The sequence below is a fragment of the Rhinolophus sinicus genome, chromosome 17 (assembly GCF_057876585.1).
Source record: "Rhinolophus sinicus isolate RSI-liver-muscle chromosome 17, RSI-T2T, whole genome shotgun sequence".
Lineage (NCBI taxonomy): Eukaryota > Metazoa > Chordata > Mammalia > Chiroptera > Rhinolophidae > Rhinolophus > Rhinolophus sinicus.
This window is the reverse complement of record NC_142517.1, coordinates 10,974,556-11,118,734: the sequence shown is the minus strand read 5'-3', so window position 1 is coordinate 11,118,734 and position 144,179 is coordinate 10,974,556. Positions and strand designations below refer to the sequence as shown.

General features: G+C 44.4%; 1 protein-coding gene and 1 long non-coding RNA gene across 2 annotated transcripts; both read left to right on the top strand.

Annotated features, from left to right (window-relative positions):
- Positions 1 to 9,767: 9,767 nt before the first annotated feature.
- LOC141570146 (uncharacterized) lies at positions 9,768 to 23,551 on the top strand. Its single transcript, XR_012494055.2, has 3 exons — positions 9,768 to 13,357; positions 20,193 to 20,423; positions 21,203 to 23,551. It is a non-coding gene; the product is annotated as an uncharacterized LOC141570146 (long non-coding RNA).
- Positions 23,552 to 27,813: 4,262 nt separating this feature from the next.
- On the top strand, positions 27,814 to 130,643 carry HUNK (hormonally up-regulated Neu-associated kinase). The gene is made up of 11 exons (XM_019730265.3): positions 27,814 to 29,479; positions 68,154 to 68,446; positions 80,312 to 80,367; positions 85,532 to 85,667; positions 98,228 to 98,355; positions 106,238 to 106,373; positions 110,643 to 110,805; positions 114,017 to 114,100; positions 119,086 to 119,133; positions 123,582 to 123,762; positions 127,272 to 130,643. The coding sequence occupies exons 1-11, from the start codon at positions 29,219 to 29,221 to the stop codon at positions 127,928 to 127,930; spliced, it is 2,145 nt and encodes a 714-aa protein (XP_019585824.3). The 5' UTR covers positions 27,814 to 29,218; the 3' UTR covers positions 127,931 to 130,643.
- Positions 130,644 to 144,179: the final 13,536 nt, after the last annotated feature.

Sequence of the window (144,179 nt, the reverse complement as noted above, 5' to 3'; positions counted from 1 at the left end):
AAAACCTAGAATCAAAGTCAAGAGGCTTTTATGCTCTAAATTCCCCATCATGAAGTACAGGTGTAAGGATGGGAGTTAGGGGGTTAGGCAGGGTATTGGGAAATGCTTGAAGATACCCCTCTAAAAGGGGAGAAGGCAAATGAAAACTTTAGAGAGAAGGAAAAGAAAACTTTGGATATGGGGTGGTGGGATGAGAGAATGTGGTGAGATTGTAGATATGGAAAGACGTAGGTGAGAAAGATGGAAAGGAAAGGAGATACATGTAATCAAAAAGTGGTGGAGAAATGTTTTCCATCTGAATGACCCCAGGTGTCTTTTCTACTCTTAAAAATGATGCTGGCATTATTTCTTCCTCAAATGCACATTTCTTTAGACAGAAAGTGGAAAACGCCCTAACGTGGGTTTTAATGAAAGTTAAAATCTGCTGTCTTCACTGCTTAGGGAACCATGAGGCCCAGGTTTCTTTTCTATCAAAACAAAAGCTTCTTTTGACTTTCTCTTGTGTCCTTTGCTTTCTTTGGGTACTCAATCTGAATTTTCCCTTTTTCTTAACCTGCAGGTCTCCAACTCACATCAACTCTGTGTATTTAATTTCGCTCATTGAAGATACCAGCATCTTTAGGTTTGTATACAGCACCTTTCCTCCTTCCTTGGAGAGCAGGATAATTTGATGTCATTGGCCCAAGAAACTTCACTGAACTTTGAGATATAGGTGAGAATGTAAATTCATATTTGATAACCAGCTTGCCTTTTTTTAATACTTGAAGCCTTTTTTTAAAAGAAAAAATCTAATTATGCACAAGAGAAATTCACTTAAAATTAATTCACTAGGAATTAAATTGAAAAAAGGTAAGGATGTTAATGATCCTTTTTAAAAATATAATTCAAATTAGAAACACTAATTATAGCAACTCCTTTATATAACATGAAACACAGTTCTCTGAGGCTTGGGGAAGAGGAGTGGCTATAGAGCAGACTTGCAGAGAACAAAGTTTCTGATTTCTGGGGGAATTTGTATGAATGAGGAATAAAATTGCCCTCGAGGAAGTACTGCCCTGTTCTGCTGATAATCTGTGTCATTGTCTCAGGAAGATAAAAGGACATGGCATGTCCATCATTTAATTCTGGGATCAAGATGTAAGGGTTCACCATCTTTCCAAGACAGGAAGGAAGCCAGAATGTCTGAGCGGCCCCCGGATCCAGGCCTTCTTCCAGATCAGGGTCACGCAGTGAGTGAGTGATAAAGCTGGGATTTCCATCTGAGCGTGTGTCACCCAGAGCTGTTGCCCTTCTCACTTCACCAATCCCTCCTGAGGACAGGCAAGGATCTCAGTCAGGATCCCAAGGCTGTGCTTACTCACTCCTTATCAAGGTTATATTTGCCAATCCTCAGGCCAGGGCAAGGCCCACGTGCTAAACTGTGTTTTTCAAACTGTGGGTTGTGTCCCATTATTGGGTCATGACATCAAGTTTTAGAGGGTCACACTATGTATGAGTATTTTTTAAAAAGTGGAACAGAATAGAAAACACCAGCCTACATTAGATGCATGCAGGAGTGTTATAGGCCGAATGTGTCCCCTCACCCCCATTCCGATGTTGAGGTCCTAACCCCCCAGCGCCTCAGAATCTGATTGTATTTGGATAGGGTCTTTAAAGAGGCGATTAAGTTAAAATGAGAACATCAGAGTGTATCCTAATCAAACATGCTCATTTCTTTATAAGAAGAAGAGATTAGGACACAAAGAGGGAAGACCATGTGAGGACACAGCAAGAGGCGGGAGTTCACAAGCCAAGAAGAGAGGCCTTAGAAGAAACCAACCCTGCCAACAGCTTGATCTTAACTTCTAGCCTCCAGAACTGTGAGGAAATAAGTTTCTATTGTTTAAACCACCCAGTCTGTGGAACTTTGTTATGGCAGCTAAGGGCTAAGTATTGTTTTGTAAAATTTTAATTTCACACACATATACACACACACACACACACACACACACACACACACACACACACACACACTTACTATAGACTAATAGCCTAAAATTATTGAAGAACGTTGAGTTAGAATAAGATCACGACATTTCCATATTTTGGGAGCCCACCATGGAGACCGTCTGCAGCCATCCACGCGAGGACAGTGATGACACAGACCCTCACAACCAGAGCAAGTGAAGCCTGCCTGTGGCGTCCTCAGTAACAAGAAAGAGAAGCCCTTGGCTGGGCAGAGGGAAATCTCTCTCATATGTGAAATTCAGAGTTTCTCTTTATCAGAGCAAAAGAATGTGTTAGAACAAAGCAGCAATCTCTAAGTGCAAATTATTTATATTGATTTTTTTTAATGGAGCAATTTATTACCCAGTGAGCTTAGCTGTTGGGAATTCACCCAGGAACCTAGAAGAAAGCCAGAAAGTTTGCATGTCAGTAAGCCTCAGTGTCATAAAATCCATGCTCTAAAGTTTACCAACTTTATTCACAGGATAGCTCTTCTGGCTCTCATTTGATCTTTTTATTCCTATTTTATACCCTCATAGTTTTAAAAGAATGTTTAACTTTAAACCATTTTACCCGGCACCATATTTGTTGGCCAAAACCAAGAGTGGATTCTCTCCTTTACTTTGAGCCTAATTCTGAGTGATGAGGTAAATGTTTCAGGACACTTAAATCTTAGAATCCTTAAGGAGACATTTTGTTTTCCCCTTCTTTTCTATTCAAAAATATAAGACATTTTAAAAAAGTATAATCATGTAAATTTCTGTTTTATTGGTGAGATGATTTACATCTGCCTGGGTCTGAGCCGACCGGGTTGGTGCATCTTATAAAGAGCCTGCGCCTGGGGTCTGCTCAGAAGGAGAAGAAAGTGCTGGACCTTTCATGGCCTCTCTCCAGACAAATGTGACTGACAGTAACAGCGTCCAATTGCATCTCTATTACTTGATTATTACAAGCTTAATGGGCCCTCCCCTTTCAGTTCTTTGGAACATATTTCTTGCAAGAGCTTTGTTGCAACGCTGTAAAATTTACATCTCTGATGAGGTACACACAACGCATTTCTTGAATACAATACCTACTGGTATTAATTTAGTTTGTCTTTATTTTCTTTTTCCAGAAAGAGGGAGAAAAATCACGAATAGTGAGGCTAAGTTGCATCAGGCTTTTAAAGGGGATTTTGACCAACGTTCTCCCAGAACAATCAACCAGAATTTTACCATCCTAATTACACATATTTTACACAAACCTAGCAGTTTGACTCCCTCGTTCACAGCAGACTGGACACAGCTCATCGGAAAGTCAAGAGTACTGATGAACGAAAACGACAGCTAACAGAATAATAATAAGAGCAACAACCAAAATATTAGAGCAAGACTTAACAACTTGGGAAGCCACCCCCCGGGGGATACTTGGAATGACCTATCCAGCATATATCAATAGTCTTTGAGGGCACAGCTGTGTTTCAGACCAGAACGATATTATTGAGTAATCAAGAAGACAAACTATGATACCATTGATTAATGACAAAGATTCTGCCTTTGACCAAACTTTCGGCAAACTTTCTGAGCCCTCTTCTTCACTAGGCCTCTACCTTGGCCCTGTCCTTGCCGGGTCTGCATAGCCTACTTATAGCAAGAATCCTGCTAAGTCAATTGAGAACGAATCCCTCCTCTCCTGATATCTGTACTTTACATGTTTCAGAACTTCTTTCTTTCTTATGGCTCAATAATATTCCATTGACCAACAGACCACATTTTGTTTATCTTTTTATCTGTTTATGGACACTTGAGTTGTTTCCATCTTTTGACTATTGTGAATAATGCTGCAATGAACATGGGTGTTCAAGTATTTGTTTGAATCTCTATTTTCAATTCTTTTGGGTATAGTGGAATTGCTGGGTCATTTGTAATTCCATGTTTAGCTTTTAGAGGAACCACTAGACTGTTTGCCACAGTGGCCACACCATTTTCCATTTCCAATAGCAATGTGTGAGGCTTCCAATTTCTCCACATCCTTACCGACAGTTGTTCATTTCTGTTTTTGTTTTTATAGTCACGCTATTAGGTGTGAAGTGGTATATCATTGGTTTTTTTATTAAAGTTTATTGGGGTGCCAATTGTTAGTAAAGTTATATAGATTTCAGGTATACAATTCTGTAATATATCATCTATATATCACATTGTGTGTTCATCACCCAGAGTTAGTTCTTCTATCATAGTGGTTTTAGTTTGCATTTCCTAATGATTAATGATGTTGAGCATCTTTTTTTGTGCTTATTGGCCATTTGTATATCTTTTTTGGAGAAATGTCTGTTCAAGTTTTTTGCCCGTTTTTAAATTGGGTTGTTTGTCTGTTTTTCTTGTTAAATTATAGGAGTTCTTTATAGGTATTCTGGATATTAAACCCTTATCAGATATATGATTTATAAATATTTTCTCCCATTCTGTACGTTGTCTTTTTTCCTTCGATGGATAAAATCATTTCATTTTAATCAAGTCCAGTCTATCTGCACTTTCTTTTGTGGCCTGTGCTTTGGTTTATATTTAGGAATCCATTGTCATAGCTAATGTCATGAAGATTTTCCCTTATGTTTTCTTCTGAGACTTTTATGGTTTTAGCTCTTATGTTTAGGTCATTGATCCATTTTGAGTTAGTTTTTGTATATGGTATAAGGTAAGGGTCAAACTTAATTCCTTTGCATGTGGAAATCCAGTTGTCCCAGCATCTGTTGAAGAGTCTGAGCTTTTCCCATTGAATGGTCTTTGAACTCTTGTCAAAAATCAATTGGCTCACATATTTCTGGACTTCCAGTTCCATTCCATTGCTCTCTATATCTATCTTTATGCCAATACCACACTGTTTGATTACTTCACTTTGTAGTAACTTTTGAATTCGGGAAATGTCAGTCCTCCAACTGTGTTCTTCTTTTTCAAGCTTATTGTGGCAATTCAGAGCCTCTGGCAATTCCATATAAATTTTAGGATTGGCTTTTTCATCTTTAAAAAAAAGGTTGTTGGAATTTTGATAGGAATTGTATTTAATTTGCAGATCACTTTGGGTCCAACTCTGGCTTTTTTCCTGGACTATTAGGACTATTGAGAAGCCTTCTCACCTGATTTGAGGGTCTGAACTTGGAACTCCGTAGCCAGGAGGTTCAGCAACTGCCGAGTGTTCTGTCCATGGTGAGTTGGTGAGTTTGGAGCAGCGAGGCGAATCAGAACATTCTGTGCTTGTCTTTTCTCCCAGTACTGGCTGAAGGCATCATTCAAAACACCAGCACCTCTCTCTCTCTTTCTCTCTCTCTCTTTCTCTCTTGCATTTGTTCCAGCCTGGAGACTACAGTTTTAGAACGCACTGTCTTAGTGGTTGATGAATCAGCACCCAATTGTGGAACTGAAATTGGACCAGCTGGGTGTTCTGAAGCTAATTGGGAAGCAGACATTGAACTCTTAGCTTTCCAGTAACTCTTCCCTTTTTGTGAATGTATTTTAGTACTTTTGTATTTAAATAGAGTTTTCAATTTGCATACATATTGGCTAGGGATGCATTCAGTTGCATGCAACAGTAGATTTATTTTTCTTATACGATAAGAAGCTCAAAGGGAGGTGGCTTCTGGCATTGGTTCTGGCACTAAAGATTTCAGGGTTGGCATCTTTGCAGTTCTTTTGGCCTCCACTCACGAGCTCAAGATGGCTTTACCACTTCAAATATCATATCGACATTCATAACAGGAAAGAATGGGAGGGGCACCCCAGAGCATATATCAAGAAGACAGGGACCGGCATGGTTGCTCAGGTGGTTGGAGTGCCATGCTCCTAACGCTGAGGTTGCCTGTTCGATTCCCACATGGGCCAGTGAGCTGTGCCCTCTACAGCTAAGATTGTGAACAATGGCTCTCCCTGGAGCTGGGCTGCCGTGAGCAGCCGGTGGCCAGCGTGAGTGGCCGGCAGCCATCGTGAGCAGCTGTGGGCTGCCATGGGCTACTGTGTGCTGCCAGGAGCAGCCGGCGGTCAGGGTGAATGGCCGGCAGCCAGCGAGAGCTGCTGTGAGCAACAGACCAACGACAAACAACTGACCGCCTCAGCCGGGGGGAGTGCAAGGCTCATAACACCAGCATGGGTCAGAGAGCTATGTCCTACACAAGTAGACTGAGAAACAACGGCTTGAACCGGAGTGGGGGGGCGGGGCAGGCAGAAGGGGGAAAAAATCAAAAAGAAGACAGAGGTTTCCTAGAAACTCACTGAGGTCTTCCCATATTTTGTTGGAATTATGTCCCATGGCTATCTGTAGTTGTAAAAGATCTGGAAATTTAGGGAATAAGATTGTAATGATTAGCTTCAACCAGTCCTGAGCCATTGTTTGGAGCTAGGCATATTACCTTCCTTAACAAAATTGGGATTCTGTGGGCAAAGAATAAGAAGGAGTAGGATATCAGTATTCTCGTATGTATATATGTATAGTTATTTTATTATATGTTCCCTTAACAATTTCTACCTCTTGTGAGCTTCTTCTCTTCCCTGGTATTCTAAGAAAACTGGAAATCATTTGTCTTCTTTTCTTCTCTATTGGGCCTACATAGGGGTTAGCACATAGTGAGTACACTGAGTACACAATAAATATGGGGTGCTCTCACCAACAGACAAGTTAGAAAGTTGACTTCTTCAGGAGAGTATGCGCCAGAGAGGGCTGGGAGGTGCTGTTCCGCTTCTGTTGACAAAAGTCTGATTATGACCATCCTGTCAGGCTGGAAGCATATTTGAGCAGGGTGACAGGCTATGTGTCTTTAAGACACTATCCATAATGTGTTTCCTAATTATATCTTTTTAATGTTAAAAACACTTTGTTTTCTTGCCCTTTGGGGGAAAAGTCATGCTTCAAAAAGGCATCTCATCAATGAGCCAATCAAAGAAATATCTTAATGAGAAGACAGAGAAAAAAATCCCTAACATTTGTATTTGGGTGGATTTCAACAGTTAATTTAGATTTCAAAATGTGAATGTAAATTAAAAGGCTAAATACTTAAAAGTCAAAAATATTCCATATTTGACATTAAAGTCAGTGAATTGATCACATTTGCGGAATGTAGCTAGTAAAAAGTGCTAATTTATGGCTAACTAATTAAACAGGGAGACAGATGGAGAATCAAATGAGTTTTCCTCACATGCAAATTTGCATACTGTTTCTAATGATGCACACGCTTGTTGTGCTATATGGTGCCCTCCAGTATTGGAAGAACATGGAGAGCTATTTATGCCAGTTTTGCTCACGCATCCCAAAGAAAGAAAAGGGGAATTATACAGAGTCATAGACTTAGAAGATAAAATACAGAGCTCAGTTAGATGTTCTCTCTTGTTATTCACTCACTGATTCCTTTTGCTCCATTTCACTGTGGGAAGAACAGGCAAGTGTGAAATGATGAAATTCTCTCCATTCTGCATTGTGTAATGGAAAACGCACTGTTCTAGGAATCAGAAGACCATTTAATTCCAGTTTCCTCAGTAACTAGGTATGTGACATTGAGTAACCTTCTTCTCTCTAGTCCTGACTTGCCTCATTAGACATTTGAGTTTTATGTTGATTAGATTATCTCTAAGCAGTATATGGTCTGGTGGAAAAAGCAAGGTCTCCTTTGATCTTGGACCAACCACCTACTAGCTGAGGGATCTTAGACACATTACTTTAGCCACTGTGTGCTACAGTTTCTTATCAGCAAAATGAGACTGTTGGCTGATTATTTCATGCAAAGCTCCTAGAAAGTGCCTGGGATATGATAAGTACCCCCCAAATGTTAGCTATTATCTCTAAGATTGTTTCCTACAATAAGAGTCTCTGAGTCTATGTGTTGAAATATGAAGAAAGATAACTTCATGACAGCCAATCTAGACTGCTCCCGTCCTATATCAGGCTTTTAATTTCTAGAAATCACTAGCAGGGGTTATTTAACTGTCAGGATATTATTCATTCTGCCCTTGATGCACAGCACCACCAGAGGGAAAGAGTTCAATCTCTTCCAGGCCATGCCAGTGCTCATACCCACCAGGATGGTACTGACTGGGGCAAATGAGTCATCAGAAGTATTATGCTCAGAGTTGTACTCAGAGTTGCCAGTGGAACTTGTGGAAGGAAATCTCGACTCTTCTCTAGCTCCCATGCCTTTAGTCCCAACACTGGATAAAGAGCGTTTGGGTGTCTATGACTCTGGGATGGCATTAAGACATACAACTCTGCGATCTAGACTTGAGCTGTCAGACATCTCCCCTCACCCACACATACACTAACGCAGAACTGTGCCAAGGAGAGAAGCAATTCCTTTATCACCGTGTGCAGAAATCATTTTTAAAACTTTGACTGGATTTTTAGCCTCTTGTGATTAGAATGATCAGCTGCCAGTTAGTTTTACAATCCATGTCATTTTCAGTTTTGTATTATAACTAGTTGCTTGGGATTACAAAAGTACTGAAGGCTTTAAAACAAAGGTCTAAAAGATGTCCATGGTGGACATCACTCTCTGGCAACCAGGCCACTTTGTTTTCCTAAAAGTATCTTGATTTACTTCTTAGTATCTTACTGTAATAGAAAATAAAGATGCTATGCTCTTCCCAACCCAAGAGGTGAGAACTGGGTCCAACCAGGCAACTTGGATCCTCCTCTGTCTTTAAATCATATGCAAAATGATATAAAAGTGGGTGCTGGACATTCTCCATTTGTCTCTCCAGTTCTACTCTCCAGCCATCTACCCTGCTCAATTTCTTGGAAAGTTGATCTTTACAGACTGCATCAGTGGATTTCCTTGACCTCTGGATTTCATTTGGGTTTGGCCGGTGGAAGGCACTGTCAGGAGGCCAGAAGGTGGAGAAAGAGGTAACTTGAGTATTTTTCCATCTGTTTTTCTTTCTTTTTTTTTTTTCACTTTTATTCCCAGTTTTATTGAGAAATAATTGACATACATTGCTGTATAAGCTTAAGGCAGACCTTACTGTATAAGTTTAAGGTGTACTTATTCATCTTATAACTGGAATTTTGTACCTTTTGACCACCTTCTTCCAATTCACCCTCCCACCCTCTGTCCCTGGTAAAAAGTCTGCTCTCTTTTTCTATGCATTTTTTCCCCTTAGATTTCACGTATAAGTGAGATCATACAGTATTTGTCTTTCTCTATCTGTCTTATTTCACTTAGCATAATTCCTTCAAGGTCCATCCATGTTGTTACAAATGGTAAAATTTCTTCTTTTTTAGCTTTATAACTTCCTCATCCATTCATCCATTGATGAACACTTGGGTGTTTCCATGTGTTGGCCATTGTTAATAATGCTGCTGTAAACACGAAGGTGCAGACGTCTTTTTGAGTTAATATTTTCATTTCTCTTGGCTATATTCCCACAAGAGGAGTTGCTGGATCATATGGTAGTTTTAGTTTTAATTTTTTGAGGATCTTCCATACTGTTTTCCACAGTGGCTGTACCACGTTTTCCTTTTTGTATTGCTTTCTGAGTAATTCCATCATATCTATCTTCCATTTCACCAATTCTCTTCTTAGCTGTGTCTAATCTACTACTTTTTCTGTCTATTGAGATTTAATATCATTGAATATATTTTGCATTTCTAGAATTTCTATTTGGTTTCTTTTCAAATCGAATTGTTCTCTTTTATTGTTTCTCCACTCTGTAGGGTTTCATATCTCCTAATTTTTCATTTTTTTTTTTTTTAGCATATTTAGTTTATACTATTTTCTAGATTGTTGATGTTTAAATTTTAGTCTTAGGGTCTCTTGTTCTCTTGTGTGTTTTATTTTGTGATGCCTGTGTATAGTATGTACATACATACATATATATGAATATATATGTAATGTAACATATTTATAAGTTCATCTTTATTAAGGCTTCTGTTTTGTGAAAAGTCTACTGTGGCTTTCTTTGCAGAGTACCTGAGAGATCATCTTGTATTTTCTTCTGCCCTGGTTTTATTTTTCTAGCCCAAGACCAATTTTTATATTAATTTCCAGTGTTGATGTTTCCTGGACTCTACAATTAGTATAAATTAGAATCTCCAATGCATGAGGCAATGGCTTAGTTTTTATTTCTTTTTATTTTTTAACCTAGAGCCTGAGCAAAAAACAGATGAGCTTTTTTCCTTAACTACTGGCTGTGCTGAATGAATGTGTTCTGGTACACCCTTTTGCTGAGGTTACAGCTATTGACAATTCAGCTCCATGCAGGGGTTTTCACTCCCTCTTCATCTTGCCCAGGGCACCAGCACCTATCCCCACATGAATATTGAAACCTAAGTCCCTTGGTCATTTGGACCAGCAACCACCTCCCACTGTATCTACAGTATCACCTCACATGGCAGTTTTCAGTTCTTTCTTTTACACACCCCTAGGATTTCTTCTTTCTTTCTTGTGAGCTCAACCATAAAATTTGAAAAGATTTTTAAAGACTCTATTTTAGGTAGTTTGTCTAGGAGTTTATTGAGAGAGGTTTATGTTATCTTAGCCAGCCATCTTGCCAGAAGAGCTTGCCCTCTCCCCATTATTGTTTTTAAAATGTCTTTTACTAAGATGATGGTCACTGTTACTAGAACAATAGGAACATTAGGCTCGTTATGTCTAGCAGGCTACACTTGTGGGAAGAGAGAGATTTAGTAAGGAGGGGAATTCTTGTTACTTTGAAAGTATAATTTTGAGCCGACTTCTCTGGGGCTCATCAGTTTCTTAGTCTTCCCCAACATATAGTCTGAACACAGGGGTTGAATTATTGTTTTAGGATGCATTACCCAATGTATGAATTATTTAACATCTTTTGCTTTTATTCATTTTCTCTATGTATTATCATCTCTACTGTTGGCTGGACCGTGAAAAAAAATGCCATGTGAAACACTGGACAAAGCTATTTGATAACAATCATTCACATCTCTGATTGAGCTGTGATTGGAACATTGTAGGAACAATCGGCTAAAATAAGATCTGAATCTTTACCATCTTTGCTTTTGTCCTCTTCTTTGATATAAATGAATTTGATGGCTGAATCTGAAACCTCCTAAGGGCCATACTGTCACTATGGGAATTTTAAACTTTGCTCTATGGACCTATGGAGTTCCCCAGAGAGTCCTTAAAGAATTCTGCAGGAAATAATCTGTTTATTTATTCAACAAATATTCACTGAGTGCGGGCCAGATGTCTGGCAAGGTTGAGTACAGCCTTTGGGGAGACAGAACTGCCAAATTTCTGGTCTTCATTCTTTCAACTAGAGCAGTTCTGCTGGTATTTGTTTTACAGTTGGCATTCTGTGTAAGGGGTTCTGGTTAAAGGAAGTTTGAAATCTTCTGTGACAAAGTGCCCTTATTTAATAGGAGTTTCTATTAAGCAAATCTTCTTGGGGGCCATGGCCTAGTAGTTGTATGTGCAAATACATTACACATCCAGCATAGTGATGAGCTTGTAGTGGGTATGTGTGTTATTCAGGGTGGCTATATTCTGCTGCTGTAAAAAAAAAATGACTTCCGAATCTCAGTGGCTTACAACATGAAAAGTCTATTTCTCGCTCATAGTATATGTCCATTGCACATCTTCTGTGGCTCTGCTTCATGTTTCATCCTACGTTGGGACACAGACTGACAACACAGCCTCTATCTAGAACACTGCTTGTCTATGGCAGGGATGAAAGAACGTGTAAAATTCTACATTGCCTCTTACAGCTTGTGCCTGGAAATTACACATGTCACCGCTCCAAACTTTTCATTGGCTAAAACAAGTTATATGGTTTCACCTTATGTCATTGGCACGTGGAAATAGAATCTTTCCACAGGGAGGGGCAGCAAATATTTGAGGACGATAATGCAAAGTGCCGTAGTACTCAGTAAATATTTGTTGATTAAATAATTCTGTACAATAAATAATCATGTGCCAATGTGTTCTCAAATCCCAACCATATACACCAGTCTCTCTGAGCAGGAGTCTGTGACTGTGTGCATTTTTGAACTGTGAGAAGAGCCAAAATTAGATTAAAATAATCTCAAGGTGTTTATTACAACTAAGGAACAACTACCTTTTAACACTCGATAAGGAAACCACACATCCATTCCCCCAAACCTACATCTCTTTCTGCCTTTTCAAAATGCATTGCAAAATATTATTAGGAAAAATGCCTGGAACATCGAAGGATTAAGAAGAACTTCGCATCAGCAGAAAGCCAGGCTGAAAACCCCAAGGAGTTGAAGAGCTTAGTTCCGGAGCCAGATTGTATAAGACAGGGCTTAAAAAATAATCTGGAGCCATCCTATGCAAAACAAATTGTCCGCCAAGAGGCAGACTCAAAGGGTTGCAGAGAATGAAGGAATGAAATGGATTCCAGACTACCATGGGGATTTTCTTGATGGAAACAAGACCGATTTATAGAATCATGCACTCTGTGAATCTACGATTTCCCCTTTTATCTGCAAAAATCTGAAGGAAAGCATATAGAAGATTTTGGCATAGCTGGACTACATAGAGGAAAGGTACTTGTTTGTGCAAAAGGATACATGAAGGAAAGCCATGCTTGCACTCTGCAGTTCAAGTGACAGAGAAATTTGACTCAAACTATCTTTAGCAAAGGGGAATAATACTGGAGTTGTTTGTGCAAAGGTGCCCTGACTACACGCTCTAATGGCTCGGCTTCTGCTCTCTCCCCAGCATCATTTGTTATTGCTCTGTGCCTTGTTTCCAGTGCTCCAGCCACCACGAGGGCCTTCCCTCCGTGAACAACCTCGTTCCCACATCAGTGCTGTAGCAGTCGTGGGTTTTTTGCCTTGAATACTCTTCACGTGGCTTACTCATTCTCAGGTTTGGGTCTCTGTCCAAATATTGCCTCCTGAGAAAGGTCGTCCCTGACCACCCTAATTACGCGACTGCTCTTATAAAGTCACACACTTGTTAGGTGATTCCATAAATATTTGATGAATGCCTACTATGTGTCAGGTATTGTTCTATGTGTTGGAACAGTGAATCACACAGACAAGAATTCCTGCCACAGGGAGGTTACTTTCAAATGACGAGAGTCAAATAATAGATTGGATGGTTAATTTTGTGTGTCAACTTGGCTAGGCCATGGTGCCCAGATGTTTGATCAAGCACCAGTCCAGATGTTTCTGTAAAAGTATTTTTTTTTTTTATATGATTGACATTTATATCAGTAGACTTTGAGTAAAGCAGATTAACCTCCACCTGGTGGGTCAGCCTCATCCAATCCATCGAAGGCCTGAAGAGAAAAGACTGAGGTTTCCTGAGGAAGAAGGAATTCTGCTTCCAGCTTGCCTTCACACTTCACACTGCAGATTCAATTCTTCCTGGGTCTCCAGCCTGCTCTGCAGATTTTGGACTTGCTAGACTCCTAGTCACGTGAGCCAATTCCTTAAAATAAATACTCTCTCTCTCTCTCTCTCTCTCTCTCTCTCTCTCTCTCTCTCTCTCTCTCTCAGTCTCTCTCATCCAGTATGAAATGAATATGTAGGACCCCTTTTTAAAAATTATTAACAGCAGAGCATTAAACCAGGCCCGGAGTCCTGTGTGACTACGGGTCTGGTGTCCATGAAGCCAGCCCTGCTCCCAGGAGTGGGCTGCCTTAGTAGCCTTACTGTGCTCAGTCACCGCCCACGACCAGCCATGGGAAACGTGGCCCCAGTACCTTGGTGATGGATTTCCGAGCCCAGCAGGCAGAGCCATTGGTCATGAAAGGCTTGTGAGGTGCATTCTCATGGCCTCCACAGTTGTCAAATTTACCATTTTTTTGCATTTTTTGCTTTTTGTCTCTTAAGAAGGCTGAGAATGGACACTTGTATTATCCTCTATTTCCAGTGAATACTTAAAAAATGGGGCTTTAATTCAGATACAATTTATTTGTATTAATGGTGTGCAGTGGGGATTTAACTTGTGTGCCTGTACTTGTACACTTTTCTAGGAATTTTTTTTAAGGATAAATTCCTAGAAGTTGCTGGGTCAAAAGGTATGCACATTTTCAAGATCTTGTCACGTACAGTCATACAATATGGTTTTCTCATTTCTGAAGGACCAAAACTGAATGTTTAACAGAATTCTTCTTGCATGCTTTAAATGAGATTTATTTTCTCTAAAACAATAAAGGGTTAATGTATTTTTGACTATTCTAAATGTTTATCTTTATGACTTTTTCTTTTTTATACTTGTTATTTCAATAAAGTCAGTAGTGCTTCTGAGAAGAAATATTAGGAAGCTTTCTAAAAATATCACGTCTTTGCAAAAATGTTCAGATTTGAAAATGAAATGTGTCCCTAATAATTGAATCCCACTGAAAACCAATTCATCGCTGTTCTAAGGAGCAAAGAAAATTGCACGGTGAGAGGTGTGACTGTCACACATTACCTATGACTTGCGAGCTTGCTTGAATGAAAATCCAGAGCCCAGATGTACAAAGAGAAAATTAAACTTTTTAGTTTCATGATAGTGGCATGACACTTCATCTCTTAGAACATGATAGAATGCTGAGTTTTAATCTTATTAGGGACCATCCTGCCTCTTTCATTTTTGCACACCTTTCGTTACATGAATGATGGGTGTTATCCTGATGCATAATCTAATTTTTATAGTCGCACTAAAGTTGCAAAGTTAATAAACACACTCTCATATCATATATAATGCAGCTGTAGCTGCAGTTACAGTTTATAATCTATGTATACTCGAGCTTTCCTTAGACTTGTATTTTAAGTTCTGCATACTAAAAGTTGCATGTATGAATGAGTTGGTTTCACGGTATCTAATATTAATATTTAGTTTAGCCAATGTGATGCCTGGCTCCTTCAACCGTATCAGGAAGATGGCCTGTAAAACATACATCTATCTGTTTGTCAGTCTGCCTACCTCCCTGAGAGCCAATGATAGCAAAATAAAATACTAAAGACTCCAAGTTCTTAGATTAAAAATAAAATGATTTATAGTAATTTTCTTTTCCCCTTGACTTTTACTGAGATATAATTGACATATAACATTGTATTAGTTTAAGGTGTAAAATATAATGATTTAATATATGTATATATTGCATAATGATTACCATAGTGAGTTTAGTTCATGTCCACTGCCTCACAGAGTTATAGCTTTTTATCTTGTGGTGAGACTTTTTAAGATCTCCTCTTTTAGCAACTTTCAAATATACAATACAGTACTGTTAACTATAGTCACCATGCTGTACATTACGTGTCCCCTGCCTCTGGCAACCACGAATCTATTCTCTGTTTCTGAGTCTTGTTTATCTAGATTGCTTTATATAGAATTCTTTATATGTGAGATCATACATTATTTGTCTTTTTCTGTCTGACTTATTTCACTTAGCGTAATCTCCTCAAGTTCTATCTATTTTTGTCTAAAATCATATGGCAATTCCATTTTTAATCTTGTGAAGAACCTCAAAGCTCTTTTCCATCATGGCTGCACCAATTTACCTTCCCACCCACAGTGCACAGAGTTTCCTTTTTCCCACATCCTCGCTAACATTCATGTTTTGTCTTTTTTGAGGATAGCCATTCTAACAGGTGCATTTCCCTAATGATTAATGATGTTGAGCACCTTTTCATGTACCTGTTGGCCTTTTACGTGTCTTCTTTGGAAAAACATCTATTCAGTTCCTCTGCCCATTTTAAAATAAGATTTTTTTTTTTTTTTGCCACTTAGTTGTATGAGTCGTTTTGATATTTTTTCATATTTGTCAGATATATGGTTTGCAAATATTTTCTCTCATTCCATAGGTTGTCATCTTATTTTATTGATATTTTCCTTTGCTGTATAGAAGCATTTTAGTTTGATGTCGTCCCACTTGTTTGTTTTGCTTTTATTATCTTTGTTTTTGGTGTCAAATCCAAAAAATCATTGCCAAGACCGATGTTAAGGACCTTACTGCCTATGTTTTCTTTTAGAATTTTTATGGTTTCAGATCTTATGTTCAAGTCTTTAACCCATTTTGAGTTTTTATGGTTTCAGATCTTATGTTCAAGTCTTTAACCCATTTTGAGTTGATTTTGTGTAAGGTGTAAGGTAGGATTTCAATTTCATTCTTTTGCATTTCAATTTCAAAACTTTTGCTGTCCAGTTTTCCCAAAACCATTTATTGAAGAAACTATCTTTTCCCCATTTATAGTCTTGGCTCCATTGTTGTAAATTAAGTGATCATATATATGTGGTCTTATTTCTGGGCTCTCTATTCTGTTCCAGTGATCTATGTGTCTGTTTTTATGCCAGTATTATACGGTTTTGATTACTATAGTCTTGTCATATAGTTTGAAATAGCGTGTGATACCGCCAGCTTTTTTCTTCTTTCTCAAGATTGCTTTAGTTATTTAATGTCTTTTGTGGTTCCACACAAATTGTAGGATTGTTTCTCTAGTTCTGTGAAAAATGCCTTTGGACTTTTGATAGGGATTGCATTGAATTTGTAGATTGCTTTGGGTAGTATGAACATTTTAACAATATTAATTACTTGAATCCATAAGCATGGGCTATATTTCCATTTATTTGTGCTTTCTTCCATTTCTTTCATCAGTGTCTTATAGTTTTCAGTGTACAAATCTTTTATCACTTTGATTAAATTTTTATTCTTGATTTTGTGTTCCACAACTTTATTGAATTTGTTTATTAGTTTTTAACAGTTTTTTGGTGGTGTCTTTAAGGTTTTCTATATATAATATCATATATCATCTTCAAATAGAGACACTTTTACTTCTTCCTTTCTGATTTGGATGCTGTTTCTTTCTTTTTCTTGCTTATTGCTCTGGTCAGCACTACGTTACAGTACTATATTCAATAAAAGTGGTAAAAGTGGGGGTCCTTGTGTTGTTCCTCATCTTAAAGGAAATGCTCTCAGTTTTTCACTGTTGAGTTTGACATCAACTGTGAGCTTGTCATATATGGCCTTTATTATGTTGAGGTACATTCCCTCGATACCAGTTTGTTGGTAGTTTCTATCATGAATGGATGTTGAATTTTATCCAATGCCTTTTCTGCATCTATTGAGATGATCTGTGGTAATTTTCTTTGGCAGCGTTTGTAGCAACAGCTAATTACTATCCTGTAGCAGGGTTCATTTTCAATGACTTGTCACTATTATTGATGCCAGCCTCCCATGAACAGTCTTGAGAACCTTGTTTGGTAGGGGTTTCCTACTATGTCTTTTTAAGTTTTTGTCTTTTTAACGTGTCCCCTTTCTGTGTCATTTAAGTGACCTCTAGCATCATGAGTAATTCTTTGAAATAATTTGTTCTTGGTCCAGCCACAGCTTTACAAGCTTGTGTATATAACTATGGCTCAAACCCTGCTTCCTCATTTTCATCTCCAGTACCATAGAGATACTGGCACTTTCTCCCACTGGCATCTCCGGCATCTGGGAGGCAGATGAAAATTTGCACATGAAGGGGATATACACTGAGCTTAAAAAGTGAAATAACTAAGCTTTTAAGATCCTTCAAAAAATTGTTTTTCAAATGTGAAATTAGCTCAGGTAAGTTTAATCAACAAATGCAGGCAACATTTTTTTTTATTAGACCAAGAAATTTTCTGTTATACCAAGGTCCTTGTATTTTGTATCAGCTGAGACTTTAGGTCTTGAATTTTTCAAGGATTGTCTACTTGTAACAAGGTGTCCTAGCCAGGTGAGGTCCACAGGGTTCCTGGGATGTCTGAGCTCTGAAGCATAACCGTGGACACTTAGGAGTGTCTGTATTATTTTCTGTCATTTTAATGGGATCCAGAAGTTCCTTGGGGTAGACATTTACTCCTGTTGATGATAGCTTATATTCATAAATCAGGACGCCATGAAACATTGCAACTTAGTCTCTCTCCTGCCACCTGTGAAGAATTCCAGATGTTTGCATAGTCCCCAAATTCTCAGGTCCACATCAGAGTTGTCTGATCCTATTTAGAGTTTTCAGAAATTGTGAAAAATATTCCTAAAATGTCTTCACCCTTAATTAAAATTCCAGGAAGCCCAGAAACTTGTGGGTAACACAAGTAAGTTGAAATAGAAATGTCCCACTATCTCAACTCATGAATGATATCCCCTTCTTACATTTTTTTAAATCCTGAAGATTAAATGGGCACGGGGCGGGGTGGAAGCCCAGGGTTCCTCATAGCATATTTCCATCAAGTTGTTTTTACCTTGGTGCCTGGGTTTTTCTTCCTTGGCAGTTTTCAGCATTCTCTTGGAAGTGAATGCACACCATTCGTCAGTCGCCAAAGCTTTATTTTATGCCCATTTTATTTTGTGCCGTGTACTGTATCATCAAAAAGAGCTATAATTTTGACTTTCATTAAAGTAGACCTCATTAAAATCTTTTGTTGCATTTTTTTTGGTACAAGTCTGGACTCTGAATCAGCTATTGTGCATTTAGATTTGCCTGTATCAGCTTAAATGTTCATATTCTTTAGTCTCTTTTCAGATTACATTGTATTTTGAATTTTATACTTTTGACCTAAAAACATCATTTAGTTTTTGTATTTCTTTTACTTTTTATGTCCATCTTGACACTGGAAGACTCACTTATCTCTACTACTGTCATCTAATCTCTTTGTTAAGGTCTAGCACCTTCCTCTAGCTGGAACATAATGCAGAGGCCTTAGTTCAACCTCCCCTGCTGTCCAAGAGGCCAGTAGCTAAGGTTAAGTGACAATACAACACAGTTGGTGAAGTACTGGTCGGAATAAGGGAACAATGCCACCATATGCTAAAGGAGCTGCAGGGCCTTGCCAGCATGTGCTGGCAGAGGCCAAAAGAGAACAGAAGGACCGCTTTCTCAGGTGCTGAATCAAGGGGAGTGGAACATGAAGTTGGATAAGGGAGAGCTTATCAACTTGGGAGCACTCCCCTGGGATATAGGATCTAACAAGATGGGCAGTGATTTTTGTATTTTTATTTTTTGATATGCCACCAAAAGCACAGGAAACAAAAGTGAAAAGAGACAAATGGGATTATGTCAAACTAAAAAGCTTTTACACAGTGAAAGAAACAATCAACAAAATGAAAAGGCAACCTACAGAAAGGGAGAAAATATTTGTAAAACATATATCTGATAATGGGATAATATCCAAAATATATAAGGAACTCAAGTGACTCAATAGTAAAAAAAAAACAGATAACCTGATTAAAAAATGGGCAAAGGACCTGAATAGACATTTCTCAAAAGAAGATATATGAATGACCAACAGGTACATGAAAAGGTGCTCAACTTGACTAATCATCAGGGAAATGCAAATCAAAACTACAATGAGATATCACCTTACACCTGTTAGAGTGATTATTATCAGAAAGACAAAAGATAGCAAGTATTGGTAAGGATGTGGGGAAAAGGGAACACTTGTGTACTGTTGGTAGGAATGTAAATTGGTGCAGCCACTATGGAAAACAATATGGAGGTTCTGCAAAAAATTACAAATACAACTACCTTATGACCCAGCAATTCCACCCCTGGATATATATCTAAAGGAAATGAAATCAGTATCTCAAAGAGATACCTGCACTCGCAGTAGTATTCACAATAGCCACGATATAGGAACAACCTAAATGTCTGTCCATGGATGAATAGACAAAGAAAATGCAGTGTATGTGTACAATAGAATATTATTCAACCATAAATAAGAAGGAAATATGCCATTTGTGACAACATGAATGAACCTGGAAGACGCTATGGTAAGTGAAATAAGCCATACTCAGAAAGACAGATACTGCATGTTCTGATTTATATGTAGAATCTAAAGTTGTCCAACTCATAGAAACAGAGAGTAGAATGGTGATTAGAGGGACTGGGAGGAGGAGAATATGGGGAGATGTTGGTCAAGTGCTACAAAGTTTCAGTTACACAAGATAAATTAGTTCTGAAGATCTAATGTCCAACAATATGACTTGGTTAATAACATTGAATTGCATACTTGAAATTTCCTGAAAGGACAGATCTTAAGTGTTCTCAGCCACACACACACACACACACACACACACACACACACACACACCATATCATGCACAAATGTATGTGCAGTAACTATGTGAGGTGATGGATATGTGAATTAAGTTGATTGTGATGAATATTTCACAATGTATACATATACCAAACCATCAAGTTGTATCCCTTAAATATATACAATTTTTAGTTGTCAATAAAAATTCAACAAAATTGAGAAAAAAAGATATTGAGCCTTCTTTCCACCTTACCTTCTTTTAAAGATCACTGTTTTTGGAGGAAGCCAACTGCCTTGTCACGAGGACACTCAAACCACCGTTTGGAGAGGTCTATATGGCAAGGAACTGAAGCCTCCTGCCAACAGCCAGCATGAACCTCTCAGTCTTGCATCCTGGAGTTGGATCTTCCATCCTCAGTCAACCCTTCAGTTGACTGCAGTCTCAGCCCATATCTTGACTGAACTTCATGAGAAACACTGAGTTGGAATCTACCAGGTAAGTTACTCATGTGAACTCTGTAAGATAATGAATATTTATTGCTGTTTAAAGCCACTACGTTTTAGAGTAATTTATTACACAGTAATAGATGATTAATATAGGGAAATATCCAAACACTTCAATGACTGTTTAGGTATGAACTGATATCCAGAAACCTAAAGAGTCATTATGGGTCCCCTGTTACAGTGGGGGCATATGGGGACAACATAATAAATGGAGGCGTGGCCCAGGTCAAGCTCATAGTGGGTCCACCGTATCCATGGACTCATGTAGTGATGTTTCAACAGTTTCCCAATGTACAATCGGAATGGTTACATTTGGTATCTGCCACAACCACTGCATTGAGATAAGAGATACTGTAGTGGAGAAGACACTGAAAGGCAGTTGCTCATCCCAAGAAGAATACTAGAGATTAGTTTCACCCTGAAGTACTTAAAGGATGTAGATGTGATGTCCCCAACAGAGCTCCATTTAATTCACCAGACTGGTCCCTGCAAAGCCACTGGATCCTGGACAGTGACAGTGGGTCACTGCAAACTCAGCCAGAAGGAGCACAAATTGCTGCTATTGGGTCTGGTATGGTATTTTCACTAAAGCACATGAACATGGTGTCTTGTACCTGGTATGTGATCTTCGATCTGGTGAGTGTATTCTTTTCTATCACTATAAAATAGGAGAGAAAAGAAATGATTTGCATTCACTTTGAACAGGCAATAATATATATTTACAGTTTTCCCTTGGCTTATGTTGACTCTCCCTCTCTCTGTCGTGTACAGTCTGAAGAGAACTGGTCCGGCTGATCGTCCTGCAGGATGTCACCCTGCCCCACTCTATAAATGTCTCATGCCAATCAAATGGATGAGCAAAAGGCTGCAAGTGTACTGGGGATAATGGGAAAACAATGGAAGATAAACACATTTCAGAGTCTCGCCACATCGTTATAGGAATCTAGTGGTCTGAGACACACTGGAGCTTGCCCTCGAAAATACAGGACAAATGACTGGATCTCGCATCTTCCACCAGGAAGAAGGAAGCACAATGCATGTAGGTCCTACAGTTTCTGGAGGTGGCATGTTCCATACCTGGGAATACTCTCCCAACCCACAGACTGGCTTACACAGAAGGCTGCCAGCTCTAGGGAAGGCCCAGAGGGAGGGTTCTGGAGGAGATCTGGGATGCAGAGCAAGCATCCCTGCTGCTCAGGTCATTTGAGCCAACAGACCTTAAGTTACTAGAGATATCAGTGGTGGGAAAGACCACCGTGCACAGCTTACAGTAAGTCCCAGTGGGAGAATCATAAAGCAGACCCCTAGGGTTCTGGAACAAGGCCAGGCCATGTGCAGTGGAGAATTTTACATTCTTCAAAAAAGAGATCCTGATGCACTGCTGCTGGACGCCAATAGAGCACGTAGACATGGGACACCAAGTAACATACCTGCAGAACCGCCCATGGTAGGCTGGATTCTGTCAGACCCATCAGGAGAGGACTCAGTGAACTCAGCAGCATCCACTGCAAGAGAGAAGCCCTGTATCCGAATTGAACATGAGCAAGCTATGCAAGCAGGTGGTTTAGACCTCCATGACCTGCACTACTGTCGAACCGGCAACTCCCCATCAGCTCACACCTGTGGCCACAACTGGGAGGGGGATCCCTTATGACTCACCGGTGGGGGAGGAAAAAGCATGAGCTTGGTTCTTGGATGGTGTTTATGTGTGTACAAGCCAAAAATAGACAGTGACTGCCCTCAGGATTGGTCTTAAAGACAACAGTGAAGGGAAGTCCTGCTAATGGGTGGAACTTCAGAGGCACACCTGGTCTAGATGGAGAATATTTACCATCTATTTTATCTATCTATCTATCTATCTATCTATCTATCTATCTATCTATCTATCTATCTATCTATCTATCTACACAGACTCATTGGTGGTAACAAATGGCTTAGTCAGTCCATCATGAGCCTGGAAGGAGAAAAATTGGAAGATCAGGGTTAAGGAGGTCTGGGTTAGGGGCGTGTGATGGACTTATGACTGCGGGCACAAAGTGTGAAGGTTTTCACCCCCGTGTCAGCTCTCACCCGAAAGCCTTCACATTGAAAGGAAGAGGCACTGAACAACTACAGCTTTCAGCCTTGCACTTTTCATTTTATTTTAAATTTATTGTTTTCTAATTTATGTCCTAGTCACTCTCCATTTTTACTTAAGACAATAATAACCAAAATAGTTTCTGTGTGGCATCGTCACGCATATTTGTCTCATTTTATCCTGGCAACAGTCCTGGGAACTAGAAATGACAGAGAGGACTAATTTCCTTTTCCGATGGAGAAAACTATGTTCAGAGATAATAGCTGCCCTGTTCAGGGTCATCGAGCCGGCTGGTGAGGGAGGTTCTGGTTTCCAGAAGAGTTTTGTGTCTGCTTCTCTGGGCGTCCTGTCAGGCTGTGGAAGGAAAGAAGAGCCGAGTCAACCAGCAGGGGGCGCCTGCCTCTACTCTGCATTTGACCATCAGCCCGTCCACAGCAGCCTTCTGCCATCCATCAGCCTGCCTGAGTGCCTGGAGCTGACTGGCGAGTGGGCTCAGTTTCAGAGTGCTTTTCTCTCATAGCACCTCCTCCCACTGGTCACATTTTAGAGTTGTCCGTGCTGTGTGCTCACTCTTCAGGTCTCACTGCACGCCGATCAACGCTGCTCATTTCTGCCCAGTCTCCAGCAAGAAATGGACAGGCGTCAGCACCCCTAGATGGAGACCATCAATTTCAAGCCTTGTGCTAATAATAACCTTCTCCTTCCACCATAACACAAATGTGGAACTTATCATAGAGGTTTATCGTTGTGGCACGAATATTGATTTTCCCCCCAAATACGCCTTTATGATGCATGCTTGCTTCAGCAGGACTCAGTTTTGTTGTATTTCTTTTTTCTGCTGTCTCATTTATTAGGATCCCTTCTTCTGCAACAAGAGACTCTGTAAATTGCGAATTCATTCAACCACAACAAATTTGCATTGAGTACTTTCTATGTGCCAGGAACCATGCATAGGGCACTTAACAAAAATCCCAGCCCTCATGGAGCCTCCCTTCTAGGGAGGGAGACAGACAGTAAACAAAATAAATAGGGGAAATATATGATTTGCCGCATGACATTAAGTGCCATGAAGAAAAACAAAGCAGAGAAGGGGAATGGGGAGTTGGTGGGCGGTGGGTGATGTGTGGTCTGGGGGAAAGTTCACATTGTAAATGAAGAAGTCAAACAAGGGCTCCCAGAGAGGGTGACATTTGAACAAAGACCCAAAGATCAGCTGAGGGAACCAGCTCTGCAGATATTTGGGAGAAAGATATTCCAGAGAACTGATCATGTAAAGAGCCCACAGTGGGAGGGGGCCTGGCATGTATGGGGAGCAGCACTCAGGCCATTTGGGCTGCAGTGGAGTGAATAAGCAAAGGTAAGGTCAGAGAAGGCGAAGGGACGAGGGTCCCTCATAGGGTGAGATGCCACATAAGCCATGGCGATGATGTTGGTGATGAGTTGAAATGGGAAGCCACTTCCAAATGAGAAATGCAGGCAATGAGAGACCGTCTGGAGCAGTATGTGTGATGGCCTCTTCCTATAGCCTATTTTAACTTCCATTCCTTCCCAATAGCCTGTATCTGAGAGTTGCAAGAAGAGGCCAAACCTCAAGATGTGGAGTCCTAATGCTCCGGGCTCCCCTGTGGCTGGGAAGTGAGGGATGCATTTATCTTACTGAAGTACCCATGACATGGGGTCCTTGCGAAGTGATGGAGGTACAACCATGGTAAGAGTCCAGCTCCCCCGGGGGTAGCCATCAGCATCCTGTTTGAAGTGTGCTCATTTCTCTTTCTGAACATCTGTGTTGCTGGGAAGTGGAAGCCGGAGGCCAGGCTTGGTACCAGAATCCACACTCCATCATGCTCCAGGTGCCACATGAAGCCCAGAGACTCTCATCTCATGCACAGACAAACCAGAGTTGAGATGAGTTACCATGGTTGTTGTTCCACACCTAAACTATACCAGGCGTGTGCAGGGCTTAGGATACAAAGTCCCTGGTGTCATGGACCTTAACTTTTAGAGGGAGAGAGAGAAAGTGAACACATAAACTGATGTACACTCTTATGTCAGCTACTGATGAATGGCCTGAGGAACGATTGAGCAGGATGTGGGGGTAGAGAAAATGGTTCTCCAACTGAGAGAGCAGAGCCCTGAATGAAGGGATGGATGGCCCATAAGACCATCAGACAATCTGGAAGAAGTGTATTGCTGGCAGAGGGAACATCGGGGGCAAAGGCTGTAAAGTAGGAAAGAGCTTGGTGGCTCGCCGGAAAAGCGAGAGGCAGGTGCAGCTGGGTCTCAGGAGGCCAGACTCTGCAGAGGGAGGCAGGGGCCATGCGAGGAGAAGGTATTGCAGGTGTCTTCTCTGTGGTGGGCATTGGACAGTTTGGGGCAGGAAAGTGATGTGATCTGATTCCCATTTTGAAGAGATGCTTTTGGCTTTGTTGTGGAAGCAAGAGATACCAGGTAGGAGATGAGAGAGGATGGTGGCTTGAAGGTGAGAAGAGGGTGATGACAAATGATCACACGTGGGCATATTGTGAAAGTAGAGCCCATAGGATTTGCTGAGGGATTGGATATGAGGATCAGGAAAGAAAGGAAGCGAAGACTCTTCGACCTAGATTTTTGGGTGAATTTGGGTGAAGTCCTAGGAAAGGGTTGAGGACGTGTGTGTGTGTGTGTGGTGAGTCAGGTTAAGTCTGAGATCCTAACGGACACCCTGGGGGAGATGAAGAGGGTTGTCCACATGATATGGGATTCAGGGCAGAGATCCAACCTGGAGATTCCTCAATAACAGGGACAGTGGTGTTTGTCAAATTCTGGGGACATTCTCCAGTAACTTCTTTCAGGGTTGTCATGATAATACGTAGTATTGATGGAAGAAATAAGAGCTAAAATTTACCATGTGTTTCTAAAATGATGAGTCACGATTCGTTTTCAGAGAATTACTTCATTGAGTATTATAGCCTGCTTTCCAAGACCACGTTAGGCCACCTTCACACCCCAACCCGTCTTCTCCTAAGGAACCCTTCCTTGTCAGCCTTGCATTGTGCACATTCAACAGCTGGGTGTTGTGAAAAGAATAATGGTGAGTATGACCTCTGGGGATTTGAGTGCAAGTCCTGTCTCTGTTATTTACTGGAAGCTTTGTTTTGGGAGAACTAATGTATAAAGCTGACAGAATGTCTTCCAGGCAAAGTTCATTCATGCCTGTTGTCTTCGCTTTGCTAGCCATTCCTTCCCCAGTCACCAGGCAGCTTATGACAGCCTCACCTCCTCTAGCCAACTCCGTTTCCTGGTCGTGCCAGCCTGATTACTTCTAATTGTCTTTGACTGCTTCCAGCTGGGTCTCCTAGCTGGCGTTCTATGCGGGCACACAGATAGTCTCCCAACCATCTGGAGGGAGGAGATGGGGAAGGAGATGGAGAGGAAGGAAGCAGCTGGTACAAGTCAACTGAGAAAGCTTTCCAGTGTGATTGGTAATATTTTTTAAAGGGCTAACTCATCCAAGTTAGAGAATGACCCATCTTTGATGAGACAAATGATTATATTGTTGACCCCCCCCCCCCAAGGCAACCAACAATTAACTGCAAATGCTTTTAGAAAGTTATCAGAAATACCCTCCCCTAGAACAGATGGGGTCTTGCTCTCAGAAGCCATGAAACTCCGACTCATTTGAGAATCAGTGAACAATGACTCACTCATTTATTCAACAAATATTTATTGAACAATGACCAGGTCTCAGGCACTGTGCTAGATGCTCTAGGGCAAATAAACTATCCAATAAGATAGCTCTCATTCTCCATGAGTCTATAAGAGAGACAAAGAAAGACATTCATAGTAACATTGGACATAAGAAGAATGTGAAATGAGTGGTATGAAGTAAGAGGATGGAGAAATGATCTGCCTTTTGCAGCTCACTGACTGCAGAGGGGTTTATGGGAAAGGGGACATCTGCACTAGGTAGAAAGGAGCCAGAGGCGGCAGATCAGGGGTGGGGGTGGCATAGGCAAAGGTACAGAGATGAGGAAGCCTGGTCTGGGATGAAGACAGCTGAAATGTAGCGCCCAGGGAGACCCCAATGGAAGGAGAAGAGATTTAGTTTAGGATAATTAGGGAATCTTCAATGCTGGATGACTGCTTTTCAACCAGATGCTTTCTGCATATCTAATATGAGGGCAACACATTGCTTTGTGTACTAATTTGTCTTCCATGTAGGAATTTCTGGGGTTATTCCTTATTAAACAAGGTCATTTCAGAGAACAGGACCTGTAGTTCAAAAACCAGTTACTAAGCCCAGGGAGGCGTAGGATTTGTACTTCTCTTTGGCATCCATCCCAGCTGATGGAATTAGCAGTGAACTTGAATCAAACCCAGTGATCAGGCTTGAAAAAGATTTAATGGGCCTGGTTTTCCTCGCTCTCCTTCACCCCTTTCCTGACCTCCACCCCGAGAGGATAATTAAAAGGAAAGAAAATCTCTATTTCATTGTAAATGTCTTCCAGCATTTCTGTGCCTGAGCTAATTTTTTTTAAGGCCATAAAGACCCTTTGACGAGCAATCTCTGACATTCGCCTCACACCATAATAAAATTTCTAAATTTTCATATAGAGCTAATGTGCTGATATTAATAAAAAAGAAAATCACACTCTATTAATACAACACTGGGGGAACTCCAAAACCTTTTCTGAAAGAAGATTCAGAATGGTTTTGTCCCCTAAGTGAGCTCCACATTCCTCATTTATTACACAGTTGAACATCTACTCTGTAGGTGCTGTGCTGGTCATCCAGCCTGCAACCCCCACCCCCCCATGTTACTGTCCTCTTAAAATGTGATCATTGAATCAGAGACATTAAAGTGATTGGGTGGGCCTTGCAGAAACTGTGGGGGTGGGGTGGTGGCAAACTTAAGCACATCAAGGAACACATTTGCAACTGTATCTTTAATATTGGGAAATGGAAACAATGAGAAGACTCATAGAAAACACAGCTCAGTCATAACAAGTCTGGTGACTTGTAGCATGTGAGTAGTTGATTCTAGCATACTATTTAAAATGAGATCTGTTTAAAACAGAAGTTTCTCTGGGTCACTTTTCAAATGGGCCAGAGATCCCTCAAGACGCTGAATTAATGACAGCTGTTCCCCCTCCCCCCAATTTCAGAGTATTGATATGGATCATGCCGAACTTATTGGCTGAGGAGTCAAACGAAAGGAACTTGGCTAGGACCGAATCTTCCCCTTGAACTTGGACGTTGTATGATCGGGGTTAACTATGCATTAAACGTTGGCGCCTTTTATCTGGCTGCTCAACAGGTAGCATTTTGTAAATGCCTCCCCCTACCTATCCTCGAGCTTCTCCCTCACGAGATTCCTCATTTGCAGATTGAGAAGACGTTGGGGCACCTGGAGAAGATCAGACTCGCCAGGGTAGCTGTTACTTGTTTATGAGGGATGAGCACAGCGTCGCGCGCGAGAACAAAAGCCTCTCGGAGCGGGGAGCTGGCCCACCTCGTCCCGCAATCGCCGGCAGCATTTCAATGGGAAGCAAAGGTGTAAACGTACTAGCAGAGGCAGCAAACGCCCTGGTTCCTACGTTGCTGCTGCTACTATTATTGTTGCGGTTGCTCCTCCTCCAACAGAGCCATCCGGTCTGCACGCGAGCCTGGGCAGACGCCCCGCCACCTCCCCATCCTTCCTTCCACCCATCCATCCACCCAGGGTCCAGAGGGCCCTACAGTGTGCCAAGCCCTGGGCCGAACACTGGGCACCTAACCCACAGTCCACGGGGTCGGGAGCGCCTCTCTCCCTTCCTCCTGCCCCGGATGGGTGCGGCTGGTGGGGGGTTTCACCGCCGAAAGGTCCAGAAAGCCCAAGCCCAGAATCCCGGCGAGAGGCTCAGCTGGAGGCAGCACGACCTGGGCTGCTGGGAGCGCGCGTCTCAGAGGCGGCAGGGAGTCGGGTCTGGCGCTCAGGTGGCTCCGCCGCCCTTTCTGCCGTTCCCCTCTCCGGACCCTCCCCTCTCCAGCGAGGGTCGAGTTTGGCTGCTGCGCGCGGGGAAGGAGGGGCTACGAGGGATTTGAAAGTGCACAGGCTGCGGAGTGGATCTCGCATCTGTTCCCGCCGCCCGCGACCGGATAGAATTTCTGCAAATTCAAACTGAATGGGGCTTTCTTCTGCTGCCTTCCAGAGGGCGCCTGCAGCCCGCCGCGCGCTACTCTGGGGCGGGAGCGGCCGCCCGGCGCCCAGCTAGGAGCGAGCCAGCGAGCCGGACTCGAGCCCGTGCGGGCCAGCCCGCGGCGGCAGGGCGAAGGCGGCCGAGGCGCCCGGGATCGGGGACCCAGACTCCGGGGCTCGGGGACCCAGGCACCGGACCGCGCCCCCGCCACCCCTCCCGGGTCAGCGCTGCTCCCTGCGCCCCCCGGCGGGGGGACTGTCATCAGCCGACCTGACGGGACCCGGGGCAGAGTCCAGTGTCCTGAAAGGAGCCCAGGCGACCCTCTGAAGAAGAACTTCTTGGGGGCGGTTCCCTGGGACCCGGTTGCCTGGCGGCCGCTATTGTCTGCACGCGGCGCTCGGCGGTGGCCCGGGGCGCGCGAGACGCGGGCCGGGCGGGGCCGGGCCCGGGGCGGCGGCAGGAGGAGCCGGGGCAGCTGGGGGAGCCGGAGCAGAAGGAGGAGCTGCGAGAGCGGGAGCCGAGCCGGAGGCGCGCGGGCCGCTGGCAAGCGCGATGCCAGCGGCAGCCGGGGACGGGCTCCTGGGCGAGCCGGCGGCGCCCGGGGGCGGCGGGGGCGCTGAAGATGCGGCCAGGCCGGCGGCGGCCTGCGAGGGAAGTTTCCTGCCGGCCTGGGTGAGTGGCGTGCCCCGAGAGCGGCTCCGGGACTTCCAGCACCACAAGCGCGTGGGCAACTACCTCATCGGCAGCAGGAAGCTGGGCGAGGGCTCCTTCGCCAAGGTGCGCGAGGGGCTACACGTGCTGACCGGAGAGAAGGTGAGCCGCCCGGGGCGGGGGGACCCCGCCCAGAGCACTGCGCGGGGAGTCCGGCTGCGTGCTCCTGGCCGGGCGCCTCTCCGGCCGCCCGCCTTTCTTCTCGGGTTGAAGGAGGGGTCCATCCCAACGCGCGTGCAGGCCCTCAAATTTGGGTTACCCGTCTTTCCCGAGGGGTGGTCTGGGGTCAGTTTCCCCCGGGGGTTGCTGGTTTATTCTTGAAGCTGCCCGCTGCCCTTTTGCTCTGGAAGGGTGCCGCCTGGCGGACACCAGCGCAGGGGGTGGGGGGCTTGGCTCTCATAGCCAGTAGAGGCTGGTCAGCAAGAGGCAGGACCCAGGGCCCGAGTGCGTGAGTCCTTGTGTCGAGGGTGGGAGGGCCGATTAGCCAGTCCTTGTGGGAGCTTAGAGTCTGAGCCCCCTTCTGGGCTCAGGGGAGAAGGTGGGGGCCATTCCTCTCCACCTGTGGACTGGGGCAGCTGGGGGAAGTTTTTCCGTTCTCAGAGAGGAGTTTTTCGCTCCCCCCTTTCACGCACCCTACCCACTCCTGTTCCTTCCTCTCCTCCATTCATTCCCTGTAAGGACCCTACTCTGGAAGGTACAGACCTACATACTGACACCCCCAGACGTCAGAGGGTGCGAGATACCTTATGTTTCTGGAAAAGGGGAAAGCAAAGGTAGACCCCCCACCTCCCCGTGACCCTGAGGGGCTCCTGCTGCAGCCTTGGGAGAAGTTTGAAGTTAGTTGTGAACCCCACCAAGCCAGGCCGACGTCGATCTAAGCGGTGACTTAGATCTGTGAGAAGAAACCCAAGATATGATGACTTACTTTTGAGGTTAGTGGCCCAGGCACTGGTCACCGCAAACGGCGAGGCTGCCCCTGTCTGGGACTTGCCTCAAGCTTGGAGCTGCTAATACCCAAGCTCATGGTCGTCTCAGACGCAAGGCTCCCCCCCCAGCCTGGGCATTGCTCAGTGCTGGCCCGGGCGCAGCCCCTTTTTGTGGTCCATTGTCCAGGACGGCATTGGCAGTTTTGGGAAGGACAGGGATGCTTCCAGGCAGCCTACCTACATTTCTGCCTGCCTGAGATTCTCCGCCCGGCCTGGGAATTCCCAGGAATGCCATGCTGTGGGACCTCTAACTGCAATGCAAGTTCCTCTGCCCTCCTGTCCCCAGTATCACCTGGCTTTCATTTCCCTCCTCCGTTCCCCACTGTGTCCCAGAGCACCTTGCATTTGAGCACAGGTCTCCATCATGTCATTTGTCCCCTAGTCTTACAGACGCTCTGCATAGGGTGCCCCTTTGTTTTGGGTAAGTGGGGTTAGATTGAGTAGTTTAAAAAGTGCTTCTTGCTTGACTTTCTGTGCAGAAAGGGAGTGTTCCGGATGAACTCACTGTATTGGGTAACTTCAAGACGACAAAAAACCCTAACTCCAGACCTCATTCTAGTCCAAAGGGAGCAGCAGCACATTTTATGTGTTCTCAGCCGGCCCGACTTACACATCCTGTCAGGGCCCAGCTTCTTAATTACAGTGCGCTCACTTCTCCGTCCCTGTTTCAATTCATGTTGGCACGGGTGGTAGAACTTTATTTTCATTCCAAACATATAGGATTCAGTCTGGTTGTGTATGTTTCCTCTTGAAACATAGCAGAGAGAGACGAGGCTTTATGCTGACAGCATAATGGCCAACATTACGAGCACATTTATCTCGCCTGCCCTGCTGTGAGGCTGCTTCTGGCTTCTCTCCACTTTCCCGTTCTGTGTCTCCAGCTCCTAACCGGTGCATTTTTGCTCCATCCCATCAGGCTGTTGGCCTTGGCTGAACTGCACGAGGTCGCACTCAAAGCTCAGCCCCTCCCCGGCTGCTTGGGTTCTGGAGCTCTGTGCTGGGTTCACACACACACTGCAACGTGGGAGTTCTGCCCAAATAGGGTCCGAGTGAGGAGCCCCCTGCACCCCTTGGTGCTCACACCCCTTCTCTCTCATCTTCCTTAAATGATCAATCTCACTTCTTAGCGAGGGGAGAGGTGTTAATTAGACATAAAATTATTGTGCTGGACTAATGGGTTGGACATAGTTAAGGACGGTGGTTCTTAGGGGGAAAGAGATTGGGAGATGTCTCTGATGTGCTCGTCTCCAGCCTGGAGCATCATGAGAAATCTGGATTTTAGTTCCCCTAATTGCCCGCTTTAAAGAAACAATGAGTGTCATTCATAGCTTTTATCTCCTAAATCATCCAGCACCTTTACTGCTAAACTAACAGATTTGGGTTTTGGCAGATGGTAGAGATTAAAATGTGTGTGTGCCTGGGAAGGATTGCTGAGTTCAGGAGTCTCCATCCCCACTCATGTTCTGGATATTGTCTGACTAAGGCTGAAACAAAGGTGAAGTCAACCTCACGCTACTTGCTGCCTTGCGGTCTCTTTAAAAGGTGAGCTATTAAGAGTGTTTTCCCCTGGAGAAGAGTTACTCATTAGGCCAAGCAAGGGGAGACCTTGAGGTGACAGAACCGGAGGAAGGGAAATGAAGAGTCCCCCACAGTGGGTAATATGAGTGGCCCAGAAAGGCCTCTCACCCTGATACTTCCCCCTTTTAGGGGGTGCATACTTTTTGGATAAAACACTTCACTTTTCTCCTTTCCTGTTTAAAGGGACACAGACCACAGTGGGAGGGGAATTAAATAATAAAATCTGTAGTAAGAAATAGACGTATGTTCCCACACCACCTCCTGAGTGGAAGGATCTAGGGCAGCTAATGGTGGAGAATCAGTTCATGATAAAACTGGAAGGGGGGCTGGAAAAATAGAAAAAGAGGGGATACCCACCTTTGGCCTGCTTCCCAGTTGCAGTCTCAAACTATGCACTTTGTAATTTATGCCAATATCCATAGTACTGCTGGTTTGGGAGGGGTGTGTGTGTGTGTGTGTGTGTGTTGCGTTTTAACTTGGGGCACATTTCCAAAAAGATTTTGGGCGAAATCTTCCCTGGCTTGCTGAGAATTACTGTCTGAGTCCAGATGACAACCACCTACTTTTTCTGACTTTCATTTCAGGGTTCAACCCTATCTTATCAAGAGGCTTTTTTTTCCCACCACTGCCTGCAGGGCAGCATTTTGCCTGCTTTTCCTCTGAAGTTGTTTGTTTGAAAGTCATTTGAATCTAGATGGCCCTGTTACTGCTCTGCTCTGGGCGAGACCTCATTTTGTCCTCGTTAGCTTTGAGTTGAAGCAATCTCTGTTCCTGTGGCTTTAAAGATAAATAATTCTCTTGGTCATGTGAAACTCTGAAGTGGTACCTTCTCAGTCAGGGCTGACTGTCTTTGAATAAACTTAGCTTGATGATTGGAGGAGGAAAAATGATCAGAAAGTCAGATTTTGAAACGTATTCTCTGTGGCTCTGTGACAAAGAGCAAAGTTGCTGAACAGGAGTATCGAGTGATAACTTTGAAAGAGCAAGATAGATTGTGCTCACTGCCTCTGACATTGGTCTCTGATACCTGTGACATGCATAGTCTCTGGCACACAATAGGTTATTAGCACATTTTTTAAAAATGATAAAATATAGTTGGAAAGGCTTTTAGAGAAAAGCATAGGTATATCTCAGGTATAGAGCTTGTGTCATAGGCTGTAAAAAGGGGAAAGTAGTTGAAACCGCAATTACCTCCTTTAATGATTAAGTCTAAGATACAAAGTTGGGTACATACCATGGTTGGTTAAGATGTTTAAATATCTTGTTCTAACCTTTGGTTAAAAAAAAATCCTGTTTATTGCTTTCATTGGAACTATTTTTGGACTAAAAATAAAAACTGCCTGCTTAGTAAGTTGCCAATAATTATGCTATTTGAGCACGATTGCCAGGTACCTGGAGTGAAGGAGTTACTAAAAATACAACTTACTATGTTTTGCAGAGCAGGAAATATGACTAATTTTAAAGGTGGCCTTTTGGCAGATCTGTTTTTAGCACGTATTTCTGAAACAAACAGGTGCTAAATCCTGGTTTTTCTTTCTTTCTTTCTTTTTCTTTTTTTTTTTTTTTTAAGTGCTAAAAATTCAGGGGTAATAGCTCTGAGGAACAAGAAATGCTTAGAGAACTGGAAATTCCAATTAATCCTCAGCAGGTATTTCTTGGCAAGAAGGAGGCGTTTAGCAAAAGCACCTGCTCAGTGTTGTATGTGTCAAGGCAGTGCCTATAATTTCTGAGATTGCATGCTGCGCTGTTGGGCACAGTCTTTTTTAACTTCTTGCCCTGCCTCATCTTTTTGATGTGCTTGTGAATGGTGGAAATCGGCACGTAGGGCTCGGCTCCTAGTGTTCATTGATATCCAGGTTCCATGGACTTCAAAGCGTGCTTCGAGTCGGCACAACAGTGCTGAACGGTGCCCACGGAGAGGAGTACAACCCGAAATTTTCTCTGCAGGAGCTGGGTCACCCGCATGGGCTGGGTTCGATGGCAGCAGTCTGCATGCTGCTGGCTGTTCCAGTGTTGTGTGGCAGTCATTCTTCCCGGGGGTTATCCTCCCGAAGGTGTGGAAAGTGGAAGCTGTGTCTGCCTGAGGACACGGACAGGCCGGTGTCCTCTGTGGGAAGGTGGTTTGGGCACAAAGTGTCATTTACCTTAGGATAGGCCCCTGCCTCGATGATTCATGGAAACTGAGCGACCTGCTTTGTAAGCTAATTGAAACCCATACATCCATCCCCAAGCTTTATTTTAGCAAACTGGTGAAACCACTCCCTCGGCTCAGCCTGGACTCTGGCCACTCCCAAGTGCTGGCCTGAATTGAATTTCACACTCCCTGATGGGGTGCTGCTGGCTGGCTGGTAAGATGACCAGTAGGAAAGTGGTGAACCACGGACCTGAATAGTATCTGAGTAGGCTGATACCTCGAGACAAGGTAGTGAGAGCTATTGTTGTTCCTTTATCGTAAATACCAGCTCAGTGGTATAGTGTTTTGTGGTTTGTTTAAGGTCCTCCATGCATTTTTTCATTAGATGCTTGCAGTGACCCGGGGCATTGGCTAAGTGAGGAATGCCTTGAGTAGATTTTCCTTCTGGCCTTCTCTATTGCTAGGCTGCCTAACGATAACCACAACCTAGGGGGCGTAAAACAACAGAAACTTATTTGACAGCTCCAAAGACCTGAAGTCCAAAATCCAGGTGTCAGCAGGACCACACTCCCTGTGTGGGAGAATCCCGCCTTGCCTCTTCCAGCTTCTGGTGCTTGTCCGCAATCCTTGGTGTTCCTTGGCTTGTAGATGCAGCACTTAAGGCTCTGCTTCTGTCTTCACATGGTCTTCTTCCCTCTGTGTCACCTCTGTCTCCATATCTCCCTCCCCTTCTGTATAAGGACACCGGTCATTGTATTTCGGGCTGACCCTAACCCAGTAGGACCTCATCTTAATTCCGTCTGCAAAGACCCTTTTCCAATAAGGTGACGTTCACACGTGGTTAGGACTTGAACGTATTTTGTGGGACACCATTCGACCTATAACTTCTTCTTAGATTGTTAGAATTGTGTTGCGGGTGATTTCCTGGTAAGCAGGCCTTGAGCAGGAGACAAATGGGGTCTTAGGGAATGTCCTCAGGACCAACACCTCTGAGGGGAGTGGTAGGGAGCAGCAAAGCGGAGGGAGAAACTGGGCTCCAGTGCTGTCTTAACTGAAGCCCCTGCCCTTGCCGTGGTGAGCTGTGGATGGAAATGGCCCTTCAGAGGTGTCCAAATTGGGCGAGGGGACTGGCCCTTTATACCTCTGCATGGACCTGTCATTGGGTGGGGACGATCCAGGGAAGGGGACATGGCCTTGGACTGTTGCCAAGGGCAGTCCCTGGGGCGAGCTTGCACCTGAGAGCCAGCAGTGGCAATAGCTGGGGGAGGGAGCTCTTCAGCCCTGAAGCGAAATCGGGACATTGGGGCATGGCGTCCACTGCTTTCTGAGACAGACAGGACCAGGGCCCAGGGGATCTTAAGTCCAGGCCAGTTCCACAAACACTTTGCTGACCCAGCTGTGGTCCCTGGCAGCCTGAAATCTACGTTCAACTAGCACATCTACGTTCCAAGCACTCTTAGTGTCCAGGAAATATTCTGGCCGCGTGTTTCTCTTTGGTTGGAATTCTCGGGGCTCTTTGTTGTGTTTGTAGGTACTTTTTTATGCTGTAGGTGTTTCCTCTTTAATTGGGATATTCAAGTGGGCAAAAACACCGGCTTGGGTCAGAGCCATTTCTTAACCACCTTTCACCACTTCCACTGGGCCAGCTCTGTCCTACCTAGCTAGGCAATTTCTAACGACTGGGTTCTTTTTGGGTTTGAATCATTTTTGTGTGGTTTTAAGATTCATTTGGTTAACTGCAGTGTAGTTAATATGAACACATGGTCTATAATTCAAAGTTTCAAGCGGGTATGTCATGAGAGAGAGGTAATTCTGCCTCTTATCCTTGTGCCTCAGAACTGGTTCCTCCCTGGCAACCCCTGCTTCTTGTTTCCTGTGTGTCCTTGCAGGGTAGTCCATATGCATAAAAGTGTATATGCGTATTTGTAAGTGTATAGGTAGAGAAGGATATATTTTTACACTGTACCTGCTGTTCAGCGTCTTGTTTTTTTTTTTAATTGGGAAATATTGGGGAAGAGTGTGTTTCTCCAGGGCTCATCGGCTCAAAGTTGTTGTCCTTCAATCTAGTTGTGAGGGCGCAGCTCAGCTCCAAGTCCAGTCACCGTTTTCAATCTATAGTTGCAGGGGGCACAGCCCACCATCCCATGCGGGAATTGAACCAGCAACCTTGTTGAGAGCTCACCCTCTAACCAGCTGAGCTATCCAGCCGCCCCTCTGGCAGCTCATCGGCAGCTCGTTGTCTTCAATCTAGTTGTGGAGACTGCAGCTCACTGGCCCATGTGGGAATCGAACAGGCAACCCTGTTGTTCAGAGCTTGCGCTCTAACCAGCTGAGCCATCCGGCCGCCCCCAGTGTCTTGCTTTTTTCACTTGGCAATATGTCTTGAACGTCCTTCCCAAAACTACTCCAGGACGGACTCATTCTTTTTGATTACTGGGTAATATTCATTGTATGGAGGTACTATATCTACTTAACCATTCTACTAGATTGGCAAAGATGAAAAACTTTGAGAGTACAGTGTATAGACAAATCTAGTAGATTAAACATGGTACCTTGTTTTATCAATAATATTTCTTATTTGCAGGTGAGTTGAGAACGTTTTCATATGTCCAATAACAATGAGCATATAATTTTTGTTAATTGTTCATGTCCATTCACCATTTTTCCCTTGGGTTTTTGGTCTTTTCTCTTATTGATTTATATATTAAGGGAATCAGTTCTCTTTCAGTGATATATTTTGCAGTTTCCTCCATCTTGCCCCATTCCGTTTATTCTTTGTTTCTTGGTGATTCTTGCCATTGCAGAGGTCATTTCTTTGGACTCCACTACTAGAGAGCGATCATAGATGAGCTTTGCATGTCCATGAATCCCCATAAATTGTATGTGTGTAGTTATATTTCTGGAGAGTGGGCCCATGACTTTCATCAGATTCTAAAAGGAGTTATTTACCCCCCAAATGTTTTAGAGCCACCACTTAGCCCACCATCAGCTCTGCTGACCGATTGAGGTTTGTGCATTACTGAATGAGAATTTGGGTCACCTTGGTTTGTTAGCACCTGTGCTAATTGGCCTAAAGTTGCAGAATACACTCAGCCTAGGCAGGCTGGTTATACAACCATGACCTTGGACTAGGGTCCAAGGATGCTTGATTTCTGCCCCTTGCCCCACTATGCCTGGGTCACAGCCATGTAGACGGATCTTTGGAAAACCTTGACTCTTGATGGGAAAGCTCTGAATCCACGTCCTACCATCTCTTCCCAGAAAGGCAGGAGATACAATTTATGGCAGGTGGTTGGCAAGAAAGAAAAACGGAATATCAAGGGAAATGAAAACCTTTGAAAGAGCAATAGTCATCACTTAACTTGGATATAAAATGTACTAAGTGTAAGCACATGTACAAAAATATGCCCTGGGATTTGTGTATGCGAGGAGCCCTCTGGGCTGTGGTCCTGGTGGAGGGACTAACGGCCCTGCTGTTTGGACTCACAGAGGTCACATGGCCTTGCTCTGATGACCTGTCTAACCTGCTCCTGTCATTCTCTGCATCGTCACCCTGTTTTGTCTCTCCTCAGAGTGCTTCCCATCCCCTGTATTAGCTTGCAAGGGCCGCTGTAACAAAGTATCACAAACTTGATGGCTTGAATAGTAGAGATTTACTGTCACAGTTCTAGAGGCTAGAAGTTCAAAATCAAGGTGCCAGCAGGACTGGTTCTTTCTGAAGTCTATGAGGGAAGGACCTCTTCCAGGCCTTTCTGCTTGGTTTGTATTTGACTGTCTTCTCCCTGTGTCTCCTGTCATTTTCCCTCTATGTGTGTCTGTCTCTGATTTTCCCCTTTTTATGAGGACACCGTCATATTAGGGTGCATCCTAATGACTTCACTTTACCTGATCTCTTCTGTAAAGACATAGCTCCAAATAAGGTCACATTCTGAGGTACTGGGGGTTAGGACTTACTAATGCCTGAATGTTTGTGTCCCCCCACCCCAAATTTGTGCCTTGAGCTTGGACTTCCTGCTTCCAGAGCTGTGAGAATTAAACTCCTGTTGTATATAAGCCACTCAGTCTATGGTATTTTGGTACAGCAGCCTCAATGGACTAAGATAAGACTTAAACATACAAATGTTTTGGGGGGAGACACAATTCAACTCATAACATCATTTGACCCCATGGTATGTATTTATGGGTTGATGTGTTTACTGTTCATCTCCCCACTAGACTATAAGCCCCACGAGGAAGGGATCATGGCTCGTATCCCTGGTGCCTGGAATAGTACCTGAAACAGAGAAGATGCTTGGGAAATATGTTTTGAATGGATCAAAGGATGCTTTGATCTTCCCAGGACATGAGGACAGTCTTCTGGATGACAGAGTCCACAGTGGCAGGGAACAGTCCTGGAAGCGCTGTCTCTCTTACTCCTTGCAGCTCCTGAGTGTGCCCGTGTGAGTGAGGAGATTGAACAGGTTGTGCAGCTGGCACCCCTTAGGAAAAATCCCAGTCCCGGAACAGCTGTGCCTTCTGCAGGGACTTGTTAAGGAAGGTACTTAGGTATCAGAGTCACAGGTGACCAGCCAGAATTAGGAAAATATTTTGCCATGCTATGGGATTGTTAATGGACCCCCAGTGCTTTCCTGAGGAAATGTACCAACAGTGCAACAGACGGGTGAAATTGCTATTTGCAAACATACATTTTTTTTTTTTTTTTGATGTTGCCCATGGAGATATATGGAGGTTTGGATCTGTCTCTTTTGACTGTAATTTTTTGTATATAAGTTTGTCAGTCTCCTAAGCCAAACTGCTGCCAAAACATTTTGCAATCCTGCTTGCTTCTTTTGCCCGTTCTCTGAGCCATCTGATTCACTCTCATCTGCGCCCTTGCGTTCCTTCTGCCATTTTTATCCCAGATTGAGTTCTTGTCCTACATCCCACCCCTTGGCTTTCTGGTAAGGGGTCTGGCTATCTTTCTGGCTCTGTTCAGACACTGTTGTTCCGTGAAGCTCCTTGGTCACTACCTGCTCTTTGCTAGAGCTCTGTGCCTGGCACATAGGGGAGTGGACCGCAGTGATGGGTGCCCACTAAGCCCAGAACATGGTCCTGAGAGACCAAGGTCACAGAAGAGGTAGCAGCTGCCTTCATGGGGTCTTGCTATCGCTGTGCAGAGATGGTAGGCTGAAGTAATGCTAGACTGCCAGCAATTCCTGTGTCTACCTGGAGCAGGCCAGAGACTTCATCACCTCTCAAGTCACCAAATACCTGTAGGAAAGAACTGAGTGCTGCTCTTTGCTTTGCTCACAGGTTGTAATAGTGATGATGATAATGAACATTTATGGATCTCACATTATTTCTCGGCTCTGTCCTAGTTGCTTTGCTGAATAATGTAATTTATTCCTTATAATGGCCTTTTGTGGTGGGTACTGTTGTCCCGACTTTGCAGATTAGGATGACCAGCTGTCCCACTGTGTCTAGGACTCTTGACTTTAGCACCGAAAGTCTTGCATTTTGGGAAACTACTCAGATAATGGCAAAACCAGCTTCATCCAAGAAAACATTTTCATCAGAGTGTTTGGAATCCCATTGAGGGTTTCCTAATAAAGGTGTTACTAAGCAGCTAATCAGGTCATGAATCAGCAATGAATAAACCAAAGCCCAAAGCTCTAAGCATAAGTGGGGTACCTGATGGGGCAAATAATCTCCTCATGTGGTTCTGGGTACTGATGGGAGCTCCCCGCAGCCCTTTGCTCCAGTATGCGAGGGTCACAGGGCACTCAAAGTCTCCAAGTGTGGTCAGCAGTACTGGTCTGCCAGCCTCTATGAGTTCACTGTGAGCTGAGGAGCATGAGGCTTTGTGCGTGTGTGTGTGTGTGTATTTGTATAACTAATACACACAAATGTGTATATGAAGTCTGACAATGAAGTTCATGAACTTGTCCAAAATTGCTTTGAAGGGTGGACTAGGCGCTGGCATAGCTTCCCAAGGGGAGTACTTCGAAGGTGACCATAGTGATAGTCAGCAATGAGGTATGTAGCACTTTTTCTAGGGTGAGTTCGCAAACGTAATTGTCTGACATTTGCAGTTGACCTTTGACCCTTTAACTCCGGGGTAGGGGCGCTGACCCCCTGCACAGTCGAAAATCCATGAATAACTTTTGACTTCCCCCACGCTTAACTATAGTTGGAACTTCATATCTGCAGGTTTCACATTCACAGATTCAATGAACTGCAGATCGAAACCGATATTTTTGATCCAAGGTTGGGACTCCCAGGATGCATAGGGCCAACTGTACTAAGCCTACTGTTGACCAGAAGCCTTACCAATAACAGTCAATTAGCACATAGTCTGTATGTTATATGGACTGTATACTGTATTCTTGAACTATACATGTACACAGGTACATGTACTTCTTGGTAGCAGACTTTCTTAGTGAAGGAGGAGTGGGGACCCGTGGAGACGCTGAGCAGCTCTGGTTAGCATTCAGTCTTAGTTTTAGAAGCTTTCTTTTGCACTGGACGGAGAAAAATCTCTAGGAGGGGAGAGAGGATTTTGAATCACATGGTGACCCTGCAAGTGCGTGTCTTATGTCACACACCCAACAGTCCTTAGGGTCTCCTTGTTAAACCAGCCTCCTAACACAGGCTATTTATTTCAAACAAAGCACCACACCCAGTGCCTTAGCCTTGCTTATTAGGAGACTCTGGAGCTAGAACAGCTTTTCCAAGTTCCCTTTGGGCTGAGAAGGGACATCAGAGGCAAACAGCATGAGGAAGTGCTGGGGTGAAAATGAAGCTGCAGGGAAAGTTGGCTGTGGAGTCTGGGAGCAGAATATTCTAGCATTTGATCTGAGCTCTACTTCAGTGAAACCAAATGGATAAAGATTAAGTGTTATCACTCAAGTAATCTGGTTTTTAGTTGGAATTCCTGCTGCTCTGATGGAGAAATCTGGCTTTTTACATGCATTCTTTATTCCAGGTTAAAAATTTAATTAGAGAAACTGGGCTATGACTCAGTTCTCAGTTGAACATTTACATTTAGTAATACGAACAATAATAAAAAACACTTGTTTTGGAAACACTTCTCCAGGTTTGTAAAGTGACATTTTATTCCATTAAAAACTAACGTTTGTGAGCAGTAGGTGCAATTTCAAGCCCAATTTGATGTAATGAAACTTGAATTTCCCTCTGGAGGGAATGTGCTATATGGCTGTTGAACTCCCACCTAATTCATTACTCTGAGATGATTTTTCCTAGATCAGAATGAGCTTTTTATCATAGAGAGCCATTAAATTAAGGCACCAGAGAGTGTGTAGAGTGACAAATAGCTTCTTTCCAATAATCAGAATAATGTCTTCCAGATTCCAAAAGGGGCATGTTTATGTAAAAATAGATACAAATCATCTCATATAAATCAGTGTTTTTCTTATGGTCATCTATAAATATTTTAAAAATAAAATTTTAAAGTATAAATATTTTATTTATTTTAATGATTTATTTTAAAATATAAATATTTTAAGGTGTAAATATTTTAAAAATAAAATTTAAAGTAATTTGGACCAAGTAGTTAAGTGTTTTAAAATTCTTTAAATCAGTCTAGTCATAGGCATATTCTAGAATATTTGAGGTTGTTAATCAATCAGAATAAATTCTGGGCTAATATTTGTTAATTGCCATGTATTTTTCCTTGCATAGCTACTTACGTATACGCTTTTGTGTACGCTTTTCATTATTAACTCTGGCACTTGCTACCACGCTTTACTTATCACATTTCATTATCTATTCCCCTTCTGTTTTAGATACCTGAAAAAAAAATTATCCTTTTTCTTTTGAATAATTAAACATGATTTTTTTAAACTCCTGGTTCCTTGTGGAAAATAAACAGAAACACAAAGAAGAAAATAAAAATCACCTGTAATCACACAACCCAGTAATAATCACTATGACCATTCAGGTGTCTGGGCTGGGTCATGTGAAACAGATGTATTTATGCATATACATTTACATATACATATACATATACATGTACTTATACTTATACATAAACATATACATATAGGTATGTGCCACATAACATTGTGGTCAACAGTGAACCACATATATGATGGTCCCATAAGATTATAATGGAGCTGAAAAGTTCCTATGGCCTAGTGACCTCCAGGCCATCCTAACGTCATAGTGCAATGCATTATTCACGTGTCTGTGGTGATGCTGGTGTAAACACACCTACTGAGCTGCTAGTCATATAAAAGCATAGCACATACGATTATGTGCAGTACATCATACTGGATAATGATAATAAGCGGCTGTTACTGGTTTCTGTAGCTACTATACTATACCTTTTACCTTTATTTTAGAGTGTACTCTTTATGGAAAAAAAAAGTTTGCTGTAAAACGATATGCCATGTTGCACTGGCAGCCGCCTCCTCATACCTCCCATGTTTACCACGTCTCTTGAGTGCATCATAGTCTCTTGTGCTTGATTTAATCTCGTGTTTTGTACGGTAACGTGCTATATAGGTTTGTCGCCTAAGAGCAAGAGGCTGTACGGTACAGCCTACGTGTGAAGTAGGCTGTGCCACCTCGGTGTGTGTCAGTGCTCTCTATGATGTTCACACAAGGATGAATTGCCTAACAACGCATTGCTCAGAGTGTATCTTCATTGTTAAGCAGTGTGTGACTAGAGTTGATTTTTTCCCCCTTTGAAGCCATATGTTCCAAAATGGAGATTACGATGTTCATATTGTCATCTTACTTTTCCCCCATCTTAATGACAGAGACCGTTTCCCCATGTTGTTAAATATTCCTTTAAAATTTGATTTATGGAGATAAATAGCATTCCATTATTTGGAGTCACTGTAATTTTAAAAACTAGTTTCCAACGGTTGGCCACTGAGGTTATTTCAAAATTTTTCCTACATAAGTAATACTGCTATCACCATCCTTGTAAGTACATCTCGAAACCATTCTTTAGAATAAATACTTAGAAGGCTTTCAACATATTGCCAAATTGCGCTTCAGAACGACTATGTCAAATGACACAACAAGATATGGAAATAACTTCTTAAAAGGGCAATTTTATAATAAGTTGGGTTAATCATAACCTGGATACTTGATTGAAAATTAGTTTCTTTTTTTAACTATTGTTAATGATTTCCCTCATTTTTCTCCTGTTTGTCTTACTGATTTAAAGAAACTCTTTACATATTAAGGATACTAGCCTTTTATCTTTGTTGTAAGTATTTTCTGCCAGTTGGTCATTTGCCTTTTGATTTGTTTTGATTGTTTCCTTTTTGTGTGTGTGTGGAGGGGGTACGTAGAAATTTTATATTTTGTCTAGTCAAACCAATTAGTCTTTTTTCTTCAGAGGGTTTGTTAATTGGTTTTGCTTTATACATTATCAGTAAGTCTTGACAGTGTTTCATTGTTGTCTGCAGAAAAAATCTTTGTGTTGGGTAGGGATTTTTGACTATATTTTTGGACTATATTTGACTATATTTGACCTGTTGTGTAATGATTTAACCTGATGGTGGATGTCATGTACTAAAGCACAGGCTTTGGGGCTCACTGTCGTGGGCTCCCATCACCTTTCTGTGACTTAGTAGCGCTATGATATTCTGCAAGGTATTCGAATCCTCTAAACTTCGGTTTCTGTATTTGTAAAATGATGATAGTAAAACCTCATGGGAATTTGATTGAAAATATATGTGTGCATTTAAAATATATAATATAAATATACAAATATGTTTTATATATATGTATGTGTATATATGTGTAAAGCACATGGCCTGAAAATATATTCAATATTGTGTTAGTGAACAAATAGCAGTTGGTAATTCTCTTCTTCTGTTAGACTTTCACATTTACATTTAACTCTTAAAGGTGTGTGTTACTTAGGCTCTTTCAGATAGCAAGAAACAGATACTCAGTCGATCATGGGTGATGGAGTTTTATTTTAAGACTAAAGGGGAGGTGAGGAAGAAGATTATGGCTACACTTTTCACCTCCCTAAGGACTAGAAAGCCACTCGGGATGCCCCAGGGGGCCTAGAGGTTTGCATTCCTCCAATTCCACTACCCTCCTCTCTGCTTCTGCCAGGAGTTTCCAGCAGCTTCTGTGGCTCCTAGGGAATATTGCTCTGTCCAGAGGTTCTCACTGTTGCTACCTTCTCTGCCCCCTGGTATTTACTTTCTGCTTCCTCTAGTTATTACTGGGTCCCCTTCCATTTCATGGATTGGTGACAGTGCTAGGAAGGTATCCTTGAATCCTATTGGCCTAATCTTCTTGTCACCTTCTTGGCACTGAGAGTCTTGTAACAGCAGAAAAGCATTTTAACAGGGGAAAAAAAGAGTAAATTTATAGATGATTCCTGACAAGTTACCAGGTTGGTATGGTGTGGAAAAAATTACTGGACAACTTAATTCCCTATGTTTTGGCTTGGTAGCTAGCTAACTCTTTTCTCAACACTCAACAAAACATTCTTTCCTTTCCTTAGGGGTTATGATTTCTTTTACATTTGTTAACTGGCCCTTTGCTACAAGTCCCATTATTTCCATTGTGATCTAAGATCTCTTTAGATTTCAGGGTTGGGCTGAGGATTTTGTCTTGGATTATTATTGGCCAACTTTCTGTGTTTCCAGTTCTTACAGTGCCTCCTAAACCCCCTTCCCAAAGGCTACTTTATTCTTGTACGTTTTCAGCTACATTTGGCTGCCAGGCGTCCTATGATGTGAGAATAGAATATTGATTGTTTCCTGTTGCCTTTGGGACAGGAAAGCTTCTTGAATTAGAGCTAATTTTGGACTTTAAAGTATTAAATGTCAAATTTTGAAGACAGCATGTCTAAGATCTCTTTGTTACAGAGGGAAGGTCACCCAAGGCCCAGGGGTAGGAAAAGGGAAAAGAGAAAGTAGCCGATGACTTCTAAATCATTCCCTCTGCTCACATGGTAAACTCTTCCCATTTTCATAATGTCCTTTTTTGGATTTATTTCTTAATCTAAGACCATTTGCTAGGTGTACGGTGAGATCAGAATGCTCACTGCTGGAGAAATTTCCCAGTTATAACTAGTTTTAAAAAAAAGAAAAAGAAAGCATTCCCTTTACTTGGTCATTGGAGATGATCCTGTGTTTCTTCAAACATTTATTGATTGTCTAGAGCTGCTGGGATGGGCTTTAGTACAAATTAGAAAAAGGTGCCTAGGCAGACCATTTAGAAAACTATGTGCCCCTTTGGGTAGACCAGATGGAAAAAGGTTCCCCCTCTGCGTGGCTGCAGCTCCATGGTGCATGGTTTGGCAAGCAGACAGCATTTCAGGAGGCAAATAGTCCCTTTGCACCAGGGCACACAGGTTGGCAGGCCGAGTGGGGTCTGGGTTTCTGTCCCAAATGGCCCCCTCCAGCAGGTGTTTTTGTGGAAGGCATCAAATGCACTGTGAATAGGGACAAGAATCAAATCTGCCCCCAAAGAAACCTGGGTCCTCGAGCCCGAACCAAGCCGTGAACCACAAACACAGACCTCATGGTATTACAGTGAACATGCTCCCTAAAAGAATGACAGATGAAGTGTCCTAGGGTTTTAGGGAGTCTCAAGGAAAACTGCAGACTTGGTCCTGGTTCCTCTCTAGGAAAGTCCATCTTGTTGCTTTGCTCTAAGAGAAAGACAACAAGATGAAGAATGTGGGTGAGAAATCAGTTCAGTCGTGTTTGTGTCATTCACTGCCCAGGAGACACAATACATATGCCAGCATATGTAATAATTAGGATCTTGGAGAAGTGCCCTTCGCTGGAGCCTCAAGACCTGTGACCCTCCTGTTTCTTGAGTCATCATTCAACCTGGTAGAGGGGCCCAGGGCTCAGACTTCCTGTGTGTTAAGAGCTATAGCAACTTTTCAACTGGGGTCCCGTCTACCCCAATCTACAAGCTGGAAGAGAAAAATCTCCCCAAAGTGCTGATTGCTTGTCAGCCCCCTCTGCACAGTTCCTCCCTTGCCTGGGTAAATAGTGTGACAATTTAATAAGGGGCCGGTGACAGTTATATGCAAGTAGAGAGAATGAAAAACAAGAGTCTTTGAACAGAGTTTTTTTTCCCCCCTGGGAAAGGAACATGATGGTTTTGGGTTTCTCTGTGTGTAATCTGAGAGGCTCATCCATCTCAGGGTGACAGAGGAAAATTTCAGCATCAAGAAAGTAACTTCAGATTTATCACAAGCAGCTGGGTGGGCTATGCCTCACTGGTGCCCAGGCGTAAGCAACCTTTTAAATATAGTTGCTCAGTGTGACTTCTGCCTCCGGAAGGGCTTGTGAGCTGGTGCTTGGGTGTTTTGCCGTAGTTGTTGAGCTCCTGTTGTCCTGAGCATCTGTTAAGGTGTTCGTTAGGGGTTTCAAGGTATTTGTTAGGAGTTTTAAGGTGTTTTAGAGTATTTGTTAGGGGCTGAATTATGCCCTCCCCACCCCCAATTCCTATTGGTGTTCTAACCCCAGTCCTCAGAGTGTGACTGTTTTTGGAGAAAGGGCCGTTAGGGAAGTAATTATGGTAAAATGAGGTCACTAGGATGGGCCCTAATCCAATATGACTGGTGTCCGTATAAGAAGACAGATTAGGACACAGACACACAGAGGGAAGACCACGTGAGGACAGGGAGAAGAGGCCTCAGGAGAAACCAAACCTGCTGACACCTTGATCGTGGACTTCCAGCCTCCAGAACTGTGAGAAAGTAAGTCCTGTTGTTTAAACCGCCCAGTCTGTGGTATTTTGTTATGGGAGCCCTAGCAAACGAATATGGTGTTTCTATCTCCGAATTGGCTTGGGCCCTGAAAGCGGGGCCAGCCTTGGAAATCATGCTGGGAAACGTCAGCGGGTTATTGAGACCACTTCCTGGTGGAATCCTCTTGCTTCTCTGGTAACATTTTCCTCGTGGAAAGAACCTGGGGTTTCTCTGTCACACCCCTTACCTCACCAACTTCTGCTGTGTAGTGAATTGTATTATGTCCAGATACTACAATGCTGGGAACAACCTCTTCTCTCCGTTAGGAGACTGATATTGCCCATTGAACTCCTGTTGTTTTTTTTTTTTTTTTTTCTGTTGTTGTTGTCATATCAATCGATAACATTTAAAAATCCCTCTTTGAAAATATTTAATCCCAGCAGAGGTTTCCATTTCCCTGGTGTATTTATTTCTACAGCCTTTAGGAGAATAAAGCATTTTACATTTCTACTAGAATTTCTTAAGGGACACATTTAGGTATATGAAATTAGGAGGACTATTCACAAAGGTACTTATGTTTTGTTTGTTTATAGAATATTAACACGTGGCTTCTGAATAATTTGCATATGATTTGTGGGAACCCACATGGCTATTCTCTGTACCTCTTAAAATGTTTACACTGAAAACCTTACGATTGACAATAGCATGTTGTCATGTGTACTAGTTTGTGAGGGTTGCTGTAACAAAGGAGCACAGATGGGGTGGCTTAAACAATAGAAAGTTACTGTCTCACAGTTCCGGAGCCTGGAAGTCTAAAATCAAGGTGTGGGCAGGGTTGGTTCCTCCTGAGGCTGTGAGGAAAGGATTTGTTCCAGGCCTCTCCCCTACTAACTTCTGGTGGCTTCAGGCGTTCCTTGGCTTATCGATGGCATTTTCCCTGCACCTTCCCTCCGTGTGTGCCTGTTTCTCTGTCCAAATTTCTCCTTCTCATAAGGACACAGTCATGTTAGATTAGGGCTCACCCTCCTAATGACTTCATCTCAACTTGATCATTTGCAAAGACCCTCTTTCCAAATAAGGGTCACATTCACGGGTTAGGACTTCAGCATCTTTTGGGTGGACACAATTCAACCCATAGCATCGTGTTAGGGTTTTTCTCCTCCTTGCCCTGTCTCATTCACTCACTAGCCCTGAAGCAAAGAGCAAGAGATAGGCAAGATGACCGGGACAGTGAAGGAGATGGCGCTCAGGGCCAAAACATACACTGCCTGGGCGTTGGGGTTCCTCGGGCTTCCGGTAGAGAGCGCTGCCTGGACCTTCCGTGGAGCGTCGTCCTCTCTGTCCCCGGTTTGCTACCTTTCTGAGACACTCAACCTGCTGCACTCCCTCCGAGATGCTAGGCACTGTTAGCTTAGCGCTCATAGTGGAGTGACAGTTAATTTGGGGAGAGAAGCAGGGAGAGATGTCGTAGAAATGCAGGTGGTTGAGCTGATGATCGTCAGAGAAGACGTGGGATCCTGGACACACACCCCTGCGTCTTGCCCCAACCCCCACCCCCGGGTGACATGGCTTCTGCGGGAAGGCACAGAGGTGAGCGGCACAGGGCAGGATTTCTCAGCCTTATTGTTCATCCACTTGCACTGGGGTGAATCCCCACCTGGCAAAATCATTTTATGTCTCATGGTTATTATCAGGACAAGATTTACATTTTAGTGTTTAGGGCAAAAGGAAGTGTATCGAATATGTGTTTTGCAAGCTCTCTTTTCTTCTAGACTTTGGGAGCCTGTCTTCTGTCTTTTCATTACCCCTGTTGAACTTTGCTGTAGGGAGAGGTGAGACGGGACGGGGGAGGGTAGAGGCTTCCAGAAGTGTGAAGAGAAGGTGATAAATGTCACACTAGCCCTGTGTGAAGCAATGAGTTCCAGAACTTTGAGGGAAAGGGCAGTTTCTGCTGATCCTAAAAGAGACTGATTTGAAAGTGAAGCCTTAACCTGAAAACAAAACAAAACAAAAAGAACACACCAAAATAAACCAAAAGAGTGTTAACAGATTTAAAAGAACCTATGAATTAAAAAAAAAAAAAAAAAGAAAGAAAGAAAAGAAAGTGAAGCCTTTAATATCCACAAAGCATCCAATCAATACACCCAAATAGTTGTTAGCAGGCTCTGGAGGAAGACCGTTGGGGAAGTTATTCTCTTTTATGGCTTAATGTTACAAACATTTACAACGTATGTTAGAGTGGAAACAGTTTCAATGATTAGAAGTTGCTTTTAAGTTATCACCTCATCTTCTACAGTTCTGGATAGGTATGTAAGTGTAACGGAAAAGCTTATTCTACACTTGCTGCTATAGAGGACATCATCTTCAAGCCGACACTGATTTCCCCCGCAACTAGCCTTACCTTGATCTTCTGTCTTTATGTTCTGTGCTTGTTCCCTGGGCCTGCCTTAACAAAGTATCGCAAACAAGATGGCTAAAAACAACAGAAACTCATTATCGCCACAGTCCTGGAGACTAGAAATCTGAACTCAAGGTGTCAGCAGGGGCACGCACCCTATGAAAACTGTAGTGGAATTCTTCCTTGCGTCTATCTGGCTTCTGGTGGTTTGCCAGAAGTGTTTGGTGTTTTGTGGCTTGTAGCTATGTCTCTCCAATCTCTGCCTCTTTTCATAGGCGTTCTCCCTGTGTCTCTTCTCCTCTTCTTGTAAGGACACCAGCCATATTGGATTAGGGACCCTTCCTACCCCTGTACGACCTCATCTTTCCTGAACTAATTACATCTGCAATGACTCTATTTCCAAATAAGGTCCCATGCTGAGGTCCTGAGCATTAACACTTCAGCATATCTTTTTGAGGGAACACAGTTCAAACCCTAACACATTTCAACCCTCATTCATTGCCTCCCACCATGAACCACTGTGTCTCCCGATTACCTTCTTTGTCTTCCCTACTATTCCTGCTCTGAGTTTTGGCATCATCTCATTTCCTTAGCTCCTGTTGGGTTATTTGCAGCTCCTGTGAGTTCCACCTCCGAGTTGCTTTTTGATTTCATCTCCTGCTGACTAGTCCCTTTGCCACATTTTGGTTTAGTGCTCATTAATCCTCCCCATCCCCAGTTTCTCACAGCTGTCATCCATCCTAACCATCTAGAAATGAACTCTATAATCATGCTATAGTCCTACTAAAAAAAACAGCAAAAAACCAAAAACCTTGATTGGTTGGTTCCCTGTTACCTATGGGGAAAATTCCAAGTTCCATCCCCTGTATTCCGGACTCTCTGTGATCAGTCCCCAGGCTATGTTCTAGTTTTTCTCCCACCACCGTTTGTGTCAGCGCAGGCAAGGCGGGTTCTCTGTCCTCGGGGTCTCTGCCTTTGTGGGGTCCTGCTGGTATGTCTCTGCCCCCGCTGGTGCCCCTACAGGCCCATCTTTCTAGACCCGCTGGAATGCCCCATTCGTGCATGAAGCCTGCCCTGATCTGCCCAGCCTGAAGCCGTTTCTCCCGCCTCTGTGTCCCGCCTCCTCCGTCACCTCTCATCCATGTGATATCTTAGGCATTAGAGAGCATGTGTTAGCATCCTCACCAGTTTGTAGGATCATTCAGGGTAGATCTAGGTTCTAGTCATGTTTAAAAGATACTCATCTGTGCCTGTCCTGATGTGTCACAAATACTGGTGCTTGGACAATTTGGTAGCAAAAGGGTCTTCCTGTGGAAGCTCTGGCGGCACGTCTGAGGCTTTGTCATGGTCCAAAGGTTTCCTCTTTGAGTCTGGCTGCCTTGACAACACCACTCTGCTGAGCCTGTGTGATACCTGGGTTAATCAGTACTCTGGAAATCGGCCTTTATCTAAAGTCAGCGCCGGTTTATTTTTAACTTCCTGATGGACTGGAAGTGGTGGGAAAGAATTGCCCAGAGTTTCAGTGAGGATGGACCAGATGCTGGTGGGCCTGGAGTCCTGTGTTGGTTTCCTGGGGTGGCCATAACAAAGTACTATAACCTGGGTGGCTTAGAGCAACAGAAATTTATCGTCTCACAGTTCTGGGGGCCAGACGTTCAAAATAAAGGTGTTGGCAGGGGTGTGCTCCCTCTGAAGGCTCTAAAGAAGGATGTGTTCCAGGCCTCTCTCCTAGGTTCTGGTCATTCTTGGCTTGTGGCAGTATAACTCTAGTCTTCACATTGCGTTCTCCCCATGTGCATCTATGTCCAGATTTCCAATTTTTATAAGGATGATGGTCATAATGGATTGGGGGTCACCCTAGTGACCTTGTCTTAACTCATTACATCTTCCAAAGCAGGTCACATTCTGAGGTACAGGCGTTAGAACATCAGCATGAATTTTTGGGGGGATACAATTCAACTCATGAGAAGTACTAAGTAAGCTCTGGCTCTCCCACAGAGCCTGGGGTGTGTTTGCTGGGCTGACTTGGGTCAGGCACTAGGATTTGCCAGGGCAGAGCGGTGCACCCTCAGAGGGGAAGGAGATGAGGAGGAGAGGGGAGCCATCTCCATTTGCACTGTTCCCCTCTAGTCCCTGTAAAAACAATTCTGGGTCTATACATCTCACTGTTGATACAGTGCCAGCAATTCTTGGATATAAAGGCCTCAGGCTGGTGGCAAGAGCGACCAGGCAGGGGTCAGCCCTGCTCGTCTGGTCAAAAGGGATTGGTAGGCCCTCTCGGAGGAAGGTTTTGAGATCTCAGGGACCTAGCAGCAGTCACATCCCTGTTTAGCTAATGTTGAAACTTGTAGCTCACCCTTTTCTGTTTACACTGTCCTACCTAGGCTGTGTCTTCCTCTGTTAACTCAGTTCTGATAATCCGTGTCACTGAACTACTTCCTCTGTGCTAGTACAGATGGCACAGGATGTCTCATTTGGCAGGGGAGTGATGCACAGATTTGGAAATGATGCTTTTAAAGTGACCATTGTGGAAAGTAAGATAAGTTGTTTTGTTTTGGTTCTCTTGGTTACATTGAATTATCTGATTTAGCTGTTTGTCATAATTAAACAACCCACTTGGGTAGCCATGGCAAGAAGTAGCTTAGCTGTGCGTTGAGAGTCTAATCCAGGCTGCATCACGTCCCAGCCGGGGGACTTGTGGGCACGTTTCTTAATCTGTGTAAAGTAAATTTCCCCTCTTATACAAAGGGAAGATAATAGGATCTTCTTCATAGGGTTGTGGGAGTTACACGGGACAACACACAAAAAATGTCTTGCTTGTCAAGTGTTTAATACATGGGACTAGTTCCATTTGAGATTTATATGGCGTGGTGACCGGGCCATACGTGTACCTTTTTTATTTGTTTTCACACTGTGCAGCTGACAAAAGAAATGGCAATTGTTCAACTAGCTCATTAATTTTGTGTTTAGAGACAACTAAACTAGATAATTTAAATCACTAATGGAGCTCCAGCCAGTTTGAATATTTACATAGCTGAAGTTGTCTACATTGATTGATTGACTGATTTATCTGGACCATGGAGACTCATGCCTAATTACAATATGAACTTTTAATACTGCTCATACTATTCGTTAATCTTTTCTTTATGTAATGATAAAAATATGTTCAGTATAATGAGATTATCACTATTGATTCACTTAAAAAATATGATACTAATCAAAGTGTCTTTTTTTGTGTGTGTGGAGGGGGGAGGTAGGGTTTGTAGCCAGTAAATCTTGTTTCCTATGAAAGACACTTTAAAATCTTCCCAGCCTGATTTTGACACAACTAAGCTCCATTAATTTTGATAGAAGAAATGGATAACTATTTGAGTGCTTGACTTAAATCTATAGTATGGGACCCCGTAGGATAGGAAACATAAACTGAGAATAATATCTCCAATCACAGGTAACTGCCCCTACCAAAAAGAATAAAAAGTTATCTCACAATTTAAAATGTATTTTCATAGTTAATGATCACGTTCTTTTAAGTAGGAAACATAATTCTTTTATTGAACTCAATTCTATAAATATTCATGTTGCTGTATGTGTATAGCTTATATTGTTTTATTACCTCTTCACCATTTGAATAGTAAAAAAAAAAAAGTTTGCTAGTTACTGAAAATAGTGTTGACTTGAAAATAATTTCAATTCTTGGACAAACAGGTGAACTGATTCTTGCCAAAAAAATTACCTTTACAGCAGGCAGTTGACTAAATGACGAATAAAAAGTCTATATTTTAAAAGAATTCTGAACATTGGTATCCTGGGTAGAATTGGAATAACTGTGTTCTAGTCTGGGAATTGCCACACTGCCTGTGTCACCCTGGGGAAATCCCCAAATCTCTACCAAATATAGTTTACCCCCTCCCATGAATGGAAACAAAACTAAATGCCCAATCCAGTCTTAAATGGTCAAATTTTCGGAGGGATTGTGCTAAGAAAATTGCACTTTTGCAAGATGAGAAAGATTTTAGAGAAAATAAGAGAAATGTTTTAAGTTAGTCTTTCTAAAACATACTCAGATGGTATCTAATGGGATGAGCAGTATGGATTAAAGATGGTTGGTTTCCTCTTTTTTTTGAGAACTGATTTGGGTAGTGTTACCCTTAAGTCATGATACCATTTAAGAAAGTTAAAAAATATCAATGGGAAAAATAGCCTCTTTAGGGGTGGGTGTGAAGTTTTCACCGGATAGTTGAAATTACTGCAAGAGTTTTAAAGACCTTTTTATGGAAGAGGAAGCCAAAAATCAAATCTGTTTCTTCTTAGAACCATCTCGAGACCCCCTTTTCCTGTAAACTAAGCAGTTAGTCACAGATTTCTGTCCAGTATTCACATCACGACTATTCACCACAAAGGATTTATTGGCTTTTTAAGTTCAAATATTGAAATCTTGCCAGATTTTTAACATGGATGTACTTCAGGAAATCTTTTTGGGTCTGCTCTTGAGGCCCCTTTCTGTCTCTGTTTACTTTTTGCTAAACTTCAAATGGTTGGACAAATGGTAAAGAGTAGAAAGCATATTTATGTGGTGTTTCCTAAACTTTATGCATCACTAAAAGCAGGTCAAAAAAAGAAACCCAGGGTGACAAATGCAAATAAAAAAGATGGCGGCCTCCTTCTTCCAAGATAAGCAGGAAGTAAATGTCCAAAATTAAGATGCAAAAGATATGCTTATTTGTAGAAAAACTTAATAACTTAAAATAGTAAGTATATTGAAATTTATAAGCAGGGAAAAGAGGTGACAGAGGTAAAAAGAAACTCATAGCACTGATTTTTGGAGTTGAGTTTACTCAAGTCACATTGTTTACACTTGGGAGTGTTGGTGAGTCGCCTCTCCTTTAGATTCGTTGTTTTCTTTCTTATTACTAAAATTTGTGAGTTTTACTGCGTGTTATAGACTGAGTTATGTCCTGCCAAAATTCCTATGTTGAAATCCTAACCCCTAGTAGCTCAGGATGTGACTATATTTGGAGGTAGGGTCTTTAAAGAGGTGATTAGATTTAAATGAGGTCACTAGGGTGGGCCCTAACCCAATCTGACTGGTGTCCTTATAAGGAGAAGAGATTAGGACACAGACATTCACAGAGGGAAGACCATGTGAAGACACAGGGAGAAGGTGGCCATCTACAATCCAAAGAGAGAGGTCTCAGAAGGAACCAACCCTGTCATCACCTTAATCTCAGACTCTAGTCTCCAGAACTGGGAGAAAAAAATTTCTGTTGTTTCAGCCTCACAGCCTGTGGTACTTTGTTAAGGCAGACCTTGAAAAGTCAGACCCTGGGAGATGTTCATTAAAATGATTGAAAAACAACCTGTATAAAAAAAAAAAAAAAAAAAAAAAAAAAAAAGATAAAGGAATCAAGTGCTCAGTGTTATGGTTTCACCAAAGCAATCTCCATGCAGCCCCCACCCCATGCACACATGCGTGCAAACATGCACCCCCTCCCTCTGAGTTCCCTTGTTATCTGCTCTTGAATTCCTTGCCTTTCCTGAGAGCGCTTATCTGCTGTCAGTGGAGGCAGAGCATTCAGTATTCCCAGCGAGCAGAGCGGAGGCCAGGAGGATTTATGGTGTCATTGCAGGGTCACAGATTCTGCCTTCGTGCAGACTGACACCGTAAATGTACATGCATAAATCAGAGCGGAGTGGGAAAGAGACCTGGTTTTACCTTTCTGATGAACACAGGCACCAGGGCTACCCTGGTATTTAATGAGTGATTTAAGTGGAGAGGAAGGAAGCCCTGTGTGCAAGTGGCATGGGGAAGCCATCTGCAGATGTTTATTGAGGAGCCGCTGTGCATCCTGGGGGCAGGAGACCGAAGGGCTGTTAGGGATTCCTGTGCTCAGTTAGTGCACAGCTGTTACCTCTCCCTCCCTAGGCCTTTGCTCTTCCCCATCCGGGTGGGCTGGTGGACTCTTAGCCTCTTTGAGCAGTGCACATCCCTCCTCTTCGGAGGTCTCCAGGAGATAGCCCCTCTTCCCCGGAGTACTGACTTTCTTTTTGCCCCTGAGTACTACCTGTATATGTCAGTTGTGTTATTCCGCTGTGTTGTCACTATTGTTTGCTCAGTTATAATGAGTGGTCACTGTGTGTCCAGCACTTTATGTGATGTACCTTGGCCATCATCATTACCCTAGTTTACTGATGAACAATCTGTCTGTTTATTGAGGTTGAGGTTCTTGCCTGGGGTTTCTCAGTTCTGGGGCTCTGACCTTGGTTTTCTTCCCAAAGGCATGATTCCATTCTCACTACACCTTTGTAGGGTTGGTAATTGTATACACAGTTTGAAGAAGAGAAAATAGAGCTAGGCTTCCCTCCTTCCTTCCCTTCCTCCCTCTTTCCCTTCTTTCCTTCCACCACTTTTTTGTTGAGTGCTCTGACCCAGGCAGGCAGCGTGCTGGCTCCTGGGCTCAGAGGGTGTGACTTGGCCAAAGCCATGGAGCTGGGATTGCACTGTCCACACCGACCAGTTGTCACATGTAGCTGTTGAACACTGGAAATGTGTCTGGTCCACACTGAGATGTGCTGTACGTGTAAAATACACATCAGACTTCAAAGACGTAGTATGCAAAAAGGAATGTAAAATATCTCATTAAGAATTATTCACAATAGCCAAGATAAGGGAACAACCTAAATGCCCATTGATGGGTGGATGGATATATGTGTTTTATATCTATATCTATCTATCTATCTATCTATCTATCTATCTATCTATCTATCTAATTTATAAAATATAATATTTTATAAATAAATATTTATAAAATAAAACGATTTATATTTTATTTAGAATATAAAATAGAATATTATTCAGCCATGAGAAAGAAGGAAACCCTGTCATTTGTGACAACCTGGGTAATCCTGGAGGGTGTTATGCTGAGTGAAATAAGTCAAACACAGAAAGACAAATATTGCATAATCTCATTTATATGTACAATCTTGGCGGGGTGGTGGGGGAGCCAAACTTGTAGTAACAGAGAATAGAAAGATGGTTGTAAGGGTGGCGGTGGGGTGGTGGGGAGTCTGGGGAAAAGGGGGGAAATTAAAAAAAATAAAACAGAAAGTAGACTGGTATGGCGGTTGCCAGGGGCTGGGGTGGAGGGGTCATGGGAGTTAGTATTTAATGGGTACAGACTTTCAGGTTTGCAAGATGAAAAGAGTTCTGGAGACAGATGGTAGTGATGGTTGCACAACAATGTGATTTACCTACTTCCACTGAACTGTATACTTAATAATGGTTAATTTTATGTTAGGTGTCTTTTTTTTTTTTAAATCAAAGTTAAATAATAAAAAAGAATGAACAAAATCTTAAGGACTGTATGTCTCACTGACTATTATATGGAAACATTTAAAGAATGAAAACTTTATTTGACTTAAAGCAATTGGACTAAACGAAAGTTGATAGAATGTAAGCCAGTCAAAGCAAAGTTTTGTTAAAAAAAAAAAAAATCAGGGATGATGTCAGGGGGCTGGTGCCAGACCATGAAGATTTTTAATTTCTCGTCAGGGAATTGAGTTTCTTTTAAAGGTTTCTGCGCACCAAAGATAATCTTGCCATTCTTAGAAAGAAAACTCTGGTGCCTCAAGGCAGAGAAGGGAGAAGCAGGGAGACTGAGGGAGCGCTGGGAAGCCTCTAGGAGACTGGCCAGCAGAAATGCGGCTGGTGAGGAAGGAACCTTGTGGAAGAGACTTGGTGAATAGTTGCTGGGTGTGTGGGGGGTGCAGGGGGGAGGGAGTCAACTGCCCAATCAACAGGTGGGGATGATGGTAGCCTCTGTGACAGGAGCACAGAGAGAGATGTTTTTTTAGAGGAGAAATGATGACAGTATGATCACGGAGAGGATGGGTTGGAAGGGTTGGGGTGCAGGCTGTCCACTTGGGATGTCCATTGGGCAGAGAGGAAGTTGCCGTTCTCAGCAAGTTGACAGCGCTGGCTGACAAGGGGTCAGGATAGTCACCATAACCAACCCGCTATCTTTTGCATTCTGTGGGTCTGTTTGCTTTGAGATGATGTCATTTGAGGCTTCTCTGTATTGTCACTGAGTTATATCCTGGTTAATTAAAAATGGGGCTGACCTGGAAGAGAACAAGAGCGGCAAGAGGCTGCTGGGGGATCAGAGGGGAAGGTATTTGAGACAGTTGGGTGTTCAGTTTTTTAACCAACCTATTTATTGATTTAATATCTGTGGCACTTCAGGAGCCAACCATTGAGGGGAATACCATGATGAATTAATTTCCCATCGTCTCAAAAAATCTGTAATCTGTTACCGAGCTGGGCCTTTTGACTCTTTTCCAAAGCCAAAGAAATGGTTCTAGCATTACCTGCTTTAATTTGTACCTCCTCTCCCCTTTAGATTCCTGGGTTTGGGTAAATTTATACTGAGCAGGTGATTTGGGGTTACTTTTATCCTTGTGGATAATAAATACATTTTGACAACAAAGGAAGCACGTGTATTCTAACTAAGTGGGCAGGGTTTTGGAAAGAATTCCAACAGTTGCACAACTGCCAGGCACTCCTACCTTGCTATCTCAATATTCTCCGTTTTGTTTTTTTCCTCCCTTGCAGGAACCCGTTTCTGGGTTCCCACCAGCAGGATGTTTCGAGGGTATCGACTGTGATTTGCTTTCAGAATCAGAGCTGGAGTCAGGGTGCAGACAATCCCAGTGACAGGGGCTTCATAGCTCCATGGATTGGGTCTCCCAGCCCTGCCATGCCGCTGACTTTAGTTTCTTTTTCGACTAGAGTTGAGCTTTTTGCATTTACTCCACACTGGTTTCTGTTATTGTCACCAAGACAGTCCTAATGAGCTCTGTTGTTTAACCTGGGGAAGGAAACTTTTTCCCCCTCATTTACAAAAAGACAGATTTTAGCTTGGAGCAGTGGGAGGTGGCCGGCAGGGAGCCAGGGGTCAGAAGCTGTCTCGCTCTGCTATATAAATAGACCCAATTAATGGGCCCCCATAAAAGACAGCGATGTGAGTTTGCCGTCTAGCATCAACTCTCTGTGAATTGGAACCACTCTGAAATTAATTATAAAGCCAGCAAAGGATATTTTCTGGTTTCTGTTAAATAAGTATCTTCCACACAGGAGCACGTTCCATTGGGACGCATTGCGTGCATTTACACATCCTGTTTCTTGGAAGTAGGCGTGACACCAATTTATTTTCAAACCTTCCCCTGGGTCAGGACAGTCCCCACAGTTTTCAGCCCCTTCACACCGAGTTCAGGCCTTTGGGTTAGAGCCTGGAGCCCCAGACTTGTTGGCCTCTGGTCAGTTTCTTCATGGCTTTTGGGGCCTCCTCCCTAGCTCACCCCTGCTTAATTCATTTCACCCAGCCTTCTTGTCACCCAGATTGTTTTGTTGTAATGTGATTTACAGGGCGAGCCATTCTGTCATTACGAATAACTTTCATAAAGGTTCTGTATAATTTGCTAGGGCTGCCCTAACAAAATACCATCAGCTAGGTATTTTGGCATAGACTTGAACAACAGGAATTTATGGTCTCACAGTTCTGGAGGCTGGAAGTCCAAGATCAAGGAATCGGCAGGGTGGGTTTCTCCTGAGGCCTCCCTCCTTGGCTTGCTGACGGCCGCCTTCTCACGGTGTCCTCACGTGGCTTTTCCTCTCAGTGTGCACGTCCCTGGTGTCTCTTCCTCTTCTTATAAGACATCAGTCCTGTTAGATTAGGGACCCACCCCTGTTTTCTCATTTAACCGTGTTCACCTCTTTAAAGGCCCTATCTCCAAATAGTCACCCTGAAGGTTAGGTCTCCAACCTATGAATTTGCAGGTAAAGGGGCGTAACAGAGTTGGATCTAGTTAGTAGAATCTTTTTCTTCCCACTGCATTTGGATTCATTCATTCATTCACTAGATATTTATTGAGAGCTGTCTCTGTGACAGAGACTCTTCCGGATGCGGAGAGCAGGACAGTGAAGGAGGCAGAGGACTGTCCCCTCCCTTCTGGAGTTTCCATGGGGTCAGACACGTTTCACACTCAGTTAATGAGCTCTGGAGGACTTAAGAGGTGATAAGTGCTACAGGAAGGTAGACTGGGGTAAGGGGGTTGTGAGGGCCAGGTGAGTGTAGCTGTACATTGGTGGGTCAGGGAAGCCTCTCTGAGAGGTGATGGTCCAGCAAAGCCTTGGGGCTGAGGGAATAAGCCTGTGGCGATGGCCCCCATATGGAAAACAGGGAGGGAGATGAGGTCAGAGAGCGAGCTGGCTGCAGGATGGCGGCCCGCAGGCATCGCCAGGAGTTTGGCTCTCCCTCCAGGAGAAACTGGGTTCTGGAGATTGGTTCTTGCTTTGGGGGAGCTTTCCTGTCCCTCTAGATTGGATGCGCTGGAGAAGGTGACAGTTCAGATAAGATGGTTCAGACAAGGGGTACCCAGCAGGGCCACATCCCAGAAATAGATGTTAGGATGAGAGAGACTTAGGGTGGCGCAAGGGGTGGCTGGGAAGAATGAGGCTTCTCCTGTGATGGAATGCCAGGGTCCCCAGGCAACACGCTTGGACACTGGTCATCGTGTCTCTCCAGCACCTCTTCTCTCTGTGACTTCTCCCAACTCTCAACCAGGCTCTGAGGAAGCAGGACACTGCAGCAGGGTGGACGAGGGCGCCAGTCCACATCCTTTAGCTTGGCAGTGATCCTACATTTCTCTCTCTGCTCTGACTCACCCGCAGAGGGTCACCCTCAATGCCCTTTGTTCAATGTCCTCTTTTCTACTTTCTAGCCTGAGCATTTAGTGTCTGGCTTCTGTCCAGGCCAAAGTGGAATCCACAAGGCATGCACGCAATTGGGGAGGGCTGTAGCCATCCACCCCTGCACTCTCTCCACCTCCCTCCCTCTCTTCCTTCTTTCCACCACTTGCACATGCATTGGCTGTGTCATTAGTCCAGTGCACTTTTTTTGAGCTCTTTCTCTGTTCCTGACGCTATGCTAGGCACTGGGCTTGCAAGGGTGAGCCACCATAGGAGCGACAATGGGGATTGGTGTCAGGAAGGGGGTTATATAAGGGTGTTCTAGGGAAAGGAGGAGGCTGGAGCAAGGGTGAGAAGGATCCAGAAGGTTGCTCGTAGAGTCCGGGAAGAGGTTCTGGAGTGGGGAGAGTGTTGTGCTGTGAGGAAGGAATGGCCTATTGTAGCCCAGTGGAAAAACAGAATCGAGTAGGGTTTTTGGGAATGCCATGGTGGGGGCAGAGGGCATGGGTACAGGTGTAATTAGGCTGGTCAGGGAACCTGTTTGACAAGGTGACATTTCTCAAAGGGGGCCTGTGCATCTTTGCACCACAATCACGCATGAGCTGAAACCATGTCCATAGGTGGCGTCACATTCTGTAATTTTAATGGTTGAAAGGAAAGACCTTGGTCTGCCTGTGTTGGAGCTGAGGGAGGGGAAGGCTCCAGTGGTTAGACTTACCCAAGGCAGGAGTGGAAATGACAAAGAACTCGCCATACTGATGGCCTGTAGCAGGCTAGTTGGATCCTTCCTCCTTCCTTCTTTCCTTCTTTCCTTCCTTCGTTCTTTCCTTCCTTCCTTCCTTCCTTCCTTCCTTCCTTCCTTCCTTCCTTCCTTCCTTCCTATCTTCCTTCTTCCCTCCCTCCCTCCTTCCCTCCCTCCCTCCCTCCCTCCCTCCTCTCCCTTTCCCTCTCCCCGTCTGTTCCCCTCCATCCCTTCCCCATCACCCTTTCATTCATTCCCTCCTCCACCTGTTCTCGATGAGCCAAGAACCATGCTAGAAGCTGGAAACACAAAAGTGAGGAGGCCAAACCCAACTCCTGTCTTCCTGGAAATTTCTGTGGGGGGTGTTCCAAATAGTGAAGAGTATGTGATGGGTGTGACAGCTGGGGAAGTATCGGATGACCTGAGCCAGTCAGGAGTGGAGAAGCGAACTGTCATCTGAGGTCAGAGAGAGGAGGTGGGCCACCTAAGAGTGCTGTGTGGGATCCCTCCAGGCAGGAGTGGGTGGGGGTAGGAGACAGGAGGCAGGAGAAATAGAAGCAAGGCCCATTCCAGGCAGAGAGGAGGGTGGTGCATCAAGCAGCAGTGGGGAATAGGGGTGCAGAGGGGGTTGGGGAGATCTTAGGCGGTGGAGGTGACAGGCCCTGGTGATTAATTAGGTGTGGGATTAGGGGTGGGGTGGGCAGGGGAGGACACACAGTTGGGATTCAGTCCACCTGTGGAGGGAGGTGCTGTAGATTGATCTGGGGAACCTCAGAGGGAGGTGACGGGTTTGAGGGCCCCATGGACCATCCAAGTGGAGATGTCCCCAGGCACGTCATTGCTCAGGAAGGAGGTATAAGCAGGATGTAGGTGTTGGGACTCATTAACATATAGATGGTCATATGAATCACGGAAGTGGAGGAGACAGACAGTTCCTCCCTAACGTGAGGAGGGCCAGGAGGTAGAGTGACCTCCTGGACAGCGTGGGCAGCAGGGACGCGGGTGAGGACTTCAGGGAGGGGTGGTGATGGGAGCCGGCTTTCAGGGGGCTTCCTGGCTTGTTTCTACTTACTCTCTTTGCACAAAACACTTACACCCTAACAGTGAACACTTCTTGAGGGCGTCCGTGAATGCTTCCGGTGCTAAACACCCTTCCTGGGTTTCTTCATTTATTCCTTCAGTATTGCTATGTAGTAGGCACTATTAGCCCATTTCTTTTTAAAAAAAGTGAGGAAACTAAGGCTTGGAGAGGCCCAAGCTACCGAGCGGCAGAGAGTCTTTGATGTCAGGTCGCTGGGCCTTGGAGCCGCCTGCCCAGCCACTGTGCTGTGCAGAACTGCCAGAGTGAGATCAGGAAAGCAATAAGATCTGGCCCCAGCCATCCCCCAAAAATCGTTAACCCCTTACGTTTTCACTTTTCCGAGGGTTAAAGGAATCCCGTAGAATTGTACGATGCTCAGTCAGTCAATGTGGTCTGGCTCTGATGTAACAAAAGAGCACAGCCTGGGGGGCACGAACATCCATTCATTTTCTTATAGTTTTGGTGGTTGGAAGTCCAACAAAGTGCCAGTTGGATTGGTTTCTGGTGAGACCTTTCTCCTTGGTTTGTAGATGACCATCCTCTTGCAGTGTGTTCACATGGCCTTTCCTCTGTGCGTGTGGAGAGAGCGATCTCTGCTATCTCTTCTTCTTATATGGAAGGTTAGGGCCCCAACATTATGACCTCATTTACCCTTAATTACCTCCTAAAGCCCTGTCTCAAAATACAGTCACATTGGAGGTTAGGACTTCAACATGAATTAGGTGGGGGGATACAGTTCAGCCTGTAACAGGTGGTAATCTTGAACCACTGTAAAGAATCTGAATTATCCTCGGAATTGGGCCTGATGACCCATGTCTCTTTCATGGTGTACACTTGGCAGGTAGAACGTGTTGAGTGTCTTTTAGGTTCTTAATAAACGTTCGCCAAGACAGAAAGGGTTCATTTGAGTTTAACATATAGTATTCCTTAAGAAACCAAAGTGTTCTGGAAAGAGCTCTTTTTGGCTAATTTCCATGTAAAAAGAAAATTCAGTTGATGAGGGCCTACTCTTTCCTCTGCATCTTGATTCTTTGAGACATTCCAGTATAAAATCGCTTTGAGTAAAGAAAGACTGTGAACTTTTGAAGACACAGTACACGTTGTTTAATGGGTATAACATATATGTATGTTTTGTAATATTAAAGAGTTGTCTCTTTGATCAGCATTTTTTTTTTCTTCCTCTCTGTCATATGGAAGATCCATTTCACATCTGCCTTTTCATTTTGGAGATTGAATGCATCAACAATTCTTGATGTGTTCAGAGTAATGAATTTTAAAGGCAGTGAAGGGTGATCCAGGATGAAGGGATGAATTTTAAATCCCGTTAACTCTGATCCTATGTAGACAGTCTCAACTAAGTCAATATTTAAAGAAGATGAGAGACTCGACTGATATTAAACCACTGCCTTGGGAATTAAAAGCGACTCTATTCCAGAGAACTCGAATCACTGAAATGTCGTGCAGGCTTCTCTTTTTAACACGCCAACACTGCAGGTCAAGGAAATGCACATTTTTCCTTAGCTGAACTAAGCTTGAATGCTTTTTCACCCTTTCTACGGGCTGGTTCAGTGACATTAAAATGGTGATGAGAATAAAGATAATAAGCGTCCTTTTTAGGAGCCAGGACATCGTGCTAAGTGCTTTACCTACTTATCGTAGGGACCAAGTGATTTATGGAAGTGTGTGCCGTGACTGGGGCCATAGGCTTCTGTGCATCCCTCATCCTAAGTACCACTTTATGTTGAAATTTTTTTCTCCTAATACATAACCGGGGCCATAAGCATGAATTCCTTTCTGCCAATGGCAGCTCTCTTGATGAAGTGGGATCCACGGCTGCCATTGTCCCCCTTTCCCGTGTTGGAGGGGCTGTGCTCCCCGCTATGCAGAGCAGACTCCTGCAGCTCTTCCTTTTTTCCCTCAGGGTCTCCTTGCCTGCAGTCACCCCTTCCCCCCCTTCTATGCTTCTACCCCCATATCTGCTGCCGAGTCACCTTAGATCTAGCGCTCTCTCTCTCTCTCTCTCTCTCTCTCTCTCTCTCTCTCTCTCTCTCTCTCTCTCTCTCTCTCTCTCGGCCTTGGTTAGATTTCCTTTCTTTCTTATGAGCTTAGCTATTTAAAAGTTAGTTTATTGAATTTATCCATCATTGGTAGGCATTTTTAATTTTTTTTTTTTTTTTTTGGAGGGAGTCAGGGTGGGGGTGGAGAGGAGGGAGGGAGTTGTCAATCTGTTAGAAATGCAATTTCTCAGTTACAGAGAAGCTGGTGAAGAATCTGTTGGAGGTGTGTTATTCTCTGTACACGTTTCCCGACACCACAAGACTTTGGTCCTTGTCTTGGAAATATGGGACAGTCTTTGAAGACAGATTCCTTTCTGAAATTTCAGGAGGCTTTGCAACTTGGACCTGGTGAAGAACTGGAGTCTTCATTTTATTGACCTTTCACAGCAAAATTGTTTTTCTTGATGTGCTCAGGATGACATCCAGGCTTAGACACTTCCCGACACCACCGTCCCCTCTACACATTGAGGACCAGATTGGGAGTCCAGTCTGGTCCTTCTACTTGCTTCTCAGTGAGCGTGTGCTTATTTAATTTTGCTCTTTAAGACTCTCCTGTCTAAAGCAGTTTATCTTTTCAGCGAGAGACCCATCATACCAGGCGTCACCCTGTAGAATCAGTGCCTGCAAACTCTGATGACTGTCAAATTAAATTAGATGCCTCCTTTGGCTGGTCATTGATTTCCTTTTCCTTAATTTTACCTCCGTGTTTCCCATTTCAGTTGTTACAGATGAAGTTGATGGAACAGTTTTGTGTAATCAAGAATGACATTCCTTTTTCAGTATTGTCAGTGCAGAACATATAAGGTTAGGGGATGAATGAAAACAGCCTGGTGAAGAGCTGGTGTTTGAAAATGGAGACAAAGCTTTATAGTAGGAAACTGTCAAGTGAGGTAGCTGAAGGGTTCAGGGTTTTCACGGACGGGACTCTCAGAACCAGTAGAACTTGGGAACAAAGATACCAAATGATGGTGGGGCACACACTTGGTGTGTTAGCTTCCTGTGGCCACTGTAACAAATTACCACAAACTTGGTGGCTTTAAACAACAGAAATTTATTCTCTCACCATTTTGGAGGCCAGAAGTCCAAAATCAATTTTGCTGGACCAAAATCAAGGTGTCAACAGGGCCGTGCTCCCAGCAGTGGCTGTTGGGGTCGTCTGTCCTCGGCCTCTGCCAGCTTCTGTGGGCGGTGACATTCCTTGGCTGGTAGCCTATCACTGCCATCTCTGCCTCCTTCACGCGGCCTGGCCTTCCCCTCTGTGTATCTGTGTGAACTGTCCTGCTGCCTCTGTTTGATACGGACACTTGTGATGACATATAGGGCTCACCTGGATGATGCAGGTGAATCACATCTCAGAATCCTTCACTTTTTCCAAATAAGGTCACAGTCACACGTTCCAGGGATTAGGATTTAATGTCTTTGGGGCATTATATAACCTACTACAGGCAATAAAAGAGCTAAATAAATTACCCTCATAATAATTGTTGCTCTGTTAAAAAAGGCAGGTCGTTTTACTGCTGGGTTTCAGGCTATTGTTTATTCATAGTGCTTTGAAGAATTTCACTGCCAAAGGGTGTAATTTTTAAAACATTGCAACACGGACTCAAGCAAAGACAGAACCTAATTGTGCTCTTCAGCATCCTTCTTTCTCCCCATCCCCACAAGCTGATGGATGTGTGTGTGTGTGTGTGCGTGTGTGTGTGTATATGTGTGTGCGTGGGGGGGGTTGGGGGGGGTTTGGTCATGTTTTGGTCAGTTTTTAAAGTTTTTAGTCTAGCATCTACTGAACTAGATGGGGCCAAACTACAGCCAGAGTCTAACTCTAACTTCTGTGGGCAGACAGCATCAGCCTTAGATTGACCTGGGATAGTACAGAACCCTCGCTTGTCTGGTCCCACTGGCTGATTGTCTCCTCTTTGTCATGTCTTTGGATTAAGTGCCTGAAAATCCCCATTAAAATGAACAAAGAAGGTCAAAAGGCACAAACTTCCAGTTATAAGGTAAATACATTTCGGAGATGTAATGTACAGCATAGTGACTATAGGTAACGATACTGTATTGTATATTTGAAAGTTGCTGAGACAGATCTTAAACGTTCTCATCACACACATACAAATTTGTAACTGTGTGATGATGGATGTTAACTAAACTTACTGTGATAATCATTTTGCAATATATACACATATCAAGTTGTTATGTTGTACACCTAAAACTAATGTAATGTTATATGTCAGTTATATTGCAATTGAAAAAAACAACAACAAACGACTGTTCTCCAGAAGAGAGAACAGATTAAGCTGTTTACAGCTGTTTTTGCTTCTCAGTGATTCATTCAGTTTGTAATCTATCTGTCACTTATTGTTTACAAAGTATTGTGTGTGGTGAAGAGGGGCATGGTCCCTGCCTTAAGGGGCGAGTGCTTTAAATGGTATCACAGATGATACTGTGTTTCCCTGAAAAATAAGACCTAGTCGGATCATCAGCTCTAATGCATCTTCTGGAGCAAAAATTAATATAAGACCCAGTCTTATTTTACTCTAATATAAGACCTGGTCTTACGTAATATAATATAAGACCGGGTCTCGTGTTAATTTTTGCTCCAAAGACTCATTAGAGCTGATTGTCTGGCTAGGTCTTATTTTCAGGGAAACACAGAAAGTGTGGTGGGAACATAAGGAAGTAGAGTTAAAAGGACTCTCTCTGGAAGGGAGGAAGGAATTGCTTTAACTGCTGAAGGAGGTGGGTGAGGTGTGGGGGATTTGAATGGGCGATGGGAGTGGCGTGAATATATAAGCTTGGAGAGTAACAGAACATGTGTTCTGGGAAAGTGAGGAGACCTGCCTGGGGACAGGATTCGGGGCTGGACAGAGGCTCGAGTGCTGGGCTGAGGGCTGTGGACCTTGCCCTGTAGGCAGGAGACCCCGAAGAGCTTTCAGAGAGAAATCAGAGTTCCAGACCCATAGATTCTGAGGCGGAGTATAGAGTGACTGTGAGGAGCCAGGATGGGCATCAGGGACAAGATGTGGGACATTGATGGCTGTTGGTGATCAGACTTTATTTTTTATCACAATCCTATGTCAAGGAAACAGCATTTGTGTCCCTTACTGAAAACATGTATGTATGTATGTATCTACCTATCTATCATTTATTAACAATTTATCTATTGACCCATATCACACTCCTGTATTAATATATTCAGTGCATTATGAAACAATTACAAAATATATGTATAAAAAGAGGAACTAAATGGAAATGGAAGGTCCATTGTTTCCATCCTGCACCCGGGTGGCTCTCTAGCCTTGTATAAGGATGCCCCTTGGTTTGCTCAAGTCTCACTTAGAGGCAGTGTGTCTGAGCACTAGGAGGCAAGGTCCTAAATGAACCAGACTGGTGGCATCATGAGCAGAAGGGAGGGCAGGTGAGAGAGGCAGTTAGCAGGAGGAAGCCACGGGGTAGCAATGGCTGGTCTTAGAGAGAGGCGTGAAAATGTGAGAAAAGAAGAGGGAGAAAACAGTGGTGTGCTTCAGGACTTGGTGAGGGGACAGGTGACTGCCACTAAGGAAAGGGGAGAGCTGGGAAGGGGTGCAGATTTGGGAGGAAAGGACAATCTTCCCTTCCCCTCCATCCCTCCGTCCTGCCCTCTGTTTTTCCCTCCCTCCCTCCATCGCTCCCTGTATACTACCTTTATACAAGGCTGGAGGGTGTGTGCATGTGACATATTGACTGTGGGGGAAATGGCCCAGGAGGAGCATCCTGTGGGGAGCTGAGGTGTGACCATGGAGCAGCAGCAGGCTGGGTCCTGACATAGGGCCGAGAGTTCACCTCCGTGCTATTTCACCAAGGGAAAGAGGCAGCCTGGCCTGAAGGCCTCCCTGCGCAGGGCAGAGACAGGGTGGGGAGGAGGGTCGGGGTGCTGTGTCATTGGGCATTGCCCCTAGCTCCCTAACCACGCCCTAGAACTCAAGGTGGGGCAGCTCTGGCAGTTTCAGGAGTTCAGGCATGGGGGGGACCGGACCTGGAGGAATGAAGGCGAGGCCTGAGAGGGGGCCAGAAGAGGCCGTTTGCTGGAGGAGAACTAGATGTTTCATCCTGTGGTGAACCAACCCTTGACAATGACCCTTCCCGTAGTCTTCCGATGACCATTCGAGTTTGCTTAAGTACATTTCACTCTCTGCCTTAGTAACCGAATGTTTCGATCTTTGCCGACATCACATTTTTCTTTTTTCCCATGATGCTATTTTAGATACTGTTTTTCTCCTGGTGCTGAAAGTAGCGATGTATTTTCCTAGGGTTCTTGTGATTCGTCAGAATAATAATCTTTGCCTTCTGGGTCTGACAACGGCCATGTTCTTGGTGTCTCCTCAGGTGGCCATAAAAGTCATTGACAAAAAGAGAGCCAAAAAGGACACCTACGTCACCAAAAACCTTCGGCGAGAGGGCCAGATCCAGCAGATGATCCGCCACCCCAACATCACGCAGCTGCTTGACATCTTAGAGACGGACAACAGCTACTACCTGGTCATGGAGCTGTGTCCTGGAGGCAACCTGATGCACAAGATATACGAGAAGAAGCGGCTGGAGGAGTCTGAAGCCCGCAGATACATCCGGCAGCTTATCTCTGCCGTGGAGCACCTGCACCGAGTGGGGGTGGTCCACAGGTAAGGGCCACACCTTGCGGACAGTCGCTGACTGTGATGGATGGGCAGCGCTGTGCGTGAGCATGCTCTAACCGGGGCTGACTCGTTGCCGCGTGGTGTGCCATTCTTCTGTGGTTTTGTCCCATGCTGTTGTTTTGTGCATTGGGTTCAGTGTGGGGTTCTATGCGTGGCATCTGAAGGCAGAGTGCCTGGGTTTGCATCCTGACTCTGCCCTTTCATAGTTTTGTGACCCTGGGCAAGTGACTTAACCACTCTGAACCTTGGTCTCTTCTTCTATAAAATGGGAATCATAATGATACTTGTTTTGTGGTTAGTATAAGGGTTAATATATAGAGTGTAATGAGTTAATAAAAGCTTGGAACAGTGTTTGGTACCTAGTAAGGGCCATGTAAGTGTTGGTTGCTATTATTATTTGCAGGATAATGAGACCAGCTGTTCAGGGGCCTGAACGAGGCATCAGTGTTAAGATGGTATGAGATTGTTTTTCAGCTAGTGCTAGGGACGATGCTTTCACTGTGCTAGCTTTATCTGTGGTAGTTGCTCAATAGCTGTTTTCTTCAATTAAAGTGAATCACCATTCGAATTGTGAACTTGCCCTTAAAAGTGAGGGGTATTCCCCATAAGACAAACCAACCTTGCAAATAATTTTGCAAATCAAACTTTTTTTCTTTCAAATAGACTGTTCCCTCTTGAGGAAGAGCTCCATAAGGAAACGGAAACGGAAACACTATTCTTAGTAATATTGCTGTGGGTGGTGGGTGCCTACTTTTAGTGCTACACTAAATTAGAATGAATGAATGAATGAATGAATGAATGAATGAATGAATAAATAAATAAATAAATAAATAAAAGTGTCCTCTTTTCCTCCCAAGAAAGTGTTGACTTCACCAATAAATGCATAGTCCTTCCTTCATGGAATTATAATCAGTAATTACTCTGGGTTGCTGAAAAAATTTAGGGCTCATGTTTAATGGATTCTCATTTTAAAAAACAAGGCAAAGGCATAAAATATGTTGTATGTGTATATACATACTCATTAGTTTAAGATTTTTTTATTGAGATACAATTCACATACCATAAAATTCACCATTTAAAAGTATACAATTCAGTGTTGTTTTCTTTTAGTATAGTCACAGAGTTGTGCAACTATCACCACTATCTAATTTTAGATTATTTTCATCACCCCACAAGGAAACCATGTACCCATTAGTAGGCATTCTCCATTCTCCCCTCCTACCAGCCTCAGGCAACCACTGGTCTACTTTGTGTTACTATGGATTTGCCTGTTCCGCACATTTCGTGTCAATGGAAAGAAACAGTATGTGCTGTTTCATGACTGGATGCTTTCATTTAGCATAATATTTTCAAGAATCCTCCCTGCTTTAGCATCAATCAGCATTTCATTCTTTTTTATGGCTGAATAGTATTCCATTGTATGACTATACAACATTTTGTTTATCCAGTCATCAGTAAACGGGCGTTTTGGGCTGTTTCCACCTTTTGGCCGGAGTGAATAATTGATACTGTGAACATTTGTGTACAAGTTATAACGTGAACATATGTTTTCTTTTCTCTTGGAGAATTCCACTCTTAGCCATTGCTGGGTCATACGGCAACTCTATGTTTAACCTCTGAAGGAAACATCTTTTTAAAAATTCAACTTCTCACAGTGGCTTTTATCTGTTTGAAAGTCATTCACAGTCTGATTGGTGGGGAAAGCAGCTGTAGGCCTTTCAATCATAGGACTTACTAATGGGATTGGCACCATGATGCTGTCCCCTGTCGTGCCTAAACCTGGGGACACTGCAGGGGGAGTCCTCTGAGCCAGCGTTGACCAGGCACCATTCAGGCGGCTCGTTTCCTTGCCAAGGTGAATGGAAGAACCTCTTCACATTCATATTTTTAGTCACACATATTGTCACAAAATCACGCTTCATTAGAAGTCTTTGAGTTTAGATCAGCGAGGAAGGGAACATTCAGCCATTTCAGAGTGAATCACACTATTTTTGGCTCTTTCCAACAATACCCTGTGTAGCCTGCTGTGTCATAGCTCTGCCTATTAGGACAATGATGGTCATAAGTATGCCTGCTTTCTGTCCTTGTTTATTAGGATGACAAAGGCAGAAACCTTATGAATGAATTGGTGTGGATTACCCACTGCACTGGTTGCAGTGGAAAATAGGACCAGGGGCAGAGCTTTCCATGGGACTCAGGGTGTTATTATAAGGGTTTCGTGCTGTCAAAAATCCGCCCCGTGCTCAGCTTCTTGGGATTTCAAGTACAACAAAGGAAAAGCAAGTGAAAGCTGGGTGTTGCTTACTGGTCTCTCCTGAAGGAAATTCTCCACAACCCCTTTAAAAAAAATTTAACAAAAACTAATCCCTTTCAGCACAATTACTGTCAGAATGTCAAAAGCATGGGTTTAGTAATGTTTTGATAGCAAAGATGGTGCCTTTTTCTTGCTATGATCTGCTGCTCAGCTTCTTGCTCTCTTCTTGGAAATATATTCATAAGCCACTAATGGCAGAGGCTCAGGTCTTTGAAAGTTAGGGAAGATTGGAAACACAAGTGTCGTTTAAGAGGAATTCTTCATTTTTCTCTCTAGAAATTGTGTTCGTGAGTGTCAGCGCACAGGGACGGGGGTTGACTAGCTAGGTGGCTGAGACATCACATGCAGATGTTTGTTTGGGATATACTCACGTGTGGTTCTAACTGAATGTCTTGACTTTCAAAGATTCTGCACCCCTAATTTTTAGCACACATTAATCTGGCTCAGTGCCAGCATACTATTTACTGTAGCCCTTTTCCACGGTGGAAAATTTTTGCCTTCATGTGGCGAAGGTAGAATGAGTTTCATAAATTATTTTGAGGCTGAATTTTTTTCAAACGAGTAAGAGATATCAGAGATGCCCGGTTGTCGCCGGTTCTGAGCAAGCAAACTGGATCATCCACAAGGACTTAGGATGAATTTTGGTGGCTACATAGTATCATTTAAAGGGCTTTTGGTTACCTGTGTTAGAGGATGCTTTAAAAACACAGTTCCTCATTAGGCTGAGACTATATTGTTCTGTCTCATCAACTTGATGCTTAGCAGAGCTCTCTTTCCTGTGATATTAAATCTACATATTTAGTTATCTACCCAGAACTATTTCAGTATCATGTAAAGGAAGCAAATCTTTAAAAATCATGTAAATATGACAAGTAAAAAGGAAAAAAAGGAACCTAAACTGGACCTGCTGTAGCTTTTGTGTCTTTTACTTACACTAGGGCTGTTAACTTTGGCAAAAGCAGAGTATGTATGGTCTTAACTTCTTTACTCCATGTTAGCCTTGCCTGAGATACTCTGCATTTAAAATCTAATGAGTTTGTCTTTTTTCCCCTTTTCTCCAACGTGCTCACCCAGCAGGATGCCAAAATCTGATGATTTGCCTCTTGTATATAGAGCGTTGACTCCTAACATCAATCATCAAGAACGCTGATTCTGCTAATTTGAGATTCATCTGTTCATTCAAACTAACAAAGTCCAATCAAACGATACAGACAAAACAAAACAGGGTAACACAATACCGCCATCTCTAAGCAGGAAGAGACAAGCCAAGGGGCCGCAGGACTAGGAGAGGGAGACACATGATCAAAGGGGGCTAGAGCCTGGGCTTGGATGTGCGTCAACGCCGCCTCCCCAGGGCCATGACCTTATTCATTCACCAATATTGGGAAGGGGCCCTGTGCGCTTAGAGGAATGCAGTGGAAGAGAGGGGCCCCTTCTTTGTTCTTGTGGGCCTGACAAGAAGCAGGCACAACCTGTACCGGGTGGGTATTAAGAAGTTCTTTTAACTTTCAGGTTTTTGTGGAGAGGGAAGGGAGGGGAAGGCAGACAAAAGCGGAGTAACTTCTGCTCACATCCAGGAGCTGTGTGAGATCCCAGGGCCTTCCACTGAGACTGAGCACATATCTGGAGGCCCTGGTTATATATATCAAAGATTCTGTGTTTAATTGAGTTTTAAAAAGTACGATGGAAATGTCAGATTTTACAAAACTCTAGTTCAACAGCTTTGTAGATTGGAGTGTACAGTGGTCAGCGGAGTGAATTCTGAAGACAGATCTCCTGTGTCCTCATGCCAGCTTTTACTGCTTCAAAGCGGCACCAGGCAAATCACTCAGGCTTCCGGGCCTCTCTTTTCACATCTACACAATAGAAATCAAGGATTGTCTACTTCATATGGTTGTTGGGAAGATTCAGTGAGTCCATTCATATAAAGTGCTTGATACCGAGATACTCAGAAAGTACAGCAAGCCCTCACTTAATGCTGTGGGTAAGTTCTGTGACGTTAAGTGAGACCATGTATAACAAAACCAGCTTTACCATAAACAAATTGATACAAACAAGAATTAAGTTCCTAAATTGTTACAAAGGGCGTTGAACCACATGATGTTATTCGAGGACCTGCTGTGCTGACTACATGTTCACTGTAATTACTACTGAGTCTCATGTCATTTATTTTATACATTGGGGGCTGAGTTAGTTGTGCTCAAGGCCGCACAGCTGTTCTACGCTTGTACTGCCCTGGCCATCTTTGTCTGGCTGACTCCTACTCATCCTTCAGGTCACAGCTCCAAGCTCACCTCCTCCAGGAGGCCCTCCAGGCTAAGCCCCTGGTTATAGACATGCCACAGCACTCTGCTTTCCAAACACTTTTCACATAACTTCTTGTTTGATATCTGTCTTCTGTACAGGCCACAACCTAGCCCAGTGCCCAGCCCAGTGGGCACTTTGTTGAGTGAATGAAGGGAAATTGAATGAATACAGCTAATGTCAATGTTAGCACTGGGATGGAAGCTTTCTGGTCGCCAGTTCCATGTTCTTTCTGGAATATTCCATATTTTCCCTGGAATTTCAAGGGGGTATCTCCATTGACTTAGTACCAATTTGTTTATTTTTCAGGTCACAATTTGTCGAGTGACATCTTTTTAGTGAATGAATAGCTCTTTCATTTTATAAGCCCAATTCATTTCTGGAGCATTGGAGGACCTCAATAAAGGTTTTGTTTTGAATAAATAAAATCAGGTACATGCTTAACAAATTATTCTTGTGTTTTACCAAACTGCCCATATTACAAATAAATCAAAGATAAAAAAATCATTTGGTTTTAATACAGTGCCTTTGAAGATAAAAACCTAACCCCCAAAAACTCTTTTTCACTGCAAAATGCTTATTTCCTTGGGGAGTTATGTGCTTTTCCTAGATGCTTTATTCTTGCTTATTACTAAAATTCATCTTGTGGCCATCTCCACGGGCAGAACTTTCTCCCCCAGACCTGATTCTATATGAGTTTGGTCTAGCCATCCCTGGGCCTCTTACCTCTAACCTTTCGTTTGAGGACTAATGCCCCCAAATACTGTTTTTTTCTGCTTATCACCAAATTAATCACCCCTTTTCAGTCTTTCTGGACTCTCCCCCTTCACTTGTCTTAGAATCTTTAACTTTATTATCCTCACCTCTCACCTCTTATATGTTAGCATTTGTTTAGCCTGGAGTGGCCCACAAAACACTTAGGCAAACTACGTTTTCTCCTTTCCTCCTGCTAATGGCCCTGCCAGGTAACCTCATCTTTTGAGGCCATTTTTCAAAGAAGAATCAGAAACTCAGAGTTTCAGTGACTTGCCCAGGGCCAGTCAGTGGTTGGTATAGAGAGAACCAACTCCAGAGGTTGTCTTTCTTCACTTCCCCAGGCCGCCATGTTGTTTCACACTGAGCCTTTGCTCAGCTTCTCCACTTGAGTCTTCCCCAGTTTCTCTAAGTCTCACTCTGGCCTTCTCTCCATTCCCTTGAATCCTGGTGGTCTCTGGCCTCCGTTTTATGCCACTCAGTTCCTCACTTTCATGTTGGGTCTCAGCCCTGAGTGGCTCCCCCAGGCCCTCTCTTGAGTCCCTGCCCCTCAGTCTATTTGGGTTTGTTAGAGGCCTGACCTTTGACCTTCACTGCTGGGCTCTGCATGGCCTGGTGAAACCTGCGAAGAAACTCTCCTTCATTTCCATCCCAGTATTCTAGATGAGTGTGTGTACACATGCTTGCGTGCACACAGACACATGTGTACTCCCACATGGGGGCATACACACAACATGTATCCACACATGTGCCCTCTCATACATACCCACACACGTGTACACCCGTGCTATCCCCATATGCATGCATACCCACATACTTGCACATACACGAATGTTCATGCACTTGCAATGTACACACACAAACCTGTGTGTGCCCACACTCAAGTGTACACACGCACAGGTGTACACACACACACACACACACACACACACACACACACACCTTACCGCTCCCCACCACCCAGTACTGCTCTTGCCTGCCTCTTTGCAGGGTCCAAGCAGCAGCTTCACCCCCACTGGGCACCATTATGTTTGTTATGGCAATGGGGTTCTCCCCTCCTGATTGTGGCCAGTTCTAAACCTTAGAGATTACCATCTTTAAAGAAACGCAAGGAAAGTTTAGGCGGGTAGAAGAGGAGGGCGAGGGGTAGCTTGTGGGTGAATCTTTAATTGTCAGGCATGGCTTGTCTGAGCTTGTTCTTTTGAAATAACCTAGAACAAAGGGCTGGTGATTAGGGCTCTCCCCTTGAGCCCTCTCTCAATCTCTGACTCCCCTCCACCCACCGCGCCAAGCAGAGTAGAAAACTCGACCCAGTGCCGGGCCTGCCAAGGGCCTTGATGGGAACACCATTGGGCAATTCTCCCTGCAACTGCCCAGTTAGCAGAGAAGTGGCCAGAAACCTCTGTGCCTGTGCCCGTGGTAGCTCCTCTCCCTGGGCTCCCTCCTCATAGACATTTCCTTTGTTACCAAGATGCGGAGTCCCCACTCCCTCATCCTGGTAACTCGATCTAGCACTTCTATATTAGGGTGTACCCCATGCTCTTTCTTATTTGTCTTCACTCTTCTTAGAAGCTCCTTTGGCCAAAGCAAACCTATTTCCCCTCCATCCAGGGGCCATTTTCTTCTTCCCGTTTGTTCTCAGTTATAAGTTCACCCTGAACATCCTGGCACAGGAAGGAACTCTGCACCCCAAGACCGTGCAGGAAGAGCCTCCTATGTCTCCCTCCCCCCCATAGTGATCGATCCGATCAAGGAGCATTAATGTGAAATTGAGCATTGCCTCTGTCGTTGACTGCAAGCTGGTCAGCTGTCAAAACGTTTCTTCCCATACAGCAAATCTGCCACTTAACAGAGCCCAATATTTTGCTCTCTGGGATGGAGCTAGAGTAAACATCATGCTTTCACATGGACCACATGTGAAACCAAAGGGAGGTTTTCAGGGTAACCAGTATTTTTTAAAGGTATGTGGTAACACACTAACACTGAACCTTATGAATAAATTCATCCTTTTCTATTATTTGAGAAGGTGTCTCTCAATTTTGTGGTCTCTTGGGATCATTTCTGGCCTCTTTGGTCATCGTTGAGTAGTGGGGCAGAGGATCTGAGTGGCCCGCTGTGTTGAATGGACTGGCAATTAATTGAAAGGCCTGGTAAGGCTGCTCCACAATGAACTTCCTGAGTGAGGTGCTTGGTTGTATAGCCAAACCATTCCTAGTAGTCATCTCTTAGGAAAGGGAAAAATACCCCATATCAACTTTTAAAAATTAATAGACTTTATTTTTTTAGAGCAGTTTTAAGTTTACAGAAAGATGGTGCTGGAACGACAGAGTTTCCACATCCTCCCCAACCCCCTGCCACAACGTTTTGCTGTTATGAATGTCACATGATAGTGCAGTCCATTTGTTACAGCTGATGAACCGACATTGATACATTGCTATTAACTAAGGTCACTGGCTTACATTAGGGTTCATTAGGGTACTGTTTATATTGTACATTCTATGGGTTTTGACAAATGTGTGACGCCATGTAGCCACCGTCACAGTATTATAAAGAATAATTTCACCACCCTAAGAAAAAATGTGGTCCACCTATCCATCCCCCCCTCCTCTCCCAACCTCTGGCAACCAGTGACCTTTTTACTGTCTATAGGTTCACCTTTTCAAGAAGGTCATAGAATGGGAATCATACACTACTTCACCTTTTCCGACCGCCTTCTTTCACTTAGAAACATGTGTATAGGTTTCCTCCGTGGCTTTCTGTGGCTTAATAGTTCATTTCTTCTTATCTCTGAATAATATTGCATCAGCTGGATGTACAGAAGTTTGCTTATGTATCACCTACAAGGGACATCTTGGTAGCTCCATGCTTTGGCAGCTATGAATAAAGCTGCTATAAGCATCCATGTCCATCAATTTTCAACTCATTTGGGTAAATAGGCAAAGGCTACTTTTAAAAATGTAAGTTTAGAGCCTGTTTTCCTACAGTGTCCGAAGGAAAGTGTTTTCCCTCTCCTTCCAGATATATTTCAAAAGACAAAGCAGGAGGTGGAAATAAATGAAGCTGAAAGAGGTCGAATGTTCCTTTCATTTGGGTAGATTAGGTGTACTGATCTGGACAGAGACTAATGGAGTTAGTTAGTCTCTAACTAACTATTAACTAGTCATGGAACCTCCAGGCAGTCAGATTGGTTATTGCTGGCATCTTTTACAAACCTTGACAAAAAGGTAATGTATGGATAAAAACCCTGGTTAACCAGGTTTGCTCTGAGCATTTTCCCTAGGGACCTGGGGTGAATATGGGATGCAGTGGGTGGGAAGACAGTGACTTTTAAAGGATTTATTTTTTCTCATTTTGCCTAATAATTACATTTTTTATACCTCCTCCTTTGATTTTATGACATCTCCCCAATTTTTAAAAGTGGATATTTTTTTTCTTTTGCATTTCCTCTTATTTTTAATCTTCCATTTATATCATTCTTCTAATCTTGGTGGTATTCTCTAGGCTTTTGTGGCCCCAGAATTATCTCACTTAGTTTTATTATTCTTGGCAGTTGCTTTCTTTTACCTCGCATTTTAAAACTGTTTTTCTCCATAGTATTTGTTCCGAACCAACTTTCTCCTTTAAAGCCTCAGCGTGGCTTCCCCTCTTTCCAGGGAAAGAGGCTTAATTTTGCTGGAAACAAACTGTGGCCTTCCCTTAGATTTCAATAGTGCTGCTTCTTTATAATAGGGTTTTACAGAAGCACAGTTCAGGCTATTGCTGATGCACTGTTTTGTGTGTGCATGTGTATACTGTATATTGGAATTAAATGAATATGCTTGAATATAAGGTCAGGATTAAATTATGTCCTAAGTATCCTAAGGAAAGAGAAAGTACCTTTCAGAGTCCTTGCAAAGTCACTCACAGGATGGGGGCATAATCTTAATTACTTTATTTTGACCTTGACTTGACTCACTGATGACCTTGGGTGCTTTGAGAAGTCACTGAAGGAAACCAGTAGGAAGGAAAAAAACACACAACCTTTTACGTGGCTTTCATAATAACTACCAGGGACGTGGCCTCACCATTGCTAGCCAGGGTTTGTGAGATCACTCTAAAAACAAATCACTGAGCGGTTCATTTATAGAAATTTTTAGTGGGTACTTATTATTTAAATAGCTTGGGATAAGATATCCAGCAAGTGCGTCATACACCGCTTCAAAAAGTGCTTAAATCTCAACCATCCGGTCAACTTGAAGATGGTGTTACACTGGAAACACTATACCATGACTCTGTCATCCTCGCCCTGCCTGTGACAAGTTTTAATAAAATTGTTTCATAAAAATGTGATGGTGTGGGAACAATATTCCTACAGTTAATTATATTATCATTGTAGTATATGCTCTTAAATATGCTGGTACAGCTTCATAGATAAATAGCATAAGTAGCCATTTGATAGTTCCATTGCAGTTCTAAAAATTATGTGTTTGTGTTTTCCAAAAACCTTTTTCTGAGGGCAGGGTCTTCCCACTGGAAAAGTGGGAAGGATCACCTTATATTTGGGGTCACCCTGCATTTGGACATGTATGATAACTTTTAAAGGCTGTCATCATTTTAACATATTCTGTGTATTGTTTCATTTGAGCTGACGTGAAGGTACAGAATTCTTCCTTCCGTTGGTAGCTGCAAGTTTCAACGCAGCTCTCCCCGTCTCATCCAGTTGTCCAGTCTTCAGGTTACCACCCGTTTTCCAATGTTGAAATTCCTGGGACACATTTTAGAGCTCACCTTTTGTCAGCACTTGACTCCTTAACTCTTCTTCCCACCTTGACCTACTGCCCTTGGTGGTTCCCATGACAACAGCTTCCCGTTGTTCTCCCCGGTCTGCTCCCTGTGTCTGCCTCCCTCACCAGCCTGTGGTCCTGGACCTTCCCCCCACCATTCTCTACCCTCCCCCTGGGCAATCTCATGTCCTTTCAAGGCTCAGCTTCCACCTGAGTTTGAAAGTTGGTAGTCTGCAGGCCAGATCTCGCCTGCAAAGTTGGCCCATTCTGTGTGGTTGTTATTATTGTGGTAACTGTGAATTTGTTGCCAACATTTAAAAACCGGGCTCAAATCCAGATTTCGAACTTCTCGTGGAAAATGGGATGAGCTAGCAGTGCTGGGACGGAGCTGTGAGCGATTGTCCCTGTTAAATGGGACTCCACTCCGCCATTTATGACAGTCCCAGCAACTGCTTCCTTTTGTCTCAGGACTTGGATGTAGTGCTATTAGTCACCTTTTTTGTTTATCACGATTATGCTATTCCATTCCTTGCAATAGAGAGAAGGGGTAAAAACTAAATTCTTTTGCCAATGTCTCTATTCAAAAGTAAGAAAATAAAAGCTGGACCAAGAATGCTGTGTTTCCAAACAATGGAAGAAAGCATTTGTGTGTGTGTGTGTGTGTGTGTGTGTGTGTGTGTGTGTGAAGAGAAGAATACTCTTACATATTTAATATGCACAGTGTGTTTGAGTTCACAGGCTACCACTTAAGATGCTTCTAGTCATTGACCTAGATAGTTTTGATGACCAAATATATGCTTTTGCCCACATTTTGTTCTTTTCTTTTCTGAAATCCAAAACGATCTCTTTGGTAATAAAGTAGATTTGTTATTTACTGAGTAGCTGGGATGTGCAAAGGTACTGGGGTACAGTGGTAAGCCAGGGAGGCATATCTTCTGCCCTCAAGAAGCTTATAGTCTTCGGCACACATTCCTCAGAAACCTCACACTCAGCATGATGCTGAGTGCTTTTCTCTCCTACCTCCTCCTGTCACCTCCACATCAATGATCGCAGACACCCATGATCTGATTAGTGATCTCCATTCCATCTGCAAACTTAATTCCCTGTGATCCTGTAAGGTTAACTACCATATAGTCAGGCATAACATCAGGGATTAGGACCCTGACATCTTTGGGCTCCATTTGTCTGCTCACCAGAATATCTGCTTGCTAAAGAGATTAATTATTATCACCGGCCAATCTGTGGGTGACATTTGGACTCCACGCCTAGAAGCTGTAGGACTGACAAATTATATCTGCGTTTTGTTTTTTTTTAAACTGCTTTCCCAAATCTGTTTCTCCCTCTGGCTGGCATTGCCCACCATCTCACCGACATGTGGCACGTTTGTAATTTCCCTGGCAGTTCAGGTAGCACCTGTCTTGATGAGGTGTTCCTAACCCCAGTTCTATTTAACTTCCAGGTTTCTGCTTTGGTCCCACTTCTTCTGGAAAGTTCTCGTGATTTGTTCAGTATTCTTGGTCTCTGAAATCCTCTAGCTTTTTTAAGTCTGCAGCAATGAACTAGACCATGTTTTATAAACATTTACTTCTGGAGTGTGCACGTTTGGGCAGAAAGCTTCAAAGTGACTCTCAAACCGTTCATTTTCCTCAGAAGCAAAATGTTATCCCACTGCTTCAAATGCCTGTCTAAAATGTTGTGTGGTTGTATTTATTTCAGAGACTTGAAGATAGAAAATTTGCTGCTGGATGAAGACAATAATATCAAGCTGATTGGTATGACTTTTTTGTTTGTTTGTCTGTTTTAAAGCAGTATTATCCTCTAAGTATTGTGTTGTCAATTCTCAGTTATTTATTTCTGGATTATTGGCTTAGAAAATTATTCCTCGTCTATTTTTAGTCCCCAGACAATACTTCTAGATCACCTCCTTTTACCTCCAATATTTAATAATGGTTTTGAAAATGAAAATTAATTTAATAATAATTTAAACATAATTAGGAAGCTCCAATGCTGTATCCATCAAAGGTTGCTTATATGTTCTTTGGGTTATTCAAGCTTCAGCCGCTCCATAAATTCAGATAGACCTGAATTTTTAGAGGGGTTATTTTTATTTGGATTAACCATAAAACTTCGTAAAAAGAGGGGGAGGTAGTTTGGTTCAGAAGTGTTGCCCTTAGCTTAGTTATGTCTTATTTCACTTTTCAATGAATGTGGAGGCACCAAAATAAGGAGGAACACACTTTACCTTTTCTTTTTCACAGAATCTGTCCAAGCCCCATAGTACAATGGTGGTTGTGCAAAGAGAAACCCCACAGTGGGATAATGTAGAGGTCTGTACTGATCAGAACGATGTCCCAAGAAAGAGTGAGTCATACTTCGTTCACAGTTCAGAGCCCAAAAGCGAATTCACTCTGTGGCTCCTTGTCCAGAAGAATTCCATTTTAGTTTGTCTCAGTGGTGGCTCTTGGCAAAATTTCCAGGGCATCGTTTTTACCCAGATGTTAGACGGCACCGTCTTTTATGTTTCTCTTTTCTTTTTTTTTCCACCTCAAGTGCAAGGAATTTCTTCCACCTCAATGGCTTGAAAAAGATTTTTCTATTTGGGGATAAGAGAAGAAGCAATAGAAATTTGTGAATTTAACTTTTGTACTCAAGAAGGAAATTTTGTGTGCACGTGCTGAAAACCATCTCAAGACTCTCTAAAATATATTATACAAATGACCAATTAGATACTTTGGAATCCCAGTTGGCTCTCAACCCAGTATCAGGCAAGGGGCTTCGGGGACTCCAGACCCTTGGCTGGGTGATTAAGCACCATTGACGCCTGTTCGAATACACTCATTGTTAGATTAACAATGAAGAGAAAACCAATTTTTTCCCCAAAAAAGATTTTAAAGAATGTATTCTTAGAATATTCTTGGACAATTCAAACAGTTTTCTTTTTATCAAATTGCTTTACTGTTGCATCTTCGTTGTCTTGAGGACCAAATACAGCGGCATTAGACAAGGCAGATGGTCACATGCCTGCAAGATGTCTCTCTGGTCCTCGTTTCCAGGGTCTGTGGTATTTAACGCAGGCACGTCCGGGTGGGGGAAGAGGAATGGAGGAAAGGAGGCTGGTCTTAGGCTCCCTTGCAGATGGACCTGTAACTTGTCTTCAGAAAACATGGCGGTGACAGGGACAGAGTTTCCCTAACAGCACAGAGATTGTCAGTGAATAGGTTGTGTGAAGTTCGGATGCCCATTACTGTAAAAGTTGGAATAATTCACTTCCCCCGTGCATTGTCGAGACTGAGGCTGGTGATTCTAGCTAAGTGCAGCCCACTGGGGGGCTCTCACACCCCAATACAGCATTGCCCATACTGTTTTCTTTCCTTCCATTTTTGCCCCACCCCGACCCCCGTCTGCCTCTATGCTTACCCTCTCTTCTCTCTCCCCAAGGGATAGCTCTAGACGGCCATTTATCAAACTAGAAATGTACTGGAGAATAAACAGTGTTGAAAAGCACAGACCTTTCATTGGTGAGACGTTTGCTGAGAAGATTCTAGAGGAACCAATCACCGTAAACGGTGGATGCGTTTATAAGTAGCTTACAGGTTGGCCACATAACAAAATCTGTACAAATAAGATGAAGAAATGATGTACCTAAACTTGAGCCCTCATTCCCCTTGATGTGACTGAGATGGTGGTTCTTTGGATACCAGGAACCATTTTATTTGAATGCCCCTGAGTCTTCGCCTCTCAGCTTGGCAACAGCTGGGTTGGCTCCCAAAAAGGCCTTTCAGCTTTTTGAGCCAAAATGGGCCTGTCAGAAACCAGAATTCCCAAAACTACTGGAAAGGAGGCTTTGATAATTAGATTTCCTTTTGTTAGAGCTTTTCTTGTGGCTTCCAATTCTGTCCTGACCAGATAAAACCAAAGAGCCCTAACTCATACTTGTAATCAAAGGAGACATAGTGCCACCCGACAGGGCAACTGGAAATTGCATTTTGTTTAGCAGAATCTGCATTTCCTCATTTTTTTCATATATGGAGTAGGCCAAGGAGGGAAGGGAAGGTGCTGGAGGGAAGGACATCCTGGAGTCTTGTGGGTTTTCTTGCCCCTGGGTTGGGCAATTTGGATCAAATGTCTCTAGGACGGTCTTTTTGCAACTTGAAAGCCCTTTGAACGTTTTTCTTCAAAGGAATTTTACCCAGTTGTTTTTCCAAGGTTGATTATAGTTATTACCACTTCTTCTAATAGTTTCTCTTTCTTTGAAATAACTTGATTTAAATAAATTTACTGAAGTCCCGTGAGCCATGTTTCAAATGAACTAGAATTAACCGGGACTCAGATTTGATATCATCAGGATTTTTCCCTTCAGAAACAAAGCAGTCTGATGTTTGATAGTTTAGTATAATCTTAAAAAGTCAGAGCCACAACTTAGAACAATGTGGCACTTCAGTTTTCCAAAGCAGCATTCAGTTGGGTATTTTTTGAGATTCATTTCTCAGCTCTCAGAAAATTGAGTAATAATTGGCTTATGTGTTCACCAAATCAAATTGAGGCCAACTTGTGTGACATTACTGGGAACTTCTCTCCGGTTTCACAATTCTAATTATAGGCATATGTGTAAATTTTTAATAATTACAATTACGAATGTGCGACATACTGGTTATTGCTCCACGATATATTTTAAATTAAACCCTTTCAGCTAGGTCAACGTAAGTCATTAAAATGCAGATTTTATCTCCTCCACTACCCAAACCCTCTGCTAATTTATCTTCTTGAAACTGTGCTTAAGACAAGGCAAGACTGTGTTCCCAAGCTTGCCTGGGAACAGTGTGGGATGATCTGGCCTCTTATCTTGCTTGCCCTGCCCTGTCTGCTATCAAGCACTTCATTATAGACCCAGGTCCTGGGAGTTGAGGAAGTGAACTGAATGAGGTAGTTCTTTGCTGTTTTTGGAAGGAATACCATGGAGATTAGGAATGGTGTCTTTTGTTTTAATCTCAGAAATCTAGAGATAAGTTTTCTGGGACTCCTAGGAGATTGGGCCTCTAACGTGACTGCTGATGAACTTTTTCTTAAAATGTTGCCCTAAATAATGTAACCTTTGTTCATGGTGCTGTCTTTCGTTTCACCAGAGTGGGTGCCCTTGATGCATTCGTTGTTTCATTAAAATTCCTTCAGGTTGATTTTCAAATCCAAAGCATTTCAGCAGCCATCCAATGTAAAGCTCAACATGATTTTTTTTCTTATAAAAATATTCACACCCCTCCCCTTTCTCCCACTGCAGTGATATTACAGGGTGGGGCCCGAGAACAGAAGCCTTGAGATCCTTTTGAACAGAGATCTCCTGAGATAGGAATCTGAGAGCTGGTTCTTGAACGGTCTTCTTGGCTAGGTGATGATGAGGCTGACTGATGCGGGCTGAGTGGAGAAGAAAGGAAATGGGGGCCAGGTGAGGGTGGGGGTGGGAGACTGGGGAGCAAAGGAAGAGAGGAGAAGGGAGGTGAAGAGAAAACAAATTGAATCATGAAAACATACAAGCAAAGGAAGAGTTAAATGGGTGAACATGCAACATTTTTGGTTGGTTTGCCAATCTCTGTTGTAGGTTCTGATGTTTTATCTCCAACCCTAAGTTGGAGACTTTGGTGACTTTCAGAACCTTGAAGAGTTTTCAGCACGCTGCCCAGATGGGGTTTGGAAAATCTCTGTCTTTACACAGCTTCACCCAATGACTGTTGGGAGAATTTTTCGGGGTGCATCTTGACCCATGGTGTATAACATCATGGACTTGCAACCCCATTCCGTGTTTCTTCTGTCCTGAGCTTTCCCACAGTTTTCCCAATAGTCATGCATGTTGCAGGTGGAGACATGTTAACGCCAAGGAGAAAACACCATAGTATAGTAGATATAAATCCTGCTGATTGAGAAAGTGCGAGCGTTTTGTTCAAGCCTTGGAGCCAGTCTCTGACCACAGCCCCTTTCTGACAGCCCGGTAGGCTGACAGTCTTCTGTTTGGGGACCAAAAACCATAATATTTACATTGAAGTTCAAAGGAAGAACCGTGATCTTAATTCCAAGCTCAACAAAGATTGAGGAAAGATATCAGATAAGGACAGAACACTAAAGCTCTCTAATTACCTGTCTTTAAGATCAAAAGTAAACACAGCATAAAAAACAGAACGGACCCAGGTCGCTTTAGATACCTTGGGCTCTTCTTTCCTCTTCCCAGGTGCCTTAATTACCTAGGAACAAAGCGATGCTACCGCATGAGGTCACTTAAGTCTAGTTCTCACTGCTATCTTTCTGGCTGTCATTTATCCAGCCAACATTAAGCGTTGTCTAAATCACCGAGTATATATATTTTCCCCTCTTCAAATCCCCATATGTTGCTTCATGCATTGGGAGCATTTTTAAAAGATTTGCATGAGATGAAAACATGCAGCTGAAAAAGTCAGCTCTGCATGGTGGGATCGCGTTATCACTTGGGGTGACACTGACACCAGCCAGAGAAAAATCCATCTTCCTTCAGCCTTCCCTCCCGCCCCTTTGACCACTCGGAAGCTGCGTTGCTGACTCCAAGGCCCGCTGCTTGTTCTTGCTTCCTGCCTCAGTCCTAGAAAGCAAAGCCTCTCTTTTTCCTGGATGACTCATTTCCAAGATTTGATAGAAATATGTTTCGGGTCAACATTCTTTTAGCACTAGCTGGATTTTATAGTGAGGCCTGATATAAAATGTTTCCAGTTAAGCCAGGGAACCACCAGCTGACATCCTTTTGTCTTGAGGCCCATATCCAGAGGTTACAGTTTGCAGCTGCTGGTTTTCCTTTTGGATGCTAAATGATGTGTTACCCTGACAGAATGTTTCCTTTCCTGCTGCCCCGCCGCCCCTCCCCCCTTCACTTTCACAGTTTTCTAACTCGGAGTCCGTTGTGTCCTTCCCGCTTCACAGACTTTGGTTTGAGCAACTGCGCGGGGATCCTGGGCCACTCGGACCCGTTCAGCACTCAGTGTGGCAGCCCTGCCTACGCCGCGCCGGAACTTCTGGCCAGGAAGAAATACGGCCCCAAGATCGATGTCTGGTCCATGTGAGTGATCGAGCTTATGAAAGCGAATGCTCCCTCCTTCTGTGTCTGCTGCCCCTTCCTTTTGAAATAACGGCATATTTGATGAGAACGTATTATATTATAGGCTCTGGGACATACATTCAGTGATTCTTTGGGACCCGGCTTTCCACCTCTGGTCCTTCTGGTCCTTTGTCCACAAACTGCCAGAAGCCTTTACCAAAATTCGTTTAGATGATGGGGAGACAAGAAAACAAAGTCCTGTCCTCCCAGAACGTGCCTCTGGTTTCACGAATCACTCATATCTTTCCCCTGCTTGAAATCCTCTTATAACTTTCCATCCGCATCTGAATAAACTCAGCCTGGGCGCCTGGGCCACTCTCCCTGCAGGACTCACTTCACCCCCCCCAACCCCCCACCCCCGCTCCTGCCTCTTCACCTCCTACCCCACCCTCTGCTCCCCGTTCCTCGGACTCATTAGCCTTTGTTTCGTCTCTTCTATCTCTGGGCTTTGCATATCTGTTTCCTTTGCCAGGAATGCCATTTCCCAGCTCTCCAAATGGCCGGTCCATTCCCACATTCCGGTTTGCATCCAGTGTCACCAGTGCAGAGACCGGCTCTGAGTTCCCTGTCAAAAGGATCCCCTAGACTCGGTCTCCTCACCCCTTTCATTTCCTTTCCAGCACCTCATAGCCGGTTGTTTTCTTGTTTGTTAATCTGTTTAGTGTCTGACTTCCACATGAGAAAGGGTGCTGCCTGATGGTAGAGACCCCATTGGTCTGTGTCACCAGTGTCCAGCACGGTGAGGGCCACCAGCGGCACACTCAGTAAATAGTGGAGGAAGGAGGCGGGGGTTGCTGCAGGGGCCCTGTCACTGCATCCGGGGCCTTCCTGGGCCTCTCATCATCATGTGTGAATGATGCCGGAGCCATGCAGAGTCCTGGATACCGGGGTAGGGACTAGACTCCTTGCCAGTGGGCTTCAGGTGGACAGAGGGTGGGCTCCTGGTTGAGATATCGAAGCTAGAGGTGAGAGGGACTAATTTGAACCAAAAGTGTGTTGTTCCAAAACGTTTCTGAAATTCCCATACTTCTCTCCATTTCACTATACTTCCCTTGTCCAGGCCGGAGAAAAGCTAAAATTTACTGCATGTGTAGTGTACGGCAGGCCCTCTGTCATTTAATTTCCATGGTAACCCAATGAAACTGTTACTCTCTATTACCCACGTTTTATAGAAGGAGAAACTGATCATAAGAGAAATTAATAAAATTCTGTAACATCACAGAACCAAGTGGTGGAGCTGGGATTTGAACCAGGCAGTCTCTAGGGTCTCCAGAGATATGGAATCTGGAATATGGTGCAGGTGGCCCTTGCTTGGCCCCAGTGGCTCGGCGGAAGCATTCTCCCTCTCTCTTCATGTCCCTCTGTCCATTCTCTAGCTAACTTCACACTGTTTCCTGTCCTGTGAACGCAGCCTGCCTCCCTCTAGATTCCTGCCCTTGAACGTACAATTCCTTCAGCTGGGAGTTCAATTTTCTGGTCTTGTCCCCTTTTCCTTTCCCTCTTGTTTTGTGGGAGGCCAGGCCCACTGGGCAGCCTTCCTGTCCCCGCAGGCTGGCTTGGAGGCCTCCCCATCTCAAGTCCCCTGATCGCTGCTCTCCTGGCCGTCACCCTGTGGTCATTAGGCCATTCTTCACCTGCTGGAACCCCTTGTACTGCAGGCCGAGGGGCAGCGACCCCCCAGCTTGTTTCAGGGATCCCCCAGCGCCTGGCACAGAGCCTGGGCTAGAAAGGAAGGAAGGAAACAAAGGAAGAAGAGAGGAGGGAGGCGAGGGCGGGACAAGCATGTAATCCACGTGAGCAGAAGCTGGAGGGTCAGGGGCTATAACTGACCGAGGAAGCAAACAGAGGAATGTCACCAGTGCAAGGGTCTAGAACTGAGAGGAATTCTGGAACTTCTGGCAGAAGAGTGAGAGGAACCAGGCACCAAATGAGAGTCTGAGGCCTACAGAATTCCCCGAACTCTCCCAGAAAGAGCCAGCTCTGCCCGGAACCCTGGCTTGTGAGCAGGGGATGAAACCTGCTAGTCAGGAATCAGCTTCTGTTCCTGAGCAGCAGGTTAATTATCCCTGCGGATCCGCAGGACACTGACGGGAGGAAGGCCAGAGGCACACACAGTCTGTAAATGGTGGAGCTGTACTTGGTACCCAGGGCTTGAGCTCCTGGTTATCGCTGCCACCCCAACAGAAGGTGTGGTTGAGACTGCAGAAGGAGGGTGTGTGGTCTAATGACTCACCCAAGTGGCTGGGGCCACACAGAGTGGGTGGGAATGGGAGCTGGCAGCAGTGGCAGAAGATGCTTTCTCGTTGAGGTGCCCTGGGTAGTTTGGCTGGCATTGCTAATCAGACTCTATACTGGGCCCAGAACGGCCTCAGAATCCTTGTCCACTCACCCCCACAGGCAGCTCCTCCCCATGGATCAGAGTCGATACATGAAATGAAATCCATTGTTGGTCCCTTCCAATGCTTCAGAATTCTCCGAAGTGTCTGGCACATAATTTCCCTCATTAAATATTTATTGAATAAATGAGTGTGAATGTTTGAATGTATAATCACCTTCTTTCCTTAACAGTTCAGGAACTCATTTATGCTAAATGGAAAGCTAAGAAAGGGACAATTTGTGCACCAAAAAAAAAAAAAAAGGGGTGGGGGGTGGGAGGAGGAAGAGCCTGAACCACCAAGAGATTCAGGGGTGTATGTAACTGTGGTGATGAGGGGGGTAGGAGACATAGTGATCAAAGGGAAGAGGACGCTAGGTTGGAGAGCAGTAGGTTTGCTCCTGAGGTTTTACTCTCAAGGGAACTGGACAATATGGTGTTGTCACCGGTTGTCATGGTGATGTGGCTAAGCCTGTGGAAGGGAACCCTCTCCAGTCATAACTTGTGAAACAGGAATCTCCTCAAAGTCTAGAAGTGCTGGTAGAAGGAAGGAGCCCTGTGGGTTGTCAGAGCTGTAGGAGAGCACCTGGGCCTCTTGTCCCCGCTCCTGCTGGCTGTAAGATGGGGACAAACCATGTGTCCTGTCTGGGGAAATGCAAAGGGAAAGGAAAAGCACAGGCTGCAAAAGGCAGCACTGTCTGAAGGTGAGTTTTAAGCTCCAACCTTGTTTCTATCCCTCTACCAAGTCCCTTGACCTGGGGAAGGATCCGCATTTAGTAACCACAGATGCTCCATTTCTCAGTGTCGGGCCCCGTGATTAAAACAAAGGGACCTGGCCCATCGCTCCTTGCTGTGTCCCTATCAGTTAACCAGAAGCAGAGACTTGACCCAGAAATAATGGAGGCATTGAGGAGGGAAGGTGGAGAGAAGCCACAGGAAGGATGGAGGTGACCCAGGACCAGGATTCCTGGACTCTCGCTTCCCTCCTCCCCCCTGGTTACTTGGCATGGTTGGGCTGCTCCTGAGGCAGCTGGACATTTCTTTGCTAACCTCCACTTATTGCATCTTTTTTTTTTTCTTCAAGAAGATGACATGTAGAAGAAGGTCTTCTGAAACGCTCTAATCAGGCCTCGTTCTTAGTCCTTGTGCTATAAAGTCACATATGTGAAAGCCTTTGCTGAATGGTAATGCACCTTGCACACACTGGTCTTTAACTGATCATGGCATAGCCCTGGAGGCCCGGGTGGGACCTCCCTGTAGACCAGACACCGCAGCCCCATGGGTCCCTGTCCTGGGGCCCCACGGTGGGGAGTTGAGGTGGAGACGCTCACCTTTGCTCAGCCACGAAGGACCATGTTTTATTCTTTCTTATACACAAGGGTTCCCTGGAGCAGCTCTGGAACATTCCCTGGGGATGAGGCGCATGATCCATGCCCAGTTCATGGGGATGGCATAAAGCAGGCCCTTTGTGAAGCTGTGATAAAGCTTAAAAACAATAGGAAGCTATGTGAGCCGCATACGGCTGACCAGAGATTTGTTCATTCGACAAATGTTTGCTGAACCAGGCCCTGTGCTGAGTTTTGAGTGCACGCACAGTGGGGAGTAAAACCACCCAGGGGGAACCTGCGCCTATTGTGACCCTTGTTAACCCTGACATCTCTCCACCTGAGTAACAAGCAGTGTTCCAAGGGCTTTGCACAGATGAGCTCATCTCATCCACCTAACAAAACTTCAAGGGGATGTCCCATTATCCCACTTCACAGGTGAGGAAACTGAGGCACAGAGAGCCTTAGACACTTGCCCAAATAACAGCTAGTGTGTGATAGAGCCAGGATTGGACCGAGGTGTTTTGGTTCTAGGTTTTGACTTTAATTGTCACTCTCTGCAGCTTCTCCTGTGTTGTACTTCCTCTTACAAGGTTTGCAGTCTAGTGGGGCAGACACATTTTTAAAAAGTTATAAACTGAGCGTGATGACTGCTGTGGAGGAAGTGGGTGGGATACAGGGAACAAGGAGGAGGGTGGCTTCCTGAGGTCATGACCTCAAAGCCCAATGCTAAGGATGAGAAGGACTTAGCTGTAGGAAGAGGAAGGTATTAGGGAGGAAGCCTGTAGGCAGAGAGAAAAGGCTGTGTGAAGGCCCTGGGCAGGGGAGGTGTGGGAAGCGGTTTGGATTTTGTCCTAAGGTTAGTGAAAGACCGTTGGAAAATTGTAAGCAGGTGGGTAGCAGAATGTTATGGGTTGAATTGTGGCCCCCTCCCAAAATATATGTTGGAGTCCTGATGCCCAGCGTCTCAGAATGTGACCTTGTTTGGAGATAAGGTCTGTACAGAGGTCATCAAGTTAAAATGAAAACATAAGATCCAGTATGGCTGGTGTCTTTATAAGAGGGGGGAAATTTGGACGCAGAGAGAGGAAGAATGCCACGTGACAATGAAAGCTGAGACTGGAGTGATGCATCTATCTACAAGCCAAGGAACTCCAAAGATTGCCAGCAGCGGCCAGAAGCGAAGGGAGTGGCACGGAACAGATTCTGCTTCCCCGCCTCAGAAAGAACCAACCCTGCCAACGCCTTCATCGCGGACTCTGAGCCTCCAGAACTGTGATAATGATACATTTCTGTTGGTCAAATCCTGAAATCTCAGGAAAGGTCAAAAGTAAACCGATGAGTAAAAAACTCACCACTCCTGATCTTGCCAGGAAGCCTGTACTAGTTCCTTTGTTGAATCAAGTTCGCTAATAGACAAATGAAACAGACTGAATGCTTGGTCATCTCTCAACCAATGAAGTGTAAGCCTCCATCAGCCACCCAACAGCGATCACCAGGTGTTCCAATCATAAAGCCAATTTCTCAATCATTGCTGTCACCTATAGATAATAAATGATGGGCTACATGAAAACCAGAAACAAAAGAAAAACACAAATACGTAGAATTTTGTTCACATGATGGTGGAAGAGTCCATTAGAGTAAGAAGGCAAATCCTAGAGCATAAGGACTTTTCTGTGTCACATTTGCTAATGTCTCATTGGTCACATGGCCAAGCCCAGCATCAAGAGGAGAGGTAGACTCCACCCCTTGATGGGGGGACTGGCAAGGAATTTGTGGCTTTTTTTTTTTTTTTTTTTTTTTTTGCAGTCTACACACTTACCTACTGTTGTGGACAGGATAGTTCATCCCCCTGCAATTTCATCTGTGGAAACCCTAACCTCCAATGTGATGGTATTTGGAGGCTGGGCCTTTGGGAGGTGATTGGGTGTAGGTGAGGTCATGAGGGTGGAGCCCTCATGATGAGATTAGTGTCCTTAGAAGGAGAGATGACAGAGAGCTTGCTTGTTCTCCAACATGTGACGACACATTGAGAAGGTGGCCGTCTGCAAGCCAGGAAGGGAGCTCTCACTAGAACCCGAGCATACTGGTCCCGTGGTCTTGGACTTCCAGCCCAGAACTGTGAGAAAAGAAATGTCTGTGAGTTAAGCCACCCCATCTGTGTTTTTTGTTATGGCAGCCCAAGCTGACCAAGACGCCTCCTTACCTGCACATCTCACCTGTAAACAAAGAGAGCATGTCAGGAGGTGTAGTGCAGAGAATCAATACTGCTGCACAGCTGGGTAACTCAAGAAGGCATCGGAGGTTACTTTAATCGGCTCCTGTGGGATGAGGTGGAGTTTTCCAGGTGGAGAAGAGGAGGGGGACTTTCCAGGCAAAGGGAACAGCATGTGTAAAAGCAGGAAGGCGATTACCTCTTAATGTTTGAGAAAGTGTAGAACTCCAGAGCCTTCTGTAAGAGATTAATTTTCCACTGCTTTGGGATGTTGTGTCTGAGCTATAGTTAGGTTTCTGTTTGGTGCTCACGACTTTGCTGTCAGAATGGGAAATGGAAAACCCAAAGAGAATTTAATTTAAAAGGCTGTTGAAAAAGAGAGTGAAAATGGAACCAATTTTCTCCCTGGGTCAGGCATCCCTCTTTATTGCTCTGAAACAACAACAGAATGAAGAGTTCATGTCCAAAATCAAAAGCAAACGCGCCTCTCCAGAGGTTTTGGAGCTTGAAGGACAGATAGGGCCTTTCCCCAAGACTTCTGAGTCAGACTAAGGAAGAAAACCAGCTTGTCGTTCAAGGAAGCCTTGGCAAAGAAAGCCCTTCCCCATAAATGGGCCCTCCTGAGCTTCCTTCTCTAGTGAATCAGGAATTACCCATGTTAATGGGAAATGTTGCTCTCTGTCTTGGGGGTTTTCTCTTATTCTCAATGGTCATTATTTTCATATATAGACCATACATGAATATCTTTAAACTCATTCACTTCTTTCCTTTAACCCAGATGAATGAAATACTTATATCTAAATCTCCAGTGAACTTGGAGATTTCAGATACAAAAACAAAAATGTTCATTCTGGTGCAATGAACCTTTTTTTATTGCTCGCTGACTTTTCCTCAGAGTGGCATATATGTTAATTAAAAAAACCTTCAATGCAGATGTACTTTGCAAATGAAAAGAATCAAAGTTAACTTTATTTTCAGAATATTAGAATGCTCATTTGAGAACTGTGGTGCATCTCTAAGTGTAAAGAAAATGGAAATTGAGAGTTCTATTCCCAAAAGATTGAAAAGGCAACATTTTTTCAACCAAAGCTGTTCTTTGCTCTCTTGGGAGATACCTGGGGTGGGGTGGGGGGTGTAAAACATCTGTGTGAAGACCTGGTACCTCATGGAGAGTTGTGTACAACACAATCAGACCACCGTCCCAGACTCAAGGAATCTGTTTTCACTTCATGGGAGAAATCTCTGTCCCCAGTGCTGTCCCTTTGGAGGATAAATTGGCCTAGGGAAGCCCTGTTGTTTCTAGCCCATATTAGACCTGGGTATTCAGGAGGGCGAGTGGGAGAATTTGCTCCAGGCCTCAGACTCTGTTTCATAAAAATACTACCAGAAACCGTCAGCTACTGCCAGGGATAAAGTACGGAAGGATAACATTTTCTCTCCATTCAGACTCCCTTAAAATGAAGGACAGCAGGAGAAGGACAGGGAAAGAGGCGACATGTGGCTCCTTTTGTGTAGTGTAGGACTTTGGACTTTTATAAAACCTAAGACATATTTTTTGTCCCTAACCTATGCATTTAAAATAGAAGGGGAAAGAAGAGAGGAAATGGAAAAAAGTCTTAACAATTCACATGACAATAATTTCTTGCTAAAAGCAGATCATTTAATGGAGCAATTATGAAGTTTGAGATTTTCCAAATGAGTGACTCTGTTCCCACTCTACTTTGAAGACCTTTAATCAGAAATTGTATTGAAAGTTGATACTGAAAGATGGAAGGATGTTGCTTTTAGCTAGAGAAGTTGTTTCTAATTTTTTTCAAAGCAGTTTCTTTCTGGAAGAATCACACAGAAGCAAGGTGTGTTAACGAAGGTTCTCTCAGCTGCACTCTGGTATAAACTGGGCAGTTCTGGGGATCCTGCCCCCCTGCCCTGTGAGGACTGGTAATCAGACCCTCCCCCTGCCAGCAAAGCTTTGTCCCTCGTGTCTTGTTAAGGTTGCTGGCCGACCTCCCCAGAGATGGCAGGTGATACCCCAGCATTTCCTCCAGGGAATGCTTTTTTAAGACATACTTTTGTGTGTCAGACTAAATATCAGGACCATCATTTGGCTCCTGATTTAATCTCAAAGATCCTGCATTTGTATTTCCTGGGGCCCTTCCCCTCTTCTTCCAGCTGTCCTTCAGCGTCACTCTTTCTCTTTTGACATCAGAGTATTCCAGACTGGCCAGTATCGTCTTCCACCCAACCGTGTATGTCTTTCTGCTTCGAAAAACCCGAATTGTATTCGCTTGTTGCCGTCCTTCATCCCAGAGTCTCATCCTTTTATTTCTTTAAAACTATCTCTGATTCTTGGGGGCTCCATGTGTGCCATGGAGAAGCTGGAGAGCCTCTGGGCCATGTTTCAAAAGACACATCAGGAAATTCTGAACATGTTTTGAAACTCCTACTAGTTCTGTGGGATTATAGAGATTTATAAACTGCATTCCACATTTTTTCCTGGGTATTCTCACATACTTCCGAAAGGCCAAAGGGACTAACTAGATTTCTCTTTATCCAGATAGGAAAGGTACATGAAAACTCGAGGCAAGAGGAATTAAGATGCTCAATTTGGTTTCCCTCTTAAAATCTCCTAGAATCACATGACTATTAACTTAGCCTTCCGTTATTATTTGGCAATCGGATACAAATTGTAGCTTCTTTCTCCTGTTGTTTTTTGAAGTTTTGTGATGAATCCCGGGATTGCATGTGTCAGGCACTGAATTTATGCCAGGCACAGTGTCCAGTCTTTTCTGTGACTCAGTGCATTTGACCCTCATACAACCTGAGAGGGAGGGATTGTTATTATCCGCATTTTGTAGCGGAGAGACCCTTGGATGAGAGAGGTGGGTCCTCTTTAAGGATTTGTGACCATTATTGTTGACGATAAACTCCTCCAAAAGAAGTGGAATTCTGGAGTCAGTTTGGTGAAATAACCAGTTAGAGTTACTATAAAAACCACTTGCTCAATCCTGGTCTGACCACAGACAGAGTTTACTGGCACCATTTTTGAGAGAAGCATGTATTACCTTTATGTGTGGTCCCAGCCAGATAATGGAGAATGGCAGTGAGTTGAGATTTTTGTCATTTTCTGCAGCCAGTTGTGGACAAGGAGATAAGAAGTTTGATGTCTCAAGGACTCCCTGAAGAAAGAAACTTTCATAAAGGTTTTAGAGTTGTTTTCCTGGCCCCATATTCCATTCATTGAGCTCCTTCAGTTGAATCCCGTCCCATTACCATAACGTAACGGTAGCATTCTGTGACATTCTGCACTATTTTATGCACCCCACCCGTGACAGGAAGTTCTGTGTCCCCTAAAGATAAAGGGACATATAAAAAGTCGTAGGGCAGTTTTCTTGAAACTTTGAGTGTTGTATAGTCTTCTTGTAAAGGAAGAACATTCTTGGAAAGCCCTCTTCTTGACTTGTTATTTTTATTTAAATTTTGCTCAATGTTCACACATGTAAAATTAAACATTTTATATATGGCTCTGTACAAATAAAAAAAACAAAAATAATTTACAAGTTAAATATAACCAAGACCAAAGAAACCTCCAAATACTCAAATTAGCAGCACGAATTACATGCCATGGCTACTGTTCTGTGAGAACTGAATTGCTGAGCAGTCTATAGTTCTCACTACTGGGCTGGGCTCTCTGAGCTGCTCAGGTGCGTCTGAGATCACTCAGCTCTCGCACCCCTTTGCACTCTTCTGGTGGCTTTCAGACTTGAGTGTGCTTCTGAAGCATCTGAAGGACTTGTAAAGACACAGATGGCAGGGCCCCACCCCCAGAGTGTCTGATTCAGCAGGGCTGAGGTGGGTCCCACGAATGTGCATTTCTAACAAGTCCTCAGGTGATGCTGCTGCCCCTGGTCTAGGAACCACTGCACTACTCATAGCAGGACACTTTCTTTGCCACAGATATAAGCCCAGAAACATCATGGGTAAATGAAGTCCACCTTGCCTCCTTTCTCAGGCTGTGAACAGCAAAAGCGGTATACTTGGGCAAAAGCTGTGTGTTGGTAAACAAATGCAAAAAAGCAGGCTCTGAAATCGAGGGTGTGCAATGGAAAGTGTATGTGGTTGTTCCGTGGTCATCTGATGTCCCTGGGTAGGCTTTGTGTACAAAGCTTTATTCAGTATATTACCAAACAGGAGAGAGAAATTATAGCTGATGAACTCCTGAAATTATGTCAATGTACCTCAGTTTGAGAAACACTGTATGGGTTGGGTATTATAAAACACCTACCTGCAGAAAATATGCTATCGGATAAGTACCAGCCTCTTCAGCCTCAGGTATGAATGTTAGAGCCAAGATTAAGGCACAGGGAGATGAGCAGGGACAGGATGCACTGAGCTCGTCCCACAACTAGTGGGCAGACGTTCTATGCAAACTTTGACTTAGTATTGGGAAGCCCCTCCTCGTGCAGAGAGTTGCCCCGAATGGAATGATGAGGGGCTACATTAGGGAGACCGGAAGCAGCTTGTGTCAGAGGCTGTGTGGTGGTCTCCAACAACTTTGTGGGATGTTCCAAGGGGTTTCCATAAAATCTTTGTGTCCAAGACCCCTTTGAGTGCAAAACTTCTACAACTTGGGGGCCCTTTTAGCCTCCCCTTCTGTCAACCTCCTAGAATCCCCCAAAGCAAGGACCTCTAAACACCTCCAAAATGCAGCATTGCATCGTAGGTTCTCAAACATGTAACCAGCCCTAATATTCCTTGCCTCCGCCCCCAGACTGGCTCTTCACCCCAGCTTCCTCAGTTCTGTCACTCTTACCACCGTTCCTCCAGCTTTCCAAGTTTGAAACTTGCCACATCCTCTTCAGAGTTCTCTGTTGTTAATTTGCCTTTCTCTTTCCATTGCACGCATCACACCCACTCAAACTGTAATAGCAACGTGCTGGATTTACTGCCACAGTCTCCTGTTCCTAATTCTGTGCCCCTTAAATCCGCTTAATACCAGGTGACTACTCCCCAAGTTATTTGACCAGAGAACTCTAATTCACCCAACATCGCTACTTATCCTGGGGAATGTGTTGTACTACACACACACACACACACACACACACACACACACACACACACAGGGAAACAATACTCTAAATGGTTTGCATATGCCCTGTTCATCCTTGTCTCCATTTCTTGGCCTATGCAGTTTATCCTGTGCATCCTCACATCCAGGCAGCCAAAGATATGTAAGTTCACACACATGAACTACCCCCTGAGAGGTTTCCCACTTTCAGGTATTGTAGTTCTCTTTCTCCCTTAGTTGAACTCCTCTGTGGTCAAAAGCACACAGGTCAGTATTTTCTTATTCCCTCTGCACTCATTGCTGCTTGAAAGGATTATGCTTATCTCTTTGTTTACTTGTTGATTATGTCCCCTCCCCCCCAATCCAAGATGGTGGGTCCTTGTTTGGTTCATCCCTACCCCCTGCCTGGGGCAGAGAGCCAGCCATCAAGTATTTGTGGAATGAATGTTTATGTATCTGTCTCCCTAACTCGACTGTGAGTTATGGAGCAGGAACTGGGTCTTAGCGTCTGTCTGCAATTTGAGAATAATTTCTAGCTGGAGCCTGTGGGCTCCATACCTGCCATCGTCTGGAGTGTTGTAATTCAGAGGCGCCTCCGTGGCATTGGGCCCCAAGGGTCTTAATTTCAATCAGTCTCATTGGATTTGTTTTGACTGGAAATCCTATTGCCTGTTTTTAAAACGTATTCCCCAGGGCGCTTTTGAACACTTGAGGCCTCTTGGCAGGCAGGCATTTCATCTCCATCAGGAAATCTCATCAAAATGATATTAGGCTTATATATCAGGAAGGTAAAAATCCTCCAAGAAGATGTTGCTGTTCTCTAGACTGGCTTTGAACATAAGCAGTTAAACCCAGTCAGAGGGTATTTCAACCACATCAGAGATACTGGGCCAGCGCTGGGTGGCAGAACCTCACAATAAACAATGATATAAAAAGTAAGAATGGGAAGGAGACACCCCTCCCCTCCAAGGAATTTCTTTACTTACAGGCCAAAACAGAATTCAAGGGAAGAGCAAAACACCAGTTTTTGGTATACGATTTTCGTTTGAAAGGGCTGAGCGGTCACAGGGCGTGTGGCTAGGCTGTGACTTGTTCTCCCAGGCAGCGACTTGCCCTGTATTTTTGGGTCTGGCCTCCTCCAGGCTCCACCTTGTAAATCACACTGAGAAAACCACATAATGTTGAGACTCGACGTTTATTCAAGGTTCCTAACATATCCCAGGTATTTTTCACATAATATGGTCTGGACTTCCATCCAGAAGGAAGGGGCAGGTTTCCTCACCGTATGGGGGGCAGCGTTTGGTTCTCTCTAGACACCTCTTACCTCCGTACCCATTGTCCGTGTCTCCAGGTCTGCACAGGTGTGCCTTTCGTTTTTGCTGCTTCAGGGTGGTGCTGAGGGTTCTAGAAGGATGACTCTGAAGAGGCCTCTCGAGGTCGACATGACAGTGACAGGACTGAAACTGGGCCACGCCTGTGCCCTCTTTGTCATCCTCTTCCCGAGGGCCTTCCGGTCTCATGCTTTGCTGTCTCTCTTTTCAGAGGCGTGAACATGTACGCTATGTTGACTGGGACCCTGCCTTTCACAGTGGAGCCCTTCAGCCTGAGGGCTTTGTACCAGAAGATGGTGGACAAGGACATGAACCCCCTCCCCACCCAGCTCTCCACAGGTAACGCACTTGCTGTTCTGGACTCAGGCCCTTAGGACTGGGGCAGTCATCCGGTCTGGGTCCATCTGAAGCACAGCAAGGGTATTAGGGCTTATCCATGATTGTAGGTCTCTTCCCAGTATTAAAACTAGTCTCAAGAGTGGTTGGGTTTCCCTTCTCTAAATAGCCACTCCTGTCATCTCCCTTCAATCCTGTGCTTTTCCATTATAATTCTGAACTCCTAACTTCCTCTTTCTGCCTTTTGCTTTAAACACACCTATGAGAAGGATGTTACAGTCTCCCCTGGAAAAATAATTACAGGCTTCATTGCTTGAAAACTCACCATATTATAATGTGGACTTTGAAAAGAGCGTGTATAATCCCGTTTCTATTGTGTCTTCCCTAGTCAATTCACTGCAAAGAAATATGAGTTGAATTCAAGTTTGGTCTGTAATTTTGTTTAGCTATTTGAGTTTTTGAGCCTGTTCAAAAGTTTTTAAATATGCATATATTCAGTTACTTGATTAGATTGAATCATCAGGTGTGTTTGGAAACTATTCTCAAATTTTAGCTGGTTCACATTTCAGTAAACAGTTCATATTAAGGTTTGGTTTCAGATCCAATAAATTAGTACAACTTGTTCTTTTATTTGGAGTACAGTTAACTTCAAGTTCCTGGCCTTAGGCTGGTCTTGCCAACCATTTAATTGACTCCTTAGAATAAACTCAGCTTCACTGAGATAAGGCATGTGACACACACCCTCCCTCCCTTAAAAAAATTATTATTTTTAATTTCAACCTATGATACATAGTTAAAATATAGCATTTTTATTTTACTACTGTTAATGTATCTTTCTTGAGGTTATAAAGCATCTATGAAGCTGACCCTGCATCTATGCTTGCCAAATGGAATCCAAGCTGAAATGTATTCTTGTATGTAATTATCTAATTTGGTCCATACTTTCACCTTTGCTAGGGAGGGGGGACTCTCTCGAGGCTGAAAGCAAAGAAGGCATTATGTAGTTATGGAGTTAGGGAAGTACTTACGTACTTAGGGAAGATGAGTTACAGTTCTGTTGTTGTAAAAGAAATATTTCTGCCCTGAGAGCAGTAACTCTTGGAGTTAGAAAATGTGCAAACTGTTGAACCAATTGCTATTTTTAGGCTGTAGAGCTTTCAGATATGTTGAAAGTACTGCAGAGCAGTACGGGGAGTGCTCATTCATTCATTCCATGATTCATAGTCAGTTATTCCATGAATATGTATTGTGTACTGACTATATGCTCGGAATGTTCTAGGCACCAGGGGGACAAAAGACAAAACAGATTTAGTCTTCACTCATATAGAACTTACATATCAATGGGGGAGGCAAAAGAAGAACAAATAAACGTGTGATGTTTGACAGTGTAAGTGTAAGAAAATAAAATAAATCAGGATGAGGGGCTAGAGAGTAAAGATAGGTTTTTTTTGTTTGTTTTTTAGCAAATGAGAGTTTAAAATGTTTTTATTGTGGTGTGACTATAACTGTAAATTCACAGTTGTAAGAAATCATAGAGCTCTGTCTATCCTTCACTCAGTTTTCCCCAATCAGTAATAGATGGCATAACTGTAGTGTAATGTTACCACCGGGAAATTGACATTGACAAAATCCGTTGACCTTATTCACATTTACATGTACTCGTGTGTGTGTGTTGGTGTATATGTAGTTCTATGCAATGTTATCACGGGTGTAGATTCAGATGACAGCTATCACATTCAAGATACAGAACAAGTACTTCCATGACAAGGCTCCCTCTTGCTACCCTTCTGTAGCCATAGATACCTCCCTGCCTCCTACCCTCCCTAACCCGTGGCAACCACTAACCTGTTCTCCATCTCTATAATTTTGTCACTTCAAAAATGCTATATATATGGCTTTTTTCACTCGGCATAATTCTCTTGAGATCTATCCAAGTTGTTGCCTGTATCAATCCTTTGTTTCTTTTCATTGCCAAGTAGAATTCCATGGTACAGACATATCACAGTTTGTTTAACCATTCATGCATTGAAGGACATTGGGTTGTTTGTAGCTTTGGTCTATTATGAATAAAGCTACTATCAGGTTTGGCTCCTTAGAATAAACTCAGCTTCAGGTTTTTGTGTGAACATGTTTTCTTTCTCTGGGACAAATGCCTAAGAGTGAAATTGTGGGTCATATAGTAAGCACACATTTAGTTTTCTAAGAAACTGCCATTATCTTATTCAGAGTCGCTGTACCATTTTGCATTCCCACTAGCAATGGGTGAGTGACCCAGTTCCTCTGCAACTTTGCCAGCATTTGATATTATCACTTTTTTTTTTTTTTTAAATTTTAGTCATTCTGATGGGAATCTAATACTATTGTGTATAATAGAACCACTAAGATTTAATGTTTACCAATAAATGCAATCTTTCATAGCAGTCTCTTTTCAGGGTTGTGTAGTCATAATTATTGCCATCTCTCAGAATGATGCTGGAGTTCCTCTTATGGTTCAGAGCCTGTTGTATCCTCAGGACCCATAACAAAGGACAGTAGAAGGATGTTTGTACTCCCAGGCCTGCAAAAGGTAGACATTTGAATCCCAGTGAGACCCTGAGGAGCTGGAGAACTGCTTCTCAGTGTATTGGTCAGTATAGGCCAGGGTATACTGCAGTAACAAATAGCCCCCAAATCTCAGTGGCTCAAGACAACAATGATTTATTTCTCATTCATGCCACATATCAATCAAGATTTGGATCAAGGGTTGAAGGGTTCTGCCCATCCTAGTCCATCAAGGTCCCAGACCAATGGAGCAGTCACCATTTCAAACATATATGATCCTTGCAGAAGGAAAGAGAAATCTAGAAGATCTCTCATCAGCAGTTAAATCTTCAACTAGCATTCCACTCATAGCTCCTAACTTTCTAAAACATGTCACATGGCTTCACCCAACTAAAGGGATTGGGGAAGTGCAACCCTACTGTGTGTCTAGAAGGCAGGAAGCCAGAAATATCTATTGAACAGCGTTAGTGGGAGGCACAGGCTGTGGGAGGAGGAACGGTCAGTTCAGCCTGTGATTGTCACTGGGGTGGGTCAGGCAACAATGTCAGGGTGGGTGCATTAACAGCACAAGGAAATCAATCTCATTACTTCAGAACCAACCTGGTTTTACCCCCACATCTATACCCAGACTGAGTAGGCCAGGCTCTTAAGTGTTTTCTGGATGTGGAAATTGAGTATCCCCTAAAGAAGTAAAAGTTACACCCCTGAGAATATAGTCAATAATATTCTAATAACTACATACAGTGTCAGATGGGTAATAGACTTATTGGGTGATCACTTTGTGAGGTACATAAATGTCTAATCACTATGTTGTTTTGTACACCTGAAACTAATAAAAAAATGTTGCACCCCTGAAGAAGTTAAAAAAAAAAACGTCCAAAGGAAATTCCAAAGAACATATGTTAGAAATGTTCCGAGCGATTTCAGTATCACCAGAGTTGGTGCCCCACCTCGAATAGCTCCTTTTCTGAGCAGACAGTTTTGGCTTTGGCCTTAAGCTCTGTGTGTGCTTGTTAAAGATCTTCACATTCCTACAGGATTTCGTTGTCTTGGCTTGCCAAGCATGAATTGCATTTTTATATCTGATTTTACATTAAGGAATCTAGACCCACCCCCTCCTTTTTTTAACTATTGGAATATGTAAATATCTCTCTCAACTAGGGCTTTAACCCTTTGTGCCAGGTATCAAGCATAGGGTTTGCACATAATAGATGCCCGGCAAATGGAGGTTCCTGACTTTGGGTTAATGTGTGTGGCCTGGGAAGGCAGCCCCCAGGTTCTTCAACTACCCAGGCTGGGAACTGGCCCGATGTGGTAGGGTCCGGAACTGTGCACCAGCTGCTGAGGAAGCTAGGGCATCTTATCTTGTTTACAGAGCAAATGACTTCAGTTTTAGGGATCACCCACTGCCCTTCTGACAGCCCCCTGTTTCTCCAACTCTGTGCCCTGTGCACCCAACCAAGTTTATCTCTTCTCTCTTCCAACCAGCCTGGTCCACCTTCATTTATGATACCATTTGTTTACATCCCCCAATAAGTTTACCAGTAAATAAGAGTAGCTGCCATTTAGTCAATGGCCACATGTGAGTGCTTTTCATATTATCTCTTGTTGTCATAGCAACTGCAAGATAAAGACTATTAGTCCCCATTTGTCAGTGAGGATAAAACTGAGTCTCAGATTAAGTAGCTTCTCTATTTTTGAATGTATGTCTGCTTGACCCCCAAACCTGGATTTTCTTACTATACTGTATGCTTTTCTCCCTTATTTTATTTAGTACAAGATGCCTCTGCCCCCATCTTCCCACCCCAGATTTAGTGGTATTATCTGTTATCCTTACCTGTTGAGTAATATCAAAACTGAAGTGTCCAAATTGAAAATATGCCATTTTATGACATGTCTCACTAATACATTTTGCTTATTTGATGATTTTGTCCTTCATATTTGTTATGATTTCTCCACATCTATTGCTTAATAGTATACTTTTTTTAGATTAAATTGGAAGAATTTTGGCCAAATTTGAGTTGGAAAAAATGCAATGTCATTGCCCTTGTGAGTCCATTGTGCGTGGTTTCGAAGCATTGTCCCTCGTGTGTACTATGGACAGATGTTCTTTGGCTTACGATGGGGTTATGTCCTGATAAAGCCATCGTACATTGAAAATATTGTAAGTTGAAAATGCATTTACTACACCGAACCTGCAGAACATCATAGCTTAGCCCTGCGTGCCTTACATGTGCTCACAACACTTGCCTGAGTCTACAGTTGGGCAAAATCACCCAACACAAAGCCTATTTTATAGTGAAGTGTTGAATGTCTCATGTAATTTATTATGTGTATCGCTTTCACACCATCGAAAAGTCCAAAAATCACAAGTCGAAACATCATAAATCAGGGACCATTTGTAGTTTGAAAATTTAAGCTTTTGGGGCCTTTCCAATTCTCGCTCTAGACACTTGCTGTTTCTGCTTGTTGGCGCTTGTATTTCACAGTCGTGAATGCCTTTCATGGCTTACGCATTTTTCAGACAGCTTACCTTTTCATCACCACACCTCAGTGATGGCACTCATAATACATTCCAAACAATCGCTTCACGTCAAGAGGTTCTTGTACGATGAAGTCACCGCAGTGAAGCTGCAGACGAGGTGTTAACATGTGTGAGGGTTGAGCTAATGCCAATTAAGATTCCTGAGAAGGCTCAACTGTCAAATAGTTGTCAGTGCTGCTTTCACCCAGGAAGTGACAAAGAAGGAGCCTCAAGTGGGGATGGGACTCCACTTGTTTCCGATGGGCTACACTAATGTGACAAGTCTGGTGGCTCTGTTGTTCTGTGGCCCTTTCCTAGGCACAGTATCAAGCCAGTCCAGACTTTGGAAAGCTGATGCCTCAGGAAGGAAAGTAGGTTTTGCACCTGAGTGGTGAGTGCCATGCGTGTGATGGGAGCACGGAGAGAGGGAGCACTTCTTGTGGGTCCCCCCCACTCTCAGGCCTGAGTGGAGAGCCCACATGCTAGCTCAGAAGAGTGGAGTGTGACGGAAGCAAGGCCACACCTGCCATGGCTCTCCAGGACAGTGGAGAATTGTTGTAATCCTTTTTGCTCATGAGTCACAGGAATTTTCAAGACCCTAACACCAACTTCAGAGAGCTCTAAAGATGTCTTCAAAAGTCCTTTTGGGATCATAGTGCCATGTTTGTGATGTCCAAAGTAATAAAATTTGTCTGTAGAGATTCGGACTAAAATTACTCGGGCTCATGAGCAATTTGTGGAGATGCAGAGTGCTCGGTTCTGAAAATAGAACAAAAATGCTCATTCAGTCTGTTTTTAGCTCTTCTGGTTAATCATTTTCTGAGAAAACCTGGCAGTAGCCTGGGTTGTTGTTGAGGTCCTTTGAGGATACGTGACAGAGATGTCTCAGTAAAGTCAGTATCTCAACAGCCTCCCTATTTCAATTCATTAAGCCCACATCGTTTCTCTTTGACCAATAGATGTCCCCAATTCAGCATCCACCAGACTTTTGCTATATCGGGGAGTTGAGAGAAGGGGGATAGAGAACCCCTCTTTTTGGAGATCTGTTTGCTTTTCAGTCCAGTGGAGAATATCTTAGGAAAGTTTTATTTGGAGACCCAGCTATAAAACCTGAGTATTAAATGTATCTCATGACTGCTCTGGTGTCTACACATATCTTTTTACCTACTACATTTTTAAAGGGAGATGACCTTCTGGTGACTTCATCAACGGTATAGGCACTCCCCTGGAGGAGTCACCTGACGGCATGACCTAGCAACAGTCGTCTCTTTGGGGTCGATCCTGGCATCACAAGTAGCCTCTCTTTTGATGGCTTCATTTCCTCCTGCAGAAAACGGGTTTGACACAAAACACCCGTCATTCTGTAAAGGACAGTTTTAAAAGGACAGCTAAAGCCTGTGAGAAAGTGAGAATTTTTATGACTTTTCCTCAGAAGGTTAGATTATTTTGGAAACCTGAAAAACAGCTTTGGAGAGAAGGATGGAAAAGTTTGGGGACCAAACAAATTAAGGTGATTTCCCAGGATCTATTATTTGACATATTGGAAATTGGACATCAGGTACAAAACCACATGAAAAATGTTTTTCTATTGCAAAGACAATATAACAATGCTCCATCAAATAAGGAGTATAGGGTAAGAAAATATCATGATCCCACAATGCAAGCAAGACAGACCATCTTCCTTTTGAAGCAGTCGCTGGCTGTCTTCATCCACATGAGGACATACACATCCGCACGCTGAACAATTTTGGAGCCTGTAACCTTCATGTGCATTATAGATAAATTTTTCCATGTCTTATAGTTGTCTCCATTGTTATAAATCTTGAAGGATGCAAATATTCTATCTGGAGATGAACCGACTTCCTATCCCGAGTGCTGGGTAGACAGCAGGTGCTCTGTAACCATTTGTCAGCGAAAGGAGACCCAGGGCATCTGACAAAACCATCTTTGCCCTGGATGGAAGGGAAAAGGCCTATAGGGATTCTGTAGTTTGTCAGTATTTCTCATCTTTCCCTTACCCACCATGCTCAGCGTAACTGATGTGACTGAAGCAAACTTTGGGGAGGCTGAAAAAGAAGGACAAATTTTACTAGCATACTTTGCAACCAAGCAGCCCCTTCACTTCTGAGGGACAGCACACAAGGAGAAGGCCCATTAGGTAGATGTGGGTTTCCAGCGTGGTGCTTGCCAGAACTTTGTACGTGAACTAGAACTTTAAAACTTGAGTCGCTGTTAGAGATTACTTAACACTTGTGCAAAAAACGGGCTCTCTGGTGTTCCGTTGATCTGATTGGCTCAGTGCAATGGGCATGGGCTCCGGGTAGCCTGGGTGCTGTACTGGCAGTTCAGACTCTGGGGACTAAATGGGCAGCCATGGAGAATGGCTTTAAAAGAAAGGACCAGAGAAAAAAACAGAACCTCCCCAGCCTCTTGAGACTCTGGGTGTCTGTCGCACAGTGAGGGCCAAATTAGAGGGTCTAATTAGAATGCCCTTACCCTCTGCTTCAAAGCACTCCTTTCTGAGTGCTCAAAGACTTACAATGAGACCAAGCATTTCCTCTTCACTTTCTTTCATCCCTTCTAGACTGTAAATAGAACATCTCTGGCTCACAAGAGATGGACCACAAGAAAAGATCACAGGTTGTGTTGGGAAATGCAGGGCATTGGGACCCAAAACTGCCTCTTGCTTTACCATGTACCAGTTGCATCCCTTGAACAGGCATTGGCTCAGGAGAGGTGGTGTGTCACCTGCCTTGAGTCTCAGCGGTGTCTGCGTTCAGCCTGTAACACTGGTGTGTTCTTTGTCTAATGTCTTCACAGGAGCCATCAACTTCCTGCGCTCTCTCCTGGAACCTGATCCTGTGAAGAGGCCCAATATTCAGCAGGCACTGGCCAATCGCTGGCTTAATGAGAATTACGTGGGCAAAGTGCCATGTAATGTCACCTATCCCAACAGGTAATCAAGTGCAGACAACAGAGGGACCCCTTCCAGGGCCAGATGGGGCCTGTCCTACGCGCCCTGAATAGTTCTGGACAGGAAGCTGTACATGCCTCAAGGACAAGCTGCGTTTTTTCGTGGCTGCCCTTCCCCACTCTGCACCCACACATCCACAGACAAGCCCCGCTCAGTGCACAAGAGGAAGTGTAGACAGGCAATCCTATGCACCCTGCAGGGGATGCCTGGTGGAGGGTGGATGGAGGCTAAAATCCAGGCCATGTTCGCCTTGTCAAACCTGCTACCCAGGGGCTATTTCTTCCGACAGAGGTGCCTCTCTCTGATTCACACAAAGGGATGCTTTAGACTAACTGTGGCCCGAATGAATGAGTGTGTGTGTGTGTGTGTGTGTGTGTGTGTGTGTGTGTGTGTGTGTGAGAGAGAGAGAGAGAGAGAGAGAGAGAGAGAGAGAGAGAGAGAGAGAGAGAGAGAGAGCCACCCATGGGTTCTCCTGCCAGCATCAGGCAGAATCAAATGGAGTTGCCTCTCTCCCTTTTTAAACCACCCTCGAGCTCTTCCTCTGCTACTTCTTTGCTGTGATGTTTATTTCAGCCCTGAATCAGTCCCCTGCCTTAAAATGTTGGTTGTAGGAAGAAAAGGCAATCAAAGGAGTCATTAGCTTTAGGCCCTGTTTCCCCATGGACTTCCTGTGAAGGCTACCCCTTAGCAGTGTCTATGAGGGGGAGTCTTTAAGGAAAGAATTCACAGCATGGAGACACTGAGGGATGTCACATCTCCACGCTGGGGTACTGACTACAGATTTGAAAACAAGCACAAGAAAACATTTCTTTGTACTTTTTTTCTACTCATTTAATATGTGGTTATAACTAACCTGAGTGAGGAAATGCTCAGTTACTTCAGATCAAGTGTGGAGACCACCTGGGTCAGATACCATCCAGGATTGGGACCCACATTGACTTCTTCTCCTTCAGAACCAGAGTGGCCAATCTCTGATGATAACAAGAGATCCACTGATGAAGGGGGACAAATGGGGGACTGACAGGGCAGGGAAAGAGGTGTCTTCTTGTGATCATATTTTCAAAATGCTCAGGAAGGTCTGGAAACTTCCACCAAGGCTTATGAAAGCTGTGATGCTGATTTCTCCAAATGAGATGGGCTTTGTCTTCTGGAGGAAATTCTAGAAGAACTTAAGGGGGCATGGGTAGGCATTCCTGGCGTCTGTCTCCACCCTCCTGGGTCAAAATTACACTCACCATGGCCTTAGTTGAAGTGGTTGCATCTAGATTTCTAGCATTTGACTCGTGGGAGGTAATTTAAACAAAGTCTAGGTTACCAAGGAAATAAACTGGTTTCTAACACCAGCTCGATTTGGGCCAGTATCTGAAACAGACACCAGAAATATTACCCCGATGTGAGACGAAAGCCAAGCTGAGGGGCCATGCCTCGTTACCAATGCTCACTCACAATGAGAGCAGCACACAGGTATACTTACTATTAGAGGAGGGGCCATTGGTGGCAGCCAAATTAGTCATTAGGCTAACATAATCACGGTCCAAGAATGGTCTGTCCACTCAGCATGGCTGCTGTTGAAAGAAGTGGAGCTGGTGTTAGAAATAGTCTCCCCTCCTTGTTGGCCAAATTTTCATTTAAAAAGAATCATGCTGTGGTATCTCATTTTGTAGTTTTTCCACAGGCTGTAGACAGGTTTTTGTAGGTTAAAACTTAAACTCAAGCATCCTATACTGGTTTTGCTTGATTTGGAATTTTTGAACTTGGTCTTGGTCAGAAACTTAAGGCTGCAGATTGTAAAAATGGTTAAGATCTTGAATAAGAAATAAAACAGCACTCCATGTCTTCTGTTTATGTAAGGCCCATTACTTATATTATAGTAGAGGCAAATCAGTGTTCAGTTTTTAAGTAACAAAAATGGAATTCTAAACTGCTGGGGACGGCATGTGTTATTTACAGTCTTTATTTTGAAAAACGTTTAAGGCAGGGAAAAAAAAAGATAATTATTTTTCTGGTTTTACCAGCCCACAGATGAATGGAATAAGAACATGTGACCTGAGAAAAATATTTTCTTTCTGAAGCTATAAAATATACTTTTAGCTCTGGAGAGGGTGGGAAGGCAAGGAGGTCTTCAGTAACACAGGTCAGAGTTAGACCAAAGTGGTATACACACAGATTTCATGAGAATTTACTCAGAATTATACCTAGTGTTCTGGAACATTTTACCATTGTTTATATCACCCAAACATGGAGAGACAATACAAATTCAATAATTGGACAGCCCCAATATATATATATTGCTTCTTGAAAAATGTTTAAAATATTACTCTCAGCCAAGGGTCAGTTGACAGTCAACGTTTTGGCAGAGCTCTCCTGTTTTTGAAGAGAAAGGATATGAAAGACAGAGATGGGGTATCTGCTGCTGCTCATGACACTCCTTTCACCTCCAATGCCCAGCCCCATCCTGGTGGCACCCACATCTGGAGCACTCTCCCTTCTGGGGCCAGCTCCTGGTAGAGGTTGGGGCCAACTGAGTGTGGCTGTGGTCTGATTGGCCAGGGGCCAGGCATACAGGCAGTGGTCTGATTGGCCAGGAATGGAGTCAAATAACTGGTCTGATTAGCCAGGGGCAGGGCCACTCCAACATAGACATTACTAGATAGTTTCAAACAAGGAAGCTTTCTGTGTTAAGTGTTTTGGCAATCTTCAAGTAATTGTATTCTTTCTCAACAAACATTTTTTTACCATGTGTTATTCTAACCCCTTTCTTACCTGTTATCTAGAATTTGTGATTTTTGTGACCAACAGGAGTGAGGAAGGTAGATTCGTGTTTCCTTGGGTGCTTTTGTTTGGATGGCACTTAGTCAAAGTTAGCGCAGGGAGTGCTGATGTAGATTACACTGTTTGTGGTGGAAGAGGGTCTGCATACTTAGATCTGCTCTTTCTGCCCCTAACAACCGGTTATGACTTGGCAAGTTGCTTTCCTTTTCTTGTATCATTATGGGGTTGTACTGTGTGGTTTCTCAGGGTATTATGGTTCTGAGATTCCATCGAAAATGTCTTCACACCCTTTGGCGGGGGTCTACAGAGCTCTCTAACCAGGGGTGCTAGCTAGCCTTCTGCTCACAGAGTGCCCTATTTGTATCGTCTTAAAGGATTTAGGATGTTCTAGCTAATGAACATTCACTCCTACTACCAACATACTCTCTATACTCTGCAGCCTACTTTCTTGTTCTCCACAGCCACTCGGAGTGTCTATTTATTGGAGAGGCCATAAGTGTGGAGGTTTAGCCTGTAGACTGAGCCAGGTTGCCTGGGTTGGTTTCTGGGGTTGTTACTTCCTGCCTATGTGACCTTGGGCAAGTTACTTCACGCTGTAGGCTTCAGTTTCGTCATCTGTAAAATGGGTAAATAATAGTACCTATTCATAAGACTGTCATGAAGACTAAATGAATTTATTTTCTCTTCCCCACTGGAATATAAACTCCATGAGGCAGGAGTTGTTGAATGAATGAATGAATGAACAAATGAATGCCTGGTATTTCTTTGGCACTTTATCCTAAGGAGTTTATCTTTATAATACTCCCATTAAGAAGTTTTAACCTGTCCTCTGAACCTATCCCACTTTACAGCTGAGGCCCAAATTCCCTATTTGTGAACTTGAGCTCACACTGTTCCTTGAGCTCACACTGGGCTGGCTCCTGAATACTCTCCTCTCCCAACCTAACTTACGTCCAACTTAAGTGTGGGCTCCACCCAGGTCCAATAAATGCATTTTAAGGAGAGAATGTCAAATTGTAAAGAAATCTGGGAACAACAGGAGGAATTTGAATATAGTCTAGATATTAGTGAATATTAAGAGATTACTAAAATTTTGTTGGGTGTATTGCGATCCTTCAGGAGGTGTCCTTGGCCTTAAATGATGCTCACTGAGGTGTTTAGGGATGAAATGTCATGATTTCTGGGACTTAAAATACTTTAGCAATAAAGAAAGAAATGTATAGAGCAAGCAAGCATGGCCAAGTGTTAGCAATTGGGACATCCAAGTAGTGGGTACACAGAGGGTAATTATACTACGCCCTCCACTTTTCTGTATGTGTGAACGTTTTCGTCATAAAGAGTCCAGTGAATGAAGGATGAACGAGTGAATGAATAGACCTGAGTGTCCTGTGCCGCCATGCTTGGGAGAATCCCCAAGGAGGCCCCGAGCCTGTCTGTGACGTGGGGAGGTGACGGGTTCTCTGCCCCTGTGCCGCGCAGGATTTCCCTGGAAGACCTGAGCCCGAGTGTGGTGCTGCACATGACCGAGAAACTGGGCTACAAGAACAGCGACGTGATCAACACCGTGCTGTCCAACCGCGCCTGTCACATCCTGGCTGTCTACTTCCTCTTAAATAAGAAACTCGAGCGCTATTTGTCAGGGGTGAGTAGGGCCCCAGTGGCGGTTTCTCTCTATGGAAAAAGGAGCTCTTACACGCAAGGTTTCTCCTCAGTGCTGACACTTGATCTCAGCTGTTAATTTCAACTGATGTGAGGCTGAGTTTCCTGAACGTGGGGTAAAATAGTAGCAAAACCTGCTTCTCAGGTAGCTAGCGCTTTTTATCTGAGGTGTTTTTCCAATATCCTCCTACAGAGTTGAGCCCTGAGGAGACTTGTGAAAGACTCAAGCCCCTTTGCCCTTCAGCTTCTCTCTGCCTTTTCTGTTCTGTTACCTCTTAGCTCCTTGGGTTTCCTCCGGTAAAGGCACTGGGGACTTGTGTGGTCATACAAGTTGGGGAGCAGTGCCTCTCAGGCAGTTGTCTCTAAAGCATGGTGTTGGAGAAAGCCTCTATTTACATTTACTTTTCCAGAAAATAAGAATGAAATTGAGCTTCACTAGCTTGACCCTGGCCCCTTCTCTCAGTCTGGGCATCAGAGAGTCCAGGTGGCTTGGGTCACATAGGAGGTACAGCTGAGAATCCCCCATCCTGGGGTGAACAGTGGTACCCTCATGCCTTGGTCACCTTCATCGTTCTGCCACAAGCAGCTCATACGTGGCTAGGTAAGGGAATTGACGTGCTTTAGCCGCTAGGATGTTCTTTTGACTAAATCATCTCTCTCCAAATGGACAATGGCTTAAAAATAACTCCGCAAAGAAAATTGGATCAAAGGCAGTATGGACTCTCCTACTCAGAATGGTGGGGGCTGACCATTTCTAACAGGAGGTCCGCCACAGAAATTCAGGATTGTCAGGAAGCCCGTCTGAAATTTGATTTCGTACCACTGTCATGAAGGATGACCTTCACCTTGTGTGTATGGCACCTTGAGCTCTGATTGTGTGGGGTCGTCACTGTTAGGAAGACGTTTAGAATCCAGAACATGAAGATGAACTTCTAGAGTTTTTTTAGTGTTACTTAAAGTCACATGATAATCAGCCCACTATTTCACAAATGTTCACTAAGCGACATGCTTCGACACCTTTTGTGAGGTTTTTGTATTAGAGGTAAAGATGAAAGTCCACCCACAACTGGGCAAATAATGTTCTCCCTGCTGTGGAAGAAATGACGAAAATAATGCCCAGAAGACAAGATGGTTAGAGTGTGTCTCTTTGGCAAATAGATTTGGGAGACATCTAGAAAACATTGCTGAATAGATGGTGAAGCTCGGCGGAAGGTTTGTTAAACAGTGGAATGGAAGTACAGATGTTTCTATGCTGATTCAGCTTAGGGTATTTGCTACATTTTGCTTCAACAAAAGAAAGAACTGAGGCCGGAAATTATCCACAGAATTACTTTTCTGGGTGAACCACCAAAGGAAAGATGTATACGAGAAGAAACATTTTGAACAGTAACAGCCTTTTAAAAATAAGAGCAGTTTTATGGGAAAAAAAAAAGTAAGTACAGATGGGATGACATTTCTAATGGGGACAAATATGCAGGCTAGACTTTAGAGACAGTGTCATATAAGAAGACCGTACGTCCCTCATTTCTTATTTTTAATTCCTATTTTATTATGTATTTTATAATATACATGATATACTAGCACAGTGCTGCATGCTTATAATTTATAAATAAATATGCATAGTTTGTAGGTGCCTGGATACAACTTTTTCACTCACATGGGCTCAAGGTCACACCATTTGGGACCGCCACAGTAGAGGACAACAGTTAAGAATTTACATAGTTCTTAAAGTCAAAGGAAGAAAAGACAACATACTGACTGTCTTTTCAAATGATAAATGTTGTTTAAAAATTAGGTTTTAGAAAGTGTTTCCGTGAAACTGATTGTGAATGAAGTTCATGGTTTCACCTATTTAAAAGATGACACAGCTGCTTTCCTACGTAAACTCGCAGATTCAACCATTTTCCGTTTGGCAGAACTAGATTTTTGGACGCCGATCAATCAAATGGAGGGACTTTAGTTTTCTAAATACTTTCTTTCCTGTGTCCACCACCACATCTACAGATATAAACTTGGTTATCACACTCTTCCTAAACTTTCACGCAGCTCATCCCACGTGAGAGAGACATTTGTCTGAAGCTCTTAGGCGGTGTCTTGATTTGTCTGGGTGTCCTGTCATCTGCTGTGTTTCTGCTCCTTCCCTTTGCCCAGAATCAGGGTTGCAAGTGTTGCCGTGTTGCCAGGCTGAGCATGACTGTATCTACTGAGAATGTTCTCTGGAAACTCAGCTCATGGAGTTCTAACTGGAGAAGGTTCTTGTTTTATTGTGTCCACTTCACACGTAACCCTTAAATTGTAGGACATACCTGGTCTGACAACCAGTGTCTAGGTGAGTGGCTGCTTTTAACTGGAGTGAATTAATGCCCACAGACAACCACAGCTGGTCCACTCGGTAATTTCCACAGATGGCTAATTTAATTGTACTGTATGCACCGTCCCAGCTGTTAATCTTATCAACCAGTTACTAACAACTCATATGTAATTTTGAAAATGAAGCTACTGAACTAAAAAGTAAAACATGAGACCTTAATTATTTGCCACATCTCCCCTTCTCTCTTGATTCTGGTTTCCTTTTTCAAAAGCATGGATTTTCATTCGGAGATCCTGCAATGATATTCTGTGAATATTTGTTGGTAGATAAATTCATTCATCACTCATTTAATTTTCACCTGTCTGCAGATGGACTAGCACCTAAATCGTGCCCCCAGATCGGCGTACGTGCAGTTGTCTGGCTTCTTATTTTAAGCTGTATTATGAATTGCTGTGACTTCTGGAGTGGGGAGAGCAGGCAGGGACTAAGGCTGATTTTAAATAAGCAAGATCTGTATCCTATTTAGCAGTTCAATAAGTTATTCTTCCCAGCTCCCATATTTCTTCTTTCACACCTTAGAGTAGTCTTCACTGCACTGATGAAAGAACTGAGGCCAGCAAGGTCCAGTGACCTGCCCAGGGTCACCGGGCCCTTTCCTGGCAGAGACAGGAGCAGAAGTAGGTCTCCTGACGCTTGGCCAGGGCTGTCCCCATGCTGCCTCCTGCCTGCAGGCTGCCTCACAGGAGGCTTTGTATTGCAATTCACTGTCTTGTCAACCACTTTCTTAGCCAAGCACCGGTTTAAAAATTAATGACTGTTTAATGGACACTTACTTCTATTTCCTGTGAGTTAAGCCATGCTTTTTTCTCTTCTTCTCTGGTAGAAATCTGACAACCAGGACAGTGTCTGCTGCAAGAGCCAGCTCTACCAGATAGAAAAGTGCAGGCCCAGCAAAGAGCCCTATGAGGTGAGTAACGCCCCCCACAGGCAGAACCCAGGATCTCGCGGAAGAGTGCATTTCTATTTTGGGAGGAGACTGGAAAGAAAACCAGTAATTATGGGACATAGAAGTAGCCAAAGACAAATACTTGCTTAGTTGAGCCCTTGAGAAATGGTTCACAGTGGAGCCACCATCGCTCAGTCCCCAAACCGCAGTTCTCAGCTGTGGCCACACATTAGGGTCACCAGGGGCATTTAAACATATGGATGTCCAGGCCACACTCCTACCAGTTCCATAGAATCTCAGGGGCGAGGTCCGGGGCCGGGGGGCGGGGGGATCAGTATTGTTTTAAAGATGCCTAAATGATTTCATGGAGTAGCCAAGGTTGGAATCCACTGCCCGGTCTCCAAAAGGTAAAAGCAAGTGCTCAGAAACAAAAGGGAATGTTACCACTTGGCATCAGGAAAAGAAAGTAAGGTGAGGAACGGAAAAAAGTTTTGGACAAAAGCTTGATTTTCCAGTCAGCGGTCCCTGGTTACTTGATGCTACCTGGCACATACCTGAGAGAAAATACCAAGATTCTTGGATTTCAGAGTAAAAACTAGTACCATATGGCCAATTGTTTTAGACCCCCACATACATGATTATAAAGAGACTGTGCCTGGGGACTCCAGACCCAGGGCCAGGACCCCCAGGTGACCACGCTCTCCACCCCAGACTCCTCACACGTCATTTTGTCAAGCGGGGCTCCTCCGTGTTCTCAGTGATTTCCCTGGGAACCCACTTCTGATTCCCCCGCCGTCCTGCAGCCTCCCCCTGAACCCTCCAGCCACAGGAGCCTCTCCTGCAACACCCAGGAATTCCTTTTGGGGAGAAATCAAAAAGCGGCCCTACATCTGTGTCCTGCAGGGGGTCCATGGGCTTGCCCACTTCCCTTTTCCATTGTCCAGCTCAGAGTTTTCATCCTGATTCCACAAGCCTTGCATGTCACCGAGAAAGGAAATATCCCGGTGTTTAAGAAGTGGCAAGGCTGCCGTGAGGTTGTAAATGAACACTGCTCTGAGCTCTTTGGCAGCAAGTGGGACACGGCCTGGACAATCCAGCGAGGCTGGTGACACGGGTGCCACATGTCAGTGTGACAGGAGCACTGGGAAGGGGCCACCCTGAGCATCGAGGCCAGGGGACAAGGGCGCCGCTGTCCAATCTACACAGAGCCCGGGAGATGGCACGAGTTAAGGAGGCAGAGGAGAGGAGACGCTGGTGACCGAGAAACCAGCAATAGTGACAGGCGCTCAGGGAGGGTGCAGGAGGCATGTAGGGAACCCTGCAAGGGAGACCATGGGAAAGGTCAACTGTAACACGGTCAGTGGTGTCAGCTGAGCAGCTGGTTGTCCTGGGACCTTAGAGAGAACAGCTTGGTGGAGGTGGCAAAGGCAGAAAAGAGTTTGTGTGGATTTAGGGGGAGGGGGAAGAGTGGACGTGAAGACAGCATACATCTCTCTGTCGATGACACTGGCAATGAAAAGGAGAGCACATGGCCCCTGCCCGAAGGAGGAGTGAGGGTGGGGGAGTAGGGGAGGGGTGTGGAGTGACAGCAGCCAGGGTGGGGCTTAGCCGCAACCCCAGGCTGGAGGCCTCCGTCCTCTGAGACAGGCTGCAAGGCCCCAGCATGATAAGGATGGACATAAGCTTTTGGAAGGTAGGTGCGTGGGCTGGGGCTGAGCTGCAAACCCACGCGTGGCTTTTAGGCGGAGAGCAGGAGAGCGGAAGTGGTGGAGGGGGCACATGCCCCTGAGCTCCAGACCCTCTGGCCAGTTGCTTACTACACCTCTTGCATGAGTGAAGGTTTTCTCAAATCTAGCACACCTGAAACCAGCCCTGACCCCATTCTCTGTCTCCAGATGCCACCCCTCCCGCAGCACAGGGCAGGAACCAGGTGTCCTTTTAGCTCCTTCCCCTCATCCCAGAGCCAGTCTGTCACCAAGATCTGCCAAGATGACTCCCAAAGCTCTCTTTTTCCCATCCCATCCTCCCGCCCCGGGCCCAGCCACCATCACCTCTGCCCTGGACCTCTGCCACAGCCTCCTAACGGGCGTCCCTGCTTCCCCACGATGGCCTGGCGCTCTCTTCTTCCCCTGCCAGCCAGAGTGAGCTATTGGATCATGTCCCCTCCCTGCTTCCTTGCCGTGGAAGGTAAACTCCGTGATGTGACCACTATGCCATGGGTTGGACTGGCTCCTGGCTTTGTGCTCACTCCCACGGGCTTTCAGATTTCTGTGCTCTGGGCTGCCAGAGCTGTGCACACTCTGTTTCCTCTTCCAGAATGTTCTCCTCACCTCTTTTTACTAAGTTTATGTCTTTATAGCTTCAGATCCCAAGGCAGTGTCAGTTCCTCATAGACCTCTGCCATCGGGTCACATCCCTCCAGTACAGGCTGTCACACCACATTCTGCATGACTTGCCCCATTTGCAGAGTTTCATTTGTTCAGGGGTTATTTGATTAACATCTCTCCCCTCCTCTGGACTATGAATTCCTTAAGAGCAAGGACTGTGTCCCTTTTGCTCCTCACAGTATCCCTGGAGCCTCCACAAAGCCTGGCATGCAGTAGGTGCTCAATAAATATTTGTCAAATGAACAAATGAAAGAATAAAGTGGACATCAACCCAAGTCTGAGAAAACAGATAGAGTTGGGGCAGCACCTGGAGAAGGAAGAACATCCCAGGTGGGACACCTAACTTGATGAAAGCAGAAGGAACAAGTTGCACTGTCATCACGGCAAAGATGTGCCCTAAGACAGGGAGGGGCCTATGACTGCCGCTTGCTCTGAGGGGCGTCACCTTAGCTGGGGCCCAGGGGGGCAGAATTCACTGTTAGGCCCTCCTTTCTCTTGATTTGCATTTGACTCTTCAGGGCCTCAAGTAACCCTGCAAACTTAGATGCGCCATCCACGTGCCCCTGGGAGTGGCCTCTAAGCCACTTGGCTGATGCCCTTGTCCTAGGTTGCCCTGCGGTTGTGTGTTTGAAAGTGTCAGAACAGTGGTGGGATAGGGGCCTCTTTTTTTTCATCCAAATGATTTTTCTTGGATGATTATTTCATTTGGCCTGAAAATACATGGTGTTTTAAACATTTGTTAAAATATTTAACAGCCGGAGTTTAAATAGGAACACTAATGGGAAACCAGCATTTCAATTTTCTGTGATCCATTTGTTTTCTCCAAAGTGCGACAATACTCCTGCTAATTAAATTAGAGGCTATTAGTAGACTTGTCTCCCTTGGAACCTAGAAAGTGAATGGGGCCAGTTAGAAAAAGTGTTAAGAAAGTCTAAAGAGCCCAGATTTTCTAGGTGGAGCCCATGCAGAGCCCCCGTGGGCTCCATTCTGGTTGCCGTCAGCTGGTCCAGGACGAGAAGCTGGTGGGGCTGGGGTGGGCTGGGGTGGGGAGAGGGGCGGTGGCTAGAAATTCCAGGTTGTGCACCAGTTGGCCGGGGAGAGGCTCAGGGCCGTGTCCCCATGCCGAATGCAAGCAGGCCTGTTTGTTCTCAATTCCACTTCTTTTTCTCCTAGGAGACAAAGGAGCTGAATTAAGTTGAAAAACGTTCCCTTTTGGGATTTCAGTGCTGTGATGTTATGACTTGACCACTTTCTTCACCTCTTCATCCTGTAAAAGGCAGAGGTTATGTCTATAAAAGTGGGACACTTCGGTGAAGTGTCTTATCTAAGAACACCTCAGCCCCGTGCCCCAGGGACTCCTCTTTCTAAAAGAGGGGGCCCTTGAGGACCATGGGGGGTCAAGGCCGGGCAGTGATCACTTTTAAATTGGCTTATGAAAACCAGATAGAGCCAGAAGCCATTTTTGTTAGAGTCCTTAAGAATCATGATAGTTTGCAGACGAATGTCCACTAGATCCAGGAGGGCTTCTGTAGTATCAAAGGAATAGAGCAGTTTTGGAAGAAAAGTTGTGCCGAGGGTAGCAGAGGGACTGTACGAGTTTGCTGGGGCTGCTGTGACCAAGCACCACACACGGGGCCCCTTGAACAACAGAAATGTACTGTCGCACAGTCCAGAGGCCGAAGTCCAACATCAAGGTGTTGCAGGGCTGGCTCCTGTGAGGCTGTGAGAGAATCTGCCCCAGGCCCCTCTCCTGGCATCCGGTGGCTGCCGGCACTCTGTGGTTCCTTAGCTTGTAGGAGTAGCACCCCAATCTCTGTTTCCACCGTCACATGGCGTCCTCCCTGTGTCTGTGTCCAATATCCCCTTTTTGTAAGAGCTCCAGTCACATTGGTTAAGGACCATCCTAATGACCTCATTTTAACCCGACTTCCTCTGTCAAGGTAACACCCACAGGTCCCTGGCAAACAACAAGGAAAGCCAGCTTTCACGTGCTCCACTGTCCCCAAGCTTCACAGGGGACACAACAGGCCTGTCCTGACCCTATCTTCGAATAAGGTCACATTCTGAGGTTTTCGGGGTTAGGACTCCAACATATGAATTTGGGGGGAATACAATTCACCCCATAACAGGGACTGTAAGTTTAAACGTAAAATATGAAAACGTTCGCACTGTGTCTTACTTCAAAATCTATACAACTCTTTAAAATGAAGTTTGGAATCAAGTCAAACAATCCAGACTATTAGAAATCAGAAGGGTAGTTACCTGGGGGACTGGGAGAGGCCATGGGTGGAGGTAGGAGGGACTTCCAGGTGTGGGTGGGTTTTATTTCTTGATGTGGGTGCCTTTTCCATGAGTATTTGTGCTGTTTGAGAAAACGCACTGGACTTCTCACTCATTAGAGCACTCCTCCTTATGTGTCTTAGGCTTGAATAGAAAACTTACCTAAGCGCATCTATTCCGTGTGTGATGTAGGACATCTGCTGCCTGCTTCCACGATGATTTAGGAGTTTGGTTTCTTGTCTACAAACATTGAAATGAATAATTCTCACACAGAGGTGCAAGTGGTAGGAAAAAACAGGTGCAGCTTCTTGAATTGCTGAAAAATGCTGCTTTTCACAGGCCTCCTTGGACACCTGGACTAGAGACCTTGAATTCCATGCTGTGCAGGTAAGAATCTGGGGTTTATGATGGGTTAGTCAGAGTTCTCCAGAGAAACAGAACCAATAGTGTGTGTGTGTGTGTGTGTGTGTGTGTGTGTGAGAGAGAGAGAGAGAGAGAGAGAGAGAGAGAGAGAGAGAGAGAGAGAGAGAGATACTTGGACACCCAGGGAAGAGTTGAGGTCTCAGCTTGCGTTCCTTCTTCCTCAGTCTTTTTCTCTCAAGGCCTTCACCTGATTGCACAAGACCCACCCACACTGTAGAAGATAATCTGCTTTACTCAAAGTCTACGGATTTAAGTGTTAATCTCATTTTAAAAATACCTCCACAGCAATATCTAGACTGGCGTTTGACCGAACACTGGGTACCATGCCTAGCCACGTTGACACATGAAATTAACCGTCACACATGCCCCTGAAGGTTGGCAGATCTCTGCCCAGGGCTCTGGGCTCCACACACCCCTGTCCTTGCCTTCATGAAAACATGCAGCATCCTGTTGTGAGTGGGTTTATCAGAATCCCCTCGGATCAGACTGGTGCTTTCGATGTTTAGTCGACTGTTGCTGTACCTATACACTTGGCTCTGCATTCGTGTTTCTATCTGTATGAGAAATGGGGTTTGTGACAGTCCAGAGCTTTCTGGTTCAGTGGCCTAATTTGTGAACCAAGCCCTCTTTTTCTCAACTCATTCGATGTTTTTCCTACGGCAAAATCAGGCCATGGCAGCTTTCCCTTATGTGATGGGCAGCAAGGAATCAAAACCAACCATCAAACCACAGCTGGGCCCTGGACCATCTCAGGTGCTTACGGTTGTGATGTCCCAAACAGCCAGGTGAGGTCAGTTCATCATCCACGGGACGCCAGGCTCCAGGAGAGCCATGCTGAGCTGCCCTTGGTAGTTACTCTAAGAAAACAGCTTCGGCTTGTCCAGAGTCCCCAGGGCTCCTCTGCTGCCGGCCTCATTCCCCGTGGTCCTGTTTCATCGCATGGGTGGCAGGGTGAATTTCCTGGGCAGTAGCTCTTCCTGCAGCCTGGGGAGATGAGCAGGTGCGGCCACATCTGTCCTTGTTAAATTGATGAAGCAGGTGCGATGTGAGTTTCATTTTTATACTCCAAGAGTTGGAAGGACCCACCCTTTTGGTTACACTTCCCCCCTCAGAGGGAAGTGACTTCCTGCGAGTCACCCTCTGCTGTGCTCACAGGAGGAAAACCAGGAAGGAAGGGGGAGGGGTGCAGCTCTTTGGAACTCAGGAGGCTGGAGTTGCAGGGAAGAGTCTGAGGGGACCAGCTGCCGGAAGATCAGATCAGGGTCCCAGGACCGCCTTCCCCTGCCCACTTGCTGTCACCCCTGCAGACCTCTCCCTCCAGAAGCCTAGTGGATCATCCTTCCCTGGCTTCCTCCTCTCCCCCATCAAACCATCCATGACGATTTGAGTCTTGGTGCAGAACTCTTTATGGGGCCCCATTTTCAAAATGTTCAGTTTTGTAAATATGCACGCACACAGGCAGTGAGTGGTTTAAAGAAAACAAGAAGCTGTTTTGTGTGGGGCTTGCATCGGGGGCCTCCTGTGGTCCCCTCTCCGATCTGCCTTGGGGGGCTCGGGACTGTGAGTGGGGGTCCAAACTGGACCTTTTGAACCGACAGCTTTAGACCCATCGCCTGCCCTCAGGCTTGCGGGTATATGAGAAGCACCTCTGGAGAGACCCCACAGGCTGCAGCAGGCCTGCTGAGAGGGGGGCACGGAGTGGGCACCGCATGTCAAAGGAGGAGCATAATTAATCCCTCTGAAGATCTGTTTCTGTTATGTAAGGCACTTTAGTATCTTGCTGCCTAGGGAATCTCTTTTGGAGAAACTAGGCCATGCACATGAAAAGGTGTAATTAGATGACCCACTGCATTTGATAACCTGTGCTTGGAGGTCACTAAGATTGGCTGGTTGTAAACAAACACGTTTGCTGTGGGCCATGGACCCTTCCACGTGGACCAACCCAGCAGTGTGTCCCCAGCAGGGAGTGGTCAGGTGGTCAATTCCTGGCATCCTCAGAGAAACTGGTCACTATGAAATCACGCATTATTTTAGGCTGGAGGAGGGGGTCCAGGGGGGTTGGGGAGAAAACAATCAGGTGCAGGATCCTGGGTTTAAGTTCCACAGGGTGGTCAGAGCAGGGGGTTCCCCCAATTTTCAGTCCTCAGTCCATTTCCCTTTCTTTGGCCCCCACAACGGGCTTTCTGCTTGTTGCCAAATACCTTGTTGGTTGTAAGACAGAATTCTAGAACTAGCCTCAGTCTCTTTCTATAGAAACTCATGCCTTGTACCCCTCTTGGTGCTAATGAACTCCATCTGGGTGGTGATATGCCCCCCCCCGAAATTTTACATCTTGATCCTTTAGCTTTTGAGAACCCAGGGAGGTTTGGAAAGGAGCCGAGGTGAACCCATGGAGACGCCAACAAAGCAGCCCAAAGGAAGGTGTGCTCGTGGTCAGAAGAAAGCAGTCCTGAAAAGGAGGGGACTGCAGTTTTGTCTCTTCTTCTAAACACTGTTTTACAACGTATCACCAAAGTGCGTTTGATTTCTTTATTCCTGTTTAAGGTGTTAACAGGTAGACCTGTTGACTTTTCTCATAAAAAAAGAGACGTAGAAAGAACAGAGCAAAGGGAGGAAATTCTGCCAGACTTCTCAGGACAGGCTCCTTTGATGCTTGGGGGGAGAGGGGAAGCACGAAAGCTCATTGTCTTTTGCCTAGAGGAAGGGAGCCTATTAGCATTTGCAGACACCGGAGAGGGAAATGTGGAGGGTTGTGATTGGCCCTAACCAAGGCGACCTGGACCAATTGGGCCCCTTTCCCCTTCGTAGCATCCTGTACGATGACCTGGGACACGAAACTTCATCCCTAGCATCGCGGATACCCACCTGGAGCCCTAAGACTGTAGTGTGGTCTCTGTCCCCGGCAGGCTCTGTGTCCGTCCTTCCTGTCTGCCGCTGGAATCGCCTGGCCCTGCCCCAGGCGCCCAGAGGGCAGCGTGGAGTCAAGGATTAAGAACTCTGAATTGCAGAGCTGTGAACGTCTGAGTTTTCCTGCCACACCTGGGTGAATTATTTAGCCACTCCGGCTGTCCCCCTGTCTGTAAGAGGGGATAACAGAATTTGCCTCGTCAGTGCAGGTCGTGCTTTTCCTACAGTGTCTGGCACTCCGAGTGTCCTGGAGGCTGGAGGTGGCTGCCCAGACACTGGAGAAGGAGTTGATGGAAGTGTCGCCTCTCATTTCTTCCCGCGTCCCCCCTCCACTGGGGACAGGCCACTTCAGCCAAGGCTGAGACCCCTCACAGTGACAGTGACAGTGAAAGCTCAGCTCAGCTTCCCCAATTTCCATTTCTTCCCTGTCCCCCTTTCCCACTCAGACACGAGACATACTGATCTTCAGTCCATAAAGGCTTTGAAGAGCCTCACGGGAAAAGGCTGCACCAGTGCAAGGAGATGTTTCCTTGAGAAGCTTTGCAACAACATCAATGAAAAATAGATGAGCTCCCTTGAATTGCAAATGTGGTTGAAGTTTAAGGCAAAAATGTGAAAATCTGTTTCTGTTGTTTGTCCCCCTCTTTCAGGGTGAGGTCAGGGATTCAGTTAGCTCTGTTTAACAGTAAACATCAAACAGTCTTTAGGGCCAGAAAAAGAATAACGTTTTAGTGGCATCATCCTTCCCAGAAGCTTGAACTTAGTTCGTTTTAATTCCTTTCGGTTTCCACTCGCATTTTTTTTTTTTAACATTTCGATAACTATTTATTAAACCTTCTCTGTGTACCTGGCTTTATGCCCGAGGCTGTGGGTTTGAAGATATGATAGTCAAATTCACTCCTGTCAGAGAGATTATAATCGAGTTCAGTGAAGGCAAGATTATAGCAAAAATGGCTAAATCGTGTCATTTTTAAGTATACAAGTAAGGCTCACATGACCAGAGGGTGGAAAAGAGTCAGGCACTCAGCCAGGGTGGTGCAGGGCCCCCTGGGTTTCTTGTCCACATCCTCGGCTTGACTGAACACACAACAACTGAGGGTTAAGATGAAGTGGCTACATTTTCTTTGCAAAGTTGCCTTTGTGAAACCACTACTACGGGGAGAATGTTAGGACTCTACTTTAAATAAGACAGCAGATTTCTAGAAGTCCTCATCTGCTTTGCCTTAGTTTGTTCAGAATGTTCTAGAATAATTGACCTCTAGGGATGACCTGGCCCTTTCTGGAATACCTCAAAGCAGCATAGTGCAGGGAGCTGGGGATGATGGAAGCCTGTTTGTGGCCCAGGGAGAGGGAGGTAGTCTCCCTGGAGCATCCGCTGGGCCTTAAGAGCACAGAATTGTGAAAAGCTGGGATTTCTCCAACCTACAGGGATAACGCTTCAGAGAAGAATCGCATTGTATATTCTCGTGTGCATTTGAGTACCTATGTTTGCTTCTGATTTGAAGGATAAAAAGCCCAAAGAACAAGAAAAAAGAGGGGATTTTCTTCATCGGCCATTTTCCAAGAAGTTGGACAAGAACCAGCCCTCGCACAAACAGCCCTCTGCCTCGCTCATCACGCAGATTCAGAACACCAAGGCCCTGCTGAGGGACCGGAAGGCCCCCAAGTCCGGCTTTCCCGACAAAGGTGGGTCAGCTCGGGGTACTCTCCAGGCATCTCGTGTTGGCTACATGGCTGCTGTGTGCCCCTCATGGATGGTTGTGTGGGCCCCTGGGACAGACACTGTTCCTGTGCCTATGGGAAAGCAGACTTAATACACCTCCATTAATCTGGAAGCCATCAAGGTCCAAACTGCGTGATATTGGCCACCTGTACAGGCAGGATATGAGAAAGCCCAGATGGGGTGCACAGTATTGTAGGAGCAGAGATGGGGTACACAATATTGTTGGTGCAGAGATGGGGTGCATGGTATGGGTGCAGAGATGGGGTACACAATATTGTGGGTGCAGAGATGGGGTGCATGGTATGGGTGCAGAGATGGGGTACATGGTATTGTGGGTGCAGAGATGGGGTACACAATATTGTGGGTGCAGAGATGGGGTGCATGGTATTGTGAGTGCAGAGATGGGATATACGATATTGTGGGTAAAGAGATGGGGTGCATGGTATTGTGGGTGCAGAGATGGGGTACACACTATTGTGGGTACAGAGATGGGTGCACACTATTGTGGGTACAGAGATGGGGTATAAGGTATTGTGGGTGCAGAGATGGCGTGCATGGTATGGGTGCAGAGATGGGGTGCATGGTATTGTGGAAACAGATCAGGGTATAAATTATTGCAATAGAGATTGGGGTGCAGGAATATAAATTGGGTTGCAGTAGCAGAGCTTGGGAGAGGTGGTATTATAGGAGTAGATATTTTGGGGTGTATTGTATTGTGGAAGCAGATATCAAGGTGCATGGCATTGTGGGAGCAGAAATTGAGGTACATGGTATTGTGAGAACAGAATTCAGGGCATAAGGTACTGCAGGAGTAGAAATTGGGGTGCAGGAGTAGAGATCAGGGTGCATGGTGTTATGGAACCATGGACAGCTTTCAGGCTGCAGGGGCAGAGATTTGGGTATGGGGCCTTCACCAGGAAAGTGGACCCTGAGCGGGCCTGAGGTAGGATTGATGGAGTTTGGGCCCTGGGGTAGGGGGAGGTGCTCGAACCCCAGCTCTGCGACTCCTTGTTGCCCAAGATTCTTACCCTCTGAAGATTTTAATTGGTTCATTTACTTGTGAAAGGAAACCTACCTGTCAGAGCTATCGGGTGGATTAAGGGAGATGCACATGTGGGCTTCTCCCCCTCTTTCAGAGTCCATCACATCAGATAACTGATAAACACGAGTCTCCCTGCTCTGGGATGAGCTCTGAGGGGTGCGGAAAGGAAGCACTGCGCAGGCTTAACTCGCACTGCGAGAAGGGAGGGGGTGCGCAGGGAGTGTCCTGAAGCCAACTGGGAGGAGGAGAGCTTCTTATTACTGAAGGGACGGGAGAGATTGTGCAGTCCAATCTTCAATCCCTTTATTTTAAATATGAAGAACTGAGGGTCAGAGAGGGCCTTGGCTGTCTGAGATCAACCAGTGCTTCCCCGGGGAGCAGGAAAGTATCAGGGAAGTTCATACCTGGTTCTCACCCAGAGAAGAACAGTTCCATTTGGTTCGGTTTCATTGTCTAAGTTTCAGAAAGGCAGGGACCCTGGAGGAAATCTGCTGGTCCTCCCCCCCGTAGTGGATTCTCCTTTCTGGCTTTGTAACCAGCAGCAAATTCAGGCTCTTAACCATGGCATTCTATGGATCTCCCCATGGAAGTCTAGGTCAGTGCTACGTCTTTTGGGGTAACTGTGACACCCCAAAGCTGGAGTCCATTCCGTGGTACTTTCCTTGTCTGGAGCATGCACGCTCCAGTGCCCTGGAGCCCACGTAACTGCTAGCACTGAGCACGCGCTACGTGGCGGGCACTGTTTCAAGCTCTTCACTCAACCCAATGAGATTTTTCTCACCCTCATTTCTAGAGACAAGGACATGGGCACAGAGACGTGTTCAGAGAGCTGGTGACTGGTGGAGTCCAGATTTCCAGCAGGTCAGCCTGGCTCTAGAGCTTTCTTTCCTGAGCAGTGCAGTGTCCTGCATCCTGATAGGGATGGAGGAAGAGGAGCAGATGAACTCACGGGGTCGTGTGGATGACCACACCCTTTGCTGGGGTGATGCAGAAGTGTCCGGGTCCATGCCCTGGGGGCAGGGAGGTCAGTAGGGCACCTGAGGGAGGCATCTTCACAGGATCTATACCTCTGGGAAGTGAAGGAAGCAGGATTGGGCAGACGGAGAAGCTGGGCTCCAAGCTGGGGGCACGCAGCCATCTCAGGAAGGGGAGGGGCTGCTCACATGCCAGCTGGGATACTGGAGACATTAGCCCTACATGAAATTTACTTCTGTCTGCCTGTGAGTCTCAGGCACCTGTGCTGGCCTGAGGAGGAGATTTTCTTTGGCATCTGTGTATGTATTTACAGAAAGTGAAGAGGATTCCCAGGGCTCTCGGGTGTTCCCAAAATCGCTTCCGGTGGGCAACAGCTTGCTTTCCTGCTGCTGGGCCTTGATGGGGGCTTATGAAATGTGATGGTAGAAAAAGGAAGTTCAGACAGAGCTTGTTTCACAGGAACTTGGCGTGATTTCTCTCAGCTCCAAATGGGTGGGGGTTTCCCCTTTCTTTTCTGGCACAGTCTGCAAGCCTGGATTCCAGTCTGTGCCAACTTGAGATGGAAACCTTGGGGATTGGCTCATGGCCTGAAATACAGAGATGAAGAGTGTTTCACCCCCATTCAGAATTGGATGAGGCTTCCGTCAGGTCAGAAGTCATAAGGGAACCTTCAAAAGGAAGGGAATTCTGGTACGGGCTACACCTAGAATAGACCTTGAAGACATTATGCAGGTGAAACAAGCCAGACACAAAAGGACAAATACTGTAGATGCCACGTACATGAGGTGCCTATCCTAGTCAAATTCAGAGACAGAAAGTAGAATTGTGGCTGCCTGGGGCTGGAGGAGGGGGAACGGGGAGTTATTGTGTAGTGGGTACCGAGTTTTAGATTTGCAAGAAGAGTTTGGTTTCAAGATTTGCAAGAAGAGTTTTTAAGGTAAGTGAATGTACTTAGCAGGGTTGAACTGTACACTTAAAAAATGGTTAAAATGATAAATTTATGGTATGTATTTTTTACCCCAATTTTTAAAAAGTCTTGAGGGAGCTGCTCCTTCCAAACCTCACAGGTCCTCAGTGAGCTGGGCTTGGTCAGTGTCCTTCCAGCAGTTTTGTCCTTCTGTTGAGCCATGTACCTTTTTTATTCAAAGGCTCTTTGGCAGTGTCCAGAATTTTAAGCAACGGAAAGGAGAGCAGATGTTAAACTGGTGCCACGAGGCAAACCAGAACCCAGGAGACCTCCTGTCACCAGCCTTCTGTCCCCTCCATTCTAGAAAGACCATCTGGTCCCTGTGGGGAGAGCCGGATGCTGAGGTCTTTCCTTCTTGGTTCCTCCTGACCTCCCCATGTAGCACACTGTCTCAGTCCGCCTGGAGGCCAGAGCAGGCGGGGGAAGGGCCGTGCCCACTGTGTATGTGGCTGTCTTCATGATTTCCTTTTTTCTTTCTTGGTGTGCAGATTCCTTTGGCTGCCGCAATATTTTCCGTAAAACCTCAGACTCCAATTGTGTGGCTTCTTCTTCCATGGAGTTCATCCCTGTCCCACCTCCCAGGACCCCCAGAATTGTCAAGAAACCGGAGCCCCCTCAGCAGGGGCCTGGGAGCACCAGCATCCCCCCCAAGGAAGACCCTCTGATGCTGGATATGGTCCGCTCCTTCGAGTCTGTCGATCACGATGACCAGACAGAACTGCTCTCCCCGTCCCATCACTACAGGATTCTAAACTCCCCCGGGGGCTTGGCTCGCGGGAAACCCGGTGAGCGGACGCTCTCCCCTGTCCTGCTGCCCGGAAGCCCATCACCTCTCCAAACTCCTTTGCATCCCACTCTGGTCTCCTTTGCTCATGAAGATAAGAACTGCCCCCTAAAACAGGAGGGCGTGTGTTCCCCACCTCTGGTTTCCGGCAACGGCACCACGCGACCCCTGGGGAGCCCGAACTGTGTGACAAGCCGAGGCAGGTTCCCCATGATGGGCATCGGACAGATGCTGAGGAAGCGGCATCAGAGCCAGCAGCCCTCTGCAGACAGGCCCCTGGAGGCAAGCATGCCACCGCTGCAGCCCCTGACCCCCGTGAGCCTCTCCTTTGACATGGCTGATGGCGTCAAAGGCCAGTGTTAACCTGGGCCAGCAGTGGGACCGCGGGTCTTTCTAAGGAAAGCAGTGGAACAGCTCCACATGTCGGTCAGGGTGGGAAGATTCCAAGGCCTCTCGTGGAGTATCCTTCATGGCCATGCAGTGTCCCAGCTGTGGAACAGGTGAAATCCACAGACCCAAAGCCTGCACTGCCCAGTCCTGTGTAGGGACTCCCGGAGATGCTGGGATTCCCTAGGAGGGTTGTCTACGGGTGCCGCTGGTAATCGTTCACGTCCTCCTTCCTCCCACGTACTCACTGGCCCTCCACCCACCTCCCTCAGCTGGACTCAGGGGTGAACACCATGCATCGGCCTCTGGGTGACTCAGATTAGACTGTTACCAGATCTTTTTTCACTGTGTGCTCTGCTTGTGCCTCTCAGTGGATCATTCTCTTTTCAGCCATCAGCCAGAGTCACATGGGGGACTGATGGCAGTGTCACAAAGCAGTTCCTCCAGACCACGGTTTCCCTGCCTTTCGTAGAGGTGCAAACCTAGAGCACCAGGCCCCAGGAACCTCAGAGGAAGAGGGCAGGAACCTCTGCCACCAATACTGCCCCCTCTGGGCAGAAAGGGACAGCTGGGCAAAGACTGGTCCAAACAATGGGGACCCCAGTGAAAGGAAAAGACCAAAGGGGGCACTCATTTCTGAACTAGATCTTTTTTTTAAATTAGGAAAATACCTTTATTATTTTTTAAATGTTCCAATATTCGATGTAAAAACCTGAAAGAAGATTTTGACAGTTTTTTCTTTTTTTTTTTTTGGTTGAAACTTGCTAATGGTTAAATTATCTCCTCCAAAGATGATTTTTCTTTATGTGATGTCATTAAATCGAAGTAACATGATTTTTAAAAACCTGATGGAGCGATGAGAAGTGGTTCCACCAAACTCATATTTTCACGAAAGGATAAGCGTGGAGGGCATGGAAACTCACCCAGGTGGTGTTTTGTGGCTTGTGGCCTACGGTGACTGATGGCCCTGCATTTGTGCCATTGTATCAACATAGCCCTGATCCTTCCAGAAGGCATAGGACATAGTTTCAGTTGGTTATTCAGAAGGAGAGAAAATGGTTAAGGTTGAATTTGGATGCATCTGGAAGGCAAGTTACCTTTAAGCTGGCCCTGAAACAAGTGTGGTTTAGAGCTCAGCTAGTTTGCTGTGACATATGAGCAGGCTTGCCTGCCAGGGATCGTGTTCAAAATATAGTACTGTGTCTTCTTTGAGGAAAGCAGGCTTCCTCAAACAGGCTTGGAGTCCACGTTCTGTTTTCACACCTTTCACCAAGGATCGAACCAAAGATGCATCTCCGGTTCTGTGTCCCTGCCATCCCTGTGTGCGTTTTGTGGAACGCAGTGTTGTCTGACTGTGTCTAGCTGGAGCCTGCCAGGGGGGTGTCTCCATGTGGGGCCTGGGCCCTGGCACTTGCTGGGGACTGCTCGGTCATGAGCAGAATTGGGAAAAGAAGAAGAATTGGCACAGGTTGGAGAGCAGATAATTCAGGAGACAGATTACACCATGGTGTGGAGTCTTCAACTGTTGACTAGAGCAGGTTGACAGAAACCACTGCTTTGGCCACCCCAGGGCTAGTCCCCTCAGCTCACTGAAACAGGCCACGGACCTTGAGAACTGCAGAGCCCGCCTTCATTTCCGTGGCAGCCAGCCCATGCCAGAGAGTGGTGGAGTGCTTCTTCGTCTTTGCTCATTTACCAGTAGAGACCTCCCTCTGCCCCACACATCTCTGACCGAGCAAAGAGAGAGCAAATGTTTGGCTAACCCCAAAGCCACTGCGATGGCCAGTCTTGGCCGACCGTGACAACACCTGGAGCTGCTGCTTCCCCCTTGATGGGATTGCCTTGGCTCTAGGCCTTGTTAGGAGGGAGTCAGGCTCCTAGCTGTTGGTGTGATTTCTTTGTATGGCTCCAGACTGAGTTCTGGAACTTTCCATTGAAAAGAGTTTTTTAATCCAAGAAGAGAAAAGAAGCATCTGAAAGAGACCCTCTGTCCATTTGACATGAACACATTTGGTTTTGGATCACTGAAGAAACCTTTTTTGAAGATGGTTTCCAGCTGCAGGTGTCCCGCCGTGCAGGTTCCCAGGCTGTGTACCCGTGCCTTGTGAACTTGTAGCCCTTGATGTCTCTTTCTTGTATTTGACTTTCCTTGAGAACGTGAGCGTTTCTGTGTCACTGTTATCTCATTGGGACATGTTTCCTGTTCCTCAAATGCTTCAAGAACAGCTGTAGACTTTCATACAACTAACTGACCAGGTCACCATTGGTAACTTGAACTGTGAACTCAGGTTTATTCTGAACCCAGTGAGAGGTGAGAGGGAGTGAGGATGGGGGGTGAACTGTATTTTTTGTGTGAGCACCTGACAAATCTATGAAATCGAATGAAAGAAGAAATGTTAAATTCTTTATTATTTTATTATATTTATATGGAAAACTTGACTCTCCCTTTGGTAAGTATAAAGCGTGTTGTCTCTTTGACCCATAACTGTCTCTCATTAGTCTGCACCTGTGATCTCAGTCAGCCTGTAGTTACTGATGGAAATGATTGAACTGTCTTCGTGTGAAGTCCAGGAGGAAAAGTCACCTTTATTTGTACAATTTGGTCATAAGTAAGGACTGTATTTATGTGACCATTATTAAATGTATGTACTTTTATAATGACTGTGAAATACACTTTTCCCTCACTCTGGCTGCTTCATTTATTTGCTGATACGTCTTAAAACATCGAGTACATTGCAATTAGTTGTACCATCTTCTACATAAAGAAATGACAGGATGCAAATGGGAATCAAGTTGTTGGGTGTTTGAGGGCATTTTCTGCTCCAGGACTCCTGCTTCATTTCACCTGTAACAGGTATGTCTACAGAAGTCTATGTGACTGATACATGGCAAATGGCAGTTCAAGATGAGTCAGCATTTTTCTTTTTGAGGGGGGCAATTCGGCATTTCCTGTGAAGACTCTGAAAATGGCAAAGAAGAATGACATCTGTGAGGATTACCTCTAGGTTTTGTCCTTGTTTTAGGCCTTGGGAGGGAGAGAGAAGAGGGGTGATGAGGTGGAATGGGAGGGGGGTCTACAATGGCTGTTTGGATTGTCCCAGTACTGACTTCATTCATAACTGTTCACAGAAAGCTTTTTGTATATACCATCTTGCTATAACCCATGTGTCCCCTGTACAGTGTGGCTCAGAGGGTGGCATGGTAGAAAGTGAGAGCCCTTACAAGAAGCTCTGAAGTTTAATGGACTGGGGGTGGGGGGAGCAGGAATAAGTATCTAGTTTTGATGATGTTTCTTTTAGTAACCTCAGAACATTTTAGATCAGAAAGGGACCTGAGATGGTCTTGTACAACCCCAGCTTTTTTGAAGAAGAGAAAGCTGGGGTCTCATATGGTTTAAGGACTCCCCATGGTCCTCAAATGAGCTAGCCCTGGGGCAGGTCTGGGGTGCAGATCTACCCTCAACGAACACAGAAAAATCAGAGTGTGGCTGCCATGGATGGAGGGGACAGTCAATAGCAGATCAAGCTGTCGTTATAGCAGGTATTTTTGAGGTCCCTACATGGACCAACTATACATTTTTAAGTCATTCCCAAATTGTATAGCTTGAGATTCTGAGCATCACACTCTTTCCACCACCCACCATTGACTCTTAAAGCTAGAGAAAGACTATTTCCTTCTCAGCAGATATCCCAAGAAAGCAGCAACCCCCAAACAGTCTTGTTATCTACTCTAGCTATAAAAAGCCTATTGGGTTTTATTAGATTAAATCCATAAAACTTTTTTTAAAATATATACCTAGCCATGTCATAAAGTAAGACAAATTCAGAGAGAATGCAAAACTGATATTTTTAGGGGAAGGGGTGTCTGGAAGCCCCTTCATTTTTGTATTTGTTTTCTTTGTAGGACCCTCTGTGTGCTACAGGCACTGTAGGAATAATTCAGAGCAGTACTGGGAGCTGGTTCAATTTAATGTCATCACTTTTCAATGAAAGGAGTGTATTTCCTGAGTAGTAAATGAGTGTATTATTTGTGGCAGCTTTTTTGTCAAGGGAACTTTACAGACATCTGTTTCCAAAGACAAATGGGATATATATATATATATATATATATATATATATATATATATATATATCCATACTTCTTTTTTGTGGACCTGTTTTCAGAACACACATTTATCTCCAGAACCTGATGTCGGTGGCACCAAGGGGTTGGAGGTGAGGGAAGGGTGGGGAGCCTTTCAGCCTTTGCAATCCCCTTCCACAGGTATACCCACATCTGAGAGTGTGTGGATAAGGAGATATTTTGTGGAACTAGCTCTTGGAGTGTAAAGTAGCTTGCTATGGCACAAACTCAGGCATCAACTGGAGCTAAGTGATGTCAAATTAACCAATAGTACATTACCGAGAGGACAATGCCACAGAGCTGTGTTATTCCAGGTTTAAAAAAATGTCTTTGCCTTAAGAGCCTGAGTTAGTTACATAATATGTTTTCAGTGCAGAAGATGGCCCATAAGCTATTTTGAAAGGAAAGTCTCTGGCTGATATTTTATAAGCCCTCAGGAATGACAAAAATTTATTCTCTCTAGGCCTTGTTACCACAATCAGCTGGAGAAGGGCAGGATACAAGCCTGTGTCAGGAGCCAGGCTTCCGGTCCACAGTTAGGCAGCGAGTTCATGACAGGTGTGAGACAAGAATGCTTTCCAGGACTCCTTCATCTGTGTTCATCTCTTCTTTGGTAACCAGCGTGTTAGATTATGCTTTGCTATGATAACAAATTAAACCCCAAATCTCTGTGACTTGCCCAATAAAGGATTATTTCTTACACAAATTTTTGTGTGGTTAGGACTCTAGAGCAGCTGTCATCCATGTGGTGACTCAGGGATCCAGGCTGCTTCCAGCTTATGGCTCCATTCTCTCAAAATGAAGCTTCTCTGGCTGCTTCAGCAGAGGGAAGGCGAGCTGAAGAGTTTTCCACTAGTCTTTGTGTGCTTGATGAGGGCTGAAACTAGTCCTAAGATCCTGCCTATGAGCAAAAGGCTGAGAAATGTAGGGGAACATGTGGATATTTGGGGTGCAGTTAATGTTTCCACACGGAGGACATAGATACCTACCATTTAAAGGTCCCCTAAAATTGGACTGGCTTTTCACGTTGTTATACAACTATGGCACCTCTTAGTGTGTAAGGATTATTTGTTCTAAATAAGGGGATAAGCATTGTTAATTATTAATATTTAATTTAAGAGGGTATTAATGGACTGAGTTGTATTCCTCCAAAATTCATATTGGAGCCCTAACCCCCAATACCTCAGAATGTGGCTCTGTTTGGAGATAGGACATTTAAAGAGGTGAGTAAGTTATTATAAATAAAATAAGACCACCATTAGGGTGGGCCGTAATCCAATCTGATTGATGTTTTTATAAGAAGAGAAAATTTGGACACACAGAGGGACACCAGATAGAGGAAAGACCAGGTGAAGACACAACGAGAAGGCAGCCATCTACAAGCCAAGGAAAGAGATCTCAGGAAAAACCAGACCTGCTGATACCTTGATCTTGGATGTCCAGCCACCACCACAACTGTGAGAAACAAATTTCTGTTGTTTAAGCCACTCAGTGGGTGGTGTTTTGTTATGGCAGCCCTAGCAGACCAACATGGAGGGAGGCCAAATAGAATATTGATATATTCCACAAACCTTACAAATTTTGTCTCATTTGCTGAATCCCATTTACTCCTTTCTTATAACTAAATTACTCCCAGAAAGTTGTCCTTTTTGGGAGTGAAATTCCACTTTTTCCAAGTGTCCCCTGTGAAGTAGGCCCTGTGTCAGTTACTTTCAAGTATATTTCTTCTTTTAAAACTTTTTCTGTAAAAGGCCAAGAGTAACTATTTTACACTTAGTGGACTACCGTGCAGTGTCATATATATTATACTTCTTTGTGTTTTCAGTTTTGTTTTTGTTTTTCCACAACCCTTTAAAACTGTGACAACCGTTCTTATCTGGTGGGCTTACAAGATCAAGCCATAGCCGACACTGGCCCTCAAGCTGTAGTTTGCTAAGGTCCTGCAGTAATCCTCCCAAGAACGCTGTGAAGTGGTCACGTTGTCCATTTTACAGCTAGGTTTAGGTAGCTTGTCCAGGTCACACAACAAGGACTTCTACAGTCACGCACTGCAAATGTTTATTTTAGAACTCAGCACCTGAAAGGACGATTAAGAACTCCTTTTGTGATATCTGGGCTTCTTTCTCTCAGAAAGAATCCTTGGGGGACACAGTAATGAGCTGGTTAGGGTTAGTCTGGTGAAAGGCTTTATCCAAAGGGAATTTGGAGGTGGGGAAAGACTTGGGCCTTTCTCTTTGCAGCTCCTTCCTGTATGGCTGTTGGTTGATTTCCAGGGGTGGTTGCGATCCACAGGCATGGCCACGCTTCAGGAGAGCTGTCCTGGTCACAAGTCTGCCGCTGCCCTTTAGTCCCCACTCTCAAGTTCATCCCTGCCTTCCTCTGCACAGAACAGGATGCAGCCCTGGTACACAAATCATTTTCCATCCAAGCCGTTTCCCCCTTCTCTTTGTGAATGGCCTCTCAAAGATGGGCTCTTACTTGCTTATAAAAAGCAAGAGCTTACTCAAGGTCTTAGCAAACAAGTCTAAAACCTAGAGCAGATGTGAGGCTGGATGATGCCTTGTAGACGAGTCATCACCGTTACACCCGAGTGACGCGGTGTCACCACAGGTTGGACAAGCGTTCCCTCCCCTGTGTCAGAGAGCTTTGAAGAGCCCATTCAGAGTCCTTCCCACCACGGCTACTTCAATTATATGAGCCATTCTCACTTTCACAGCATTTGGGTCCAAATCAGAGAATCACGGGCATCTTGGAGTTCACCCAGCCCTACGCTCAGTCCCTTGGGAGTTTGGGGCAGTTCACAAAGAGCGCCAAGAAACCCAGATTCTCAGAATAATCATGAAGCAGCTTCTTGCAACAGAGTTTTTATTACTCACTGCTAATTAAAACAACAGCACTTTTATTTAAAACTAACATGTCATGTATTCAGATACAAAATCAGTATGAGACTTGTGATTCCAACCCTCATTGTCTTCTCCACTTCGGGACATTTCAGGGATAATTTTATAATTTTAAGAAGCAGAGATAAGCATCAACTTTCTTCATTTATAACTGATGTATAGCTAAGACCAGAATGGAGGAACAATGCATTGAAGAACTCACATCTTGGGGCCTGGGGATGCTTAGGAGGGTCATGATGTCTGGGATCTACTCACTGCCCTTTGCAAATTTTAGGCCACAGAGATGGTGGACATGGTGATGATCATAATGGAAAAAATGAGTGTTTGAAGGAAGAAACTATGTGTAAGTATTCTATTCACTTTCCCAAGCATAATTACTGCCCTCTGGGTACTCCTAGTGTGTATACCGCAGCATTGAGTACACTGTGTGATAATTGTTAATGCATTTCTGTTTTCCAGGGCTCGGGATGCTGTCTTACTCATCTTTGTATTTATGCCCATGATCTAAATACATAGATGGATGGATGGATGGATGGATGGATGGATGGGCAGATTGATGGTTGGATGGATAAGTGGGTGGATGGATGAGTGGGTGGATGGATGGGTGGGTGGGTGGAAGAGTGGATGGGTGGGTGAGCGGATGGATGAGTGGGTGGGTGGATGGATGGGTGGGTGGGTGGATTAGTGGGTGGGCGGATGGATGGGGGGGTGGACTGATGAATGAATAGGGTTGAGAGTCAATGTCGAGAGGAACTAGATAATTTAGGTTAGTGGATGGCTGAAAGCACTTAAGGGAAAGGAAAATGCTCTCCTACTTCAGAGTATAAAACTTCAAATGCATTATTAACAGAGAAATGGAGGGCTTGGGAAACAAATAGAGCTATAACTTTAGGGACCAACACCCATCACAGAGGGCAACCAGACCACTGTCTTCTCCTGCCATAGATCTGTTCGTTACCCCTGGAAACAAGTAATCGTGGACCTGGGTTGTGTGGTGAAGTCATTGTCTCCATTTATCAAATGTAAGTTTAGTTGATGACTTCCCTTTGGTGACCTTATAGAGATTTGGCAAGAAGATGAGGCAACTATGAGAGAAACTGGGACAGTTACCTGTCCTATCTACTCCACCTGCACAGCCGTTTATTATGCCAGTACAATGAAGCCCACACTCTTCTCTGTGACCTAATACCAGCTCTGAAATACTCTGTTATCCTCACTTTTATGTCTTGTCACCTAAACTTCCAGCTATGTTGCACATAAATCATGTAAAAGCTATAAACAGTTAGATAATGCCTTTTTACAAGGGAGATACATGGCTAATCAAGATGGCATTCACACACTATCTCACCCCAGTTGACCTAGTCTCTTCCCCACTGTTGGGGGTTGAATTGTGTTCCCCCCCCCAATCTACATATTAAAGCCCTAACCCCTAATATCTCTGGCTGTGACTGTATTTGGATATAGAGCCTTCAAAGAGATTATGAAGATAAAACGAGGCCATTAGAGTGGGCCCTAATCCAGTCCTTATAAGGGAAGGAAATTTGATCACAGAGAGAGATACCAAGGATGTGTACACACAGAGAAAAGACCATGTAAGGACACATCAAGAAGGTAGCCATCTGCAAGCCAAGGAGAGAGGCCGCGGTAAAAAACCAAACCTGCCAGCACCTTGATCTTGGACTTTCAGCCTCCAGAACTATGAGAAATTAAATGTCTGTTGTTTCACCCCCTCATCCGTGGCATTTTTTTTTATGGCAGCTCTAGCAGATTAACCCACCAACAAACCCCAGGTGTGGAAATAATGAAGATCATCCAACGAGAACACACAGAAGCTGTTTATAGGGCTTGGTGTAGCAAGGGAGTCAGGACCATCAGTTGTGTTTGACAGAGATTCAACAGCAGGCAGAGAAATGGGAAAGCTTTATAGTGGAAGATAGGGAATGCTCAGGCGTGTGCTGACTGGAGGCTATTGGCATGGGGAAGCTGGAGGCAGGCTCATGGAAATAGGACATCTTACGTGATTGGTTTGGGGAGCATATTTGGCTTTTTCTGGTTGGTTGTGAGTTGGAAGTGGGGGCAAAACTGAGGAAGTTGGCAGTTACTGACCAAGTCCTGATGGTCTGGACCAATTGCTACAGAGGTTGTGGTTTGGCTTTGCAGGTTACTGCAGAGGTTGAGGGTCGGAGTTCTGCTGTCACATATGGTCTGGCCACTGTCCATTTGTATATTTAGCATCTCACAGGGGTGGTAGGATGTCTTCTCACCCCATTTGTCTGGTTGTGTTAGTTTTCTGTGGCTGCTGTAACAAATTACCACAAACTTGGTGGCTTCAAACAACAGAAATGTATTCTCTCATATTGCTGGAGACAAGAAGTTTGAAAGTAAGGTGTCATCAGGGCCATGCTCTATCTGAAAGCTCTGGGGAGGATCCTTCTTTGCCTCTTCCAGCTTCTGATAGTTCTTGGCAATCCTTGGCATTGTTTGGCTATAGACTCATCACGCCACTATCTGCCTCCATCTTCACGTGGCCTTCCTTCCTATGTGTCTTCACATGGTCTTCTTATAAAGACACCAGCCATTGGAGTTAGGGTCCTCCCTAATCCAGTGTGACCTCATCTTAACTAATTATATCTACAATACTTCCATTTCCAAATCAGATCACATTTTTGAACTTTAGGGGAGACACTATTCAACCTACTACACTGGTTAAGGGCCCTCTTTGTCTATCGGAAGCCTGGCAAGTCTGAACTTGCCATGGGCCTTGGTCATGATGGGGAGTCAACCCTGTGAAGTCTTAAGATGTCCAGAATAGGAAGTGACCCTTTGGGTAGGAACTTTGAGATGCTTAGAGGCAGGGAGGAGAGGAATCCAGATCTGACTATGTGGAGCGATGGCAGTCCCACCCCAAGGAAGGCAGACACTAGGGCCACGTTGATGGTCTGGTCACCTCCTTACCTAGACTGCCACAAAGGAACTAGGGAGAGGGACAAATGAGCAGTGTGGAGCTTAAGTATAGGAATGCTTTGAACAGCGGGTTATGAAGTCTTGATGTGACCTGTGATTCCCTCTAAAATCCATGGAATCATCAACATATTTTTGGCCTCCAAACTATATTTTCAGAACAGAATATTCTCTGGAGCTTCAGGTATGTTTATCAAACTCCAGAGAAGGTCCACACTGAATTCAGTGTATCCAGAACAATCTCAGTCCCCAGACCAGCTTCTCCTGTACTCCCTTTTGTGGTGAAGACATCACAGACTCCACCCCAAACCAAGCCTCACCCTGGACCACACTCTCCTCTACCTCCCACATCTAGTCCATTCAAAACTCCTATTAGTTCCACCCTCCAAAGATGAAGGGCTAGCAAGGGCCGTCAGTACAAACCCCACATGAGAGGCATGAAAACCACTCTCATTTCACTCTTGCCATTTAGCATGGTGCAGTGTAAGACACATTAAATCTAGAACCATCTGCAAAATAGGAATTTTGGGTAAATTAGTTAACACGAGCAAGACGCTTAGAACAACCTGGTACAGAGGGAGTATATGGAAGCATCAGCTACGGCGTGGTGGTTGTGTCACGCTGTTGTACCAAGCCGAGGGGCTCATGCTCAGCCTTGATCTGCATGGAAGTGCTATGGATAAGTTGCCTCACTCTCTAGAGAACAGATTGTTCACCGAAATAAAACAAAAACAGAGTTGCGTTCAGCCCCTTGAGAGACTGAAGTCATATTTCAGCGTTGCTGCCATTTTTCAAAATGCTTTGTGGAATTCTGTTTTGATATTGCTCTTGGCATTTATCATATTCTTTTTTTAAAAAGACTTTTTATTTTGGAAAGATTTTCGATTTACAGAAAAGTTGCAAAGATAGTTCCATATACCCCTCACCCAGTTCCCCATTATTGACATCTTATATTCCCAGGATACAGTTGTCACAACTAAGAAATTAACGTTGATGTGTTACTATTAGCTAACCCCCAGACTTTATTTGGATATCAGCAGTTTTCCCATTAACGTCCTCTTTCCATTCTGGGATCCAATCCCGGGCGTCCCATTGTATTTAATTGTCACGTCTTCCCAGTCTCCTCTGGTCTGTGGCAGTTTCTTAGGCCTTTGTTGTTTTTCCTGACCTTGAGAGTCTTCAGGCATACTGGCCAGGTGTCCTGTGGAATGTTCCCTAACCTGTGTTTGTCTGTTGATGTCCTCATGATTAGACTGGGATTGTGGGTTTTATAAACAATGCCACAAAGGTGAAGTGCCCTTTTCATCACATCATGTGAGGGGGTACATAGTAGCCACAGAACATTATAGATGATACTAACCTTGAGCACCTGGCCAGAGTTTTTCAGGTTTCTCCACTGTCAAGTGCCTGTTTTTCCCTTTCTCTAGTCTTTGGAAGTCAGTGACTAAGTCTAGCTCACCCTAGTGGGAGAGTGAGAGGAGTGGGGAATCAAACTCCCCCTCTCCCAGAGGAGCGAGTATTACATTATTTGAAATTCTTCTTTAAGAAAGATGTGTCTCTTTTCCCCTATTTATTTATCTATTTATTCTATCACTTATTTATGTCAGTATTGACCCATGATATCTATCCTATATTTTAGGCTATAATTAAAACTACATTATTTATTTTGCTGCTCAAATTGTTCCAGCTTTGGCCTTTGGGAGCTCTTTCAGTTTGGTTCCTATGTCCCCTTTGACATGTTTCCTTCTCTTTGTTTTTTAAGTGGTTCCTTACTTTCTGGCTCTCCAAGATGCTCCTGCCTCAGCTTGTATTTTCACTACCCCAGTTCCAGAACCAGCCATTTCTCCAAAGAGCCCTGGTTCACTACTTTCTTGTGAATGCCACCAAGAGTGGCAAATCCAATTTCTTTTTGAGTGGATTTTAAAAATATTTTAACAATCAAAAGTCATTTTGAATTGTATCTGGTGAAATACATTGGTAATTAACATTTTTCATTGAAAACTGCAACAGAAAGTAAGTAGTGAGCCAAAGCGTGGTTGAGAAGCAAATCATAGCCAGAGTTCTTTTTAAAAAGTATTTAACATTCTCCAATCACTTTCGTATTTATGCATTAAAAAATGATCAACGCTCTGCTTTTGTGGCATGAATTGAGTATGAACAATGTCACTGATGTTGAAGCAACGAATGAGCACTTGCTTCACTTTTCATTTCAACATGGGTATTTTTCCTAAGTCTTAGGGACGTTGAAGCTTGCCACCACAAACGTTGACGCTTTGCTTCTGGATTATAATAGAAACATTATGTTCCATGATCAGTTACTGTTTTTCCTAAGAACATATGTGCTTTATTTTTTCAAACCCCCCCTTGAAAAACCAGAGCAAATGTCAAGGCTTTTTAGTTTTAACTTCATCATTCAAAATCCTTGGCAAGTTTCCACAAAAATTCTCGTGGTGTTCAAGTCCTCTTCCATCTGAATGTAACGCTCTGGTCATCATGCTCACGATTAATTGTCCAACATGCTGACCTCTCAGCATTTCCTTTGCTCTTGTGAGTGACAAGGCAACTCCTTTGTGCTACGTTGCTGAACCATCTCCTTCCTCTCTTAAACCTTTCCTGACAATTCAAAAACTCTCTTCTTTGCCATCTGTTCTTGGTTTTTTCTCCAAATACTTCTTTTTAATATGTCAAATGTCTAGCTTGCCCATTATTTTACTTTATACAAAACATGAGATTTTTTGCTCTTATCACTATCGTTTTGACTCAGGCAGGAAGCCATACGCACATCTTCTTCTACCCTCTGGCACAGACTTGCCTACTTAATATGGGAGTCCTGCTGCCACCAGGCAAAGACAGGTTGTAGCAAGTCCCTTTTAAGATCAGTCTTTGATTTCTGTAAGGCCACCCCTTTGGGTACACAGAAATGCACTTCAGTGGATGGACACATATTCGTAGTGCAAAGACAAAAATGTTTATCCTGTCTCTGACGGTTAATTTTATGTGTAAACTTGACTAGCTGCAGATTTCCCCGATGAAACATTATTTCTGGTGTGTCTGTGAGGATGTTAGATAAGATTAGCATTTGAATTGGTGGGCTCAGTAAAGCAGATGGCCCTCCCCAGTGCAAGCAGGCACCACCCAATCTGTTGAAGGCTTGAAGAGAACAAAAGGCTGAGGAAGGAGAAGTTCTCCCCTTTTCTCCTGCCTCAGTCTTTGAGCTGGGACATCTCATCTCATCTTCTACTGCTTTCAGACTGGAATTTATATCACAGGCTCCCCGTTTCAGGTCTTCAGTCTTAGACGGGGTTTTCTTGGGTCTCTAGGTTGCAGATGACAGACTGTGGGATGTCTCAGCTTCCATAATCCTATGAGCCAATTCCTCATAATAAATCAATCAATCTCTCTCCATATTATATATATATATATATATATATATATATATATATATATATATATACACACACACACACACACACACACACACACACATATATAATACATATATGTATACATATATATGTATGTGTGTGTATATATGTATTCTGTTTCTCTGGAGAACCCTGGCTAATACACTGTCCTGAGAAGAACCATATGTCATTAGGCTAGGAGGAACCCCCAGAGCTTTATTCTGTAGAGCCCCATAAATGACAAGAAGCCACTCCAATTGCCTTACTTTGACCCAAACCAATTCCAACTTGACTCTGTTCTCTTCCTTCTTCTTATTCAAAACTCCAAACTTACTGAAGGTGTCCTCACATTGGATGCCTCCGTTTCTCCATGCTGTTTCTCCAAGCTTATACCACCTCATTCTGGCTTCTGCCACCATTTCATTGAAGTTGTTCTCCAGGAACTTCCTCATTGTCAAATATAATGGGCATTTTTCATTTATTTCACTGGGCTGTCTCTGTTATAGACTGAATTGTGTCCCCACCACCAACAAATTCATATGTTGAAGCCCTCATTCCCAATGTGACTATATTTGGAGATAGGGTCTTTAAGGAGGTAATTAGGGTAAATAAAGGCATAAGGGTGGACTCTAACAGGACACAGAGGACAGACCACGTGAGGACACAGTGAGAAGACAGCCATCTAAAGTCAAGGAGAGAGGCCTCAGGAGAAACCAAACCCACCAACACCTTGATCTGGGATTTCCAACCTCCAGAACAGCGAGAAATTAAATTTCTATTGTTTGAACCACTTAATTCTTGGCATAGAAGGCCCTTCAATAACATTTCATTCCATGTCGTTTCATTACGACATCGATGAGAGATGCCATAGGAACTCACTCTTGTTCATATCAATTAGCCTACGGTAAAATTGGTTTCATGATACGTCATTCTGCCACAGTTCCAAGACCCTGTTGACAATGTTAAGTGATGACTTAGTCTATTTTGTTGTCTCAGCCATAGCTGACTAAGACACTTTCCTTGTAGAAACTCTTGGCAATCCCAATTCTGGAATTCTCCTCTTACTTTTGACTCTTCTTTGCTGACCTCCCTCAGGATTTCCTCTTCCCTCACTGTCTCTAAGTGTTGGCCTGTCCGTCTCCCATCCACAGCCAGAGCACTTTCACTCATTGTCCAACTCCCGCCTACAAGCCAAGGCTGTTCACATCTGTGTCTCCTTGAACTTCAGATGTGGGTGTCCAATTTCTAGTTGGAAATCTCTCAGCTATCTCATAGCTAACATGTGCAAAGCCAAACTTAACAGTTTCCCTTTAAATCTGATCTCATTTCTCTATTCTCTGTTTTCTTCTGCCCTGAGGCCCCCAGGCCAGAATCCTGGCTGTCACGCTTGCTTCTTCTTTTCCTTCAGCTCCCACATTCAACCCACCTCAGGGTCTTGTGTTTTCCATCCCTGCAGTGAAGCCCCTTTCCTTCAATAGCCTATATGCCAGCCTTTATCTCTGGTCAAGCCTATTGCAACAACCATCTAATTGGTCTCCTGAAATCCATCCTTTGTCCCTTCTTAAGGCCCTTCCATGGTCCTAAAATAGCCATAGGCTAAAATCCTCACTCCTTAGCAAGAATACACGACTCTGGGCAATCTGGCCCCCGCCATCTTCCAGGCTCAGCTCTCACCATTTCTTGTCTAGGACTTTGTGTTTAAACCATGCTCAGCAGCTCATTGTTCCCCCTCCACATCTGCTCTACTGCGCCGCTCTCTCCCACTTTTCCTGCCCATTTTGTAAGACCATGTCAGATATCCCCTCCTCCAGGAGACATCACTGTCCCCACTCCTACCCTCCTGGAGTGGGTTGCCATATGCCCGTATTAGCTTCCTATTGCTGCTGTACCAAGTTACCACAAACTTAACTGGTTTAAACAACTCATATTTATTCTCTTACTTCTCTGGAGGTCAGAGTCTGAAGTGAATCTCTGTGGGGTTAAAATTAAGGTGTTGTCAGGCTGGTTTCTTCTGGAGGCGCCAAAGCGAGACTCTGTTTCCCTGACTTCGGATTTGAGTGGCTGCCTGTATTCCTCAGCTTGTGGCCACTTCAAGGTGCATCACTCCCAGTTCTGCTTCCGTCATCACACCTCCTTTTTCTGACTCTGACCCTCCTTTCTCCCTCCCTCTTATAAGAACATTTGTGGTTCAATTGGGGCCACATGGATAATCCAAGATGCTCTCCCCATGGCAAGACCCTTAATTTAATCATATCTGCACAGTTCCTTTTGCCACAAAAAGAAGCACTGGTAGGTTCTGGCGGTTAGGATGTGGGTACCTTTTGTGGGGGCGCACCATTCAGTCAACCACAGTGCCCCTCCCTGATTCTCCCATAGCTATTTATGTATAGCCTGACCGCTTCACTTGTTGAGTTTATTTATAATTGTCTATTTCTGCATCTGTCTTGCCCTTCCTATCCCCAACTGCATGCTCTTCAAGCAGAGGAGTCATATTTTTCTTATCTTGTGTTGCCAGTGCCAGCTGTGCCTGGAGCATACGTGCTCAGCAAACCTTTGTAGAATGATGGATTGTACAGAGATCTCACCCTGGTTTTAAGATCCGACCTTGGGCTGGATGGGATGTGTACTGAGATCCCCCAAGAATTTGGCTAGTTTGGAAAGGAAAGGGCACGTCAAACTGTTTACTTCCCTTATACTCTCTGCCCCTCAAGCACAGAGAAGCAACATGTATCACTTTCCAGGAGCTGTCGGTCTGGGCTGCACTGGCTGGGTAGCCCTGCTGAATCCAGGTGGGGAAGGCTCTCTGAAGATTCTTCCTCTAAACACAGGGCAGGTTTG

Coding starts and splice junctions, on each gene's coding strand:
- HUNK (XM_019730265.3), top strand. CDS start 29,219: ATGCCAGCGGCAGCCGGGGACGGGCTCCTGGGCGAGCCGGCGGCGCCC. Junction 29,480..68,153: donor ACGTGCTGACCGGAGAGAAG/GTGAGCCGCCCG, acceptor GTGTCTCCTCAG/GTGGCCATAAAAGTCATTGA. Junction 119,134..123,581: donor TTGAATTCCATGCTGTGCAG/GTAAGAATCTGG, acceptor TCTGATTTGAAG/GATAAAAAGCCCAAAGAACA.